General features: G+C 51.1%; 5 protein-coding genes across 17 annotated transcripts in view; 3 read left to right on the top strand and 2 right to left on the bottom strand.

Annotated features, from left to right (window-relative positions):
* PIGL (phosphatidylinositol glycan anchor biosynthesis class L) overlaps nt 1–4,711 on the top strand; it is a gene marked incomplete at its 5' end in the record, with an annotated part of 61,886 nt that extends 57,175 nt beyond the window's left edge. For both annotated transcript variants that reach the window (XM_082441096.1, XM_082441095.1), the window contains one exon: nt 1–4,711. This exon is cut by the window's left edge and continues 7,222 nt beyond it.
* Nucleotides 4,712–6,440: 1,729 nt separating this feature from the next.
* CENPV (centromere protein V) lies at nt 6,441–17,456 on the bottom strand. 2 transcript variants are annotated; one of them, XM_082441086.1, is made up of 6 exons: nt 17,014–17,456; nt 14,875–14,973; nt 13,595–13,664; nt 11,283–11,467; nt 7,723–7,837; nt 6,441–6,750 (listed from the first exon to the last, which is right to left on the bottom strand). In XM_082441086.1, exons 1-6 carry the CDS (start codon nt 17,382–17,384, stop codon nt 6,520–6,522), a joined length of 1,071 nt encoding a protein of 356 aa, XP_082297212.1. In that variant the 5' UTR covers nt 17,385–17,456; the 3' UTR covers nt 6,441–6,519. The 2 variants fall into 2 exon arrangements, with proteins under 2 accessions (XP_082297212.1, XP_082297213.1); XM_082441087.1 differs by lacking the exon at nt 11,283–11,467 and having other exon boundaries at nt 17,014–17,452.
* Nucleotides 17,457–53,038: 35,582 nt separating this feature from the next.
* Nucleotides 53,039–54,699, top strand: UBB (ubiquitin B). The gene is made up of 2 exons (XM_082441097.1): nt 53,039–53,187; nt 53,868–54,699. The coding sequence occupies exon 2, from the start codon at nt 53,874–53,876 to the stop codon at nt 54,561–54,563; it is 690 nt and encodes a 229-aa protein (XP_082297223.1). The 5' UTR covers nt 53,039–53,187; nt 53,868–53,873; the 3' UTR covers nt 54,564–54,699.
* A 12,693-nt stretch (nt 54,700–67,392) lies between these two features.
* TRPV2 (transient receptor potential cation channel subfamily V member 2) lies at nt 67,393–96,453 on the top strand. Of its 11 annotated transcripts, none has more exons than XM_082441052.1 (19): nt 77,347–77,562; nt 78,994–79,227; nt 81,203–81,336; nt 82,739–83,032; nt 83,643–83,941; nt 85,450–85,623; nt 85,973–86,128; nt 86,673–86,768; nt 87,583–87,720; nt 88,151–88,282; nt 88,415–88,481; nt 88,575–88,900; nt 89,835–89,962; nt 90,784–90,863; nt 92,346–94,312; nt 94,803–94,868; nt 95,281–95,359; nt 95,754–95,836; nt 96,070–96,453. In XM_082441052.1, exons 2-15 carry the CDS (start codon nt 79,028–79,030, stop codon nt 92,438–92,440), a joined length of 2,319 nt encoding a protein of 772 aa, XP_082297178.1. In that variant the 5' UTR covers nt 77,347–77,562; nt 78,994–79,027; the 3' UTR covers nt 92,441–94,312; nt 94,803–94,868; nt 95,281–95,359; nt 95,754–95,836; nt 96,070–96,453. The 11 variants fall into 11 exon arrangements, 8 of the variants coding, with proteins under 8 accessions (XP_082297177.1, XP_082297180.1, XP_082297176.1 ...); XM_082441053.1 differs by having other exon boundaries at nt 77,349–77,562; nt 87,583–87,653; nt 88,117–88,282; XM_082441054.1 differs by lacking the exon at nt 90,784–90,863 and having other exon boundaries at nt 77,345–77,562.
* On the bottom strand, nt 96,447–133,013 carry LRRC75A (leucine rich repeat containing 75A). Its single transcript, XM_082441088.1, has 4 exons — nt 132,654–133,013; nt 108,279–108,407; nt 100,469–100,584; nt 96,447–98,494 (listed from the first exon to the last, which is right to left on the bottom strand). The coding sequence occupies exons 1-4, from the start codon at nt 132,903–132,905 to the stop codon at nt 97,975–97,977; spliced, it is 1,017 nt and encodes a 338-aa protein (XP_082297214.1). The 5' UTR covers nt 132,906–133,013; the 3' UTR covers nt 96,447–97,974.
* Between the last annotated feature and the right edge of the window lie 8,411 nt (nt 133,014–141,424).

The raw sequence follows: 141,424 nt of genomic DNA, 5'->3' as shown, positions 1-141,424 counted from the left end.
AAAGCTGTAACACAGATGCCCTCAGATTCCTCCACGGGGCATGTATGGGACTGTCACGTGAGAGGCAGCTTCCTGGCCGCGACCAAAAGGAAAGCGACAGGTGCCAGGCTGCTACCGACAGCATCGAATGTTCCAAGGCACAGTCTTAGCCAGAGCTCCTTCTGGCCGGCATCACACTCTCGCCTTCTCTGAGCCCCAAGCATGTGGGAAAGTACCAACGTCTAAGATGACAGCTCAGGAGGCTGAAGCCGGGAGTCTCCACCCGGGGGCCCACCCGGTGACCTCACTGCCGAGGGATACTTCCAGGAGGCTGGCTTAGAAAGTCACCAGAAGCTCAACAAGTAGCCGGATAAAATGTAACATACCAAAGACAACAGCATTCCTCTCCACCAGCAATAACCAACTGCAAAGTGGAGAAGAGATCCCGTTCACAAGGACGACCAAAAACCGTAAGACATCCGGGAATAAACCTAGCACAGAATGCGCCGTCTACACAGCTGCCACATGGAGAACAGCAGGAAGCTTGACAGAGGAGCAGAGAGGAACAAAACCAACTGGTGAGATATTGCACTTTCCCAGAGGATAAAACTGAGTATTGTAAAGAAGCCTGTCCCCGCCCCCCCCAAATTAATTAATAAACTCAGCACGCTCTCAATCAATATATGGCACTCGATACACTAATTCTAAAATTCATCTGGAAGACAAAATAATCAAAGAATAATGAGGAAGATTTATTCTATCAGGTTTTTTAAAGCACATCATTAAACTTTAGGGATTTAAAATGCTTTGGTATCTGTGGGACTATAGAAAAATAAATTTAAAAAAAAAATGTAGTGTCCAGAAACAACCTCATCTAGAACGTGCATTTTAAATCAGTAAGGAATGGATGGATTACTCAGTGGAAGGGTCAGTGCAGTGGTTATCCATTTTGAGGGTGGGGAGCTGAACCCCAACCTCATACCACAGACAAAAGTAAAAAAAGAAAACCACTCAGAAAAAAAAAAACAGACAGATTAAAAACAAAACCCAAAAAAGGCACCAAAAAACTATGAGAGCAGTAGAAGAAAATCTAAGTAGTTTATAAGCTCGATAGGAAGGTATTCCCAAACAAGATATAAATCACAAAAGCCAGGAAACAGAAAAGTCAGAATGCCATAAAGGAAAAAAAAAAAAAAAAAAAAGACTGATAAATTTGAGTGCTTCAAAATCTAAAACCCTAATAAACAGAGAACAGTGAAAAACTGTAAAAGAATATTTGCAAAATTCATCACAGGATTTATATCCTGAACATATAAAGCACCAAAAATTAATTTTAAAAATAGTATCTGAAACACATTATTTACTAATATTTTTTAACACGTGGATGGAAAAGAAAATAGCCCCAAAGAAAAATGGGCAAAGGACGTGATCAAGGAACTTACAGGACAGGGAATAAAAACGGGTCCAAAAACATAAAAGATGCTCAAACTCAGGGTAATCAGGAAAATGGAAACATAAAGAAATGAAACTGTTTTGCCCAACAGATTGGTCACAATTAAAAAGACCGATAACATCAGATGTTGGTGAGGGCACTTCTATTTACAGGGTTCATGGACATTTTAGGGGCTGGTATACACTTTCTGAGGGAAACTGAGCATTTTTAATGTTTAAAATATGCATATCTTCAACCTAGCAATGCATCTTCTATAGCCTCAAATAATACACATGTACAAAGAGGCCTGTAAAAGGATGCTCACTGCCAACACTGATTGTAAAGCAGAAACTGGAAACCCTAATTTGCATTAAAAAAAAAAAAGTTAAATAGACTAGACCCATACTCTGCAAATCTATGTAATAGCCAATAATGAGGATTTGTATGTTGACGTGAGATCAAGATGTTACCAAACAAAAATGCAAGTTGCAGAACAAAACGTACAGAATGCCATTTATGTTTTAAAAGAGACACAAAGGACTTCCCTGGTGGCGCAATGGTTAAGGATCTGCCTGCCCAAGAATATACAGTGGAGAAAAGACACCCTCTTCAATAAGTGGTGCTGGGAAAACCGGACAGCTACATGTAAAAGAATGAAATTAGAACACTCCCTAACACCATACACAAAAATAAACCCAAAATGGATTAAAGACCTAAATGTAAGGCCAGACACTATCAAATCTTAGAGGAAAACATAGGCAGAACACTCTATGACATAAATCACAGCAAGATCCTTTTTGACCCACCTCCTAGAGAAATGGAAATAAAAACAAAAATAAACAAATGGGACCCAATGAAACTTAAAAGCTTTTGCCCAGCGAAGGAAACCATAAACAAGATGAAAAGACAACCCTCAGAATGGGAGAAAAGATTTGCAAATGAAGCAACTGACAAAGGATTAATCTCCAAAATGTACAAGCAGCTCATGCAGCTCAATATCAAAAAAAAACAAACAACCCAATCCAAAAATGGGCAGAAGACCTAAACAGACATTTCTCCAAAGAAGACATACAGATGGCCAAGAAGCACATGAAAAGCTGCTCAATATCACTAATCATTAGAGAAATGCAAATCAAAACTACAATGAGGTATCACCTCACACCCGTCAGAATGGGCATTATCAGAAAATCTACAAACAACAAATGCTGGAGAGGGTGTGGAGAAAAGGGAACCCTCTTGCGCTGTTGGTGGGAATGTAAATTGATACAGCCACTATGGAGAACAGTATGGAGTTTCCTTAAAAAACTAAAAATAGAATTACCATATGATCCAGCAATCCCACTACTGGGCATACACCCAGAGAAAATCGTAATTCAAAAAGACACATGCACCCCAATGTTCACTGCAGCACTATTTACAATAGCCAGGTCATGGAAGCAACCTAAATGCCCATCGACAGACGAATGGATAAAGAAGTTGTGGTACATATATACAATGGAATGTTACTCAGCCATAAAAAGGAACGAAACTGAGTCATTTGTAGAGACGTGGGTGGATCTAGAGACTCATAGTGAAGTAAGTCAGAAAGAGAAAAGCAAATATCGTATATTAACGCATGTATGTGGAACCTAGAAAATTGGTACAGATAAACCAGCTTGCAGAAGTTGAGACACAGATGTAGAGAACAAACATATGGACACTAAGGGGGGAAAACCGCGGTGGGGTGGGGATGGTGGTACGCTGAATTGGGCGATAGGGATTGACATGTATACACTGATGTGTATAAAATTGATGACTAATAAGAACCTGAAGTATAAACAAACAAACAAACAAAAAAACAACTAATACTAAACTTTCTTTGGGTTATTTGTATGGAAATACGTTAATATAAATGTTTCAGACATTACATGACATTTCTAAAAATCTTATATGTTCTGGTATAATGTTATGTCATAATTCTAGTTATTACTTTAAAATGTATATCTCAGAAATAACTAAATTTCCTTGTCAATTGCATTATTATGAACTTTCATCAAATCTTTAACCGTGGTCATTTTTAAGTCTTTTGTCATTTACAGACAGTTCTGGGTGTACTCTGATGCTTTTGCAAATATGTTCCTATAAAAGGGTTTCATCTTCAAGGAATTCATGGAAAAGACTCTGACAAGTACAGGTTTCTGGTAACTGACTATACTGCTGAACTGAATGAATAAGCATTTTCAGAACTCTAATGGAAAACTGATGAATTCATAAAAGTGCTAACAAAAGATCAAGATGAAAAAAAAATTAATTACATGGGACTGAGTGAACTGATGAGGATGATTATAATTTTTGTGACTTTCTGTTTGAATTAAAAAAAAAAAAATTCCCACAAGGACTCAGAGGCAAAAAATATACAAATCAATTTTCACTGCAAAGTAAAGGAGCTGTTACAGTGGAGGATTACTGGACTGAATGTCAATATTATGACATAGTATGAGTGTGTTTCGTGTTTGGTAATTGCAATAATTGTTGCTTTTGTTGTGGTCATCCACTTACAATGCTTGGTGTCAGTTTATTTATGTCTTGTAAAACTAAAATACAGTGTGTGTGTGTGTGTGTGTGTGTGTGTGTGTAAAAAAAAGTCATGTACCACAATGTTCATTGCAGCACTATTTATAATAGCCAGGACATGGAAGCAACCTAAGTGTCCATCAACAGATGAATGGATAAAGAAGATGTGGCACATATATACAATGGAATATTACTCAGCCATAAAAAGAAACGAAATTGAGTTATTTGTAGTGAGGTGGATGGACCTAGAGTCTGTCATACAGAGTGAAGTATGTCAGAAAGAGAAAACGAATACCATATGCTAACACATATATATGGAATCTAAAAAACAAAACAAAAAAATGGTCATGAAGAACCTAGGGGCAAGACGGGAATAAAGACACAGACCTACTAGAGAATGGACTTGAGGACACGGGGAGGGGGAAGGATAAGCTAAGACAAAGTGAGAGAGTGGCATGGACATATATACACTACCAAACGTAAAACAGATAGCTCGTGGGAAGCAGCCGCATAGCACAGGGAGATCAGCTCGGTGCTTTGTGACCACCTAGAGGGGTGGGATAGGGAGGGTGGGAGGGAGGGAGACACAAGAGGGAAGAGATATGGGGATATATGTATATGTATAACTGATTCACTTTGTTATAAAACAGAAACTAACACACCATTGTAAAGCAATTATACTCCAATAAAGATGTTAAAAAGAAAGAGAAAAGGCAGTCCACAAAAAAAAAAAAAAAAAAAAAAGAATCCACCTGCCAATGAAGGGGACACAGGTTCGAGCCCTGGTCCGGGAAGATCCCACATGCTGCGGAGCAACTAAGCCCGTGCGCCACAACTACTGAGCCCGCACTCTAGAGCCCGCAAGCCACAACTACTGAGCCCAGGTGCCACAACTACTGAAGCCTGTGCGCCTAGAGCCCGTGCTCCACAACAGGAGAGGCCACTGCAGTGAGGCCCACGCACCGCAACGAAGAGTAGCCCCTGCTCGCTGCAACTAGAGAAAGCCCGCGCGCAGCAACAAAGACCCAATGCAGCCAAAAGTAAACAAATAGATAAATTTTAAAAATAAAATAGTATTAAAGAGACACAAAACTATGTGTTTTATATATCGTTGCAAGAGGGAAGGCAGGTCAGAGGGGACATTCACTACACCAGGATATACTCCTGTTTCACCCATACAACTTTTTACCAGCTTCTTCCAACCGGCTGTCAGCTGACATGGTGACCACACGGAAGCCCAGTCAGTGCGTCTGTATTTCCTCTCCTCGCCTCTTTTTCTGGTCTATTCTATGTCCCAGATCATTTCATGATTCACTTTCCTAAAGCAAAGAACAATTATTTATTAGGCGTTTGCCTTTATGTATATACCCAGCATTTGGTAATGGAAGAATGCTTTAGGAAAGCATCTTGTAATAAAAAGCACTGATTATAACAGGAAGTGACATGAGACACAGAGAGTGGGGACAGGGAACCAGTCAAAAGGCTTCCCAACGTCTGTAAGATAAAGACCCAGGACCGTCTGCAGCCGTCGGCTTCGACGTATTTTTCTGACCCACTGCTTCTTCCCACCACAAGCCTCCAGAGTGACCTGGCTTTACCCTGTGCCCGGACCTCTGTCCACAGCTACTTCTCCCTTCTCTCTTCCCAAATCTTGCTTCCTTTCAAAACACAGGCTCAAAGGTGTTATTTATGGGTAGAGGGGCTCAGTTGTGCAAGATGAAGAGCCGTGGAAATCGGAGACACAAAAACATGAATGTACTCAGCACTGCTGAGCTGTGTGCTAAAAATGGTGAAGACGGTCAAGTTTATGTTATGTGTATTTTACCACAACTGGGACAAAAAAGAAGAAATCAGAAGCTGGTTTACCTCTCAAAAAAAAAAAAGGCTCCGGGCTTCCCTGGTGGCGCAGTGGTTGAGAATCTGCCTGCCAATGCAGGGGACACGGGTTCGAGCCCTGGTCTGGGAAGATCCCACATGCCGCGTAGCGGCTCGGCCCGTGAACCACAATTGCTGAGCCTGCGCGTCTGGAGCCTGTGCTCGGCAACGGGGGGCCGCGATGGTGAGAGGCCCGCGCACCGCGATGAAGAGTGGCCCCCGCTTGCCACAACTAGAGAAAGCCCTCGCACAGAAACGAAGACCCAACACAGCCATACATACATACATACATACATACATAAAAAAAGAATGTAAGCAGACAAGAATAGCATTAAAAAAAATAATAATTAAAAAAAAAAAAAAAAGGCTCCAATCACACTCCCCGCAGGTCTCCTAGACGCTCGTTCTCTTCCCAGCTCGGTGGCCCGCGATCATTCACCACGGCGCGTTTCTAACAGCCCCTAAGTTTGTCTCCTGACCCCTCCTCCCTCCCGACGTGGCTGCAGGCGCCAGAACAGTGCTCAGTAAACACCTGCCGCTCAGTGACTGGCCTCAGCAGCGAGGTCAACGTCCAGAGAAAATGATAAACCGCAGTAACCGCTTTAGTGTTAAAAATATTTATTTTTCTAAAAGATCACACAAAAGTCGGGAAGAGATAGAAGGGTGTCAGCTAGCCTATGTCAAAATCTGAGCCGAGGGAGGACAGGAGCTGCCTGGAGACACTGGGGCCGGAGCCGACCGCGGAGACGGGGCGGCCGGGGCCCCCGCGCGGGACGGGGCAGGGGCTCACTCCTTAGACATGCTCTTGATGGTCTTGTGCTCCTTGATGGCCTTCTCCCAGTCGCTGCCGTTGAACTCCTCGACCACCACGCTGCGCACGGTGCCCTCGTCCAGGCAGTGGGGGGCGATCCCTACAGGGAAGCCAGGGGGGCGTGAGACCCGGCAGCGGGCTGGCTCTCAGGCCAACCCAGCCCACAGGTGTCGCGGGAGGCGGGCTCTCCGAGGGGCCCTGCGCCCCCGCCCCTGGCCCACTCCCCCCATCTCTCAGATGGGGGCCAGGGACTCGCGGCTGGGCCTCCCTCAGTACCAAGTTGGGAGGACAAAGGCGGGGGAGGCCTCGAGCCCAGAGCCACCTCTGCCCGGCAGCCTGGAAGCTTCACACGCCTGGTCCAGGGCTCGGAGGGACAGCTTTCTGAGCATTAAACACCGCCCCATCCGTACAGGAAGGTCAGCAGGAAAGACTCTCCGTGTGACAGATGGGGAGCAAACAGGAGCTGCTACGGGGAGAACGGGGGGGGGGCAGGGGTGACGTCACGCGCTCCGCCCCCCCCCCCCCACCCCATGGCTCGAGGCTGTCGCAGCCGCCCCACTGCAGCTCTGGAGGCTGCGTCTCTGCGGGGCCGGGATTCCAGGAGCTTCCTCCACGGCTATGTCCCACCCGATTCGCACGGCGGCTGGTGTCATTCTCAACAACTGTCTAAGGTGGGACGGTCTGCCCCCAGATCTAAGGAGGACCCGAAGACGGGCTTGGGGTTTCCGTGCTTGTGTTTGAACAAACCCAATTTTTTAACTAGCATCATCCCTGCTCCTCACTCCCTCTCCCGCCGCCAAGCCCCCGGCCTCCCCCCGGCCTCTCTCTACCCTCCACGTCAGCCCCAGCAAAGTCCAGCTCCCTCGGCGGCAGGAAACGCGAGTCAGCATCCGGGTGGTCTCGGAAGGGCCAGGGCCAGGAGAGAGCTCTGCTGGTGAGCCCCGTTCCTCACCCACGTGTGAGGGGCCTGGCCGGGCAGGAGGCAGCCTGTGACACCAGCGCGCCCCCCCCAGGCTTCCCATCCGCGTGGCCGCAGGGCGTCGGTGCCCCGAGCTTGGCCCCCTTCACTCACCGAAGCCTCCGGGGTTGGAGCGGGGAGAATAAAAGCTCTGGACGCCGCACCTCTTACAGAAGGTGTGCTGCGCCTTGTGGGTGTTGAAGGTGTATGTGGTGATGCTCTCGGCTCCCTGAGGGACACAGACAAGGCGCTTCAGTCGTCGTTTACAAAGACAAGTCGTGCAAAAGGCTCAGTGGGGAAACCCTCTCGCCAGGCTCCCAGGGTCACGTCCAACCTGAGGTCGGGGCCCCACGTGCACGGCCCAGAGACCCGTCAGCCTGCAGTGTGACAGCTCAGGGCTTCTCCCTAGTCAGTGGCACACACACACCCCGGCCTCAAGCTTGCCCTGCATCCCCGGCCTAAACGGGGGGGTGTCAGCCGAGGGACTGGGTCCACGTGTCCCCAAACAGCACCACTCAAGGTCCTAAGAACACACTCACTGGACTCAAATGCATCTACAAAGGACCAAGTAGGAGAGAACATCTGCCAGACGTCACAGGCTAATTTCCTTAATGGAGAACACAAACGGGAAACTGGTCAGAGGACGTGAACAGACAGTTCAGAGAAATGGGGAAAACAAATCTCTCTTTAACCTGTGACATGATAACCACACTCACAAACTGCAATGAGGTATTTTTCACTGTCGGGGCAAAAATTAAAAAGTGAGCTACAATATCAAAAAAACAAACAACCCAATCCAAAAATGGGCAGGAGACCTAAACAGACATTTCTCCAAAGAAGATATACAGATGGCCAACAAACACATGAAGAGATGATCAACATCACTAATCATTAGAGAAATGCAAATCAAAACTACAATGAGGTATCACCTCACACCGGTCAGAATGGTCATCATCAAAAAATCTACAAACAATAAATGCTGGAGAGGGTGTGGAGAAAAGGGAACCCTCTCGCACTGCTGGTGGGAATGTAAATTGATACAGCCGCTATGGAGAACAGTATGGAGGTTCCTTAAAAAACTAAAAGTAGAACTACCGTACGACCCAGCAATCCCAATACTGGGCATATACCCTGAGAAAACCATAATTCAAAAAGAGTCATGTACCATAATGTTCACTGCAGCTCTATCTACAATAGCCAGGACGTGGAAGCAACCTAAGTGTCCATCGACAGATGAATGGATAAAGAAGATGTGGCACATATATACAATGGAATATTACTCAGCCATAAAAAGAAACGAAATTGAGTTATTTGTAGTGAAGTGGATGGACCTAGAGCCTGTCACACAGATTGAAGTCAGAAAGAGAAAAACAAATATCGTATGCTAACACATATATAGAGAATCAAAAAAAAAAAAAGGTTCTGATGAACCTAGGGGCAGGACAGGAATAAAGATGCAGACATAGAGAATGGACTTGAGGACACGGGGAGGGAGAAGGGTAAGCTGGGACGAAGTGAGAGAGCGGCATGGACATATATACACTACCAAGTGTAAAATAGATAGCTCGTGGGAAGCAGCCACATAGCACAGGGAGATCAGCTCCGTGCTTTGTGACCACCTAGAGGGGAGGGATAGGGAGGGTGGGAGGGAGACGCAAGAGGGAGGGGCTATGGGGATATACGTATGCATATAGCTGATTCACTTTGTTATACAGCAGAAACTAACAGAACATTGTAAAGCAATTATACTCCAATAAAGATGTTAAAAAAAAACACAACACCTTAATATAAGCCTAAGGTATACGCATATTATAGGTAATTGAAAGTTGTAGTTAATTTGAGAGCTAATACAATTTTTACGTTTAAAAAAAAAAAATGGGCTTCCCTGGTGGCGCAGTGGTTGAGAATCTGCCTGCCAATGCAGGGGACACGGGTTCAAGCCCTGGTCTGGGAAGATCCCACATGCCGCGGAGCAACTGGGCCCGTGAGCCACAACTACTGAGCCTGCGCGTCTGGAGCCTGTGCTCCGCAACAAGAGAGGCCACGATAGTGAGAGGTCCGCGCACCGTGATGAAGAGTGGCCCCCGCTCGCCACTAGAGAAAGCCCTCGCACAGAAACGAAGACCCAACACAACCATAAATAAATAAATAAATAAATAAATAAATTTAACGAAAAAAAAACAAGGAGCTAACTCGATATTGCGTGTGTAGAGAAACACTCACTCGGATACGAGTCACAGGAATGTAAATCCATACATTTGGTAACATCTAATAAAATTTTAAAATGCAGGGACGTCCCTGGTGGTCCAGTGGTAAAGAATCTGCCTTCCAATGCAGGGGACGCAGGTTCAATCCCTGGCTGGGGAACTAAGATCCCACATGCCTTGGGGCAACTAAGCCCATGCACCACAACTACAGAGCTTGTGCACCACAACTATAGCTGACACGCTGCAACTCCTGGGCCCACACATTCTGGAGCCCGCACGCCACAACTAGAGAGAAGCCCGCGTGCAGCAACGAAGACCTGACACAGCCAAAAAAATAAAATAAAATATTAAAAAAGATTTTAAAATGCACATATTAACACAGCAATTCCACTTCTAGAAATGTATCCTGCAATTAAAATTCCGTATTTTATCCAATGACATGTATGTAGATGTTAATGCAGCATTTGTAAAGGCTAAACGTTAGAAACTCTGAAACTGTCCATCAACAGAAGACTGGTTAAAGCAATCATGGACGGGCATAAAAATGGAATCTCAGCAAGTTTTGGAAAAAATAAGGCAGTTCTACTTACAAATACTACTAGGAAACAATCTCCAAGGTTACAAAGTTAAGTGCAAAGGCAAGGTTTAAAACAATTTGTGTAGCATACTAACACTCCTATTTTTAAAAAGCATACATACATCCTGGCATATGCTTTTAAAGAAAGCAGCAGTTTCTCTCCAGGGAGACACTGGGGGGCTGAAGGGTCAGAGCTTTATTACGGGTCTTCCCCGGCCACCACGGGAGACAGGCCCTCAGAGCTGCATCTAAAGACTGTTCCCAGGGGGGCCTCGTCTCACCCCACAGGGAGGCCACAAAGAACAGCCAAGGGGTCCCAAACCTTGCAGAGTTATCTGAGCGTACGCCTTCCCCCAGGAAACCCTCGGGAGGCCTGAGAAGCCGGCTCGCAGCCTCCTGGACCTCATTCAGCACGAGGGCCCACTGGTGACATGCAGACCCCGTCCCATAGTGTCCACACGTCCACCTGCCTGACCCCCACCCCGCTGGCCGCTGCAGCGCGTGGTCCATCGTCATGACGCTTGCTATACGCTCACCCTCCCTGCTCGTTTCTTCTGTCTTCCTGCCCAATGAGAAATCACCAGTGTCCACCACGTGACAAACCTAACGGTTACTTCTCCTGACCACCGCATTCTCGTCCCTCTGAACCTGGCCCCCAGTACCACTCCCTCCGTTCTGAGGACACCCCGCCCTGCAGGCTCCTCCTCCCTCCCCACCGGCCGTCCTTCCCGGGCACCCTCCGCTCCGCTCCCTGTACGTGCTGGGTCCCGGGCCCCCGCGTGTTTGGCTGCACCGTCTGCCCAGCTGCCCTCACCCCACGACTCCAGACACACGTGCGTGCGGCTGCGCGCCCCCTGGCTCCGCCTCTGTCGGCGCTCACGACGCTTCACCTCAACCTTCTCAAGAAGGATCTGAGTCCAGCACCCTCCGCGCCGGCTTCTCCCCCAGGACCTGGCGTCTCCAGGCGACCGGCCGCTCGGAGGCCCAACCTCTTTCTCCGCTCTTCACACCCCGTCCTTCCTCTCGAGCAGCGGCTCTCAGCGTGTGGTCCCAGGACCAGCCGCGTCACCGTCACCTGAGAACTTGCGAGAAACGTCCATCTTGTGCCCACCCCGCCCCCCAAGACCTGCACAGTCAGGAGGGGGCCCAGCGACTTGTCTAACGAGCCCTCCGGTGGCCGTGCACACCTTGGACTCCGAGAACCATCCGCTCCAAAACACACCTCCAATGACCACTGTCTGCCCGTCCCCACGACTGCCACCCTCTCCCGGCCGCCCCCCGCCTCCGTACTCACCTCCTCACCATCCGCTCTGCACGTGGCGGCCACCGCGTGCTTTTCCAACACTGAAGCACATCTCGTCCCCGCCCCGCTTAAAATCCTCCCCAGGCTTCTCTCTCCAGAGGACAAAACCTGCCTCCTCATCCGCTGCGGCCTCTCTCCAGCCCCAGCTCGGTCCGCTGGTTCACCTCCACCCTGCGGCCACCCTCCGGCCACGAGGGCCACCGTGCAGCTCCTCGGACACGCCAAGCGGCCCCCCGGCGCCGTGCCCGCCCCGTGCCCAGGACCCCCACGCCTCGGCCATCGAAGCGCCAGCAGGGCCTGCCTAGCCGCCAAGACTCGCCACTGGCCAGCCTCCGTCACGCTGCCCCGCTCCGACCCTCCACAGGGCACTTCCGGGCCTCGTCCTGTTCCTCCATCTCCCCCATGAGGCGTGAGATCCCAGGGACAAGGGCCTTGTCTGCCACGACAGCTGCGGGGTTTCAGTGGAACGGAGCCTGGCACACAGCAGCTGCCCCATCCATAAACACTGCTGAATCAAGGAAGGAGGTTTGTACTTAAAGAACAAACGGAAAACTGCTCTCTCCTTCACCAGGCCAGGCGGAAGAAGACAGCTGTGCTCGAGACGCCAGGGCGACGCCGGAGCAGGCCCACGGGGGTGGGATGGCGGGGCGCTGCCAACTCCGAGGCCGCGAGCCCCCGGCCGCCCGCGTGTCTTCGGGAGCCGCCTGTCTTGCGGGGCTGGGGCCACAGCCTCCAGCTGGCACCCGAGGGGAGCTCGCAGGAAAGACGAGGGCAGATCCGCTGCCCGCCGGCGCTCCCACCCCGACCAGACGCCCACCCCAGGATCGAGGGCAGACACAGACAAGGAGCCACCCTGGCCCGAAGCGTCTGGAATTAAATCTCAGCTTCTCCTCCCAGACACTCACCGAGGGGCCACTGGATGCCGAGGCCCCGGGGCCAGGAGCGCAGACTCGACCAAAGGTGGTTCCGGGAAGCCCTCCCGACCCGCCACGCACAGCGCACTACGCCCAAGGCGAGGCGTCTGTCGGGCCCCATTGGGGCAACGGGAGCGGAGGACGGGCCAGAGCCCCGCCCCACCCCGCCCCCCGGAGCAAAGCACGCCGAATCCTTTCTTAAACGTTTGTGTTCTCTGACCGGAGATTTTACTTCCAGGAGAATTGATCCAAAGAAATAATGTCTAAACTATCAAAGATTTATACACAGGGAGGTTGACGACAGCACTGCACTCAACCTAGAAGTTCAAACGTAGAAGGTCGCTCGTGGTACATTCACGCAACGAAATATGCTACAGACACAGCAAGAAGCGTATAAGTAAACTACGAAACAGTTGTAGGCGCGGGGAGAGGCCAGGGGCCTGAGGGCCAGTGGAGCGGAGGCCTTTCACCGTGTATGTATCTACTCTGTACTTTGCAAATCCGGTACCAAGCACAAAAAATTCCCCCAAATACTAAAGTTAAAAATCTTTTCAATCATTTATTTTTCATCGGGAAATGATAAAAGTCAGTTATAAAGCAGATAAAAAGGTAAAATTCTACCTTTATAAAAACATACACGATTTATTTAGATGTATTCATCCCCGTCCAAAATAACACGCAAGGATATTCAGCAGAACACAACCAGTGGTTACCTTTGATTGACAGGATTTGGGTGATCTTATTTATTTTTGATTCTCTGTGTTTGTACATGTTTCCACTGTAATATCAAACATATATCCAAAAATACTGGCTTGGCCAAAAAGTTCGTTCCAGTTTTTCCATAGCATCTCACGGAAAAACTCAAACAAACTTTTTGGCCAACCCAATATAAAGGGGGGAATGAAAGCTGGGTGACAGGGGAAAGCATACGGCCCGGGAGGCCCCCTGCGCCTGGCACCCTGTAAGCCCCACTCACAACACTCACCTTGAGGAGCTTGAAGCGAGAGGCCGGAACAATGAAGTGTCTATTCTGCTTCTTCTTGCAAATGCTGCAGCTACAGCAAGACAAGAGCAGACCCCAGACTGTGAATGACCACCTGCACCCTCTGAGTTCCCCCGGGGGCCCAACCTGCCCCGTCCCAGGAGCCAGCTGACTCCTGAGGTGAAGCCCCTTGCAGCGCCGTCCCAGGAAGGGCAGCTGGGGCAGGCGGGCCAGCGGCCTGGGGCCTCTGCTCCGCGTGTGCAGGAGGGCCCGCGGGTCCCACAGCCAGCAGTGCAGGCCACGCCCCTCTCAGGAAACCAGGACCCGGAGAGCCACACTCCTGCCGCCCACCCCTGGCTTACTACGGTGAAGGGAACTGCTGGCTTCTGGAGACAGTAGAAAACAAGCATCAGGCAGAGCTAAGACCTTCTGCCCCTGGGGTATCCTCACCAGAAACGGACAAGGAAGCTTAGGTTTCCCTCTGTCCTCATCTGCACGTCACAGAAAGCCCAGGGCCACGTCAAACAGGTCCTCAGAATCACATCCTCAGAATTAAATATAAGTGTCCCCCCCACCCCGTTTTAGTCCACCTTTTAAAAAACTCTAATTTCATGTAAAATCCTCTAACAACTTACTCCAGGGGCTGCTTCAATCTGGACCGCACTGCTTAGTAGCAGGGTCAGCTCCCCGTGGGAGGAATTCCACGGTACTTTCTTATTTATTCTTCACATATAATTCAGGCACCACAGCACCAAGGGACAAAAGGACTGGATACTGTTGCATAATCAGTTACACACCAACTGCCAGTCAGAGGTCAGAGCCTGGAGACCCTGTTCTATCACAAGGCCCGGGAGGTGCTGACAGCAGGCGCTCCACCAATCCTGGCAGCACTGCCTGCCTCACCTGGAGCAACGGGGCCAGGTGGCCTGGGGCATGGCACGCTTCCAGGGGCGCACGCCCTCACCTCACCTCACCTCACCCAACTCCCGAAGACTCCGCTCAAGGCCTTTCATTCAATGCCCAGCCGGACGGTCTCTGGGGAAGCAGTCCCACCACCAGCCCCCCGCCCCTGCACCGGTGTCTCTGGGGCACTCTGCTGGGCACAAGTCGAGGGCCCTGCTCCACATCCCCTGGGGCTGTGCTGCAGGACTGAGCTGTGTCACACACAGCAGGCTGTTCTTTTTAGCCTCCCCCCCACCCCCGTCTTTAAAACTTTTTTCATTAATGAAAACATCTAACACAACTTCTAACGTCTAAGCAACTTGGGAAGAGAAAACACTCACTTGCAGTCAAAGATGTGCAGGTCTGCAGAGGCCCAGACTTCAAAGCGAACCGCCCCACAGTGGCAGCCTCCTGTGTGTTTCACCAGGCCCTGGTATTCACTGAAGGGAACACAAATCAGGAAGATGAGGGTTTCTGAATAGTCAGGCCATGGTTGAAAGAAAGAAGCAAGATGGGACAGAAGTCTTTACGGGACAACCAGACGCATTCCTGCTTCTGAGGAGGCACTGTCAGTTCTATAAAAGGATTCAGTACCTTCTTTGTCTGTGAGCTCTCTTTTTTCCACTTCTATTTTGTTAAGTCGTAAAATAAAGCATTCCAAAGTATGGAAAAAAGAGAATTGGGTGGAGGATCCTAATCCAGCCACCCGAACGTTTTTATTTACATGGCAAATACTTATTAAGATTTTTTTACGAGCGAGGCACTGGGGAGAAGGCAGTAAACAAGATACAGCAGATGTGGTCCTGGCCTTAGGGACCTGGAGCAGCCATCAAACAAATTAACTGAATATTTACATGACTTGTGATAAAGGCGTACAGGCTGCCATGAAAAAGAAAGGAGACCTGACCGAGTCTGGAGAAAGTTAACAAAAGGCTCCTGTAATTCTGCTGTATTCTCCTCCGGTATTTTGCATGTACGTGGCTTTTTACAGAGCTATCCGTACACATTACGTACAACTTTAATCTTTTTAAAACTTATAAGTCAGGCCCTTCATTGAACATTATTAAGATTTGATAAATATCATCCAACTGTTTTCCAAAAGGGCTGAACACTCTTATCAGTAATGATTGAGAAAACATTTCACTGAATCTTCTCAAGCAATAATTACAGGAAAAATAGCTCGCTGCAGTCTTATTTTGCATTTATTTGGTTACCAAGACTGAATGCTTTTTCACATTTCTGTACAAGTTGACTCCGTTAATTTGATGTACTTTTTTCTGCAGACACAAATAATGCTTACGGTAAAAAACGCAAACATTACAACATTTGATAATGTAAAAAATGAAAGTCTCTTAAGTCCTAACACCCAGAGGGATCCACAGTTAACTGTTTGCTCTATGTTCCTGAGACTATTTTCCGTACAATAATGTTTTAACAATAACAGCGATTATTGTTTAATATATTCTTTTTAATTTACTGAGTTTTGGTTTTTTAACAAATGTATGTAACTTGCGCCAATCTGATAGGTTTTTAAAAATCTCATCTTTTCATGTCAACTTTTAAAAATCTTTTTCTTGACCATTTATCAGTTTGTTTTAAAGTATAAATTCAAACTTTCGTTCTACGTTTCTGACATCTTTATATTCCCCACACTGAGCAGTAGCTGGCACACCTTAGCTCAAAAACACTGAATGATGTATACTGAAAAATGTTCAGCCTATAGTCCAAGATGATGAACCAAAAAGTAAAGCACACGGAAAACCCAATATTCCATCTCTGAGAAGACTCGTCCTAATGAAGAGAATTTCTTACGGAACAAAGACAAAGGAACATTTTTGTTCCAGAAAAGGAGTAATCCTCAGGTTGCTATGCAATTGTTAGGTTGCTTTGTTTTCTCTGAGGTTTTCTAGCATAAGACGACTGATTCTGAGATATTTAGGGCGCTAAACTACTTCTCGGTAGCACAACTGTGCTACGGGGCAGGGGCCCCGTCTGGAGACGACGAGGCGCCCCCCAGAGCTAACAGCTCACTGCGAGCTCCACGGACCCTCCGAAGTCCTCCTCCGGCCGCCGGGGAGCCGAGGGTCCTCACCCCGCGGCGGCAAAGCCGGGGGACGCGGAGCCCCGGCCCTCGGGCGCCCGCGGCGGTTCCGAACCCGGGCGGCCCGCGCGCTCCTCCCCGCCGCCCGGCTCCGCGCAGGGCGCGCGCAGTAACAGGGGCCACCGGCCTCCCGGGCGGCTCCGAACTGTCCCAGCGCCTCTCACCCCGGCCCTGCCCCCCCACCCCAGCCGCTCTCCAAACACACGTGCGCAAACACAAAAGCGGCTCGGGGACCGGAGAGCCGGAACGACCCTCTTCGCGAGAAGGCCGCCGCCTTGGCGCGCGGCGCTGGCCGAGCGGGGAGGCCTTTGTCCGGCCGGTGCGCGGCTCGGGCGCCGCGGGGACGTTACAGGCGCCGGCCCGGCCGCGCCGCACTCACTAGGTGTCCAGCAGCAGCTTGGCGGCGCCCTCGAAGCTGAGCCTCTGCCGCTTCTGGAACGTCTCCCAGCGCTCCCGCTGCTCGCCCAGGTCCAGCTCGGACGCCGAGGGCGCCGCGGGCGGAGGCGGGGGCAGCGGCGGCTCCGGCGGCGGCTCTCCGGGGCCCGCCTCCTGCGCCCGAGGCGACGACTGCGGCCGCCGCTTGGCCGACGGCTGCCTCGCCGCCGCCCGGCTCCCGCCCCCGGCCTGGCCCGCGGGCCTCCGTGCGCGGTCGGCGCCGGGGGCCGAGGCGGCGGCCGCGGGGGCCCTGGAGACCCCGGACCGCTTCTGCCCGCGTGGCTTGGCCGCCGCGCCGCTCCTCGCCCGCCGCATGGCTCCCGCACCCTGGCGCGCAGGCCTCTCCGCCGCGCGTTCCCGTTCCGCCGCGCGCCCGCTGCGCCCCGCGCGCGCCCGCCGCCCGCGCGCCCGCTGCCCCGTCTGCGCAGGGGGCGCTGCGCCCGCCTGCCCCGCCCGGCCCCGGCCCCCTCCCCGACCCGCTCCTGGCCACAGCTCAGCGCACCCACCCCGCCCGCCCGCCGCGGGGCCCACACCTGCGTCGCTCCGGCCGGCAGGCCTTGCGGGACCGCGCCTCTGGCCTCGGCTCCCGACACGCGGAGCCTGCTTGCACCTGCCGAGGCGCCTCCGGGGCCCTTGAACCCCGAGGGCTTCTTCCTGCCTTCCTGAGGCCTGGGTCACCCTGAATTCACAGCCACATCCCAGCAGGGGCCCGGGGGCAACTTCATCTCCAAGATGAGGACAGCACCTTCCTGGCCGGAGCCATCGCGTGCCTGAATGAGCTAATCAATGTGGGTAAATGGCCAGGCACCTGCAACTGCAGGACAGGTAGCAGCTGAAATCAGAGTTCTTAAACTTGGGCTTTCCTGCCAGATTATAAAACAGCGTCTTCAGGATCTCGATGGTCAACAGATTTTTTTCAATTTAATAAATGAACTCCGCACCAAATCCCATTATCGTTTTGTTCAACACAGCACCAAAGTTTAAACACAAAATCACGAGAACCACTGATGGAACCCAAGTCTTTTACAAACCTATTTTGTTGCTCTATTTTATTCATATCTTAAAAGAAATAACATTTTCATTTACTCATTTTTCTACTCTTTGTGTTCTACTTCCTTAATATCAACTTTCCTCTTTGTTAATTCTGTTTTATCATTAGTTTGATAGTTTATTGAATTAAATACATAGTTCCTTTCAGTATTTTTGTTAATAAAATATTAATGACTATAAATTTTCCTGAGTATAGCTTTCGCTGTATGCATTAGGGTTTCATTGGTGGTGTAGTTTACATTCAGCAAAAGGCACATAGCTTTTTTTGTCTTCTACTGTTTTATTGAATACTTTTTAAAATTGAGATGGGAAATTCCCTGGCGGTCCAGTGATTAGGGCTCCCCGCTTTCACTGCGGAGGGTGCAGGTTCAATCCCCGGTCGGGGAATTAAGATGCCGAAAGCCACATGGCCTGGCAAAAACAAAATTCATTTTAAAAAGTGAGATGAAATATATATAACATAAAATTAAACATTTTAAGGTGTACAGTTCAGCGGTACTTGCTGCATTCACAATGCTATACTGTCACCACCTCTACCTAGTTTCAAACTCTTCTACTGTTTTTAATATATTTATGCCTCACTGGTAAATAGAAAATTCAATGAGTTAAACGTTGTGTAGATTTCCCTCAGCAGATAACTGACATTTTACTAAATGATTTTTTTTTTTTTTTAACAAGAGTAGCTAAAAGATACTCCATCTGTTTCACCTTTTTCTTCTGCTGCCACCTTTGGATCAGTTTATAACTCCACTCAGGGGGTAAATTTCAAATAAATCTGATTTAACTCTTTAGTAAGTTTGTTTAAAAACTTTTTTACAGTAGGTATTACATAGAAGAAAGGAAGATGGAGTAATTGACACGGCTAAAGTGCCATTTTGTGAGTTTTTTTAGTTTGTTACTTTTAGGTTTTTTTTGAAGTATAGTTGATTTACAATGTTAGTTTCTGGTGTACAGCAGAGTGATTCAGTTATACATATATATATTCTTTTTCATATTCTTTTCCATTATGGTTATCACAGGATATTGAATACAGTTCTCTGTGCTCTACAGTAGGACCTTGTTATTTATCCATCATATATATAATAGTTTGCATCTGCTAATCCCAAACTCCCAATCCAACACTGCCCGCCCCCCTCCCCCTTGGCAACCACAAGTCTGCTCTCTCTGTCTGTGCATCTGTCTCTGTTTCATAAATAAGTTCATTTGTGTCATATTTTAGATTCCACATATAAGTGATATCATATGGTATTTGTCTTTCTCTTTGTGACTTAATTCACTTAGTATGATAATCTCTAGGTCCATCCATGTTGCTGCAAATGGCATTATTTCATTCTTTTATGGCTGAGTAGTATTCCATTGTATATATATGTACCACATCTGTATTCATTCATCTGTTGACGGACATTTTAGGTTGTTTCCATGTCTTGGCTATTGTGAATAGTGCTATGAACAGAGGGGGTGCATGTGTCTTTTTGAATTAGAGTTTTGTCCGGATATATCCCCAGGAGTGGGATTGCTGGATCATATGGCATCTCTACTTTTAGTTTTTTGAGGAACCTCCATACTGTTTTCCACAGTGGCTGCACCAACTTACATTCCCACCAACAGTGCAGGAGGGTTCCCTTTTCCCACACCCTCTCCAGCATTTGTTATTTGTAGACTTTTTAATGATGGCCGTTCTTTTATTTTTTTTTTAAGATAGATTTTATTTATTTATTTATTTATTTATTTATTTATTTATTTATTTTTGGCTGCACTGGGTCTTCGTTGCTGCATGGGCTTTCTCTAGCTGTGGCGAGCGGGGGCTACTCTTTGTTGCGGTGCGTGGGCTTCTCATTGCGGTGGCTTCTCTTCGTGCGGAGCACAGGCTCTAGGCGTGCAGGCTTCAGTAGTTGTGGCACAGGGGCTCAGTAGTTGTGGCATGTGTGCTTAGTTGCTCCACGGCATGTGGGATCTTCCCGGACCAGGGCTCAAACTCGTGTCCCCTGCATTGGCAGGCGGATTCTTAACCACTGAGCCACCAGGGAAGTCCCTGTATATCTTCTTTGTAAAATGCCTGTTGACAGGCACTAAATTGGCTTCTTTGATGTATAGGAGTTCTTTAGGTCTGGATATGAGTTCTGGGCCAGACATATATTATCTAAAATATATTCTCTGAGTCGTGGCTTTCCTTTTCACTTTAATATCTTTGGATGAGTAGAAATTTTTTATTTTGGGTATTTTCTTCTGAGAAAATTCAACTTGTGAATTACTTATTTTATGGTTAGAGTTTTTCGTGTCAGATTTTTAAAAAATCTTTGTCTACCCCAAAGCTCATGATTTTCTCCTATCTTTTCTTCTAGAAGCTTTACAGTTTTAGCTTTTTTTTTTTTTAATATTTATTTATTTATTTGGCTGCACAGTTCTTAGTTGCCGCACGTGCGATCTTCATTGCCATGTACGGGATCTTTTTTTTTTTAGTTGCGGCATGTGGACTCTTAGTTGCAGCATGTGGGATCTTAGTTCCTTGGCCAGAAATCAAACCTGGGCCCCCTGCATTGGGAGCACAGAGTCTTAACCACAGGACCACCAGGGAAGTCCCCACAGTTTTAGCTTTCATATGTAAGTGTATGATCCAACTCAAATTAATTTGCATATGGTGTGAGGTAGACACCAGGTTGCTGTTGTTTTTTCCCTCCATATTGATATCCTGTGGCCTATGTCTCAATCCTCTATTCTGTTCTGTTGAGCTACTTACCTTTCCTTACACCAAGACCACTCTGCCTTAATTACTTAGTCTTGGAATCAGAGTAAGTCCTCCAGATTTGTTCTTCTTCAAAGCCAATTGTCTTAGCTTTTCTAAATCCTACTCATTTCCATATAAAGTATAAAATCAGCTGTTAATTTCTACAAAAAAAACCTGCTTGATACTCTATGCTATCAACCATATTCCTATGAAAATCCCTCAGTTCCTCCAATTTAATATTCCTAACTTCATTCCTTTAATTTTCATTCTTTCACTACTGCTCTCCTGAGAGCTAGACCAACTAATATTTTTCATATTATTCTAGTTACTCCTTGATTGAATCAAATCAACTTCATTCCTAGAGTCAGACTGTTCCAAGAACATCCCTTTTTAATCGCCTTCTTGGGTTTTGGGTGTGCAATAACTTTGTTTTCTCCACCTCAAGCCAACTTAATGGTATAATATCTTTAAAATAAAACCCTGGGGACTTCCCTGGCGGTCCAGTGGTTAAGACTCAACGCTCCCAATGCAAGGGGCACAGGTTTAATCCCTGGTCGGGGAACTAAGATCCCACATGCTGCACAGCAGAGCCAAAATAAAATAAAACCCTGGCACAACGTTGTAAATCAACTATACCTCAAAAAAAAATTTTTTTAAGCCTAGTTCATGTTTTTCATTTTTACTTGTTATATCCACTTGTTTTATTTTTTAGACTCCACATATAAGTGATAACATACAGTATTTGTCTTTCTCTCTCTGACTTATTTCACTAAGCATAATACCCTCCAGGTCCATCCATGTGGTTGCAAATGACAAAATTCATTATTTTTTATGTAAGAAAACAGATTGCTGTCCCTGAAAAGAAGGCTGAAGTGGTAATTTAACTATGGCTGATCTTCAGGGACTTCTATATAAGGGATACTGACTAGTCATTATACATCTCCACTGAAGAATGAACAAATAGGGGCTTCCCTGGTGGCGCAGTGGTTGAGAATCTGCCTGCCAATGCAGGGGACACGGGTTCGAGCCCTGGTCTGGGAAGATCCCACATGCCGCGGAGCAACTGGGCCCGTGAGCCACAATTACTGAGCCTGCGCGTCTGGAGCCTGTGCTCCACAACAAGAGAGGCCGCGATAGTGAGAGGCCCGCGCACCGCGATGAAGAGTGGCCCCCACTTGCCGCAAGTAGAGAAAGCCCTCGCACAGAAACGAAGACCCAACACAGCCATAAATAAATAAATAAGTAAAATTAAAAATAAAATAAAATAAAAATTAAAAAAATTAAAGTGAACTAAAATTAAATAAATATTAAAAAAATGAACAAATAAAAACCATTTGTAACTGCAAAAAAAATTCATTATATTTTGTGGCTGAGTAGTATTCTATTTTATTTATATATATATATATATATATATATCCCATCTTATTTACAGAGTTCTTTATAGTGTTCTGCTTATGTTTTCTTCTAGGAGTTTTATGGATTCCAATCTTACATTTAGGTCTTTAATGCATTTTGAGTTTATTGTTCTATATGCTGTGAGAAAATGTTCTCATCTCATTCTTTTACATGTAGCTGTCCAGTTTTCCCAGTATCACTTATTGAAGAGACTGTCTTTTCCCCACTGTATATTCTTGCCTCCTTTGTCATAGATTAATTGACCATAAGTACATGGATTTATTTCTGGGCTCTCATGTTTTTCATTTTTAAATTGGGCTAAACCTTGCACACACTGAAGTGTTTTCACATATATGCATACCTTTGTAACCACCACCCAGACCAAAACAGAGAACATTTCCAGCATCTCAGAAGGGTCCTTTGTCCCCGCTCCCAATCAATGCACCCAAGGATAACCACTACTCTTGCTTTATCACCATGATTCTGAACTTCATATAAATGCATTCATACAATATGTACCCTTGTGTATAACTTGTTTTACTCAATGTTATGTCTGTGAGTTTCATCCATATTGCTGTATGAATCCATGATTCGTTCATTTTCATTGTTGTGCAGTATTCCGATATATGAATTTACCACATTTTATTTATTCTTTCTACTGTTGAAGGACATTTAGAGTGTTTCCAGGTTGGGGCTATTATAATAAGGCTGCTATGATTTTTTTTAAACAACCATTTTATCTTTCTGACAATCTCATGGGACAAGAATTCAGGAAGGACTTGGCTGGACAGTCCTTGCTTGGAGTCTCTTGCACAATTCACTGGGATGTCTGCTAAGGCCACAGTCACCTGAAGGCTCACCAGGCTGGATGTCAAAGATGGCTTCACTCACATGCTGCAACTGATGCTGGCTGATGCCTGGGAGATCAGTTGAGCTGTCACCTGGAGCACTTACCCATAGCCTCAACATATGGCTTGGGCTTCCTTACAACATGGTGGCCTCAGAGAATTCAGATGTTTTTATATTTGGCAGCTCAGAGTTCCAAAAGTGAGAGACCTAGTGTTCAGGGTGGAAATTTTACCTGGATTTTTTTTTTTTTTTGGTATTTTTATACCAAAAAAAAAAAAAAAAGCCTGCTGGGATATTGGGCTGTAGTTCCATTGAATCTGTAGACAAACATGGAGAGAAATGACATCTTAAAAATATCGTCTTCCACCATACTGCAAAGCTGAAGTAATCAAAACAGCATGGTATTGGCACAAAAGCAGACATATGGATCAACAGAACAGAATAGAGAGCCCAGAAATAAACCCACACGGTCAATTAATCTTCGACAAAGGAGGCAAGAATATGGAACGGAAAAGAGTCTCTTCAACAAGCACTGTTGGGAAAGTTGGACAGCCGCATGTAAATCAATGACGTTAGAATGCACCCTCACACCACACACAAAAATAAACTCAAAATGGCTTAAAGACTTAAATATAAGACAAAACATCATAAAACTCCTAGAAGAAAGCATAGGCAAAACATTCTCTGACATAAATCATACCAATGTTTTCTCAGGTCAGTCTCCCAAGGTAATAGAAACAAAAGCAAAAATAAACAAACGGGACCTAATCAAACTTACAAGCTTCTGTACAGCAAAGGAAACCATAAACAAAACAAAAAGACAACCTATGGAATGGGAGAAAATATTTGCAAATGATGCGACTGACAAGGGCTTAATTTCCGAAATATACAAATAGCTCATACAACTCAACAACAACAACAAAAACAAACAACCTAATCAAAAAATGTGCAGAAGACCTAAACAGTCATTTCTCTAAAGAAGACACACAGATGGCTAAGAGGCACATGACAAGATGCTCAGCATCGCTAATTATTAGAGAAATGTAAATCAAAACTACAATGACGGGACTTCTCTGGTGGTGCAGTGGTTAAGAATCCACCTGCCAATGCAGGGGACATGGGTTCGACCCTTGGTCCGGGAAGATCCCACATGCTGCAGAGCAACTAAGCCCATGCACCACAACTACTGAGCCTGCGCTCTAGAGCCCATGAGCCACAACTACTGAGCCCGCATGCCACAACTACCAAAGCCCGAGCGCCTAAAGCCCATGCTCCGCAACAAGAGAAACCACTGCAGTGAGAAGCCCGCGCACCGCAACGAAGAGTAGGCCCCGCCCACCCCAACTAGAGAAAGCCCGCACGCAGCAACGAAGACCCAACGTGGCCAAAAGATAAATTAATTAATTAATTAATTAATTATTTTAAAAAACACTACAATGAGGTATCACCTCACACTGGTCAGAATGGCCATCATTAAAAACTCTACAAATAACAAATGCTGGAGAGGGTGTGGAGAAAAGGGAACCCTCCTACACTGTTGGTGGGAATGTAAGTTGGTGTAGCCACTATGGAAAACAGTATGGAGGTTCTTCAAAAAACTAAAAATAGAGATGCCATGTGATCCAGCAATCCCACTCCTGGGCATATATCCAGACAAAACTATAATTCAAAAAGATACATGCACCACTACGTTCATAGCAGCACTATTTACAATAGCCAAGACATGGAAACAACCTAAATGTCCATTGACAGATGAATGGATAAGGAAGATGTGGTACATATATATAATACTACTTGGCCATAAGAAAGAATGAAATAACGGATGGAAGTAGAGATTATCATACTAAGTGAAGTAAGTCAGACAGAGAAGACAAATATCATGTGATATTGCTTATATGTGGAATCTAAAATATGACGCAAATGAACCTATCTACAAAACAGAAACAGACTCACAGACAGAGAGAACAGACTTGTGGTCGCAAGGAGTGGGGTGGGGAGAGGGATGGATTGGGAGTTTGGGATTAGCAGATGAAAACTATTATATACAGGGTGGATAAACAACAAGGTCCTACTGTAGAGCACAGGGAACTATACTCAATATCTCGTAATAAACCAGAATGGAAAAGAATATAAAAAAGAATGTATAATATGTATAACTGAATCATTTTGTTATACACCAAAAACTAACACAACACTGTAAATCAACTATTCGTCAATTAAAAAAAAAAAAGAAATGTAGCCCTGCTGACACCTTGATTTTTTAAAAAATATTTATTTATTTGGCTGCGCTGGGTCTTAGTTGTGGCATGCAGCGTCTTTAGTTGCGGCATGCAAACTCTTAGTTGTTAGGGCATGAGAACTCTTAGTTGTGGCATACGGGATCTAGTTCCCTGACCAGGGATTGAACCCGGGCCTCCTGCATTGAGAGCACGGAGTCTTAACCACTGGACCACCAGGGAAGTCCCTGACACCTTCATTTTATCCAGTGAGATCTGTGTTGAACCTCTGATCTCCAGAACTGGAAGATAATAAATTTGTGCTCTTTTCAGCCGTTTAAAAAAAAAAAAAAATATATATATATATATATACACACAAATATATATAGTCTTCCAATCCGTAAATATATCTCTCCATTTATGAAATCTTATTTAATTTCTCTCAGCAATTATAAACTTAATATGTCTTTTGTTAAATTTATTCTTAAATATTTTGCTGCTATTATAAACGGTATTTTTAAATTTCATTTTCCAACTGTTTGCTGCTAGTATATAGAAACAATTGGTTTTTTGTATATTGACCTTGTATCCACTGACCTTGCTAAATTCACTAATTTTCCCAATAACTTTGATTTCCTCTTAGACCTGAGAGACTGTTCCTTAATTTCCAAACGAAAATTTAAAAAATCTTTTTGTGGTTGATTTCTAACTGTATTGGGCTATAGTTAAAGCTTCTGAATTATAGAATCTCTTGTTATTTTCGAATTTATTATCCTTTTCTTTGTGGCATATAATTGATTTCTATTGACATGAAGGGTATATATATTCTCTGTAGATTCAAAATTTCTCTTTGTGTTATAGCAAGCTTATAAACTGTATTATACAATTCCTCTATGATTTGCTTTGTTTTTGCCTAATTAGTTAAATTCTGAAAGTGAATATCATTTATGTATTTGGCCATGTTTAGTACATAAATATCTATGGCTCTTAGGTTGTTTTTATAGATGATGTATAATTATGAATTTTAATTATAAGTATGAAAAATGTATATTATTTTACACTATACATACATGTACAATATTGTGTGTTTTTATTAAATAACAGCCTTTTTCACTTTTTAATATATCTGGCCTTGATTTAAATTTTATCTGATGGCAGTATCCCATCCTGTTTTCTTTTTGTTTGTTTGTATTATATGACCTATATCTACCCATCCGTTTGTTTTCAACTCTTCTTTAAATTTTCTAAATCATTAATAGATGGAGTTTTAACAACTTAATCTGTTATCTTTGTTCTTTTTAAATAGGAGAATTGAGCTCTTTTGCAATTATTACAAACTGGAATCTGTGCTCTATTGTATCCACCAATGTATACTTATTTTATATCTTACCTTGTTGTTGGTTCTCTTTGCATTGGTTTGGAAAAGTTTCTCTTCATTCCCTTTTTGCCCTCCTGTTAATTTGGCATTTCTTTTTTGTGTGTTTCTATTCACTTTATTGAATTAAAACCAGCTCATCCTCTAGGAAGTAAAAAGTAACTGCCATATGAGTTCACTGGCCAGAAGTTTCATGAAAAATTTGGCATTTCTTTTTTTTTTTTTTTTGGAATTTTATTTTATTTATTTTTTAGACAGCAGGTTCTTATTAGTTATGTATTTTATACACATCAGTGTATACATGTCAATCAAAATCTCCCAGTTCATCCCCCCACACCACCCCCCTGCCGCTTTCCCCCCTTGGTGTCCATACGTTTGTTCTCTACATCTGTGCCTCTATTTCTGCCCTGCAAACTGGTTCATCTGTACCATTTTTCTAGATTCCACATATATGCGTTAATATACAATATTTGTTTTTCTCTTTCTGACTTACTTCACTCTGTATGAGTCTCTAGATCCATCCATGTCTCTACAAATGACCCGATTTCATTCCTTTTTATGGCTGAGTAATATTCCATTGTATATATGTACCACATCTTCTTTATCCATTCATCTGTCAATGGGCATTTAGGTTGCTTCCATGACCTGGCTATTGTAAAGAGTGCTGCAGTGAACATTGGGGTGCATGTGTCTTTTTGAATTATGATTTTCTCTGCGTATATGCCCAGTAGTGGGATTGCTGGGTCATATGGTAATTCTATTTTTAGTTTTTTAAGGAACCTCCATACTGTTCTCCATAGTGGCTGTATTAATTTACATTCCCATCAACAGTGCAAGAGGGTTCCCTTTTCTCCACACCCTCTCCAGCATTTGTTGTTTGTAGATTTTCTGAGGATGCCCATTCTAACTGGTGTAATATGATACCTCATTGTAGTTTTGATTTGCATTTCTCTAATAATTAGTGACGTTGAGCAGCTTTTCATGTGCTTCTTGGCCATCTGTATGTCTTCTTTTGAGAAATGTCTATTTAGGTCTTCTTCCCATTTTTTGATTGGGTGGTTTGTTTTTTAATATTGAGCTGCATGAGCTGTTTATATATTTTGGAGATTAATCCTTTGTCCGTTGATTCGTTTGCAAATATTTTCTCCCATTCTGAGGGTTGTCTTTTTGTCTTGTTTGTAGTTTCCTTTGCTTTGCAAAGTTTTTAAGTTTCATTTAGGTCCCATTTGTTTATTTTTGTTTTTATTTCCATTACTCTAGGAGGTGGATCAAAAAAGATCTTGCTGTGATTTATGTCAAAGAGTGTTCTTCCTATGTTTTCCTCTAAGAGTTTTATAGTGTCCAGTCTTACATTTAGGTCTCTAATCCACTTTGAGTTTATTTTTGTGTATGGTGTTAGGGAGTGTTCTAATTTCACTCTTTTACATATAGCTGTCCAGTTTTCCCAGCACCACTTATTGAAAAGACTGTCTTTTCTCCATTGTATATCTTTGCCTCCTTTGTCATAGATTAGTTGACCATAGGTGAGTGGGTTTATCTCTGGGCTTTCTATCCTGTTCCATTGATCTATATTTCTGGTTTTGTGCCAGTACCATATTGTCTTGATTACTGCAGCTTTGTAGTATAGTCTGAAGTCAGGGAGTCTGATTCCTCCAGCTCTGTTTTTTTCCTGCAAGACTGCTTTGGCTATTTGGGGTCTTTTGTGTCTCCATACAAATTTTAAGATTTTTTGTTCCAATTCTGTAAAAAATGCCACTGGTAATTTGATAGGGATTGCATTGAATCTGTAGATTGCTTTGGGTAGTATACTCATTTTCACAATATTGATTCTTCCAATCCAAGAACATGGTATATCTCTCCATCTGTTTGTGTCATCTTTGACTTCTTTCATCAGTGTCTTATAGTTTTCTGAGTACAGGTCTTTCACCTCCTTAGGTAGGTTTATTCCTAGGTATTTTATTCTTTTCGTTGTTGCAATGGGGAATGGGATTGTTTCCTTAATTTCTCTTTCTGATCTTTCATTGTTAGTGTATAGGAATGCAGGAGATTTCTGTGCATTAATTTTGTATCCTCCTGCAACTTTACCAAATTAATTGATTAGCTCTAGTAGTTTTCTGGTAGCATCTTTAGGATTATCTATGTATAGTATCATGTCACCTGCAAACAGTGACAGTTTTACTTCTTCTTTTCCAATTTGTATTCCTTTTATTACTTTTTCTTCTCTGATTGCAGAAAAAGAAATAAAAGGAAATAACAATAACTTCTTCCTGGATTCAAAATCATAAAGACAGAAAGTAGAAGAGAGGTGACTAGGGGCTGGGGGAGGAGAGGGAAGATGGGGACTTATTGTTTAATGGGTACAGCTTCTGTCTGGGATGATGAAAAAGTCCTGGAAATGGATAGTGGTGAAGGTTGCAGAACACTGTGAATGTAATTAATGTCACTGGATTATACACTTAAAAAAGGAAAAAAATGGTAAATTTTATGTATGTTTTACCACAATAAAAAATTCTTCCTAGATTTTAGAGCACAAGTAAAAATATAAAGTGATGGGACGAAAATCCCGTGTGCCACAACTAAGACCCAGCGCAGCCAAATAAATAAATATTTTTTAAAATATATAAAGTAATGAACTCCTCATTTTGCACAGTGTGGATATAAAATAAGACAGCAGAGTCATAATATAAAAGCCCACCTGTGAAAATCAAAAATGTACATACTTGTACCTAGAGTAGTCAAAATCATAGAGCCAGAAAGTAGAATGGTGGTTCTAGGAGATGGACAGTAATTGTTTAATAAGTACCAAGTTTCAGTTTGGGAAGATGAAAAAAGTTCTGGAGGTGGATGGTGGTGATGGTTGTAGAACAATGTGAATGTACTTAATGCCATGGAACTGTACACTTTAAAATGGCTAAAATGGTAAATCTTATGTATATTTTACCATAATTTTTTTTTTTTGGTCATGCTACACGACTTGTGGGATCTTAGTTCCCTGACCAGGGATTGAACCCAGGCCCCAGCAGTGAAAGTGCGGAGTCCTAACCACTGGACCGCCAGGGAATTCCCTTTACCATAATTTTTTTTTTTTAATTTAAGTGGGCTTTTTTGGTTCTAGTCTAGCCCCTAAAACCAACATGACAAGGTCTCTGGTGACCCCAGATGTGGAGAAACAAGTCCAGCGTGTAATGTGCTGGCAGAAAGGGGACAGGTAACACTCACCTTTAAAGGGAAAACACAAAAACCCCTGGCAAATCTGTACAGGATTTCAGGAAAAAGGAATCTGAAAATAGTACAGTGTGTTCGATTTGCTTTTTTCTAAAGCATAAGTTCCCATGATTTCGGCCAGAACTGCTAGAAATATAGAAGCATAAGAGAGTAAATAACATTGCCCTCCAGAGGCAAACGTGCTTTTCAGATGTGGTTTGCCTGTGCTTGAGAGTGAAGGCGCCTGGCTGTTTTAGCTCCAGGCAGTGTGCAGAATCCGTACTGGCCACCAGGGGGCAGGAGTCCCTGTGTCGTACAGACCAGGTAGGCACAGGCTCGGGGAGTTAGTGCCCACTGTCAAAGGCATCATTTTGTACCCGCAGGCGCGCGGGAGGCTACCTGCAAGCTTTCCAGCTACCTGCAGATGGGGAAAGCACCTGACAGAGGTTAGGGTGGCGTCCTTCTCAACCACAGGAGGGGTAACCAAATCTCTCAGCTCCTGGGACAGGCCTATTGCTTTCCTTGCTGCCATTGATATCAACACCTACATCCCTCCCTCCTACGAACATGCCAGTGGTAACTTCTGTTTTCTGAGCATATGCAGGGCCACCACTAACTTTTGTGCCGATCAGAACGAGAAGACTCTTCCTTCCGGGCACACAAGCTGGCAGGCACAGGGCTTGGCAAGCTGACTGATGCTGCTGGGTTAGAGAAAGCTCCCCTCCTTCCGGGCAGCCCCACGCGGTGGCCCTGGGACGGTCCTGAGTATAGGCACTGTGCCGAGAGGCACTTCGGCACAGGGCAGGCACGGTTAGCGTGCACATTTTTCTGCTATGGACACTCAGGGTGTAAGTGACTCAGGCTCACAGGGCCAGCAGGCGGTAGAGCTCCCGCCAGAGGGGAGGGCCATGGCCTTGGCGGCCCTAAAGTCCCTCCCACGTCCCCTGCACTCACGGAGTCCCAGCCGCTGCACAGCCTCGCCGAAGAGCTCCCTGCTTCCACATCCCCCGCCTCCCCGTCTACTCCCTCACAGCAGCAAGAGGGATTTTTTCAGCTCCTTATTTTTGTTTTGTTTTTCTTTCTTCTTTTTCGAGGAAGCAGCTGCTCCTTCCTTAACTTACTGGGTTTCACGTGGTACCGAAGCCCCCGCCCGGACACCCCTCAGGGCCCCGCTGTCCCGAGTCAGGGCGGGGCAGGTGGTGGGCAGACCTCCAGCGCCCAGGAGTGCAGTGGGCATGTCTGGCTGCCCATAAATACCTTTCCATAAATACGGCCCAGCTGTTTCCAGGTAAACAGGCTGAACTGCAGCAGTCCCCGGGCCTAGCACCAGAAGAACCTGCTCCGAGGGCAGGGGCCCCGCGCCCGCACCTGCACCCACACCTGCCCGCAGTCCCGCCCCAGGGCGCGGCTTCCTCCTGACTGTGGTCCCCGCGCCCGTGCCGCAGTAGCTCCTTATCGTCATAGTAACTACCGTACATAATGCATACGTTCAGCTCAAATAATATTACTAAAAAGAATGCCCAATATCCATTTCGCGGATGTCCCCAACGTCCTCCTCCCTGCTCCCAAAGAGGTAACCACAGTCCTGACTCTTGTGCTAATCTTTATCACACGTGTATGTACAGCTAAAGAGGACGCTATTTAGTCTCGTCTGTTCTTGAATTCTATGTAAGTGGAATAATACTGTATGCATTCTGCTGAGACTAGTCTTTTGTGATTCATCCTTGTTGACACGTGTAGTTGGAGTTGACATATGTTCAGTGTTGCTTAGTATTCATCATATGAACATCCCACAATGTCCATTTCACTGTTGATAGAGAAACATGTTTAGTTTTTGCTATTGTGAACGTTCTTGTTCATATCCCCTGGGGCAGGTATGCAAGGGATTCTCTAGGATAGAGTGTTTAAAAATCTTTTAAGACAACTTGATTATGAGTACATGCCAAAGTTTTATTATAGTCTTGCTATAAGAACAAAGGTCTCTGATGGACCAAGCCAAAGATTTCTCTCTTGGTAGAAACACTTAAAGGGGGAAAAATGACTAGGCAATTTATTTATTTAGTTTTTCGCCTTGTGGGATCTTAGTTCCCTGACCAGGGATTGAACCCAGGCCCTTGGCAGTGAAAAGTCAAAGTCCTAACCACTGGATCGCCAGGGAATTCCCTTTTTTTTTTTTCGGGGTTTTTTTTGTTTGTTTTTTTGTTTTGTTTTGGGTTTTTTTTTGTTTGTTTGTTTGTCTGTTTGTTTTGACTAGGCAATTTAAAGGAAAAAATTCCTCTACTCTCCATACTTCATTACTTCTGACACCAGATGTCTGGGGGGTCTTTTACCAAGTAATTCTCTAACACCAGCTGGGTGTCCTATAATTTAACTCACACTGATACCATCTGCCTGCAGTTACCATCGGATCCCACAGGTTAAGGGCTCAGTCCCACAAGACGGTCCCCTTCCCTCCCCACTTCAGACACCAATTCCAAGTCCAGGTTGTCACCTGTGCTTCTGACCCACTGGCTATAAAGCCGAGGTTCCCATGACCTCCTTCCTCCTGGGGTTTGATTAATTTGTTCAATGGGCTCACAGAACTCAGGAAAACTGTTTACTCACTAGATCGCTGGTTGATTAGAAAGGATGTATCTCAGGAGCAGCCAGGTGGAACAGATGCACAGGGCAAGGGCGTGTGGGAAGGGGTGCAGATCTCCATTCCTCTCTGGGGCCGCTCTTCCCACCTCCGCTGTTCACCAGCCAGAAGCTCCCCAAACGCCGCACTTTAGAGAGTTTTACGGAGGCCTCGTTAGGTAGTCATGATCAATAAAATCAGTGGTCGTTGACGATTAATTCAACCGCCAGCCCTTCTCCCCTCCCCCAAGGTGGGGGAGTAGGGCTGTAATTTCCAACCTTCTAATCACACGGTTGATTCCCGTGGCAATCAGCCCCCAAATTTAAGGCCTTTCCAAAAGTCGCCTCATTAACACAAACTCTGGGAAGTTTAAAAGGGGCTTGTCATGAATAACAAGACATCTCTATCACTCTGATCACTTAGAAAATTCCTAGGGTTTTAGGAGCTCTGTGGTAGGAATGCGGATTAAGCCCAGTTTCTTAGAAATCACATCATCACAGTAATCACTGCTCCAGCATCACAGTAATACAATCAGTTAGATTGTGTACAAAAGAAAAGTCTAATTAAAGATCTTTAGACTCTTGATTGATAGCTGACAGTCGATTTAGTATATGGGTATCTAGTGTCTCAGAAGAGATCTTAATTTGATTATGATCTGTCATAAAACTGCTTAAATATTTTATTAGCAATGCTACCTGTTTGTGAATTATGTCACCCCACAGGCCAGGTTAAGGACAAATTTTCTTCTATAATAATTGAAGAGATATTGCTGGGTCTAGGATATACATTTCCTCAATTTTGTTTTCCAAAGGGGTTGTAACAATTTAAACTCTCACCACAGCAGATATTGTCTTTTTTTTTTTTAAGATTTTTTTTGGGGGGGGATGTGGACCATTTTTAAAGTCTTTATTGAATTTGTTACAATACTGTTTCTGTTTTATGTTTTGGTGTTTTGGCCATGAGGCATGTGGGATCTTAGCTCCCTGACCAGGGATCGAACCCACACCCCTTGCATTGGAAGGCGAAGTCTTAACCACTGGACCACCAGGGAAGTCCCTATTGTCTGACTTTTTAATCTTTGCACATCTGGAAGTTATGAAGTGGTATCTCATCTTGGTTTTAATTTGTTTATTCCTGATCTGGTTGAGCAACTTTGTATGTTTATTCCATTCTATTTCCTCTTCTATGTTCTTTATATATTCCAGATCTGTGCTATCCAATATGGTAGCCACTAGTCATATGTGACTACAATTAAAATTAAATACAATTAAAACAAAACTGAATTTCTCAGTCTCACTTGCCATAATTCAAGCGTTCAATAGCTACGTGCGGTCAGTGGCTATTGGATGGTGCACATATAGAATATTCCCATCATTGCAGAATGCTATTGGACAGCCCCATGCTAGATACTGACCCTTGTGAATTATGTGTTGCAAGTCTCTTCCTCAAGTTTATGGCCAGTCTTCTTGCTGTCTTTTTTTGCTTATTTATTTATTTATTTGGCCGCCGCGGCATGTGGGATCTTAGTTCCCCAACCAGGGATCAAGCCCCACGCCCCCTACATTGGAAGCACGAGTCTTAATCACTGGACTGCCAGGGAAGTCCCTTTGCTGTCTTTATTAGGTATGTTGATGAACAAAAGTCCCAATTTTAATGTAGTTGAATTTATGAAAGATTTACCAAAGCTCTTTACCTTGGTCATAAAGATATTTGCCTAGATTTCCTTCTAAAAAATATAAAGTTTTGCCTTTCACAGTTAAGGCCTAAATTCACCCATAATTTAGTTTTGGGTGTGGTGTAGAATAGGAATCTATTTTCATTTTTTCCAATAGACCCTTCTTTACCCAATGTATGTATATTAGGCTTTTATATATGCACAGCTCTTTCTCTGAGCTCCTAGTCTGTTTCACTGATCCTGAGCCAATCACATTGTATTAATTATTATAACTTTAAAACGTAATAAAGGCTTGAGGGACTTCCCTGGTGGCACAGTGGATAAGACTCTGTGCTCCCAATGCAGGGGGCCCGGGTTCGATCCCTGGTCAGGGAAATAGATCCTACATGCTGCAACTAAGAGTTCGCATGGCGCAACCAAATTAAAAAACGAAAATGTAATAAAGCCTTGATATCTTGGTTCTTCAGGAATGTCTTGACTGCTCTTGGCCCTTTGGACATCCATATAAATTTTATTTTATTTATTTATTTATTTATTTATTTTTGGCTGTGCTGAGCAGCATGCGGGATCTTAGTTCCCCAGCCAGTGATCGAACCCGTGCCCCCTGTAGTGGACGCGTGGAGTCTTAACCACTGGACCACCTGGGAAGTCCCCATAAAAATTTTAGATTCGCTTTTCAAGTCCCCATAAAATCCTGTTATAATTTTGATTGGAGATGCAGTAAATCTACAGACTGATTTGGGGGAAAAAACCCAAACAAACCTGATATCTATGTGCTAGGTACGATTCATGGCCCTGGGGATGCAACAGTGAACAAGACAGACTGGGGGCTTCGCATCAAAATTAGGATAAAATTGGGCTTCCCTGGTGGCGCAGCGGTTGAGAGTCTGCCTGCCGATGCAGGGGACACGGGTTCGAGCCCTGGTCCGGGAAGATCCCACATGCCACGGAGCAACTAAGCCCGTGCGCCACAACTACTGAGCCTGCGCATTTGGAGCCAAGCTCCGCAACGAGAGGCCGCGACAATGAGAGGCCCGTGCACTGCGATGAAGAGTGGCCCCCGCTCGCAACAACTGGAGAAAGCCCTCGCACAGAAACGAAGAACCAACACAGCCAAGAATGAATAGATAAATAAATTAATTTAAAAAAAATTAGGATAAAATCCAAACTCTTCACCACTGCCAATAAACCAATCCGCACAACAAGCCCCAGCTCGTTGCCCACCACTCCGTCTCCCTCTGAGCTCCAGTCACACCTTCCTTCGCACCCCTGGACCTCAACAAGCATTCTCTGGCTGTGTTTTTGCTAGAAACTAACCCCCACCACCACTCTCTGCCCCTTACTTGCATGACGGGCTCCTTCACCTTAAGCAGGTGTTTGCTCAAATAACCACCTTTTCCGAGGGGCCATCGTGCTATGTAAAAGAGCAGTTGCGAGTCTCTCTAACCCTTGCTTCATCCCTCAGCCCTCATCACTACTTAACATATTAAAGACGGTTTGGTTTTGTTGTCTACCTCCCTACTAGAAACTAAGCTCCTTGACCAGGAACTCCATCTGTCTTGTTTACTGTTATGTCCTCAGGGCCATGACCTATGCCCGGAACATAGTAAGCACTCAGTAAATTTGCTGAATGAATGAAAGGAACAAGATCATACAAATGATCAGGAGACTTCTGAAAAACCCCAGGCAAGCTCTCTGAGTTGCGACTTGTAGCTACAGCTCTCCTAAGTTCTAAAAATATTTGCCTAGTGCTTATCAATTAAAAAAAAAAAAACTGGCCACAATCCCTCAAGATTTCCCAGGGAGAATAGTATTTGATCACCTAATGATTTTTAGAGTCTTATCTGCAAATATGTTATCCATCATATTTCTATATGAGGGCTTGGGCAGACTGATTTTAATTAATTCCAATTTATCAATGTTTTCTTTTATGGATTACATTTGTGATGTCATAATTAAGAAGTCTTTACCTAACTCAGGGTCACACACAAAATTCTTTTTTTCATTTGGAAGATTTCTAGTTTTTCATTATATTTAGTTCTATGTGCCATCTTGAGTTAATTTGTGTGTATGGAGTAAGATTTATTTTGCATATGGATATCCAACTGCTCCAACACCATTTATTTAAAACTATCCTTTCCCCATTGAATTTCCTTGGTGCCTTTCGAGAAAATCATTTGTTAGCAAACGGGAAGATCTGTTTCTGGACTCTCTGTTATGTTATGTTGATCCTTATACCAGCACCACACTGTCTTTATTATGTCTTTACAGTAAGTGTGAAATTGGCTAAGTACTCCAACTTTGTTTATTATTTTCCCAAAGAATAGCTTTGGCTATTCTAGGTCCCTTCTGTTTCCACGTAAATTTTAGGATCAGGTCATCAATGCCTATTTTTAAAAGCCTGCTGGGATTTCAGTAGTGACTGCATTGACTCTATAGAGCTACTTGGGGAGAACTGCCTTCTTAACGATATTGAGCACTTCAATCCATAAACATGGTATGGGGGACTTCCCTGGCGGTCCAGTGGTTAAGACTCCATGCTTCCAATGCAAGGGGTGTGTGTGGGAACTAAGATCCCACATGCCACGTGGCGTGGCCAAAAAAGAAAAATAAAAACACGGTATGTTTCTCCGTTTGGGCAAATTAATCAGTTTTTTTTCTCTTATTCCAGCTTGTTTAGCGGCTGGTTTATTGGGCCATAACTGTTTCTGTTTTCAGTAAATGTGTAATAATGAACGTTTGGTTTTGTTATTAAAAAAACAAAACACTCAAAGCAGGTGAGAGCTTTCTTTTCCTCTGGAAACACCTTGTTTCTAGTGCCTGGGGTTTCTCTGGAGCCATCCTGGGAACTGAACCCCAACTCTTCCCCTTGGTGGCCAGACCTCTTCATGTTCCTAGAGCCTTCCCTGGGATTCCTGTGGACCCTGCTTCTCTATCCCACATTAATTCAGTCAGTCTCAGGACTGTGGACAGAGTGCTTTAAACCCTTCTTTCCTCCATTACATCCCAAATATCTATCCATCTTACATGTTCACTTTTCTTTCTGTTCTGGGATGTACTCAGGAGTTGGAAGCAGGGCAGGTCCTCCCAGTGAGCCAGTTGAGGGCGTGACTGCTGAAACCAGAAGCAGACGTGTGTCCTTGGAGCAAAGGGACTGACTCTGCACCAGATGGGTCACTGGTCCCTGCTGACGTCCACTGGGGTCCGGGGGACAGCATTCGTGCACTGGAGGCCTCATCCAGGCACAGCGCAGGAGCCCCACGGCCTCCTGTGCCACAGCGCCCTCCACTGGGCCCGGACATCGACCCATTTGGTCTGGGAGGGAGCATGACAGCCCGCAGATGCCCACTGAGCGCCTGCTGGGTGCCAGGCATCGCTCTGGGCACCAAGATAAGACAGAGTCTCTGACCTCCTGGGGCTTCCGATGTAGGGGGGGGGGGTAAAAAATGAATGTGCCGAGCAAGTTCAGGCATCGGTAAGTGTGCTGAAGGCAACACAAGAACATTCCAGTGTAGTACGGCAGCGTGGTCAGAGGCGGCCTCTCTGAGGAGCGGACTCCCGAGCTGACGCCTGAACGGCGAGAAATAAAGCAAGAGCAGGCCAAGCAGGCGGACGAGCACCAGCCCCGAGACCAGCGCGGCCCGGCGAGTCCGCGAGGCGGAAGGGAGGCCGTCCCGGCGGGGCGGAAGCGACTGGGGGGCGCATGGCGGGGGCGGAGCTGCAAGGGAGGCCACGGCAAGGGCTCTGGATCTTCTTTGGGAACAACGGGAAGCAGAGGAGTGACAGGCAGCGAGTGAGCTGCTGGATTCTCCAGCAGTGGAACGTGCCCGGTCTACACTGCACTGTGCTCAGCGCGGAGCCGGGAGGCCCGAACGCAGAAGAAGCATCGGAAGAGCCATCTTCTAGCCAGCTAGGGAATCCGACAGTGGTGAGATGCGGAGGCCGCCCGATAAACGGCAAAACCTCCGAGCCTCGGCAGCCCACGTGGGTATCGTGCTGGGCAGGAGGTTTGGCGTCCTGGTGAATCCCACTCCAGGGTCTGCCCAGGGAGAACTTCCCCACCTCTGCCAGCTGGGGCTGAGCACATCCTTTACGTCACCCGCGCTTCTCATAAGCGCCTCTGTACAGTGTTTCTCACACAGCATGAGTTATTTATCGACACGTTTTCTATTCCACTGGATGATGCATACTTCAGGACAGACACGGAGCTGTGCAGCTCTGCCGTGTGCTGGGGGCGCAGATGACTGGCTGGTGAGATATGTGGGTGGGGTGCAACTGAGGACAGCCCTGAGTACCTAAGGGCATTTGGGTTTGCTCCAGGACCAATTCTTTGCTGCCAAGACTGTTCTTGAGACACAGTAGTGATGATGGACTGACCAGAGGGCATGTGGCCTCTATCTGTCCAGATATGTTTTCCCTGAAAAACATCTGAGATTTTGGACAACTGGGCTGGACCCTCGCTGAACAGCTGGGCACAAGTCTGTATCAAGGGCCAGCATACGGTGTAGCTGTAGTGAAATTCTCTTTTTCTTTCCAGTTTATATATAATTGACAAGTAACATTATGTAAGTACAAGATATATAGCGTGATGATTTAGGATGATTAAATTAAGATGATTTAGGATCTAATCTCTTAGCAACTTTCAAGTGTACAATACAGTATTAACTATAGTCACCACGCTCTACATTAGATTCCCAGAAGTTATTCATCTTATTGTACTGAAACTGTTTTTTTTTTTTTTTGGCCGCACCTCACGGCATGTGAGATCTTAGTTCCCCGACCAGGTATCAAACCCGCACCCCTTGCATTGGAAGTGCGGAGTTTTAACCACTGGACCGCCAGGGAAGTCCCTGTAGTAAAATTCTTGATTCTCTCTCCCGGAGGGATGCAATGGAAGGTTTTATCCATTCATCACAGGGCATACTCTTCGTTAGAACCTATAGAAGACATTTTTCGCAGGAAACGTGCTGTTTCTCTTGAATCAATTTGTCTGTGTCTTAGGGGCAGTGTGATAAATGCCTAATCATGTTTCCCTCTTTGCTTTGGCCACTACTAGGTAGTTTAGCAGTAAATCTGCAGACTATTTCTAATAACCCTAAAGGACCACTGGAGAAAATCAGCCTCAGGTTTAAGACTTTGGAGTCAGGCAACCTGGGTTGAAATCTCACTTCTGCCACCTCTTAGCTGTGTGACTGTGGGCCACTTATCTTTTTTCTTCCCAAGTATTTATAAAATGGGCATAATCACATTATTTACTTTGGGAAGTTATTTCGGTGTAAAGATTAAAGGATACAATGCTAAGCATAGGGCCTGGCACAACAATCAGCATAAATGTAATCATTTTCACTTTAATGTAAGCAGTTCTGTGTGGTCATATTCCTCTTACCTTTAGTATTTTCTGGTCCCTAAGAAAGACACACACACACACACACACACACACACACAGACTTCTTCTACTTCAGAATTGTATAAACTGATTACTGTTATTATTATTTTTAATCTGCTATTCATAGCCTACAGACAAGAGTCTTTGGAAAAGTTGCCATGAGAATTAAATCTGCATCTGGGAGGTTCTTCCTCTCAACATCGTGTAGCAAGGGAGCATAACTTATATGCCCAACAGGTTGGGAAAACATGGAAAAGATATGTGTCCTGCTTGAGGCATTCATTACTTAGGGTGACCCTTGGTCACTACAGGTTCATTACTATTAATGTCTTCTGATACAGCCTCTGACAATACGTCTGTTTGGATTCAAAGGGCAGCACTTAATTCCAAAGTAATTAAAGAATCTGTGCTTTAGCTTCCGTTTGAGGTCAAATAAATTCAAACAGAGGGGATCTATTAGGGTAACACTAATGTCTGGTACATTAATGTAATTTAAGAGGTCTCAAACTGGGTAAATATATCTTTATATTTTATAAAAGGAGACTGATATTTATTGTTAAAAATATATTTTTTAAAATTTTTATTGCTGAAGTCAGTTTACTTTAAATTCTTGAGATACCTCCATGCTCATCAAGGGTTTACCTGAGCTCTCAGGGACTGCTTTGCCAGATGTTTATCTAATTCAACTTTTTTGTAGCTTTATTGAAGTGTACAGGATGCACAAGAAGTGTACCTAATTGAAATATGCAAATTGTTAAGTTAGGATACATGCTTGTACCCATGAAGTCATCATCAAAATCAAGATAATAAACACTTTCCTCACCCTGCCCCCAAAGTTTCTCCGGCCTTTTATAATCCATCCCACCTCATCCCTTCTCCCTGCCCCACCTCAAAGTGACCACTGATCTGCTTTCTCGCTCTATAGATTAGTTTGTATTTTCTACAGTTTTATATGGGATGGAATCCTACAGTTTGTACCCTTGTTGGTCCGACTTCTTTCATTCAGCATAATGATTTTGAGATTCAGCCATGTTGCTATGTGTAGCATTAGTTCACTTCTTTTTATTGCTGAGTAGTGCTCCATTGTACGGATGTATTACACTTTATCACAAGGACTTACTATGCATGTAATTGATTGTGTGTCTCTCTCTCCACACTGGCTGGAGAAAAAAACTACCAAAATACTAAATCTATGGCCCACCTCTAGCAAAAGGATAGACTTCAAAGCCAGCACTTTCTAATCTCTTCCTAAGTTCATTTTCTCTTTTTTCGTCTCCTTTTGTTATAAGTTCCCCATCCATTTATCTTTCTTTCATTTTATTTTGTTACATTATAAACATTTAAGTCAGTCATCTTGGTCCTTTCTGGAAACAAGGACCAAGTATAAGTAAACAATGCTCTGTTTTTATTCGATTTTATTGGTTCTTTCCTGCCACTTTCTTTAGGGATGCTGGATTTTGTTGACTTGGTCTACTTATAGATGCTCATCATCTCCTGCTTGACCATCGGCCACCATCTCTGGAGTGCTGGTCTCTAATCTCATCCCCCTTCTATTCACCTGCTACGATGTCACCAAGTTATCGTTCTACAATAGGAATCTGATCATGTCATTCCCATGCAGAACACCTGCAGGAAGAATCTGAAGTCCTCAGCATGGCAAGGCAGGTCCTTCATTAGTCATTCATTCTTTCAACAAATATTTACTGAGTGCTGATTATGTACCAGGCTCTATGCTAGCTGGCTAAGTGTGGAGGTATGGTGATAAACCAGAGGGACATGATCTGTACCTCACTCACAGACTTTATCCTCCAGTGGAGGAAGTGAATAAAGAGATAACCACGTATGCAATATAATTATGGATTGAGGAAACATGAAATCGTTTTGAAAGAAATAACCAAGATGATGCAATTGAGTCCCGGCAGGAGGAATGGATGTCAGATAAGGCCTTTATGAAGAGGTGACGTTTACATTGCCTAAAAGGAAAGACAGAAGTGGCCATGGAAGAGTTGTGGGCAAAGGAAACACCAAGTGCAAAGGTCCAGAAGTGGGAAACAGCTGGGATAGCCAGGACAACTGGAGGTAGTGAAGTTGCTGGGGAGTTGACCTCTGCCTGCTTCTCCAGCCTGTTTCCCACCTGAAGCCCCCGAATCCCAGACATGCACAGGCACCCACCATTTCTTCATCACACCATGCCTTCTCACTTTTCACCTGCTCCCCTCTCTCTGGACAATCCTTCCTCCTCCTGTGATTGGGCTTCTAAATAATACCTCAGTCGTAACTTTCGGGTTCTTCTGCTACCCTCCTCCAGGCAGCTGGACTGCTCCTTCCTCCTCTGTGCCCCCAGAGAAGTCCGCGTACTTCTCCTTGTTTATACAGCTAACATTTACTGAGTGCCTCCTATGTGCCAGAAACTGTTCGAAGCACTCTCCCTGTAGAAACTAACCTTGCAAGGCAGGTTCCTTCAACCCGCAAAAAGTCTCTGAGCTAGGTATTATTACTATTCCCACCGTATGGATGAAGAAACTGAGGCCCAGAGAAGTTAAGTAATTCACCCCAGTCACACAATGAGCAAATGGTAGAGTCAGGATCTCAACCCAGTCCAGTCTGTACTTTAACCACTAAGCCCTTTTTGCCTTTTAAGATTGATAATGGTAGCTAGCATTTATCAAGCACCCCCTATACGCTGAGCTTTCTTCTCAGCCCTTTATATGAATTAACTCACTGAGTCGTCCAACAAACAACTCTTTAAGGTAACTGCTCTCAGCATCACAATGACCCCTTATTGGTGCTGAGACCATGACCCCGTTGGGTGGGGCGCATGTCCTACCCTAGTCAGCTACCCCAAGGCCTCCCATGCCCAGAAGTTGCTGGACCCATGTCTGCTGAATGAGTGAATAAACCAATACACCTAGTCTTTCTCTTGGCTCACATTCAAACTTCAAGAGTCCACGGTGCCCAGACACAGTTGCCTGGAGGAGATTATGATAATAGATTAGAAATCTGTTGCTGTAAATACACAGCAATGAGAACTGATGAAGGCTGACTTAATATGCATGTTTGCTGCATTTTGAATGTGAGATAAGGAAATTCCTTTATGTATCAGAGACTGTATTAAGTATCAGAAGATGTACTAGCCAACCCTATGACAGCAAAATAGGGGCAAAGGGCTGCTTTCAAGACAGATCCCATAATAAATCTCATCTATGTTTAAATGTGACACAGCCAACAAAAATAACACATCAACTTAAAAAACCATCTGTGTCTTTTGTCTAGCTATTCTGTTCTTTCACTTGACAGCAAATACTAAACACAATAAATAAAAGTTTAAAATGTCACTTAAATCCTAGAATCAGTTCTGGACCCTGAAAAACAAACTGGGAAACAGTCGATGGTAATCAGAAAAAGAAATGAAGAATAACTCCTTGAAGTCTAAGGGAATGGTGTTAAGATTAATTTATTTATCCAAGGATATAATAGCAACTATTGCCTAGTCATTTCTGGATTTCTGGATAAGTCATTTCTAAAACAATTTTCTAACAGATTGAGAAATTGATACACTAAGCCTCAGTTTCTTGGTTCATTGACTAAGTTTGAGAATTCCCTAGAAAGGTATTGGGAAAAAAAGAAAATACCAGTCTTTCCAAGGGCAGCTCTCTTTTTTCCTTGGCAAAGGAAACCAAGCAAAAAGACAAAGAGAAAGGTGTGGAAATGACATTTTCTCAGCACCAAGTGCCAAGCGATTTGCCTAGATTTAAGACTCACCACAATCTGACAAGCTAGGAAGACACCTAGTCCACAATTTTTCTTTACAGATAGGGAAGTTAAAGGTTAAAAGTGGTGAGGGCCTTCCCTGGTGGTCCAGTGGTTAAGACTGCGATCCCAATGCAGAGGGCCTGGGTTCAATCCCTGGTCAGGGAACTAGACCCCGCATGCATGCCGCAGCTAAGATCCTGAGTGCCTCAACTAAGACCCGGCGCAGCCAAATAAATAAATAAATATTTTTTTTAAAAAGTGGCGAGTAAAATACACATAGTCATAGGACTGGTGTGAAATCAAGCTGGGAATCTGACACAGTCGTGTTTGATTCCAAATCTCATGCTCTTGTTGCTGCAGCACACTACCTTAGGTTCCTAAAAGGATTTACTGACAAATCTGACATAATTACCAAATTTTTAAATTAAAAATAAATCACCAGTTATTTGTAGTGAGGTGGATGGACCTAGAGTCTGTCATACAGAGTGAAGTAAGTCAGAAAGAGAAAAACAAATGCCGTATGCTAACACATATATATGGAATCTAAAAAAAAAAGAAAATGGTTCTGAAGAACCTAGGGACAGGACAGGAATAAAGATGCAGACGTAGGGAATGTACTTGAGGACACGGGGAGGGGGAAGGGTATGCTGGGACGAAGTGAGAGAGTAGCACTGACACTACCAAATGTAAAATAGATAGCTAGTGGGAAGCAGCTGCATAGCACAGGGAGATCAGCTTGATGCTTTGTGACCACCTAGAGGGGTGGGATAGGGAGGGTGGGAGGGATGGAGATGCAAGAGGGAGGGGATATGGGGATATATGTATACGTACAGCTGATTCACTTTGTTATACAGCAGACACTAACACAACATTGTAAAGCAATTATACTCCAATAAAGATGTTAAATAAATAAATCACCAGGAGCTTCTCTGGTGGTGCAGTGGTTAAGAATCTGCCTGCCAATGCAGGGGACACAGGTTCAAGCCCTGGTCCGGGAAGATCCCACATGTCGCGGAGCAACTAAGCCCGTGTGCCACAACTACCGAGCCTACGTGCCACAACTACTGAAGCCCTCGCACCTAGAGCCAGTGCTCTGCAACAAGAGAAGCCACTGCAATGAGAAGCCCACACACCCCAACGAGGAGTAACCCCCACTCGCCACAACTAGAGAAAGCCCGCGCACAGCAACGAAGACCAAACACAGCCAAAAATTTTAAAAATAAATAAAATAAATTTTAAAAAAATAAAAAATAAATAAATCACCAAACACTGCAAAGGCAATTTGTTTGTAGGAGCTAACCCAACATTCCTTTTCATCCTCACACCCTCCATCAGCAGCTACAAGCCACCTTTCACTGCCTCATACAGGTCTTCCCAAGAGGCTCCTTAGAGCCTCACACCAACGGACCTCTCGTGGCCAAATCTACCAGATGTCAGACCTGCCTCAGGGGTGTCTCCCTCCCTGTAGTCAAAACCCATCTGAAAACAAATAGGTTCATATTTATAAAGTAAACTGAAGGGGACTTTGTAAATCTTGTTTTCTAAAAAAAGTCTTCCCATCAGGTTGGCAAAATTTTAAGAGTCTGCCAATCCTAAGTGCTGCTGAAGATCCAGAACTGTGGGAACTGTCCTACACTGCCGGAGGGAGTGTAAGTGAGTACAATCACTTGGAGAGCACTTTGGCAAAGTTTAGTAGAGTTTAAGATACATCCCACAATCCTATTCCTAGGTATATTTCCTAGAGACATTTTCACACATCCATACAAGAATATACATGAATGCTTTCATTGTTGGTGGGAATGTAAAATGATGCAGCTGCTATGGAAAACAGTATGGTAGTTTCTCAAACAATTAAAAACAGAATTACCATGTGATACAGCAATTGCACTTCTGGGTAGATACCCAAAAGATTTGAAAGCAGGGCCCCTCAAACAGATATTTGTACACCATGTTCATAGCAGCATTATTCACAACAGCCAAAAGATAGAAACAACCCAAGAGTCCATCAACAGATGAATGGATAAACAACATGTGGTACAGGGACTTCCCTGGTGGTCCAGTGGGTAAGACTCCATGCTCGCAGGGGGCCCAGGTTCGATCCCTGTCGGGGAACTAGATCCCACATGCATGCCATAACTAAGAGTTTGCACGCCACAAGTAAAATAAAAAAAAAAAAAAAGAATCCCACACACCACAATGCCTGGCACAGCCTAGATAAATAAATAAATAAATAAATAAATAAATAAATAAATAAATAAATAAATATTTTTTTAATGTGGTACATACATAGAGTGGAATATTATTCAACTTTTAAAAGGAAGGAAATTCTGACATATGCTACAGCATGATGAACCTCGAGGACATTATGCTAAGTGAAATAATCCCGACACAAAAGAACAAATACTGTATGATTCCAGTTATATGCAGTACCTAGAGTAGGCAAATTCATAGGAACAGAAGGTAGAGTGGTGGCTGCCAGGGACCAGGGCCAGGAGGGAATGGGGAGTTATCATTTACGAGGTACAGTTTCAGTTTTGCAAGATGAAAAGAGTTCTGGAGATGGATGGTGGCGATGGCTGCTCAATAATGTGAATGCACTTAATGAACTGTGTACATAAAACGGTTACGATGGAAATTTTATGTGTCTTTTACCACAATTCTTAAAAATAAAATAAATGTAAAATAAAATTTTAAAATGCTTTTAGCAGCTTTGTTTGTAACTGTGAAAACTAGGAATACCCTAATGTTAAACTGTGATATGTTCACATAGCAGAATACTATATAGCAGCTAAAGCAGTTGAACTAGATTTATCAACACAGCTAAATCACAAAAACAATATTTAAAAAGGGAAGTTGTAGAATGATATGTAGAGTATGACATCATTTACATAAAGTCTAAAAACAGGTGTTGCAATCCATTCAGGCTGCTCTAAGAGAATATCACAGACTGGGTGGCTTATATACAACAGAAATGTATCTGTCACAGTTCTGGAGGCTGCGAAGTCCAACATTAAGGTGCTGGCAGATTCAGTGTCTGGTGAAGGCCCACTTCCTGTGTCCTCACATGGGGCAAAGGGGCTCTCTGGGATCTTTTATAAGGGCACTAACCCCGTTTTTGAGGGCTCTGCTCTCATGGCCTAATCACCCCCAAAGGCCCCACTTCCAAATACCATCACATTGGGGATTAGGTTTCAACACATGAATTCTGGGGGGGTCACAGTCAATCTATACCAACATGTAATATTTACGGAAACAAAAATTTATATTATTAGTCTTAAAAGGTTCCTGGGGTTGATAAACATCGAATTCAGCATTGTGTTACATTCAGGAAGAGAAAGAAAGAATTGTTATTGGAAAGGGAATAGTTTAAAAAACAAACAAACAACTAACATAGATCCATACAAGTCCAGCCAACTGAGTTTTGACAAAGGTGCAAAAGTAATTCAATGGAGGAAAGATAGTGTTTCCATGGAGAAACTGGAGGAATTGGACATCCAAAAGTGAAAAAATGAACCTCAACTTAAACCTCAAAATGAATCATAGATTTACATGTAGAAAAAACACAGGAGAATGGGACTTCCCTGGCGGTCCAGTGGTTAGGTCTCCACGCATAGGATCCCGCATGCCATGCCTCTCGGCCCAAACAACAATAACAACAACAAACAAATCTATGCTAAACCGATAGGGAAAATAATTAAAAAAAAAAAAACAAACACAGAAGAAAATCTTTGGGATCTAGGGCTGGGTGAAGAGCTCTTAGACATGACACCAAAAGCACAATCCATTAAAGAAAGAAAAGAAACAATAAATTGGACTTCATCAAAATTTTTAAATTTTGCTCTGTGAAAGATGCTGTTAAGAGGAAAAAACAGAGAACTGGGGAACTGCAGGCCTTAGAAGGTTTACAGAGCAGGTGCAAACAAGGTAGAAAGACAGCTAGACAGGCAAGAGGTTGGGCTCTGAGAGTTGAATACTGGGGTTTAAGAAAGCACAGTTCAGTCAGTTTCCGGTGATGTCAAGGTTCATTGCTTAGGTAAAATGGAGGTGATTGTGGAAGAGATCAGGTAAGCGTGATATAAGATAGGGTGTTGAGACATCTTCAAAATAACAAACTTATATTTCAAAAGACACCATCAAGAAAGTGAAAAGACAGGACTTCCCTAGCGGTCCAGTGGTTAAGAGTCCACACTTCCAATGCAAGGGGCGCGGGTTCGATCCCTGGTTGGGGAACTAAGATTCCACATGCTGTGTGGTGTAGCCAAAAAAAAAAAAAAGTTAAAATACAGCTTATAGAATGGAGGAAAATATCTGTATTTTCTTCTAAGAATTTGTATCTAGAACACATAAAGAACTCTCAAAACTCAACAGTAAAAGGGCAAATCCAATCACAAAATGGGCAAAAGACATGAACAGACATTTCAGCAAAAACGATATCCACATGGCAAATAAGCACATGAAAATATGTTTAACATCATCAATCATTAGGGAAATGCAAATTAAATCTATGATGAAATATCACTACACAAGTATTAGGTAGCTAAAATAAAAAATAGTGACCATACCAAATGCTGTGAGGATGCAAAGAAACTGCGTCTCCCAGACACTGGGGGTGGGAGAGTAAATAATACAGCCCCTCTGGAAAACAGCTTAGCAGTTTCTTAAAAACCTAACCATACACATACCATATAACCCAGCAATTACAGTACTGAGCATTCATCCCAGGGAAATGAAAACATATGTTCACACAAAAATGTACATGAATGATCGTAGAAGCTTGTGTTGAAAAGGAGACAAGAGACTTCCCTGGCGGTCCACTGGTTAAGACTCCACACTTCCACTGCAGCGGGTGTGGGTTCAGTCGCTGGTCAGGGAAGTGAGACCCTGCATGCTGCGCAGTGTGGCCAAAAATAAAAAACAAAAAAATAAAAAATTTAAAAGGAGACAAAATGCCCCAAATGGAGTCACTCGTGTTAGGCCCCAGGGCAGCAAACCAAGACTTAATACCTAACCCAACTGCAGTTCCAAGCTTCCCCAGGAATGTGACCTTTAACCAGACAACCTGGAATGTCCTGGTAGGTAGGCACTAGGAGGTAATCCGTGGGTACACCCCTTCCCTTCACCTTAGGAGGGCGTCCTCGCCTAAAACAAGGTACTCTTTGCTAATTCTTTCCTTTTTTCTGCTTCCTCTCTGGCTTTAAAAACCTCTCCTTAGGACTTCCCTGGTGGTCCAATGGTTAAGACTCCGCACTTCCACTGCAGGGGGTACGGGTCTGATCCCTGGTCGGGGAACTAAGGTCCCGCATGCTGCGAGGAGAGTGGCCAAAAAAATAAAAACCTTTCCTTTTCTGCAGCTCTACAGAGCTCCTTTCTATTGCTAGGTGGGATGCTGCCTGATTCACAAATTGTTGAATAAAGCCATTACTCAGTTGAATTTTTGTTGCTTAAGCCTTGTAATAGCCCAAAATTGGAAGCATCCCAAAAGTCCATCTGTAGGTGAATGATTAAACCAACTTTGGGACACATATACCACAGAATGCTACTCAGCAACAAAAAGGAATGAACTATGAATATATATTCAACAATTTGGATGAATTTTAGACGAAAGTTAATGTCAAAAATTTACACACTGTATGATTCCATTTATGTAACATTCTCAAAATGACAAAATTATCCAGGTGCAGAACGGATTAATGATTGCCTGGGCTTGGGGGGAAGGGGTGGGAGAAGCTTGTGACCAACCATAAAGCGGTATCAAGAGGTTATACTCGTGGTGACGAAAACAGCTCTGTATCTTGACCGTGGTGGGGGTGACATGAATCTACTACCCATGTGATAAAACTGCACACAACTATGCACACACACAAAAGCGCACGTAAAACTGCTGAAGTCTGAATAAAGGTCTGTGCGTTGCACCGGTGTTAATTTCTTGGCTTTGATATTGTACTACAGTTGTGTAAGATGTTACCACTGGGGGAAAATGGGTGAAGGGTACATTGAGACTTCTCTGCTATTTTTGCGACTTCCTGTGAATCTGTAATTATTTTAAAGTAAAAAATAAATCATTAAGGAAATGCAAATCGAAGTCACAAGGAGATATCATCTTACACCCGTGAGGACAGCCACCATTTTTTTTTTGTTTTTTTTTGTTTTTTAAGTAACAAATGTTGTTGAGGAAGTGGAACAATCGTGGCTGTGCCTTTTTGGGGGGGCATGTGGTGCAACCGCTGTGGAAAACAGTATGGAGGCTCCTCGAAAACTTAAAAATTTTGTCACATTAAGATCCAGCAATCCCACTTCCGAGTGTCTGTCCAAAAGAACTGAAAGCAGGGTCTTAAAAAGAGATATCTGCACACACGTGTGCATCGCAGCAGTTCATTATTCATAACAGCCAAGAGGTGAAAGCAATCCAATATATCCATAGACAGATGAATGGATAGACAAAATGTGTTCTATACACGCAATGGAATACTAGTCAGCCTTAAAAAAGAAGGAAATTTTGTCACATGCACGGATGAACCTTGAAGACATTATGTTAAGTGAAATCAGCCAGTCCAAAAATGACTAATACTGGGACTTCCCTGGTGGTGCAGTGGTTAAGAATCCGCCTGCCAGTGCAGGGGACACGGGCTCGAGCCCTGGTCTGGGAAGATTCCACATGCCGCGGAGCAACTGGGCCCGTGAGCCACAACTACTGAGCCTGCGCTCTAGAGCCCACGAGCCACAACTACTGAGCCCACGTGCCACAACTACTGAAGCCCGTGCGCCTAGAGCCCGTGCTCTGCAACAAGAGAAGCCACTGCAATGAGAAGCCCGCGCACCACAACGAAGAGTAGCCCTCGCTTGGCGCAACCAGAGAAAGCAACGAAGACCCAACGTAGCCAAAAATAATAAATAAACTAAATAAATTTATATATTAAAAAAAAAAAGCTGAAGCAAAATAGCAAAATGTTAAGATTTAATAAAGTTGGGTGGTGGTTATATGGTGTTTATTATATTACCTACAACTTTCATATATGTATGTAATATTTCACAGTTAAAACATTTTTGAGTACCTATATTTAAATGGACAGATTTTTGTAATTTTGAGGCCCAGTGTAAAGACAATTTAGAATTTTGCTCTGTGTTCATTTGGGCATTCAATATCAAAGTTTCTAACTCGGTGGTAAGAAATTAGGAATTAGTCTCATAATTCTGTTGAGATAAATTGCCAAACAAGGAAATGACAAATCACAGACTAACTCCATATTTTAAATATCAGCTGATAATGTCAAGAAAACAATTGTGAATTTATAACTGGAAACATAGTTTTCTCACAGATTTTTATTAAAAGACATCTAGCTAAGTAAAACATCACTTTGAATCTCAGAATCAAATCCTCTTCGTTTTTTTCAAAGGAACTGCCTAGGCAAAAACTATTTGCCTATGGATGTTAAATAAGTACTGTCTTTCTGTTTTGTATTTTAAGTGTCTAAGGCTGTCACAGCTGTTTGTTTGGGGTTTTTTTTCCCAGTTGAACAAAAGGGAAACTGCACTTCACCGAACAAACATTTATTGAGCACAATACCAAGTACTGTGCTAGATTTCCAAATTCCTGATTTGGGGGATTTTGCCCGTCTAGTCTTTAATTTGTTTACCAATTACCTTTTACAATTTATCACCAGAAATGATGCTATTATTAAAAGTTTTATTTATAAACATACCATAAAAAATTCATCTTGCTTTTATTATTCAAGGAAGGCACAGGCCTCCTTTCTGAAACCAGTTTGCTGTGTTGAGGTTACCAAATGCCCTTCGGTAAAACATTAAACCAGAAAGGTGTGTAACTAACTTATTTCTGGCAACTGCTAGAATTCCCAGCCAAGTCATCATATCAAACCATGAGATCTCCATTCTAGATCATTCTTACAATTCACATGTATGACTCCGGAGGAACTGCGATTTGGTGAAACAAGTTCAGACTACTCACTGTCAGGTTAACGAAAATGAAAATTTATACTTTGCGCAATAAACATTTTATCAACTACCTCCCAATCCAAATGATCTTAAAGAAACTTTATTTCCATCTCCTATTATTCCTATAAGTAGATCTTACCAAGTTTTAATAAATTCAGAGCTGTCTAGGCGTTAACGCATAAACTTGTCACATTGCAGCTCCACCGACATAGTCTTAATGTTAAGCTTAGAGATGTCATTTAATGACTAACGACCTTTTCTAAGTGATAGCTAGCCAGTTGGTACTCATGTGCACATCTTTACACCACCTCTTAACTTAGGGAGGCTGCTATGACGTGACAAACAGCCGCTCGCATGTTTGTTTACGCCTCCACCTGCATGACTTAGACGCGGGGCTGCGGGGCTCCGGATCCAAACACGCCTGCCTTACGTTCCCTGGGTTATCTCCCTGCGGACGAGCGGCCATACCCCCGGTGCGCGGAAACCAGTCCGAGCTGGTTAGGCCCACCTTTACGGTCGCGTGCACAACCAACACATTGATGGGACACTAAAAATACTAGTTATTTCTCGCACATGGATTCTCTGTCTCTCCAAGTGGGTTTTCGGCTCCCTAATCCACATTCCCTCTCTTTCCCCACCAGAGTCTGGACAAACTGCAAGGAGGGAAAGGGATGTGCAGGCTTGGTCGGTGCCAGATCTAAGCACGGCCGCCGGGTCACCTGGAGGGTGATGGGGCGGGGCCCCCCCCGCGTTGGGGGAGGGGGAGAGCGGGGCCTCCGTGATGTGGAAGAGGGAGGGAGCCTTCGCAGTGTGCGCTGGGGTGGGGATCCTGGGGGGGGGCGTCCTCCGCGATGGGGGGATGGGGAGTGGGGGAGGCCTCGCCGTGGGAGAAGCTGGGGGAGGGGTGCTCCGCGATGAGAGAGCTCAGGCGGAACCTGCGCGGTATGGGGCGGGAGCGGGAAGCTCGGCGGTGGAGGAGGGGTCCTCCTCGGCTGGGGGAGAAACCGGGGCTCAGCAGAGAGTCCACCGACAGAGTCTAGATTTCGTCTCCTCAGAGCACGACCAAAGCACCCTAACTGTAAAGCGTGACTAAAGCTCCGCAACGCTGATCCAGACAAGGACAAAAATAAAAACAGGCCAGTGTGAGGGGGGCTTATGCTTCAGAGCAGACACCGGGAAAAACTACTGCGGGCCCCGCCGCCCAGCGCCTGGGCACCTCCAGACCGGGACCGGCCGGCCTTCTCAGCAAAGTCGCCGCGGAGCCCGCTGTGTCCCAACCAAAGCCCTGAAAACACAACATTTAATGGGTCGGGGCCTTGGAGGAAGGAGCGAAGGTCCCCTCCTCCACCCCCGGCCGGAAGTACGCTTTTCTCCCGAAGGCGCCCCTCTGCCGCGCACGCGCACTCAGTTACTAAGCAACGTCGGCTCCGAACCACTCCAGCCAGAGCCCAGCAACAGCCGAGCCGCCGCGTTCTCCACCAATCAGCGCCGGCCTCGCCTCACACGCCTCACCAATCAGCGCCGGCGCCGCAAGGAAGTTTCCAGAGCTTTCGAGGAAGGCCCCCTTAACTCGAATTCATCCGCCCGATAATTTTCCTACCTTTTCCTAAAGGAGGAGAAGGATCACCTGGAAGAGAGGTGAGCTGATTTGTTAGGATCCTTTGCTCGGCTCTAAGCAATTTAGGGCTCAGTCGAAGGGCCTAACTGCGTCGCGGGAGGTGGGGCCGAGCGAACTACTTTCAGCGGCGCACGGACACGTCGCCTACGTAAGAGTGATAAGTGACGCAACAGACGTTGCATAAATTTCGGCCCCGCCGAGCCGGAGCGTTCAGAGGCGAGTGGCATTGTTGGGTCCTGCTGTGTCGTGGTGGAGGTGACTCGGCGTAGTTGAATTCGCAGCATCTTCGGATTCGCTCACAGGTACTGGCCCACGGCCTACGAGCGCCGGGAGAACTGGAGAGGGGGGGCGTCCGTGAGGGCGAGCGGGCGGGGGCTCGGAGGCCGCGGGGAGGTGTGGGGGAGGGGAGGCGAGGTGAGGTGACGCGGCGCCGGCCTTTCCGGAAGAGCGGGCCTTGTTTACGCGTCGGGAGCGGGGCGGTTGGCGCGCGAGCCCGCAGAGGCCAACGGATAATTAACCGATGGAGATCCCATCGTGTCTGTGGGGGGGGAAAGGTGGAAGAGAGGTAGTCGGCTGGGGCTTCTGGAAACGTTTTAATTTGAATCCCGACGTGGAGAAGGTGTCGCACCGTATCTCCGTCTAACCGGGATTTTTATTTTAATGCCGCCATGATACTAGGCTTGGGGGAAATTGGGGCGGGGTCATCCTAACGAAATATCTGCAGCAGTTAAGGGAGAAAGAGCTGGATGTTAATCTCAGAAAGCACTTTCGATTCTCCATCCCGTTTAGGTTGCCATCTTGACTAAGGAATTTTGTGTTCAGTGACTGACTTAATGGTTAGTCTAGTAATTGGGGGAGGTTTGTGAGAGTCATGAACGCAGTTAAGGCACTTGGGAATAATAAACTGTTCGTTGTAAAGAATTGATTAGCCATGAAAACAGTAAAAAATCCTGAAGTGAAACACCAACATTTTACTTTGTAGGTCAAAATGCAGATCTTCGTGAAGACCCTGACCGGCAAGACCATCACCCTGGAGGTGGAGCCCAGTGACACCATCGAGAACGTGAAGGCCAAGATCCAGGATAAGGAAGGCATCCCCCCTGACCAGCAGAGGCTCATCTTTGCAGGCAAACAGCTGGAAGATGGCCGCACTCTTTCTGATTACAACATCCAGAAGGAGTCGACCCTGCACCTGGTCCTCCGTCTGAGGGGTGGTATGCAGATCTTCGTGAAGACCTTGACCGGCAAGACCATCACCCTGGAGGTGGAGCCCAGTGACACCATCGAGAACGTGAAGGCCAAGATCCAGGATAAGGAAGGCATCCCCCCTGACCAGCAGAGGCTCATCTTTGCAGGCAAACAGCTGGAAGATGGCCGCACTCTTTCTGATTACAACATCCAGAAGGAGTCGACCCTGCACCTGGTTCTCCGTCTGAGGGGTGGTATGCAGATCTTCGTGAAGACCTTGACCGGCAAGACCATCACCCTGGAGGTGGAGCCCAGTGACACCATCGAGAACGTGAAGGCCAAGATCCAGGATAAGGAAGGCATCCCCCCTGACCAGCAGAGGCTCATCTTTGCAGGCAAACAGCTGGAAGATGGCCGCACTCTTTCTGATTACAACATCCAGAAGGAGTCGACCCTGCACCTGGTCCTCCGTCTGAGGGGTGGCTGTTAATTATTCAGTCTTGCATTGATAATGCCCAATGATGGCATCACTCTGCATTCTAGCTATTTGCCCCAGTTTAAGATAGTTTCAGTAATAGCTAAACTTGTTCAAAATGTTAATAAAGGTTTTGTTGCATGGTAGCATATTTGGTGTCTCTTGTCCTGAAATTATGTAGTGATGGTGGGGACTCCTAACTGGTTAAAGTGGTGTTCAAAGAAGGGATTTAACTTGAGGTTGTCATGTGACCAAAATTAAGTCACTTGACTTTGATAAATATTGGGTGTGCCAAGGTGTAGGGACTTTGTCCTTTGTTCAAGATCATTTACAAGTTAGGATTCTGGTGTCATTAAAACCATTTCAAAGTGTAAGAATTTAAAACTATTGAATATGGAGGCATACTGAGAGAAAGCAAACTTGCCTGTGTGCCTCCACCTCAGATGGTGGTCCAGGCTGCTCAACTGTGCTTTCAATCTCGTGATTATTTGTTGACTCTCTCTTGTGCTTTTTTTTCTCTCTAGTGCATTACACTTAAGTGTTCAGCCTTAGATAATGATATAGAACCCTAATTCTACTTTATGTGAACTGAGCCAAGAACCCAGTGGAGCCCGAGTCAACAAAGGTGGAGAGACAACTTGCGTGAAAGAATTCCTGAGTTAAAAGGGTATACTAACCTAAGGCAGCTTGCTGACTTGGGTGTGTTAGGCAGCAAATTAAGGTGGTTCCTAACATAACTGGTTCCTAATGACAGCTTTGCCTCACTGTAAGGGTAAGATTGCTCCAGTAAAGAGATTCTCTAATTCAGGTCGTGGTAAGAATCTTGTCCAAGCCCTACACAAGCAGTTTTTGTGCTGCCACACCAATAAACAGTAGGCAGTATGTTTCCAATACTGATAGAAAACTGAGGGAGTAAGAATCTTTTTGGGCACAAGGTATTCTATTTTTTTACAATACTTTTAAGTTCTGAACCTTTTCCCCTTTCACAGTCAACTCGCTGTAATGTAACTTCAGTGGTCGTTCTCAACTTGGGACAAAACAGTGGTGAGTGGAGGGACGTGCAAGTCGGGGAGGAGTTGGAAGCCCTCCTGGTTATCTCAGTTTTGCACTATGCTAGGGAAGTAGCTCTTCGGGTACTAAAGCTGATGTAACCGCAAGAGCAATGTTAAGGGTAAGAATCAGAGGTGCGTTATAAAAATGTAGAAAGCCAAGCATGTCTAGAAATACACTTTTGGTAACTCCAGGCGTACCTGAGAAGTGCTCGGTGCATAATTCTAGGAACTCTACCTTAGCAGTAGCTTTTCTTAAACTTCTGTCCTAGAAATACTAAATTGGAATACTTGTCCTGGTTTTCTTGGTTAAGTTAGACAAGGTAGCTCTTAATTTTAGACTTAATGCTTCAACTCCTTGGAGTGGTAAAAACTTGGGCCAGAAAGGGGGGAAACTGCTTATATTAAACCATTAAAAGTGGTAATGAAACATCAAGCCTTTAAAAAGCCTTCCTTAGACTTAAGGGAACACATTAGATTCACTGTCAGATTGGAAGGTTATATCCTTCCCAGTCCCAGTGTTTTGACTTGCTCAAGGCCTGGTTTTTGTTACAGGCAAACCAAGGACTGGAATCCAAGTGTCAACTCTGACATAGCTCAGAAAATTCATGAAGTTTTATTAGGTTCCTTGCCCTCAAACTGCTGCTTGCAGGACAGGTGTTTTGCTGAATATTTAATAATTTAGGCCCTTTACTGGTAAAGCTGGGTTTTGAGGATTAAAAGTTCTTTCCTACACTTTACGCTTAATAAACCTGAAAAATCATTTCACCTGAGTAAGTGAAGACTAGTGCTGGTTTGGGCGATAGGACTCCCACAATTGTGTTGGCCTTTCTCCCAAATCACTGACTTGACAGGCTCGCAGGTTTGCAGTCTTGTGACTCCCTTGAGGAAAAAAGGTTTCAGCTGTTGCTCTAATTCTCTCAGGATCTCTTCCTATCTGTAGGGATCCCTTAAGGTATTCATGGATCTCAGCAAACTCACTCTGTACACAACCTGAAATCTGAGCAAGGAGAAGTCTCTAAATGTGTTGGTCTTCAACAACCTGTGCTATCAGTTGGTTTTGGAAGTCGGTTTTTCACTCTTGGCCTCAAACCTTGCTCTACACTGAATAAAACAGACCAATTGTGGTTTGTGGTTCCAGCTGACTCCTGTTGACTGAGGGGTCAGCAATGCAGAAGGGAAATGTGATGAGGAGTGGAACTTTGGGATGACCTAGAAAGGGATGGGAGAGTTGATAGATGATAAAGATTCGTTCATGTATTTCAAGCCAAGAGAGTTCGCAGTCCTATCACCTACTCATCTCAATGTTCCCTGTCCAGTTAGCTTCTCATCCAACTGCCAGGAATATAGTTCTCAAGTCCAGTGTTGGTCCAAATGTTAAAGAGCCCATGGGAAGGGAGATACGTGTATATTCCGTTACAGCCCACGGTGCAAATACTTCACCCGCCCTTCCTTTAAGAGAATGTCTCCCTGGACCTCTCCACCCCTTATAACCTCAGAAACAATAACACAGAGGGATGCTTATGGGACCTTTGTGACTTGTTAGGCTGGTGTCCAAAGTATATGTGGGTCAGCCTTGCAAATTATTTTAAACTTAATCTTGGACCTGTGCTATCTCTGGAAAGCAGATTCGCTGTGTTTATCAGAACTGCTTGTACTGCACATCGTTATGTGCCCTGAGATGCCAGAGTCTGCAGAACAAGCTGCCACTTAACCACCCCCACTTGTAATCTTCACTGTTTCCCTTTTACTTAGGAATTTGATAAAAGATGAGTTTCTGTTAATATATTTCTTGTTACCTTTCCTGAAAGAATGCTCACACCTGTGTGCAAAGATGTGTTAAAAGAATACTTGCTTGGTATACTGAAAGCAGTGGTCCCAGGGGCTGGTCTGTAGCCTGCTGCCACTCCAAGATAAATTTTTGCCAGTTCTCAGTGAAATGAAAAATATGAGAATGGCACAGCGGATTTTACATGAAATTAGGTCTATTCAATTTAAAAGACAATATGCCCTCAGTGTAAAAATGACTAATGTAATGATTCAGAGTGTTGCTCTGGAGGCAGGACTACTTGAGTTCATATGTGCCTGCACCACTTACTGGCTTGTAACCTTGGGCAACTCATTTATCCTGTCAGTACATCAGATTCCTTACCTTTAAAAATGAGGTAGTTATACCTATCAGTAGTTATGAGGATCACATGTGAAGTGCTTAAAACAATGGAAAAACTTGCCTAGTGCTGACAATGCTACTGTAATGACAAAATTGGGAACAAGCTAATCGCCCATCAAAGGGGAGTGGTTAAATGATAATGCAGTAGTTCAACAGAATGAAGGAGAAAGGAACTCACGGAACGCCATTCAAGACAGTGAAAAATGCTAGAGAAAAAGGTGTGCGCATGTGCACAAGCACGCAGATGGGTGGGCCCCTGTTTGTGGCTTCAGGAGAGGAAAGGGGGGATTGTGAAGGGAGATGTATTTCAGCTTCCTTATCGCCACCCCCAGGCTTCCAGGAGGACTGAAGTCACTGACAACACAGCACCAGCAGTGTTCACAACAAGTAGGCCCCTGTCCAAGGGCCAGCAAAGTCATTCCTCCCCTGAAGTCAGGCCGCACTCCCAAACTGCACAGACTAGATTTATTTTGCAAAAGTCTCTGTTTCATTTTCCATGGAAACTACATCTCACGAGACTTACCGAACCTCAACAAGATTACTGAACCTCAACAAGCTTCATTTTATTTTTTTTTAATTTTATTTATTTATTTTTATTTTTGGCTGTGTTGGGTCTTCATTGCTGTGCATGGGCTTTCTCTAGTTGTGGTGAGCGGGGGCTACTCTTCGTTGCGGTGCATGGGCTTCTCACTGAGGTGGCTTCTCTTGTTGTGGCGCATGGGCTCTAGGTGCGCAGGCTTCAGTAGTTGTGGCGCACAGGCTTAGTTACTCTGCAGCATGTGGGATCTTCCCGGACCAGGGCTCGAACCGGTGTGCCCTGCATTGGCAGGCGGATTCTTAACCACTGCGCCACCAGGGAAGCCCATCACAAGCTTCATTTTAGATACACCCTGCTCATTCCTCAAATAATCCGAAGGGGCAAGTCATGGCTCTCTTTCAATCAGGCCCAGCCAACTCCAAATGGAAGCTTTAGATAAATGTTGATTTCTGAGAAAGGCTCTTGCACTTAGTGCAACGATACTAACTGGGAAATAAGTTTTGAGGTTTTCCTTTTTTCATACTTTCTCGATCCCATCACCATCCTTATCTCCCCCTCTTTTTCGTGGTCATCAGAAGCTGAGTGGTGAGGTTCACTCTCCAGCTAGTAGGTCTGTCAATGCCTATGATTTATTCTAGCACCTACTCCTCTGACCATGGAACACCAACTGGGACTCCTCTTAAGGAACACCTTTACCTTCACAAGTTTCTGATATCAGTGTTTCCCAAATTCTGTCCTCCAAACGTTACAACCACTGTGAAAGGATGCTGTGGTCACGTGAGCTCAGGAAGTTGTCTGTTACCTCCCCCTTGGAGACCGTCTTGAAGACTCGAAGAAGTTCTGCCTTAAAGGAACCGGTTTAATGTGGTTCAACCCAGTGTGTTCCAATTTCACTTTTTTTTCTTTTTCCACTTAACTTTTCAATCAGTTAACATCCCTCACACTTTGAGAAACCTTGTTAGAGCCATGACCCCTCCCATCTCCCTACCCGGCACTGCTGATTTTGCTTGGTTTCCTGGCCTCTGCAGGGCAGAAACATTGCTGGCCTCAGGGAGTGTCACGAACTGGGTCTAGATATTCTACTACTAAAACAGAGCAACACAGGGGCTTCCCTGGTGGCGCAGTGGTTAAGAATCCACCTGCCAACGCAGGGGACACGGGTTCGAGCCCTGGTCCGGGAAGATCCCACATGCCGCGGAGCTCCTAAGCCTGTGTGCCACAACTACTGAGCCTGCACTCTGGAGCCCGTGAGCCACAACTACTGAGCCCACGCACCACAACTACTGAAGCCTGTGTGCCACAACTACTGAGCCTGCACTCTGGAGCCCGTGAGCCACAACTACTGAGCCCACGCACCACAACTACTGAAGCCTGCGCGCCTAGAGCCCATGCTCCGCAACAAGAGAAGCCACTGCAGTGAGAAGCCCTCGCACCACAACGAACAGTAGCCAGCCCCCGCTCGCCACAACTAGAGAAAGCCCGCGCGCAGCAACAAAGACCCAACGCAGCCAAAAATAAATAATAAATAAATAAATAAATAAAAATTTTTTAAAAATAGAGCAACACAAATACAAAAGAGAACAATATAAAGGAAAACATTTTTCCAACTCAGGGAAATGGATAAGACTTTTCAGGTTAAATATTTCTTCTGTAAGTTCTTCTTAGTCAGCTGGTACCTGCTATGGCTTGTCTTCATCAGCTGTTAACAGACAAAACAGTAGTAAATTTTGGACATGTGATTTTTTAAAAAATTACCTGATTTTTTTAAAATACAAAAGTGATACAAGCTCTTGATAAAATACATCCAATGATATATAGGAGTATCCAGTAAAAAGTGAAAAATCCTCTCTTACCTCTCTCACGCCCCCCCGAGCAAACCATTGAAAGAGACTATTTTTTCATCCATTTATTCATTGAACAAATATTTATTGTCTACTGTGTTTCCAGCATTGGAAATGTAGAAATGAACAAAACTGACCAAGTCTGCCCTCACGGAACTTACATTAAAGAGGAGAGGAGACAGACAAATAGGTAAATACATCATATTTTAGATAATGGAAAGTGTTATAGTAAAAAAAATAATAATAAAGCAGAATAAAGGGCATTGGGTGATCAGGGAAAGCCCCATAGATAATATGACATTTGAGCAAAGGTCTGGAGGAAAAGAGGGACTTGCCTCATGATATCTGGGGGAAGGGTGTTCCAGGCAAAGGGAACATCATGTGCAAAGGTCCTACGGCAGAAGAAAGCTTAAATTCAAGATCAATATGATGGCCTGTATAGCAGGAACTTAGCAAGGAGAAGAGTGCAATGAAATTATATCAGGGGTGATGGGAACATTACTTATTGGTTCATAAGGACACCATAAGGATACACATTGTAGGTATCCTTCTGGATTTCTATGCCACTACAGACACATTTGTTTACACATGTCCCAATGTATACATTTACTTCAATCTTGCTAATGTCTGCATAATAATTCATAGCAGGTACACCATGTTTTCCTTAAAATAATTTTATTGCTAAACAAGGACCCGGGAATTCACTGGCGGTCCAGTGGTTAGGACTCCACGGTTCCACTGCAGGGGGCAAATGTTCGATCCCTGGTCAGGGAACAAAGACCCCACATGGCGGCATGGCCAAAAAATACACAAAAAAACCAAAAAAACAACAACGACCTACTGTACTAGCACAGGGAACTATATTCTATGTCTTATAGTAACCTATAATGAAAAAGAATCTGAAAAAGAACATATATATTCTGAATCATTTTGCTGTACACCTGAAGCTAACACAACATTGTAAATTAACTATACTTCAATTTTTAAAATGGTTTAAAAAAGGGCTATTAAAAAATAGTTTTATTGCTTTCCTAATTATGAATGTAATACATACTCAATGTAATTAACTTGAGAAATACAGAAAAAGAAAGCACCCATTAAACCTACAATCCAGGGCTTCCCTGGTGGCGCAGTGGTTGAGAGTCTGCCTGCCAATACAGCGCACACGGGTTCGAACCCTGGTCTGGGAGGATCCCACGTGCCGCGGAGCGACTGGGCCCGTGAGCCACAACTACTGAGCCTGCGCGTCTGGAGCCTGTGCTCCGCAACAAGAGAGGCCACAGCAGTGAGAGGCCCACGCACCGCGATGAAGAGTGGCCCCCGCTTGCCACAACTAGAGAAAGCCCTCGCACAGAAACGAAGACCCAACACAGCCAAAAATAAATAAATAAAAAAATTAAAAAAATAAAAAACAAAAAAAACCCTACAATCCAAATATACTCAATTTAGCATACTTCCTATTTTCTCAGTATTTTTTACTTAAATAACAGTGAGTGTGATCCAGTTGTTAAGACTCAATCAATGGATACGTGTGTGTGTGTGTGTGTGTGTGTGTGTGTATAGAATAAAACTTGAAAGTCCTTTTTCAGTGTCCCTCCTCGGAATCTCTCTCCACACTTATCTTTCTCTGTGTCACTTGGTAAAGGTTTGGTGTATTTACCACCAGGTTGTTCTAATGTGTTTACATATGTATGTATTATATAAAAACATACTTTAAAAATTATACATAAAAGGAATTGTACAGAACATACTCATGTAGCTTGAAGCCAGCACATATATATCTCCCTGCTTCTTTCTGAATTGCTACAATATATTTCACAGTACAGATAGACCATATTTTACCCATCTCTTTACTGATGGATATTTGTGGGGTTTTTTCGCTATTAAAACAAACCTGCAGGGGCTTCCCTGGCAGTCCAGTGGTTAGGACTCCGGGCTTCCACTGAAGGGGGCACGGGTTCAATCTCTGGTCAGGAACTAAGATCCCAAAAGCTATGCGGTGGGTGGCCAAAAAAATAATAAATAAATAAATAAACAATGCTCCAATGAATATCTTTGAGAACGTCTCATCTTAGATGTGCAAATATTTCTTCAGGATATAGCTAGAAGTGGAATGGCATCAAAGAATATGGCACTGAAATCTGTGATTACTACAAAGTTGCCCTTCAAAAAGATGGTACCACATGCAAAGAAATATTATTCAGCCTTGAAAAGGATGGAAATTCTGACACATGCGATGTGGATGAATCTTGGTGAAATAAACCAGACAAAAAGGACAAGAATTCTATGATTCCACCTATATGAGGCCCTTAGAGTAATCAAATTCATAGAGACAGAAAGAATGGTGGCTGTCAGGGGCTGAGGAAAGGGGATGGGGAGTTAGTGTTTAATGGGTGTAGAGTTTCAGTTTGGGATGATGAAAAAGCTCTGGAGATGATAATGGTGATGGTCGCATAACAATGTGAATGTACTTAACGCCACTGAATCTTATATTTAAAAAGGGTTAAAATGGTAAATTTTGTTATGTATTTCTTAACACAATAAAAAAGAGAACTATACCAATATGAATTCCCACCAATACTGCATAAGAGTACCTAGTTCTCCAGACCCTCATATATATATATTTTGGGGACTGCACTGCCCAACTTGCAGGATCTTAGTTCCCAGACCAGGGATCAAACCTGCGCCTCCTGCAGTGGAAGCATGGAGTCCTAACCACTGGACCACCAGGGAATTATATATATATATATATATATATATATATATATATATATATATATATATATATATATATATATGTATGTATTTTTTTTAACATCTTTATTGGAGTATAATTGCTTTACAATGGTGCGTTAGCTTCTGCTGTATAATGAAGTGAATCAGCTATACGTATACATATATCCCCATATCTCCTCCCTCTTGCGTCTCCCTCCCACCCTCCCTATCCCACCCCTCAAAGCACCGAGCTGATCTCCCTGTGCTATGCGGCTGCTTCCCACTAGCTATCTATTTTACATTTGGTAGTGTATATATGTCCATGCCACTCTCTCACTTCGCCCCAGGTTACCCTTTTCCCTCCCCGTGTCCTCAAGTCCATTCTCTACATCTGCATCTTTATTCCTCTCCTGCACCTAGGTTCTTCACAACCATTTAAAAAATTTTTTTTTCGATTCCACATATATGTGTTAGCATACAGTATTTGTATTTCTTTTTCTGACTTACTTCACTCTGTATGACAGACTCTAGGTCCATCCACCTCACTACAAGTAACTCAATTTCATTTCTTTTTATGGCTGAGTAATATTCCATTGTATATTGAAGATGTGCAACATCTTCTTTAACCATTCATCTGTTGATGGACACTTAGGTTGCTTCCATGTCCTGGCTATTGTAAATAGAGCTTCAATGAACTTTGTGGTACATGACTCTTTTTGAATTATGGTTTTCTTAGGGTATATGCCCAGTAGTGGGATTGCTGGGTCGTATGGTAGTTCTATTTTTAGATTTTTAAGAAACCTCCATACTGTTTTCCATAGTGGCTGTATCAATTTACATTCCCACCAACAGTACAAGAGGGTTCCCTTTTCTCCACACCTCTGCAGCATTTATTGTTTGTAGATTTTTTTGATGATGGTCATTCTTACCTGTGTGAGGTGATACCTCATAGTAGTTTTGATTTGCATTTCTCTAATTAGTGACGTTGAGCATTCTTTCATGCGTTTTTTGGCAATCCGTATATCTTCTTTGGAGAAATGTCTGTTTAGGTCTTCTGCCCATTTATGGATTGGGTTGTTTGTTTTTTTGATATTGAGCTGCATGAGCTGCTTGTAAAGTTTGGAGATTAATCCTCTGTCAGTTGCTTCATTGGCAAATATTTTCTCCTATTCTGAGGGTTGTCTTTTTGTCTTTTTTATGTTTTGCTTTGCTGTGCAAAAGCTTTTAAGTTTCATTTGGTCCCATTTGTTTATTTTTGTTTTTATTTCCATTTCTCTAGGAGGTGGGTCAAAAAGGATCTTGCTGTGATTGATGTCATAGAGTGTTCTGCTTATGTTTTCCTCTAAGAGTTTTATAGTGTCTGGCCTTACATTTAGGTTTTTAATCCATTTTGAGTTTATTTTTGTGTATGGTGTTAGGGAATGTTCTGATTTCATTCTTTCACATGTAGCTGTCCAGTTTTCCCAGCACCACTTATTGAAGAGGCTGTCTTTTCTCCATTGTATATTCTTGCCTCCTTTATCAAAGATAAGGTGACCATATCCAATATATATATTTTTAAAATTTCTATTTATTTATTTATTTATTTATGGCTGTGTTGGGTCTTTGTTTCTGTGCGAGGGCTTTCTCTAGTTGCGGCAAGTGGGGGCCACTCTTCATCGCGGTCCAATATATATTAATAGTCACTTTAATTTTGGATAATTTGAAGGGCAAAAATGGCAGTGTTTTAATTTGCATGTCCCTGATTAAACTTGTGAGATTAAACACTTTTTGCATTTTTTTTAAAAATTTATTTATTTTATTTATTTATGGCTGTGTTGGGTCTTCGTTTCTGTGCGAGGGCTTTCTCTAGTTGTGGCAAGCGGGGGCCACTCTTCATCGTGGTGCGCGGGCCTCTCACTATCGCGGCCTCTCTTGTTGCGGAGCACAGGCTCCAGATGCGCAGGCTCAGTAGTTGTGGTGCACAGGCTTAGTTGCTCCGCGGCATGTGGGATCTTCCCAGATCAGGGCTCGAACCCATGTCCCCTGCCTGCATTGGCAGGCAGATTCTCAACCACTGCGCCACCAGGGAAGCCCCTTTTTGCATTTTTTGACATTAATTTGTACTGCAAATTACCTGTTCACATCTTTGCCCGTTCTTATTATTAATTTGTAGGACCGCCTTATACATTCTAAAAAGTAATCATTTTTCTGTTATAATTGTGATAGTGTCTTTCAGAGGGTTATTTCACTTTTTGTTTATGGTGTCTTTGTAAAGACCGAAGTTTTGGATTTGAAAAAGAATCTGCCAATCTTTTTCTTTATGATTTCTGGGCCAAAGAAGTGAGGGAGCTGTTCTGAAAATTGGGGGCCTTCCCTCCATCCCTCAAGGCCAGTGTTCAAGAGGCGTGGACCACATGTTGAAGGAGTGGAGGGGCTGGGCCAGCAGGGCCACCTGGTCCCAGAACTCAGGCTGCTCCTCAAAGCAGCAGCAAGTTCACATCCATCCCCACAGCAGGCTCTGGAGCAGGGGCAGGGCCGATGGAGGCCTGGCTCTGCTCAGCCTGCCTTTCTTCAGACTTCTCGTTTTCAGAACTGCTCTGCTCACCCTGAGTCAGAGTGGAAAATCCTGACCATCGCATCCAGCAAAGGGGATGCGTCAGCGTTTGGGAGAGAAAAGGGCCTTTGGGGCTTACCCAAAGAAGGCCTTACTTCCCAGGGAGAATGCGCTCCCCTTCCGTAACCCTCGGCCTTCCCTCCCTGCTACATGTGGGTTAGCAGGCAGCTCCAATACCTCCTGCTTTGCCCTGGCTTCTGAGAATCGGCACCCCGACCCCTCCCACTCCGGTGAAAGCTGTTTTTCTGAGCATCAGGCCTGAGCGTAATCACCTTTAGGAGCTGAAGCGGCCTGCTCTCTTTTTGCAGCCAATACTTAAATTCAGAGGCTCTGACGGCCTTTTAGATGATCCTACTCCTCCCCCGAGCTCTTCCTGGAGGCTCCTGTCCCCACACCAGCCAGGACCTCGGGAGGGACCAAGGGCCCGAGCCACCCAAGGGCGTGAGCAGGGAGCTGAGACAGACAGAGACCTCCAAGGCGAGAAGACAGAGGCTGAAGGGGTGCGGCGGGGGCCGGAAGGCTCTGCACGTCGCATCCTCTGCGCTCCTCTGGCACCCGCCCCCCCCCCCCCACGCTGAAACCTCTGCGACCTCCTCTCCTCTTTTCTGTAAAACCACAAGAAGGCAGGTGGAGGCCGCTCAGTCCCACTAAAGTGCTGGCTCTAAGAGGCTGCTCCCCTGCAGACTCACATCACCCACCTACAATAATTCACTCATCTCACTTCCAGCTTTGCCCTCCCCACTTGTATTTCAGGCCAGCGCAGCGCAGCGCGGCTCCACGCTCTGGCCACGGGGTTCAGGTGAGTGGGGCCTGACATGGGTCTCCTCACATGGAGATTTATAGTGAAATACGGGGCCCACGCCTGAAGACATACCCCAAAGTAAATACACCATCTGTGCAGGCTCTCTGGGGTGACCCAGGAACACAGAATGTAAGGGGCAGAAGGCGGAGACACAAACTTTCTGTGGCGCATGGTTTGGGCTCACCCAGAAATCAGCAAATGTCACCACTTCCATCTGGAAAGATGGGGCCGAACAGCTCTGTGTGAATCCGGGCCTAAACATCTCCTGGGGATATGAGTTCTGAGTCTTACTCCAAAGCCTCACGTGTGTAGAAATAAAATTAGTCCTTCTGGGAGGGGAGGGAGAGGGACGGACTGGGAGTTTGGGGTTAGTAGATGCAAACTATTACATGTAGAATGGATAAACAACAAGGTCCTACTGTAGAGCACAGGGAACTCTATCTAATCTCCTGGGATAAACCAGAATGGAAAAGAATATTTTAAAAAATGTCTATATGTGTATAACTGAGTCACTTTGCTGTACAGCAAAGATTAGCACAACACTGTAAATCAACTATACTTCAATTAAAAAAATTTTTTTAAAAAGGAAAAAAAAAAATTGGTCCTTCTTACCCTGTGCAAAGTGCTAAGGCCGCCCAGACAAACATGCTCAGTCATCAAGTGGAAGAGGCCTGTAACATCCCCATTTACCAGGGGTGATAAATACCAAGCTAGGTCAGGGTCAGGCGCCCTGAGGGCTCCTCCCCAGGAGAGGGGAGGGTGTGAAAGTCTCCCGCGGTGCTGGGGAGCGACGCGCTGCTCTGAACTGGGACGATGAAATGGAGGACTGGCTTCGCTCCTGCTTCTGCCCCACCGTTGCGCTGGAACACGCAGTACCTGCTGCCACCCCTCCACTGACTCTGATCTCCACTCCAGGCCTCTGGAGCCAAATCAGGGTGGCCCAGACCTCCTGCGTTTGGGAGATGCTGAGAAAAACAGGCTGGGACTGACTGATTTCGGCAACTGCCTACTCATCCCCCCTCCAAACAACCAGGCCTAACGGATGACACTGTAGGGGTGAGCCCTCCTAATGCTGCTTCCCTCTGGAGAGCACAGTGTGAAAACAGACCTGGAGAGGTTGTTCTGTGGGTCGAGGGGTGGTTGGCTGTGTTTTTCTGGAGCCTCCCTCTGGGGTTTATCTACTCCCCATGCGCTGAGCTCGTTGGGGCCTGCGGACAGAACAGAATATACGCAGAGGATATAGTATGGCAACCTCCTCTGCTCTCAGTACGGCACGTCTGATACTTCTGGTCACCAAATGTGAGGTTGTTTTTTTTTTTTTCCCAACACCAACCAATTCAGCAACACCAGCTGGGTGTCCTACAATTTAACTAAATTCTGACACTATCTACTTGGAGACAGGTCAGATCTCATAGGTTAAGGACATCACCACTTTCAAGAGAAAAGCTGCACACTGCATTATCTTCAGAATAAGAATTTTAAATTAGATTAATAAACATGTTAAAAGATATAAGGAAGCTATTGGAACTACAAAACAAGAAAACAAAAACATCAAAAAGAACCAATAAGAGAGACTAGGTTGAATACGTAATAGTTGGACTAAAAAACAATATTTAAACATTCTCTTGAATGGATGAATTAGACAGCTGAAGAATGAATTAGTCAACTGGAAGAACAGAAATTCCCCAAAAGGAAAAAAGAAAGAACAAAGGAACAGAAAATATAAAACAGAAGCTAAGAGATATGGAGGATAAAAGTGGAAGTGGTCACATTTAGAAAATAGGAGTCCCGGAAGAAGGAGATAAAAATGGAGGGGAGGAAAGGCAAAATAAATAAATGCAAAAATAAACGAATGGGACCTAATCAAACTTATATGCTTTTGCACAGCAAAGGAAACCATCAACAAAATGAAATGACAACCTATGGAAGGGGAGAAAATATCTGCAAATGATGCAACTGACAAGAGTTTAACTTCCAAAACATACAAACAGCTCATATAGCTCAACAAAAATTAAAAAATCGGCAGAAGACCTAAATAGACATTTCTCCACAGAATACATACAGGTGTCCAAGAAGCACATGAAAAGATGTGCTAACTAATAACATCACTAATTGGGACTTCCCTGGTGGTGCAGTGGTTAAGAATCCACCTGCCAGTGCAGGAAACACGGTTCAAGCCCTGGTCTGGGAAGATCCCACATGCGGCAGAGCAAATAAGCCCGTGCGCCACAACTACTGAGCCTGCACTCTAGAGCCCGTGAGCCACAACTACTGAGCCCACGTGCCACAACTACTGAGCCTGAGCTCTAGAGCCTGAGAGCCACAACTACTGAGCCCACCTGCCACAACTACTGAAGCCCATGTGCCTAGAGCCCGTGCTCCACAACAAGAGAAGCCACTGCAATGAGAAGCCCGCGCACCGCAACAAAGAGTAGCCCCTGCTCGCCGCAACTAGAGAACGCCCGTGTGCAGCAACGAAGAGCCAACACAGCCAAAAATAAATAAAATTTTTAAAAAACATCACTAATTATTAGAGAAATGCAAATCAAAACTACCATGAGGTATCACCTCACACCAGTCAGAAGGGCCATCATCAAAAAGTCTACAAATAACAAATGCTGGAGAGGGTATGGAGAACAGGATGGAGGTTCCTTAAAAAACTGAAAATAGAGTTACCATTTGATTCAGCAATCCCACTCCTGGGCATATATCCAAAAAAGACAAAAACTCTAATTAGAACTGAGATCCCGGGGCTTCCCTGGTGGCGCAGTGGTTGAGAATCTTCCTGCTAATGCAGGGGACAGAGGTTCGAGCCCTGGTCTGGGAAGATCCCACATGCCGCGGAGCAACTGGGCCCGTGAGCCGCAATTACTGAGCCTGCGCGTCTGGAGCCTGTGCTCCGCAACAAGAGAGGCCGCGACAGTGAGAGGCCCGCGCACCGCGATGAAGAGTGGCCCCCGCTTGCCGCAACTAGAGAAAGCCCTTCCACAGAAACAAAGACCCAACATAGCAATCAATCAGTCAATAAATAAATCTTTAAAAAAAAAAAAAAAAAGAACTGAGATCCCGTGAGCCACATGGCGCAGCCAAAAAAAAAAGAAAAAAGGAAAATATATATAGTTAAGAGCAAAGAAAAAGAGGAAATACTTTCATAAAGCCAACCATTGAAGTCAGAATTAAAATTACTTTTGCACACATGAGTTCAGAACTGGGTAGAGCCTTGGCACTTCTGCAGATTTGAGGTACAGAAGTGAATTCAGAGCCCCAGCCCCTGGCATGAGCCCTTTAATGGGCAGGGTCAGCTCTCTGGGTTGGAGGTTAATTAATGCCCCCTACTTCAGCCTCTGGAAAGCCCTTCTTTTTCCTTCTCTGACATTCTCCCTGAGTTTCTCAGGCTCAGGCAGATTTGTGCACCAGCTGTCATGTGGCACCTGGCTTATTTACAAGACAGGCTGGGAATCCCTTTAGCCTTGAGGTACCCAGGGCCCTGGGAGCTGCTGGGGTGGGGGAGGGAGGAGAGGGTCTGATCCCTGCATATACCCTCCCTTGGAAACACACCTCTTCCTCTTCCCTAGTCACCTAGCAAAACCTGAAGCCTGGAAGAGTCCTGCACCTGCCTTCGGGGGAGGGTATCACACGCCTCAGCTGACTGGCTTCATTCTAAATTCATGACGACAAAACTCGAAGGGGTTTGCACACTGCCCTGCAGCTCTCCTCCATTTCTCTAAGAGGTGACAGGCTCTGTTTCTCCAACCTTCCCACACCCTTACTCCCACATGGTGACCCTGACCTCACATTTCTTTGAGGAAACACCAGCCATCAGACCTTCCCACCCTTGGCCTGAAACCTGTCCACACCTGGACCACCTGACTCCTTTTCTCGCTCCGTGAACAGAGATGAAAGCCTCCACTTGGGCCATCCTCTCACCTTCCCGAGGTCTCTGTTCTTGCAGGTACCCTCCCCCCTGCACTGACCACTGGACGTGCATCAGCATACAAACAGAATCTGTCATTTCATGGACAGCTGATCTTTAAACGAACAATCCCCCCCACCTTGACCCCAAGTCTCCTTGCGGTTACTAGGCCACCCCCCTGCTTCCCCTCCAAAGGGTGGTCTGCACGTTGTCCCAACTTCAACTTCTTCACCTTCTGTGGGCAGAGGGGGTGGGGATGACTTCAGATTGTCTTGAAAAAAGAAATAAAACATCACAACCATGGTTTAAAAATGGCTTCCTCCCCAAGCCCCTCTAAAGTGATCATAGAAGATTAAAAAAAACAAACAAAAAGATGTAAATCCACAAGGACCAGGCAGAGGCACGGCCAGCAGTGTTTGCGCCATGGACGGCGGATGGCCACTCGTAACTCAGGAGAGAAGCTGAGACCTAGTGCCCTGGGAACCCAAGCACCGAGGAGACCCTGCTGACCGGGGGTAATGAAGTGGACACCTGTCTGCTGAGCTGTGGGAACTGTGACATCACCCACGGAGGACGCTCAGTGAAGCCCCATCCACACAGCTGGCTTTCTGGTGCCAGACATTCGAGGAGAGCCTCTTCCATGAAAGGCAGAGATACCCCCAAAACAAACAGAAAAAGTGGAACTGGGACCAAAGGAGACCACGCAGAGAAACAAAGGAGACTCTGATGCATAAGCTTTCCTGTTCTCGCTCCAACTCTCTGGACCCAAGTGCAGCTTTCAGGCTGTGCTGGCCTGGACACTCAGCCTTTCTGGCCAACAACCTTTCTCTTCTGAGCTGGGTTGTTAACATTGAGGCAGCCCCCTGGGGCATGCTGGGGCTCTGAGGGAGGGTCTAACATTCAACTCTAACTCACTCTCCACGACTTACATGATAAAGTCTAAATGTGAGTGGCATTTCTGAAATGTCCTAAACCCTTGTTCTGCACTCCTGTCCCCGGTTCTTGAGTCAACTTGTCCTTCCCTCTGCTGTGGTCTGAAAGTCTGTGTGCCCCCCAAAACTCACAGGTTGAAATCCTATTGCCCAGGATGACAGTATTAGGAGGTAGGGCTTTGGGAAGTGCTTAGTACAGGAGGATGGAACCCTCATGAATGACATTAGTGCCCTGATAAAGGAGACCCAGAGGGGTGTTGTCCTTGCATCCGGTGAGGAAACAGGGAGAAGGCCCTGGCTGCCATCCTGGCCCTCACCAGTAGGTGACCATGCTGGGGCCTTGACTTGAACTCCCAGCTTCCAGAACTAAGAGAAATAAATGTCTGTTGTTTATAAGCTACCTAGTCCGTGGTAGCAGCGTGAATGGACTAAGGCACCTTCAAAGCATCCTTCCTTTCCAGGCCTGCACTAGCCCCAGGCAGGGACAACAAACTTTCCTCAAAGTCTAGGGGCCTGGGAGGTGGTCAGACACTGCCAAGGGGAACTGCAGCAAAAGCAAGACATGTGGGACCCGAAAGGAAGCCAGGGGTGACACATACCGCGTGACTGCACTCACATGACATTGCGGAGACGGCAGACGTAGCGGACAGAAATCATCAGTGGCTACCAGAGCAGGGCGGTGGGGGAGGGGCGGGCAAAGGGGCACCAGAGCACACTTTGGGGTGACGGCAACGTTCTGTATCTTGACCACTGTGGTGGTCATATGCTTGTATATTTTTGTCAAAACTCTCTGACCTGTTGGCCTTAAAGGGGTGTAAATTCTTAAACATTACAAAGCACATTAAAGTTTTAAAGGGTGTAAGTTATACTACAATAAACCTGACTTTTAAAAAAAAAGAGATGGGAACGCAAAGGGAGACGGGACCGCCTGCTTCCAATCCCACCGCCATCACCTGCGAACTGAGCTGTAATCGCGAGCGAGCAGTTAACTTCACCCCCTCAGACTCCGTTTCCGCTTCTCTGAAACGGAGACGCCCACAGATCTCCCTCCCAGCGTGGAGGTGGGGCGTAAAAAAGAACGCCTGCGAGGCGCCGGCTCGAGCGCGTGCCTCCAGCTTTGCCCGCGCCCAGAGAGCCCGAGGCAGGTGCCTCCCTACCCGCTGGGTGCGCCCCGCGGACGCGCACCCGCTCCCCTGCACGGAGGCAGGGGCCCCAGCCCGGACGCCCGCACTCCCGCGCTGTGACACGGGAGGGGGCGGGGGGCGTCCGCTGGGAGGCTCTGCCGCGCTCCTACCGCGGCCTTACCTGGCAACCCCAGCAGGACCGCGGTCACCGGGCTCCCGCGGCGCGTCGGGGAAAGGGGCGGGGCCTCACCTGGGCGGGTAACTGAGGGGACGCAAAGGGAGGGGCTCCCTCGGGAAACTGGGTGACGAGCGACGCTGAGGCGCCGAGGTGGGGGAGTCCCGAGTGTGGGCGTGGCTGAGGCGCGGAGGGGAGGAGTCGCGGGTGTGGGCGTGGCTGAGGCGTGGAGGCGGGCCCTTTGCGTCACCCGCTTGGTCTCCTGATTGGCATTCACCCCTCGGTGCTCGACCGCGGGTTCTTTGGCTCGACCTCGGACGCATCCCGGCTCATCCTTTGTCTTGGTCAGGCTATCTGATGCTTCCTTGGTCCAGGCTGACGCAGCCTGCGTCTGGTCTTTCTCCTGTCGCTGTCGCCGGTTCTGGCCTGCCTATCTGGCCTCAGGCTGTGCCCCTCTTATCGGTCTTGACTCTGTCCCTTTGACCAGAGCTTCCTCTCTCTGCCCCGTCTTTATCTCGCCTCCGCCTCCCCACCCCCCCTTTCTCTATTTTTGTCTCCCAGACGACAGGATATCCTTCTCTCCCGGTCTTTTCGGTAGTAAAATCAGACATCCATTAGCCAATAGCGGGGTCTGTTGAGAACGGGCCCAGATCCAGCTCGAGGTCGGAGAAATTCCCGAGAGGCTATGCGCTTGGGGCTGGGCCCCCGGATTTGGCCATCGGCCTGGCTGTGGTTATTCTGGGTCCCGGGAGAGAGGCCCCACATCTGGGCCTGGCTGAGCAGTGGCCTCCGGGGCGCTGAGCCCGTGTGGGAAGGGGCAGCTCGCTTTCCCTGAGAGCCAGAAGCCTCCCAGGCCAGGAGGGTCCCACCCAGACCAGCAGGACTTCGGTCCCCTTCTCCTGCAGGAGGCACCCTTGGCCTCCGTGGCCCTCTGAGGGCCAGGGCCACCTCAGCTAGTATTCTCCTCTCCCAGTACGATTCTGCTCAACTCCAGTCCCTGTCTCCCTTGTTCCAGGAAGCCTGTCCAGCCTCCTAAACTGGCTTATTTCTATTTCTTCTCTGTCAGTCTCAGACACAAAGCTGCTCAGAGAGGCTGCATCTGGCCAGTAAACAGGCCCAGCCCAGGCTCTGGACCAAGTTTTGGGAGAAGCAAAGGTGCAGGCTCTGGCTTGTGCACCCCGCTTCCCCTCCAAGTCCCACCCTCCCCTCCCTCCGAGGCCAGAGCAATTCCCTCCTTCCCACTCTGGACCCCTCTCTCCCACCTCTCTTTAGAATTTACATTAATTATGCACAGGCTTTAGACATCTTGCACAGTTGAGTTGGGGTTTTTTTGTTTGCTTGTTTGTTTTAACTCTGCAAGAGATGCCATATTTGTTTTTCTAAAGGCAGTGGTAAAAAATTAAATAGTCCAAATGATGCATATCAAAAAGGAAGTTGCCTTCCCACCCTCCACCCTTAGTTCCCCTCTCCAAAGGATATGTCAGCTGCACTTTTTTCTTTTTTTCTTTTTTTTCCTTTTTTGGCTGCGCGGCATGCGGGATCTTAGTTCCAGACCAGGGATGGAACCCATGCCCCCTGCAGTGGAAGCACGGAGTCTTAACCACTGGACCACCAGGGAAGTCCCCTGCTGCACATTTTTTGAACCTCTCACTTGTTTTTGTTAAAAATCGACTCTGAAAATCAATTCAAGTGAAAAAACATGGCTTTACAAAAAGTTACTAAGTGTGAAGTGAAACACATGGAAAGATTGAGCCTAAAGACTGCTTGGGGGAGATTTTCCTTGCATGGAGACTGGATTGGTTGAAGCTTTTTGAAACATGAGTCCGGTGGCATTGGAATTGAGAAAGCTGTGTTTCTCTGCTTGATTCATTTCCGACTAAAAACACAGGCATTCTCTGCTCAGAGGACCTTTTTTTTCTTTAAGATAAAATTCACATATAGTTCTCTAATTTAAAGCATACAATTCAATGGTCTTTGGCATATTTACAACAATCATCACAATCAAATTTAGAACATTTTTCATCACCCCCAAAAGAAGCCTTTCAGCTTCCCATTGCCCCCCCAAGTCCTGTTGCCCTAGGCAACCACTAATCTACTTTATGTCTCTGTAGAGTCCCCTATTCTGAACATTTCACATCAATGAAGTCATGCAATATAAATCCTTTGTGACTGGCATCTTTCACTTACCCTAAGTTTTTCATGGTTCATCCCTGTTGTAGCACGTATCATTATTCCATTCCTTTTTACGGCTGAATAATATTCTATTGTATGGAGAGAATTTTATTTATCCATTCATCACCTGATGGACATTTGGGTTGTTTCCACTTGGCTACTATAAATAATGCTCTTGTGAACATTTGCGTACAGGTGTTCGTGTGGACTTAAGTTTCCATTTCTTTTGAGGACTTACCTAGGAGTGGAATTGCTGGGTCATATGGTAACTCTATGTTTAATTTTTTTGAGGAACAACCAGACTGTTTTCCAAAGTGGCTGCACCATATAATCTGCCAGCAGTGTATGAGGGTTCCAACTTCTCCATATCCTCACCAACACTTACTATTATCTGTCTTTTTTAAAAATTTATTTTATTCAAGTATAGTTGATTTACAATGTAGTGTATTATCTGTCTTTTTAATTATAGCTATCCTAGTGGGTGTCAAGTGTATCTCATTGTGGTTTTTGATTTGCATCTTCCTGATGACTGATAATCTGAGAACTTTTTATAAACTTGATTTGCAATTAGAGTTGTCTGCCCAACTGTCATTGTCACCTGATGTGGTGATGCCTCTGAAGGACTCAAGGGTCTCCACTTACTCTTTAATTTTTCCCCAACAGCACAGTAATGCCCTCTGCATTATGATCATAATTCAAAGCCTTCCTGAGCACCAACTGGGGGCTGGACGCTGTGCTGGGTGATGAGATACAGCAAAAAAAAAAAGCAACATCTCACCTCTTGGAGAGCTTGGTGGGTAAAGGTGTGGCTCTGGATTTGAATCCTTGCTTTGTCACCTCGCAGCCACGTGGCCTTGGACAGGGTATCTACTCTTGCCCAGCCTCAGTTTCCTCATCTGTGAAATAAGGTTGCTCTGAGAGTTGCACGTAAAGCACTTAGCACAGCGTCTGGCACATAGTGACAGTTCACAAGGCATCTGTTATTGTTAAAGATGAAGCCGGGACTTCCCTGGTGGCGCAGTGGTTAAGAACCCGCCTGCCAATGCAGGGGACATGGGTTCGAGCCCTGGTCTGGGAAGATCCCAAATGCTGTGAAGCAGCTAAGCCTGTGCACCACAACTACTGAGCCTGCGCTCTAGAGCCCACGAGCCACAGCTACTGAAGCCATTGAGCCACAACTACTGAAGCCCGCGGGCCTAGAAGCCCATGCTCCGCAACAAGAGAAGCCACCACAATGAGAAGCCCACATGCAGCAACGAAGACCCAATGCAGCCAAAAATAAATAAATAAATAAATTTATTTAAAAAAAAGATGAAGCCAGATGATTAAATAAATGTTAACAATACTGGACAATGAATTATGATCAGAGAAATGCAAAGTGTCATGGAACACATAGTGGGGACCCCCAACCCAGTCCAGGGTCTAGGAAAGGCTACCCAGAGGAAGTGATGTTTAAACAGAGAGGTAGGAATTGGCTAGAGCAAGGCAGTGTGTGTTTGTGTGTGTGTGTGTGTGTTCCTGGCAGTTGCAACAGCTTGTGCAAAGTCTTGGAGGCTTGGAGGCAACAGAAGAGAGCATGGCATCGGGAGAGACTGAAATGTGTTCAGAATGTCTAGAGCAGAACTGTGCAATAGAATTCTCTGCGATGATGGAACAGTTCTATCTCTGTGCTATCCAATGTGGCGGCCACTAACCACATGTGACTATGAGCATTTGAAATGTGGCTAATGTCACTGTAGAACTGAATGTTTGATTTATTGTAACTGACTTAAATTTAAATAGCCACTGAGGCTGGTGACCTTACATTGGACAGCACAGGTGTTTACACTAGAGTGTAGTGTGTACTTTCAATCAGAGATGAAGGTGGAATGTGGAGAAGGGCCTCCAGACTGCACCGGCTTGGTATGGACCGTGCCTTTTATTCCAAGTGTCGAAGGAAGCCACCAGTTGGGGGGAGGGGAGTTAGGTGATCTGGTTTTCATTTTTGAAAGATCACTCTCGTTGCTGTAAGGAGAATCGATTATGGGGGTGCTGGGGACAGGAGTGAAGCAGGGAGACCAGCTTGAAGACAGCTGTGGTCTCCCCGGCAGGGATGATAGTTGCTTGCATCAGGCAGAGATAGAGACAAATTGGTAGGTTTGGGGGTGTGGGGTTCCTGACGGCTTGGATTTTAGGAGTGAGGGAGAGGGAGGTGACCTAGGGCTGGATACTTACTTGGATGATGGCTGCGTCCCCAAGCCCCAGCGCTGAGTCTGGACCAGGGCTGGTCTGGAAGGGAGGTCTAATTTCGAAGCACAGGCCGGCCTCCTGTCCGCCCCTGCTGGCTGGTGCTGGAAGCGCCTTTAGCTCAGGGAAGGAAGGCAGCGGCCGTCAGGGCCCCTGGCTGGGGGCCTGGGGGGCTGGGGGAAGGCCCCGGAAGGTCGGGTGGGCGGGGTGCATTTCCAGGGGGAGGTGCTGGGCTGAGTCTCTCCTCTCCGGGGGGCGTCCACATCAGCTCTCCCTGCCCTGCGACGGGTAAACCAGTTCCCAGGCTGAGCCACATGGCCGCTGGGGGGCAAGTGGTGGGGAAGGGGAGGGGTGGATGTCCGTGTGCAGTGGGGCGAGTCCCCTCCCCGCCCCACGCGACACGCCAGCTCCCCCCGAGGCAGGGCCCCGCACCCAAGGGTTGCCTCTGACTGCCCCCCCGCATCTGGGGGCCTCAGCGGCAGGCAGTGGGGTGGGGGCGGGTGGGAGGAGGGGCGTGTCTCCCCAGAGAGGGTGTGGCCCATGGTCCGGAGGGTCAGTCTCCCGGCCAGCGGGTCCTGCCGAGGGAGAGCTGACCCCGCTGCGGCCAGGCGGGCGGGCGGGCGGGTGGGCTGAGCGTGCGGAACGCCGACGGACCCAGCCGGCTCGCGGGGCTCCCAGCCAGCCCGCGCCCCTCTGGGCCGCACTTCCTCGGCAGCCCCGCCGCCCGCCCGGACGCGCCGCGCGCAGCCTCCGCCGAGCCGGTGAGTCAGGGATGATGCGGGCTTCCCAGGGGCCCGGGCCCCGAATCCTGACGGTGAAGGGCGGCGGCCGGGAAGCCCGGGTGGGCGCCTTGCTCCCCCAGCCCTGAGCCAGGGTCTTTGAGGGGCTCCGGCTCTCTTCTCCACCTGGCCTACCAGATCCTTCCTCCCCGGCCGGGAGGATGGGGGGTCCGGGGGTCCAGCGGCTGGGCAGACAGCTGTTGCTGCGGAGACTTGGGAGCAGTGGGCTGGGAGGCAGAATGGTGAGGGGCTGGGGACATCAGCCAGGCTAAATGGCGTGTGGCCGGGAAGGACGCCCCAGGGTGGGCAGAAAGACGCAGGGTCGAAACTGCATGATGAGGCAGTCGACAGGCCCCGGCCTCTCCTGCTGCTGCGGGAAGATGCCCCCCGCCGTCCTCCCGCCCCGGGGCTGAAGCCGCGCAGAAGATGGTCCAGGCCCTGACCTTCCCACCCTGCGCTTCCCGTCCCCAAGCTCTGCTCTGCTCCCTGCGCCCTTCTCCCCCCACCCCACCCCCCGCCAGCCCCTCTGTCTCCCCCCCTCCCCAACTCTGGACTCTTTTTCCTTCTTTCTGCCCACCCACTGGGGGGCCCCCCGGGGCTTCCCCCTCCCCGCCCTGGGGCCCCGCCCTGGCGAGCGCTGGCGGCTGTGGTTTCTGCTCTCCCGGGAGGTCGAGGTGGTGCCCTGAGCTGAGCTCCCCCGCCTGGCCTCGGGCCTGCCGGGGAGCTGCTGGGTGAGGGGAGCTTGGGCACCAGCGAGGCGTCTCCCTCCTGCTGTGAAGCCCCTAGAGACCCTAAGGCACAGAGAGGTGGCACTCCTCAGAGACTGAAAGTACAGACGGGCCCCGAAAGGTTTTGAGACCTGAAGAGGAACGTCCCGGTAGGCCGAGGTGGTTTCAGACCAGGCTGTGCCAGCAGCCTGGGACCTTGGGCAAGTCACTTCCCCTTTCTGAGCCCTAGTCCTCCTGGCAGCAAAATGAGGGGTTTGATAGGCCAGGGGTTTTCCAGCGGTTTCACCAGGGCACCCCACACCCCCTGTGTGGGAGGTTGAGTGACCTGCCCCACCCAAAACTGCATTTTTTTTTAATGTAAATATTGGCCACTGGGCAAGATGTTGTGTAGAGAAAGGGGTGTGCTGTTAACACAGATGTTTTCGGACCAGGGGCTGTGGCCTCTCAGAGATCAGGAAGTCCCAGAGGGACAGTCAGGGAAAGTTGTGGGCCCTGTGTTCCTCCAACAGATCCTGTCCTCCCTCCTCTTGCTCCCCTCCCCGCTCCTGTTGGGCTGGGCTCGCGCACTGGCGGCTGGTCTGCTTGTACCCAGCTTCTAACCCTCTCTGGGCCGGGCTTCAGCCAGCCCTCCTACCCCCACGCCTACTGGGAGGAGCAGATGCCTGTGACACCTCCGTCCCCACAGAGGTTCCAGCAAGAAGGAGCAGCCGCGCCTTAGGATGGCCTCGCCCTCCCGCCCTCCCGCTTTCAGGCTCGAGACGTCAGATGGAGGCCAAGAAAGTGGTGCCCAGGTGGACAGAGGAAAACTGGGCGGTGGTGCCGGGCCGCCCCCCATGGAGTCACCATTCCAGGGCGAGGACCGGAACTTCTCGCCTCAGATCAAAGTGAACCTCAGCTTCCGAAAGGGGGCAGGTGCCAGGTGAGGCAGCAAGCGGGGCCGGGGGAGCCCGGGGGGCTCACCGCCAGCAGAGTCAGACTGGGTGGCCTAGCCCCGCCCCAGTGCCCCTGTGCCACAGCCTTGGGGGTCCTGGGTCTGGCTCTGATGGCTCCTGGGCCCGACAGGCTGAACCCTGCTCTGCTCTCTGGGGTTGCTCCTTCCAGAACCTTCCCCGTTCTTGGCCTTCTGTCTCCTGAGGTTGTGTTCTCCTTGTAGGGACATACTCTTTCACCTCCTGGCATGCCCCCTGTTGGTGCCGTCCCCTTCCCAGCCACAGGCCCTGCGGGGGTTGCTAGCAAGATCCACGCTCCAGGCCAAGAGAATCAAGGACACGTGGAAATGTCCCGGGTGTTCCCGGGCTCTGCTCCAAGGCTGGGCCTGTTGCCCTGGGGTCGTGGACTCTGGGGCTTGAGGACGGTGGCCTCCTGCTCGGAGCCACCTTCACTGTGACCTTCCCGTGATGTCTTCTAATTCAGACTGTGGGAGCCACTCTCGGGGGAGCGCCACCTCCAGTCCTGTGGGTGTGGGGGAAGGGTGCACCTGGATCCCCGCAGTGTGAGGTCTGACATACGAGGCTGGAGAACCTGCCTGGGCCAGGCAGCACTCTGCCAGGGAAGCCCCTCCCTCCCTGCTCATGCCTTGGACTCTGCCCCCAGCCTCGGCCTCCCAGCCCAGAGCCGCCTGTGCTGTTTGTGCTGCGGGACCGAGGTCAGGTTCAGACAGGGCAGGAGAGGGTGCTTGCAAGGCTCCTGGGAGCGGGGTCACCTGCCCGAGACAGAACCGGCCCCTCGATGCCCTTTGGTGCTTCGATCTATGCTCCCGCGGGGCCTCCCTATCCCAGGACCGTGATGCCGCCCTGTGACAGGAAGTGCTTTGTCCAAATAGCCACTTCGCCCGGCCGGACTGCCCACGGGACTCCCCAGTCAGCCGCAGTGACCTCTTGGTCACGTCGTGGCCGCGTGGTCTGCTGGACGGATGATGCTGCGTCTGGCCAGGCAGCTGCCTGCCCTGTCAGTCACGTGATCATGGCTTAAACCAAGACTGATCCAGTAATCCCCCCACTCATCAGAGCCCCCACCCCTTTCTTGGTTGATCCATTCCATGGCAGGCCTGAGGGTCCCCAAAGCATCAAACAGTCCCCCCTTTCTTGTCCCTTCATATCTGCTGGTCGTGGTACCGGGAGCCCCAGTGACAGCCCAGGCGGGGATGCCCACACACGCTGGATTCAGAAGGGCTACCGGCCCCTCCTGGGGCCTTTCGCAGAGGTGTGGCTTCTCAGGAAAATTCTGTGAGCGTCTGGTGTCCGCTCTGGACCCCCCGCCTCTGAGAAACCTCCGTCTGTCCAGCCTGGCGTCTCTCTGGGGTGGGGAGTCGGGGTCCAGAGGTGGTTGAACAGCAAGCACCCCACAGCCCGTGAGCTCTGCACCATGCGGCTTTGGGAAAGTTACTCTACCTCCTTGTTTGTCTGATGGAAAAAATAGAGATTACTCACGCAGGGCAGAAGTGAGGGCCAAAGGGGCAGGTACTCCGTCGTTCGGCCATAGATGGTTTCGGAGAGGACGTGGGGCTTTTCTTGATTTTCTTGGTGGAGGCCAGCGGCACGTATGGCCCCCAACAGTCCGTGGGCACCTCCGGTGGCCCCGCCCCGCCCCAGAGCCCAGCTCAAGAGCCACGAGGAGCTCCTGTGCTGAAATGGACAGTGAACCTGTTGCGAGCCGCGGGGCACCTGGCGAATGACAGGGGGTGCCTGCAGCCAGCACGCGTGGCCGGTGCCCCAGCCGGGCCCCTCCTCCGGGGGTCTGAGCGCTTGCGGTCTCCTTGGCCTGCCTGGGTGCGTAGAGGCTCTCAAAAGGCTCCCGTGGGGCTCCTGGGCCCCAGAAAAGGCTCCCTGGGAAGCGGGACACTCTGGGGACCCAGGGCTCTCCTGCAGCGTCAGTCACAAACCACATCCCCACAGCCAGCCAGACCCAAACCGCTTCGACCGTGACCGGCTCTTCAGTGCGGTGGCCCGGGGGGTCCCCGAGGACCTGGTGGGGCTACCAGAGTACCTGCGCCGGACCAGCAAGTACCTCACGGACTCGGAGTACACAGGTAGGCCTGCTGCTTGGGCCAGAGCCGCCGTGTGCTGTGCCGAGACCAGGCTGCCGGCTCGTGGTGACCAGTCAGCAGCTGAGGGGCGAGGAGGGGCGGTGTTCTAGCAGCCCTCCTGCCAGAACGACTGCAGGGGCCCTGCTGACGGAGCGGAGGACAGCCCGCTCCCCCTTCCACTCACTGCACCGGCTCCCAGCCTGCCTCTGCCGCCCTCAGCCCTTTCACTGGCCTCAGTGCAGCCCCTCCCTGTCTCTCTCTCTTTTTCAGTCACAGCATCGCTGAGATCTAATACACGTACCTTACACTTTATCCATCTCAGAGCATTCTTTGCCCCAGATCTAAATATCTGTATTGTTTGGGGATATCTGATTAGGAAAAGAACATGTGTGCCTTCTAGAAGGTTCAAATAGTAATGAAATGTATAAAGCTGAGGGTAAAAACAGTCTGTCATCCTGGACCCCTGATAATGATTTGGGGTACATCTTTTCAAACTGTTTAAATACATTAGGCATACATTTACATAAATGGGGTCATGCCATTGATGTAAATACGTAATGATGTGCTTGTAATGGGCTCTCCCCCAACTTAGTCCATTTCAGTACACAGGCCTCTAACTCAGTCACTGTAACAACCTGCAGAGTTTCCCATCCTGTACATTTACCACAATTTACTTGACTAACCCCTTATTGGTGGCCATTTAGGTTGTGTGTAGTTTTTGGCCTCAACACGCTGTGTGCCAGGCCTCTGTGGGCTGAGAATTTTGTATATAATTCCATGTGATCCTTACAATAAGCCTGGAACAGTCCCATTTTACAGTGAGGAAAACTGAGGTTAAGAGAGGCCAAGGGGCTTTCCTGGTGGTGCAGTGGTTAAGAATCTGCCTGCCAATGCATGGGACACGGGTTCAATCCCTGGTTCAGTGGGCCACAACTACTGAGCCTGTGCTCTAGAGCCCATGAGCCACAACTACTGAGCCCGCATGCCACAACTACTGAAACCCGCGCGCCTAGAGCCCATGCTCCGCAACAAGAGAAGCCACCGCAATAAGAAGCCCACACACCACAACGAAGAGTAGCCCCCGCTCACCACAACTAGAGAAAACCCGCGCGCAGCAACGAAGACCCAACGCAGCCATAAATAAATACATTAAAAAAAAAGAAATACTACTCCAAATGTTCTCGTGTAGACAGTGTTGCACACATGACGAACTATGTCTTAGAAACTTAATTTCTAGGGCAGAAACTGTAGTCATACCTATTGGTATTCTAACACCTGTTGGCTGGAGGCTTAACTCCCTGCAGCACGGCTGGGCTCCAGCCGGCCGGGGTGCTTTGGGGCATGGGCTCACTGTACAGGCGGGTGGGTGGCCTGAGCACCGCGGTGACCCCCCCTCCTCCCACAGAGGGCTCCACGGGGAAGACATGCCTGATGAAGGCCGTGCTGAACCTTCGGGACGGGACCAACGCCTGCATTGAGCTGCTGCTGCAGATTGATCGGGACTCCGGCAACCCTCGGCCTCTGGTCAACGCCCAGTGCACAGATGAGTACTACCAAGGCCACAGCGCCCTGCACGTCGCCATCGAGAAGAGGAGCCTGCCGTGTGTGAAGCTCCTGGTGGAGAACGGGGCCGACGTGCATGCCCGGGCCTGTGGCCAGTTCTTCCAGAAGAAGAGACAAGAGACCTGCTTCTACTTCGGTGAGGAGCCTTCTTGGATAAACTGAGCTGCAGAGGGGGTAAGGCCTTGCCCAAGGTCACAGGGTTAATGTGACCCTTAAACCCAGATCAGTCTGACCCTGAGGCTCATGCTTCTAATAGCTAGGCCGCCTGCAAAAGCAGTTTGTCTTAAGAGGTGTTTTATCCTTGTCTGGCCAAGGAAGCTCGCCACACATGAGCTCAGACCAGGGCGGGGGAACGGGGGCGTAGAACTGGTGTGTGATGAGACTCGACCAGACAGGGCCTGGAGAAAGGGGTGTCTGGGCCCCGGCAAAGAAAAGAGAAAGAGGCAGGGGGGCAGGAACCCTGGTTGGCAGGCTCCCGTTCTGCTCCCTTAGATGGTAAAGAGCTTTGGGCCCCTCTCCCTTGGGTCAGAGCTGGACAGAGCCACCTTGACTGGGGCTTCTAGGAGGATGCGGGGCCCGGAGCCTTCTCCACTCACTGCACTGGCCTGGGTGGGCCCGGGACCCCAAGGCAGTGCGTATTCTCTCCTGTGGGCGCCTGACCCGCCTCAAGGAGGTCCAGGGAGCGTGAGAAGCAGGCGGGTGGACGCTGGGAGGCCCGAGGCCCAAGCTGTCCCCTCGGCCCCCAGGCGAGATGCCCCTCTCTCTGGCTGCGTGCACCAAGCAGTGGGACGTGGTGACCTATCTCCTGGAGAACCCGCACCAGCCCGCCAGCCTGCAGGCCGCCGACTCGCTGGGCAACACGGCCCTGCACGCCTTGGTGATGATCGCAGACAACTCGGCCGAGAACACGGAGCTGGTGACCCACATGTACGATAGGCTGCTCCAGGCGGGGGCCCGCCTCTGCCCCACGGTGCAGCTCGAGGACATCCCCAACCTGCAGGGCCTCACGCCCCTGAAGCTGGCCGCCAAGGAGGGCAAAATTGAGGTGAGTGGCCAGCCCCCCTTTCCAGGAAGCAGCAGGACTCAACCCGGGATTTCTGCAGAAAGAGCCTGGGGTGGTGTCTAGCTCAGAACAGTTTCAGCATGCACCTCTCCTGTGTGTGTGTTTATTGATAAATTACATGTGAGTTACAGAATGAATATATTACATTTTAAAACAGGGATTTTATTTTATTTATTTATTTATCTTTGGCTGCGCAGCTTACAGGATCTTAGCTCCCTGATCAGGGATTCAACCCAGGCCACGGCAGTGAAAGCGCCAAGTCCTAAACACTGGACCACCAGGGAACTCCCAGGGATTGTTTTTTTAAGTCACTTGGGTTTCTTGATTAGGAGACAGTCTTCTCATGTTCTTTGCTCTCAGGTTTTCTTCGTATTGATGGCTAAGTGTTCTTGATAACGAACGTATCATCATTTTGTTTACTATAACAGTTGCAAATTTTTCTCCCAGTTCAACGTTAAAAAAATTTTTATGGCATTTTTTGCTACACAGAATTTTTACATTTGTATGTATCCAAGTGTTATTATCTTTTCCTTGGTTTTGCTATTGCTTAATTCCTTCTACAAGGTTTTAAAACTGTGTGTGTGTGTGTGCGCATGTGTATATGTGCACGTGAATGTGTATATTCCATATCCATATTTGCTTCCAGACTTTTCTTTTGCAGCTTGATTTTTAATGCCTAAAACTTTATCTGAAAGTTATAGGTTACTCTCATAAAGAGTAAGCACGAGGGACTTCCCTAGTGGTCCAATGGTTAGGACTCTTTGCTTTCATTGCCGAGGGCCCGGGTTCAATCCCTGGTTGGGGAACTAAGAGCCGCTTGGCAAAAACAAAAAAAAAGCATGATCCAGCTTTACTTTTTTCCCAAACGACTTTCCTGTTGTCTGATCCTTATTATTAGGGGAGCTTACAACCCACACAGCTGACACAGGGCCCAATGCTTAGAACACAGGTTTTAAAGGTTAAGATAAAAATAAACGTAAGCGGAAGTTTTATGTTTTTTTCCTACCCTCCAAGGTCCCGGGGGTGTGGGTACCTCTCTTTGCCGTCTAGAGGCACGACTGTGTGGCCTGTGGAAGCCGCTCCCCGATCTGGGAAGCCTCCCCAGCATTCCGCATTTGTAAAACCAAATTGCTTCTGGACCTGTCCGGGTTAGGGGTGGCTTCTAGTCTGTTGAAAGCTCGAGACTCTGGCAACAAACGTGCACACACGTGTGTAGCTGGTAGCCTCTGATCTCATGGGGCCTTAAGGACCCTTGGATTGGGGGTCCCTCGGCCATATGAGCGTCCAGGAGAGAGGCATTGGGGCAGGAGTGCGGAAGGAAGAGGCAGGCTGGCATGGGCGGGTGGGTGGGAGTGTCTGCATGGTTGGCTGAGTGTGCGTGGACCTGTGTAAGAGTTAATACGCGCAAGGACCCGCGGGTGCAGGGCGTGTTCGCGTGTCTGGGCGGTGGGCAGCTCTGTGCAGGCCAAGCTCACGTGCCTGCCCTGCAGATTTTCAGACACATCCTGCAGCGGGAGTTCCTGGGGCCGAGCCAGTCCCTCTCCCGCAAGTTCACGGAGTGGTCCTACGGGCCCGTGCGGGTGTCGCTGTATGACCTGGCCTCTGTGGACAGCTGCGAGGAGAACTCCGTGCTGGAGATCATCGCCTTCCATTGCCAAAGCCCGGTGAGCCTGCTTCACCCCGGGGCGGCGGTGTGCGCAGGCGGCCTGCCAGAGCTCCCTGCAAGGTCCACCGCTCGGGGCTGCCTGCAGGACCGCCCCTGCCCTTTAACCGAGCAGTCGGGGTGTGGCTGCACGTGCGAACCGGGCCGCCGGTCCCACCCGACACGGGGGTCACACCGGGGGCCTCTCTGTTGACCAGCACCTGCTCTGGACTGGTCTCTCCACAGCCATGAGGGTGGGGTGGCGGCCGGCGGGGAGGGGTTGTTCGGGGCTCCGCACCCTCTCCGCTCTCCCCTGGTGCCTCCACATGTACTCGCTGAATGCGCCTCTGGCTCTCGCCTTCCCGTCCCAGCACCGGCACCGAATGGTGGTTTTGGAGCCGCTGAACAAACTGCTGCAGGCGAAGTGGAATCTGCTCATCCCCAGGTTCCTGTTCAACTTCCTGTGTTACTTGACCTACGTGTCCATCTTCACCGCTGTCACCTACCACCAGCCTCCCCTGGACAAGGCAAGGCAGGGAGGGGCACATCCTGGGGAGGCCTCTTGGAAACAACCCTGGCAGAAGATGGGGCAGGGTTTACAACCCCGTCCTGCAAATGCTGACCGGAGGCCTGACCGCTTGGTGGTCCGCCCACGGCGCTTACACAGCTGGTCATGATATGGAAGTAACAACATAGTAGTAACAACAACAGTAATAGTACTTACTGAGTGTGCAGCACACGTGAGAAAGTATTCAAGTGATTGACGACGTGTGTTAATGTATTTAATTAATTTCACAACGACCCTCTGAGATGATGAACTCTTATCATCGCCAGTTTACAGTTGAGGGAAGGAAGGCACAGAGAGTTTAAGGGACTTACCCAGGGTCACACGGGCTGTGAGTGGTGGAGTTGGGATCTGAACCCAGGCAGTCTGGCTCCAGAGCCCGTGTTCGCTCTGCTGCTCTGGGGGCCTCCCCACAGCTCTCCCGAGGAATGGGCCCCCAGCCTCGCTCTCAGCGGGCAGCTGCTGGGAGGGGACCCCAGGCCCGACCCGAGTGTGTCTTCGTGCAGGACTTCCTCCCGCTGGAGGTGACCGCTGGGAACTCCGTGCTGCTGCTGGGCCACATCCTGATTCTGGTCGTGGGGGCCAACATCCTCATGGGCCAGGTGAGGGCTCCTCCCATCCCCCACCCCAAACCTGGAATTCTGCTACAAGAAGCCTGGGAGTGAGTTCACGACAGTCCCTCCATTTACGGGAAACTGAATCCCACACCTGGTCCCATCCTGGCCAGCCTCAGGGCGGCTGAGGGCCGAGGGTTCCGGCCTTGCCTTTGGGGCTGGGTACCCTCCCTGCTGTGCTTTCTGGGGTGCCCGCGGGGCAGCAGGTATCTCCTATGATTCCTTGGCAGTGCCGGCTCTGCTCCCCTGGGAATGGAGCTGGACGCCCCTGACCCCAGGTCCCTGGCTCATTCCTCACCTGGGGAGCACAGAAGGGTGGCGGCAGGGGGAACTCAGCCCAGTGCCTCCAGCACGGCCTCTTCAGGGGAAGATGCTGCCAGCTTGCAGGAGACAGGCTGGCCGTGGCACTGAGACTCGTTGAGTGAGTCTTTGAGAGTGGGCAGGACTTAGGCACCAAGGCCAGGTTGGCTGGAGCACCCGGTGGTCCCCGTGAGGCCAGGGAGGGGAAGGGAAAGGAGCCTCTTTCACCATATGGAGTGCGAGTTCTCCACCTGGATCCACAGGGAGACAGGAGGCCCCTGCCATGGTCTGGGTGTCTGCACTTTTTGGAAACAGGGTCCAAACTTTCTCAGCTATCAGCAGGACTCACGAGCACACCCAAAGTTCAAAGCTGCCGCCCGAGCCCCTGAGGTGGTCCTGGCGAGACTTTTACAAGCAGGGCGGCCGGCGGCCCTGAGGGCAACGGGGCTGCTTGTGGCCTGGAGAGCAGGTGTCACGGCCTGTCCTCCTCCTTCCCCCGCAGCTGTGGTACTTCTGGAGGCGCCGTCTGTTCATCTGGATCTCGTTCATGGACAGCTACTTTGAAATCCTCTTGTACGTGTGGCCTCACTCCTCCTCCCCTGTCTCCTGCCTGGGAGGGGGCACCAGGCTGGCTTTGGGGGTGAGGACGCTGGGCCAGGGAGCTCCAGGAGGCTGGGAGCAGCTCGCAGGCCAGACTCCGGAGTCGGGCTGCTGTCCGGTCCGGGTCCTGAGCATGATAGTCACATCGACCGAGCGCTCGCTCTGCACCAGTGGAGCCTGAAGTCTTCACATGCGTGTCTCCCTGAATCCCCGCCGACACTCTCCGAGCCGGGCGTTATTACTGTTACCCCGTTGTACGGGGAAGGGAACTGAGGCCCACGGGGGTTGAAGGCCTTGCCCGAGGTGGAGGTCAGGATGCTTGGATCCAGTCCCAGAGGCGGAACTTCTTATCTCTGAGGGCGTGAGGGGCGAGGCAGCAGGGGCCAGCGCTGGCCACAGGAGGCCTGCGAGCTGAGCCCGCCCTGCCTCCACGCAGCCTGGTCCAGGCGCTGCTCGCCGTGCTGTCCCAGGTGCTGTGCTTCCTGGCCATCGAGTGGTACCTGCCCCTGCACGTGTGCTCGCTGGCGCTGGGCTGGGTGAACTTGCTGTACTACATGCGCGGCTTGCAGCACACGGGCATCTACAGTGTCATGATCCAGAAGGTGAGAGGCAGGGGTGGCCCCGTGCAGCCAGACCGGGCAGGGCTGGACACTGCACCCTGGGGGGGCTCCCTGTGGGCCCAGCAGGCAGGTGCCTCCCCCAAGCTGAACCACCCACCGGCTCGTGCCTTCTAGGTCATCCTGCGGGACCTGCTCCGCTTCCTCCTGGTCTACTTAGTCTTCCTTTTCGGCTTCGCTGTAGGTAAAGGCCCCCCGTCCCCCACCCACTCCTTGCCCCGCCTCGAGGCTGCCCGCTGGTCTCCCCAGGCTGAGGACCCCCTGCCTCTCTCCTCAGCACTGGTGAGCCTGAGCCGGGAGGCCCAGGACCCCGGGGCCCCCGCGGGCTCCAACAGCACGGAGGCGGCGGGCGAGGGGGACAAGGAGGGCAGCACGGCCCCGTACGAGGGCGTCCTGGACGCCGCCCTGGAGCTGTTCAAGTTCACCGTCGGCATGGGCGAGCTGGCCTTCCAGGACCGGCTGCGCTTCCGCGGGGCGGTGCTGCTGCTGCTTCTGGCCTACGTGCTGCTCACCTACGTCCTGCTGCTCAACATGCTCATCGCGCTCATGAACGAGACCGTCAGCAGCGTCGCCAGCGACAGCTGGAGCATCTGGAAGCTGCAGGTGCCCGGCCAGGCGCCCCGTCCCCTCCAGTGTTCTGGGCCCGGCGGGAGTGCGCACAGCCCACCGAGCTGGGCCCCCGCGTGGGTGCGGCCCTCACGGGGGCCTCCCTCGTCCTCTCCTTCCTGCGCGGGGCTGCCGAGAGGCTGCAGGAAGGCCTGAGGGCGGTGCCTGGCACACAGTAGGTGCTCAGTGTGTTAGTCACCATCGTCATTAGTATTAAGTGTTTCCTGAGAGCCTCGTGCAGGGCTAGGCACACTTCTAGGCTCTAAAGACCCGGCAGAGAGCAAGACGGAGACCCCGCCCTCATACAGCCCCCTTCTGCGTTCGTCGCTTGTTCCGTGGGGTTGGCTTGGTGGACAAGGCAGGCAGGATGCGCGATCCTGGAGCTGGCCCAGCCTGGAGGAGCTGGGGGAGCAGGGGCTCAGGTAGCTGGGAGCTGATGTGACACCTGCCTGCAGTGGAAGCAAGAGCTGCTGCTTGACTGGGGAGGGTCGGGGGTGGGCCTAGGCAGTTGGTGCAGGGTGAACCTCGCCCGGGGGGCTGGACTGTGTGACCAATTCACCGTTGACCTTGGGCAAGCCCCTTACCTTCTCTGAGCCTCACCTGCAAGGTTCTGTGCCCGTCCCCCGCCCCCAGCTCGTTTGTGTGATAGCAGCAGGCACAGGTGATGTTCCGTACCTGGGGGAATTCTAGAACCTGTAACGATGCAATCGCAAGGAACTGTAGGGCGCTCGTCACATGCTGACTTCCCAGCAACCACCCAAGGCATATTGGCCTCAGTCTGTAAGCAGGGAAAGAGACTCAGAGGGATGCAGGGCCTGACACCACATAGGTAATCAATCCTCGGGGCTGGATTCAAATCCATGCACTTAGCAGGTGCTGAGTTCTACTGTAAAGTGCTGGCCGCTCTGTCTGATGTATCCTTTGTCCCCAGAAAGCCATCTCTGTCCTGGAGATGGAGAACGGCTACTGGTGGTGCAGGAGGAAGAAGCAGCGGGCAGGTGTGAGACTGACAGTTGGCACCAGGCCGGACGGTCGCCCCGACGAGCGCTGGTGCTTCAGGTGAGTGGAGAGGCTGGGGGTGCGGCCTGGGGACCTTGCTGAAAACCAGGCGACAGCGGCTAGGAGTCAGGTCTGGTGGGAAAGGCAGGGCCTCGGAGCACCAGGGGACTGCGCCCTGGACAGGCGAGGTCAGCGATGCTGGATCTCATAGGCCTGGCCTCCACTGCCTGCTCTTCCGGTCTGGTCACCTTCCTGGCCCCCTGACTGAAACTGGAGGTCCCTCCCCAGTGGTCCCTGACCGACTCCTTCTGCCCTGAAATGGGGCACAGTTAGGAGGCCAAGAAGCCAGAGGCATCCTCGGGTTAGAGCATGCTAAGCTTCCCCTGGCTGGTCTGCCCTGCCCTCCCAATGCCCCCGTCCTGACCACGGAGGCTACAACCCTTCCACGGAGAGCAGATGCTCCCATGGGGGCGGGAACCTGGTGACAAGTGCACGGCCAGCAACACACTTTCCTGAGGTAGCAGCCAAGCAAGGGCGGCGGGTCTTAGTCACGTGGAGTAGCCGTGAAAGGGCCCCAGAACCTGGGAACACACAGATCCAGCTGATCTAGACTCCTCTCTGGATGCTGGGGGCAGCCCAGGTCGCCGTGAGCAGCCAGAGGGGACAGACGCCTGTTCCCCCCTGTGGGCGCCTGGCCGGGGCGGCAGTCTGAGAGCCGGGAGGACGGGGCTCGCGGGGGCTGCTGGGTGGCCCAGCGTCCTGCGGAGAGAAGCCCCGTCCGCCTCCCGGTCCTGGCGTGCACCCCTGGGGGCCCTCTCCTGGGGCAGAGCGCGCTGCCTCCTCGGCCTCCGGGAGCCTCACAGCTGCGCTGTGGCCCGCAGGGTAGAGGAGGTGAACTGGGCTGAGTGGGAGCAGACGCTGCCCACGGTGCGCGAGGAGCCCGCGGGGCCAGGCGGCCCTGGTGAGTAGCTGTGGAGTGAGTGCGTGCGTGCGCGCGCGTGTGTGTGTGTGTGTGTGTGTAAAGGGTTTGCCCCTTGAAGCGGCGCTTCCCCCTCCTCCCGCCCCCCCTCACCGTTGCCTGGGAAACCGGCTCTTGGGCACCCTCCCCTCCCTCCTCCTCCCGGCCTGGGCGGAGCGGCCAGCAGGGGGACAAGTCAGGGAGGCCCCCCAGCCCCGTGGCTCCGCCCCGACAGGCCGGCCTCCCTGCCGCCACACCGCTGAGAGGCCACTTCCTCCGCCTTTGCCCCCGTCAGGCCCGCGCCCCCTCCATTCTAGGGTGGTGCTGGCCCCCTCCACCCCGACTCCTTCGTCCCCCTCCACGGCCGGCAGGCGCCCACCTCAAGTCTTCGTCCCCCCTCCTCTCCACTCTCGTGCCCTTTCCCACCCCTCCACTTGCCGTGGCCACCCGAGACCCTGTCCGTGGAGTCTCCTCCGGCCGCCCAGGCTCCTGGGTCCCTGACCGCGGCCCTCACTAAGCGACAGCTTTCCTGCGCACCCGTCTTTGTGTCGCCCTTCCTCCGAGTCCTGCCGTCCCATCCCTGCAAGACTCGGGAAGTGCCCTTGTCCCTCATCTTGCCCCAAGCCACCCCGACTCCCTACCCCACCCGCCTGCCGCCGCCTCCAGCTGGACAGCCCCAACAGGAACAGCCCTGGGCTGCCCTGCTGGGGCCTTGTAGTCGGCCCGCCCCTCCCGGCCCAGGCGGGAGGCCTTGCGGGTCTCTCCCCCTCCCCCTGGTGCTGAAGGTCCTCGGGACCTCCGGGTGGCTGAGGTCCAGCCGCCGGGCCCTCTGCCCTGCCCCCCACCTCTCCCACGTCTGCACCAGGGGGGCTGCTCAGCCGGCACCCAGACCCCAGACCAGGCTTTAGGTCCGGGCTCGTCCTACTCCAATCCCTCTTACGTAGACGAAAGCTACACAGCCTCAACACACACCACCTCCCACTCCCTGGCAGGCCGCACCCGTGCCCCCGGGGTCAAGGCCCAAAGCCGCTGTCCAGCCCCCTCCCCGCACCTCCCTCCATGTGCCGGCCGGTCCCTCCACAGTGCTCCTCGTCCCTTCCTTTCCTGGGCTCCTGTCTCTGCAAGTGCCCTGCCATCCTCTGGGCGTCCCTGCCCCACCTTCCCCACCGCTGGCGGTGGGGTCTCCTCTCTCCTCTGAGCACCTGACGCTCCCCTCCCTCTGGCTCCTCAGCACATCACCTCGGGTGTGCTGGCTTCTAACACAAAGGCCTGTCACCTGCAGGGACTTTCAGCTCCTGGGAGGAGGTCCCTGACTGGCACCTGGCAGGGGTTCAGGAGGTGCTTGGGGAAGCAGGGAGGCAGGAGAGGGATTGCTGGGGACCCCGAGGCTGCTGTCCCCTGGCATGATGTGGTTTCATGGCTGTGGCTTCCTCCTGTTTCCCTGGTGCCTGCGTCCTGGGAACACTCCCTTCATCCCATTCACAGGCGCCCTGAAGAGCCCAGCCCTGGCCTCCCAATCCAGCCAGGACAGTGCCGTGGAGGAAGACCATGTGCCCCTCCGGCTCCTTGAGTCCCACTGACGCAGCAGGGGGCCGGGAGGACAGAGCACGGAATGTTTCCAGCCCCACCTACTGGCTCTGGGACCTCAAGGGACTTTGGTGGCAAAAATAAGTAATTTCTTGTGGCTAACTCTCCTGGAAACATTAGTTGAGTAAAGGTACTTGGCCCCAGGACTTCCCTGGTGGCACAGTGGTTAAGAATCTGCCTGCCAATGCAGGGGACACGGGTTTGAGCCCTGGTCCGGGAAGACCCCCACATGCCGCGGAGCAACTGAGACCGTGCGCCACAACGGTCTCTGGAGCCCACGTGCCGCAACTACTGAAGCCCGCGTGCTCTAGGGCCCATGCTCTGCAACGAGAAGCCACCGCAATGAGAAGCTCTCGCACCACAACGAAGAGTAGCCCCCGCTCATTGCAACTAGAGAAAAGCCCGCGCACTGCAACAAAGACCCAACACAGCCAAAAATAAAATAAAAAAGAATTAAAAAACAAAAGGTACTGAGCCGCTGGGCTGGTCGGCGTCTGCATGTCTCTGTGAGCTCACTTGTGTGTCTGGGGCCGGGCTGCTCCCGCCCTCTCCTGGGCACAGGGACCCTCACCTGCCGCCCCCCAGCTGCCCTCTTCGGGGTGCAGGCAGCTGGCCGAGGTGCTGTGCCTGCTGCCACCGCAGACGCGAGGTGGTGGACAGCAGCAAGCACAGCCGCCTGTCCTTCCTCTCCCACAGCCTCCAGACACCCCTTAAAGCCACCCCGGGACGTCTCTCAAAGCCTTTGCGCTCCTGGGCTTACTTAGTTCAGGCTGTGGATTATTGCCTCGTCTCCCCGCTGGCTTCCTGCGCAGTTCCCACCCTTCCAAGCCAGAGGGACCTTCCTGAGACACAAGGGCAACAAGTTACCCGCGTCTCTGAAGGCTTGAGAGGCTCCCGGCGCCCACGGGGGCCCTAGCTGGCATCCCCAGCCCTCCGCGGTTTTGCAGACGCCTCCCTGCTCTCCTTGGCACTTGCAGTATCCTTCGCGCAGGATGGTGGACCTCGTGTGTGTGTGACTCCTAGGCTTGGCTCTCCCTAGAAGCCTCCCCTCCCTCCATTAAGATGCTACGCTTATTTCTAAAACCAGCTCAGAAACCTCTGTCTCACTATCGCCTTTCCAGTTTTCACCGTTAGGGTAATGTGTGTTCGTTAAGACGTGCGTGCACGGGTTGAATGTTTTTTAAGTGGCAAGAGCCGAGCCTGTTCCCACACTGGGACGGAGGGAGGTTTCGCCGCTGGTGAGACGGGGCACAGCTGGAGGAGTCCCGAGGGAGAGGGGACGGAGGAAGGAGACTGAGGAGGGGGGTCCGAGCGCAGGGGGCTGGAGAGGCTCGTGCAGGGAGAGCAGACGGCACCGCCCCCCAGGGCCAGGAGCAGCTACGGTGTGTGCACGCTTGCTGCGCGCCCAGGCTCTACAGGGTTTCAAGGGCGGGATCGCACGTGATGCGCAGAACCGCCGTCTGTGGCCTCGGTCGCTCCACCTTCCAGAGGAGCAACCGGAAGCTCACAACGGCGAACTCTTCGCTCGGGACCACCCGGCGGCGGGGCGGCAGGGCGGCAGGGCGGCAGGGCTGCAGGGCGGTGAGAAAGCCTTCAAATGGCGGGCGCGCACTGGACCCGCGCACGCGCGCTGGGGCTCGCTGCGCCCCTGTGACCCAGAATTCCACGGCCTCGGAAGAGACCATAGGCTCTGCAGGAGGGGGGAGTCCGGGGGCGGCGCCTGCACCATTAAACGGGCCGGAAGTTCCGTTGAGTCTTTTGCCATGATCCGCCTCCCTTCTGTGAGGGGTGGAATGTTCCGACTCCTTAAGAGGCTGGGACGGCGGAGGCTTGCCCTTTTTACTGTAGACGTTGGGCGGTTGGCGGTGAGTTCCTCTAGGCCGGTCCGCGGGCCGCGAGGGCCAGGGAGCCAGAGCTTTTCTAATTTCTCGAACAATGTCCTCGGGGAGCCTAACTGGAGGGCGGCGGGAGGCTGCGTCCACGCGGGCCTCGGGGCGGGCGCCGTGGCCTTGTGTCCGAGTTTGGGGGCCGAGGCCCGAGCACCGCGTGCGCCTTCGTGCGGCCGGGCAGCCGCCGTCTCGGGACCCCTGACCCCGGGCTCGCCGCTGGGAGTGAGCACCCCCCGAGAGAACTAGGTAAGCGGGGCTGCCTGCACCCTAGGGCGCCGAACGAGGTTCGTAGTGGGGCCGCGAGGGAGGCTTGCTCGGCCATCCTGATGATTCCGCAGGAAGTGCCGTCAGATGCGAGGACTGACGACTTCTACGCCTGTCCGACCGCAGTCGCTGACACCTGATGCTTTACGTTACTGTAGCTGCCAGAGTCTGCCCTAAATGCACGTCCTAATCCTTGTTTCAGAGGGCAGACACACTCGCTTTTGGAGACGGGAGCAGCATCGCTACCCGAGGTTAAGAGCCAGTTTGGGTAAGCATTAATACGGATTGTAACTTAGCCGTGTCAGTCTTGCAACCTTAAATGCACTGATAACTGCCTGATGTCTTGTCATTGTTGTTGCTTTCATGCGTTTGACATAATTACGCACTGCCTCGTTGCGGAACTGCAACGGTTAGGAGGTTGCGGCTCCTAGTTATGTCTAAACCGCATCTGTATTCAGAAGCAGATGCCTTAAGGCGGTTTTAGCCGAAGCCCAGGTCCCTGGGGCGGTACCGTGGTGAGGTGCTTGGCTGCTCTGATGAAACCACTAATAGGAAGTGCCGTCAGAAGCGATAACTGACGATAACCATTCCTGGCTGACTGCAGTCACGCGTCCTCACCGGTAGCTGGTGCCCAGGAGTAAGCTGGGCTGAACTGTGACCCGTGATCTCTCTTCACCCAGGTTGCAAGTTAGTGAAGGGTGGCCAGCGCGTGATCACCGACAGCTGAGGATGGGAGCCCAAGCGCTGGCCTGCTCCGAGGTAAGCTAGCTTTGGGCTCTGGAGAGGTTCGTGGTTGAGGAGGCCTAGCTGTTGAGTTGATTCATGTGAAGTTGCTCCTGGACCAGATATGGGCAGCGTCGTCTGGCTGACCTTGTGTCGGTGCAGCCCTTGAGCATTATTGAGAGAATATCTGAGAATGGTTTTGGTTCGTGATGTCTGGACCAGACTGCAGAGCCCGCCCAGGAGTTCCTTTTGATGTCATGGCTGTATAGTCCTGAGCAAAGTGCTTATCTGCTCTGAGATGCTCTGAAAATTGACAGCCTTAGGTTTGTTTGCAATAACATGACTGAACGGAGGTTAAAGCAATGGGAACTGCCTCCAGTTGTTTTTGGCATCTGCTCTGTGTCCATGGGTGCCTCATTCATCCCGCCAGGTTTTGAGCACTGAAGAGTGGGGTCGGCGCAGCAGAGTTCTAAAGCGGGCGGCAGTGGCAGCAGCACCGCAGCCCAAGAAGAGGTAAGATTTGGTCTGCACAATGACCACCCCCATGGTAGAATGGATAAGCAGCTAGTTTTGTTTAAATGGATTTGCAGAAAAGGATATCAAATGATGAAATCACCTAAAAAAGCTGGAATTACCGGCAGATTGTGTGGTGGTGAACCTACGGTTTTCTGAAGATATCTTTTAGGCTGTAAATGACTGTTCTTGGAGTATAAAGTAAGATTAACTGATACTTAGTTTCCTTGCAGGCTATGCTGCAGCAGGGGCAGAATTTGAAATCCAAAGGACCAGGGGCGGCCATCAACTTGGACCCTGAAAACCTAGGCTCCCACATTTGGTGTAGAAACACTCACCTTGTACTGAGTATCAGAGGAACATTCTCACCAATAAGAGAGCCAAGAAATGGATTTGGCAACCTTTTTCTGGGACCGCGCGGCCTGGCACTTCTGGTGTCATTAAATTCGTGAGTTTTCTTGTATCGTCCCTTAACCAAAAGGAGCTTTTGTACTTTTAAATATTGTATAAATGTGTTCTTGGGTGAGAGCCTGAGGTTTTTGAACTGGAAACTTCCTGAAATTTGTATCTCCATGCAGTTAACCATAAACAGTGTAATAAAAGTGTGGTCTTTGGTATTGGTTCTTACAAATGTGTATTTGAAGAAAAAGTCCAGTTTGATCACTGCTGACATATTAGCGGTCCAGGTGTTAGTACTTGTCACCTTCCCTTAAAGTAGGTCTAAGCTGTTCTCCCCTCTTGAGACTGGGGCAAAAACCCCAAAGCATTTTAAGGCGTCTGTAACACGTGAGGCCAGCCCCTGTCCCTCTGTTGCTCTGTCTGCCCTCCTGCATAGCCTCCCTCTAGCTCCTGAAGCTCTACCCCACACCTGCCCAGACAGCAGCAGGCAAGGTCCCACTGTCTGGCTCTTCACCCACCCCCACCTTGCCGCCTTCCGGTGTGAAGGTCTTGGCTACCCTACCTGGCATGAGGCTGAGGCGTGTCAGGCTGTGCTTCCCTAGCCCTCTGCTGTTTGCCTGAGGGGTTCTGGTTCACCAACACTGGGCACCCAGCATGATTTTCTCTAGCTTAAGAATGATTGGTTCCCAGTCTCCCTGGACTTGCTAATTGTGCCTGAAAGGGATGACTTCCTAACCCGTAGACCTTGGGTAAGGGGAAGGTAGGGTGAAAACCTTCTGCCCTTGGGAACCTCCAGTTTATTTTCCCCTTCTCCCAGTTGTCTTGCTTGGAGGCACCTCATCTTTGTGGTCCTGGGTTTTCAGGAATGTGCTCAAAGTAGCAAGGATTACTTTGGGGACTCCATGGGGAGGGATATTATGGGAAAAGGGTCCTTTTAAAAGGAAGCAAGGCTCACTCTGGCCTGTACCCTAGGAACACTGACGCGTGTGGAGTTCCACTAGTCTGTGGAGGTGCTGTGCGGTTTCTGCGTGGCATGCACTGTCTGCCCCAGGCTTCTAGGATGCCCTAAATAGTGAAGGGTATGGGGGGTGGCTGGTCCCGTGGCTAGGCCTCTGGGGTCACAGGCTGAAGGGTGAGCCTTGTAAATGGAGGCTGAGACCGGGAAGTTGGTCCCAAGGAGCCTGGGCGCCACAAGGAGGAGGCAGACACCCCTCAGTCCAGATGGGGATGAGGCTTCTGGGGGTCTCCGGTAGCCAGTCCCCTGCCCCAGCCTTCAGCCCGGAGCTAGAGATTCTGACCTGCCTTGATCAGGGGCACATCCAGCATCTGGACATTTGTAATTCAGGACTGGAAAATCCCGGGTTAGATGCAGAGCCGCCACCCACTACACTTCCTTTTCTGGGGGGGGAAGCTCTGACCGTTCACATTAACTCAAGCCTCCAGCATCCCCAGCCCCTACACGGCACCCACAAGTTGGGAAGCTGAGGGTTGGTTCCTCTTGAGCCAAGGATGACTGCTCAGGAGCCGAAAGGCAGATGTGGATTGACAAGGGGGTGATGGAGAGGACCAGAGAGGAATTACAGTCCTCCTTTCCTAGATGCTACCATCTGGCTTCCTGGGTCGGGGGAGGTGTTGCCAGGCCCATTCTGGATGGTGGCCTGCGACCCCGCTGGGAACGCCTGCCCTGCCCCAGCCATCCTACCCCAGCAGGACTCCCTGGAGAGGCCCCCACCTCCCTGTCACGTCTCAGATGCACCTATAGTCTCCCTGCCCTCCTGGTCCCCTCCAGGGTCCTCCTGGCCCACAGTCTCGTCCCGGGCCTCGTCCCCACTGCCCGGGCCCTCGCCCAGCTCCAGGATGGTGGGCAGGTGGCCCTGCTTGGGGGAGCGCTTGCGCAGGCTGAGCAGGAAGGGCTGGGGCAGTGAGAAGATGTCCACGTTGTTGCCCAGGTCGATCCACGTGACGCTGGGGAACTTACTGGGGTCCTTCAGGGCGTCAGTGAGGTCGCGCAGCAGGGCCCGCGTCAGCCGGTTGCCGTTGAGCGCCAGCGTGGTCAGCCGGGGCAGCGTGCTGAGTGCCGGCAGCAGCTGCAGGACCATGTCGTCCGTGAGGCCCGTGAAGCCCAGCTCCACGCTATCCACCTGCTCCCCGCAGCGCTGCAGGTAGCCGGTCACCCGCTCCAGGTCACGGGGGGTCAGCGGGATGCCAGACAGGTCCACTGTGTTGTCCGGAGGGCTCCCGGCCAGGACTGCCTTGAGGCTGAAGGGGAGACGAGACGGCAGGGTTCAAGCGGGTGGGGCAGGTGTTTCTCCGGAGGCAGCCTCCACTCAGCCCTCTGCCCGCGGGGCAGAAACCAGGGGCCCCGGTCCCCTTGCACTGCCCTCATCTCAGCCTGGCTGCCCAGTGGGCAGAGCCTGAGGATCATAGGGCAAGGCCCAAGTGTTTCTGCAGTGACTAGGGGGACATTCTGGGGCCAATGCCGGGGTCTGCACTGGACTCCTTCCTTCCTACTTTTTTTTTTTAAAAATTATTTATTTTTTATTTTGGCCGCACCGGGTCTTAGTTGCGGCACGCAGGATCTTTCGTTGCGGCAGGCGGGCTTCGTCCCTCATGCGACCCTTAGTTAGTTCCTTAACCTCTGCGCCTCTGTTATTTGCCTGAGAAATGAAGCCAACTGGGTACCACAGGGTTGTCGTGTGAAATAACAAACGCAGTCAGAACGGCGCCCTGTGCAGGAGGGTGGCGGACGGCCGAGCTCCCTGCTCCCCCACGGGTGCCACAGATCTCGGAGGCCCCTCCTTCAAGACCATCTTCCCCGCCAGACAGACGGTCCTTGGGGGGGCCCTCGGGACAGCAGGCGGGGGAGGGCGCAGGGGCCCCGAGCCTGGGTGGGCTGCTGTCCCCCCCCTTCCACTCCCTGCCGCCCGCCACCCTTCACTCTTCTTTCTCACCACCCGCTCCCTTGCTCGGGGGCCCAGATCTCCCAGCTTCCAGATACCCCAGGCGAACCCTGAGGCTCCAACCCTGGGAAGGACAGGGAGTTGGACGGGGCTCAGCACCTGTTACCGGCAGCAGCCCTGGGATCACAGCTTGGGCTTCCCGTCGGCCTCACAGGAGAAAAACCAGGCCAAGGGAAGAGCTTGGTAAGAGTCCCAGCGGAGGGAACACAAGTGCAAAGGCCCTGAGGCTGGCAGCGCTCAGCGTGTCTGTGAACCAGCAGGAAGGCCAGTGTGTGGGTGGGGGCGGGGACGGGGACCATCACTTGGGCCTGAGTGGGTTTCAGTCAGCGGGACGGGGAGGCGTCCGAGCAGTGAGGCTTCTGAACGAAGGATGGACTGAGCGCCCTGTGTGCCGGGGAGACAGGAGGGCCCTGGGCCCCAGCAGAGCTTACCCTCCCGCTTTTCCCGCCTCCAGAACTAGCGCACAAGCAGACAGGACTGCTCTGTCCCCGCATTTGGTCCCTGCCCTCAGCCCACTGGGAGCCCCCTTTGGCGACTTCCTCCCCCAGGGAGGGCCCCTGAGGATCCACCTCCTCTCCTGCCTTGGGGGGCGGGGGGGGGTGTCCAGCAGAAGGGAGGGGGGCCCAGAGCTCTTCTGCTCGGCGCGGGGGCTGGGCTTCCCCTCCCGTCTGTGGGACCTGGAGGAGGAGGCTGCGTGCCAGCAGGGCCCTGCCAGAGCCTTCAGGACACCGGCCACTCCGCTCCGTGATTCGCAAGCAGTTCCCCTCTGCTTCTTTCTGCCGTGCTGTTCTGGCCCCCAGGTCCTGCGTCCCAGTGTCCCCTCTGCCCCCAGGGTGCAGGGGGCCGCACGAGCCCTGAGGGTCCTCACTGCTGTACGCCAGGGACATGGCTGGGGTCTGGGTCCCCCTGGGAGACATCAGGAGGGCTGGGGAGAGGGGGTGGGGCGAGTGCCCGCATTCAGCGCACCAGGATCAGAAACCCCTCTTGTCCCCCTCCCCAGCATCAGAACGGGCGCGCACCCCCAGATCCCACCACACAGCGGGGCCCAGCCGCCAGCATCTCCCAGGGCTCCTGCCCACCTGACCTGCCACTTTCCCCCGGCCCCCAGCCCTTCACTTCACCTTCTCCAAGCAGCTCTTGCCTTCTCCCCACGTCCCCGGGACGGGGTGCTGTCCCCTCAACGCCCGGCCCAGCACAGCTGGCTTTGAGCTGCCCTTGTAGGAGGCGGCTGGGCGGCGGCAGGGGAGACCCGCCTCAGGTGGCCGCGACTCACCAGGCCTGTGGCTTCCTCTTCACCAGCCCGCGATGGCGCCTCCACTGGGAATGGGGGCTGAGGTGGTAGGTCAGCTGCCGGCACAGCTTCTCCATGGCGCCCAGCGCGTCGCCCTCCTGCAGAGGAAGCCACAGGTCCCTGAGTTGATGGAGCAGGCAGAGAGCCCAGGCCCCCACCTCCAGCTTCCTGCCTCTGCGGGACCAGCATGGACCCCAGGCCGAGCTGGGGAGGCCTGCTGTGCGGGCCCAAGGTGGCCGCCCTGAGCAGGGAGCAGGGGTTGCAAACTCATCTGCACGATGGTTTTAGTTTCTGTGAATTCGTTGCTATCATTGAAAAACCTGAGATTTCTATACCAGTCTGGATTCCAGGTGATCTGACAGTTGACCCCTTAGCCTGACAAATACCTGCTGGGTACCTCCTAGGTGCCGGGCACTTGCTCTAGAAGCTGGGGATTCAACCACAAGCAAACGTCCTTGCTCGCGTATTCCACACAGCAAAGGGGACAATACTTTACCACGTCTCTTCTGCCCACGTCAACGGTAGGAAAATAAAAGAATGAGGTGCTAAGTGGTTCCCGGCCCAGTTCATTCATCTTCGTTACCTGTCTGGCCCACCAGCATTTGACCTTGAGACCCTGGGTGTTATGGCCTGAATTGTGTCCCCCCAAATTCTTTTTTTTTTTTTTTTAAATAAGGTTTAATTCATTTATTTATGGCTGTGTTGGGTCTTCGTTTCTGTGCGAGGGCTTTCTCTAGTTGTGGCAAGCGGGGACCACTCTTCATCACGGTGCATGGGCCTCTCACTATTGCGGCCTCTCTTGTTGCAGAGCACAGGCTCCAGACGCGCAGGCTCAGCAATTGTGGCTCACGGGCCCAGCTGCTCCGCGGCACGTGGGATCCTCCCAGACCAGGGCTCGAACCCATGTCCCCTGCATTGGCAGGCAGACTCCCAACCACTGCGCCACCAGGGAAGCCCTCCCCCCAAATTCTTAAATTGAAGTCCTCATCCCCAATACCTCAGAATGTGGCTCTATTTGGAAACTGGGCCTCTAAAGAGTAATTAAGGTAAAATGAGATCACTGCGGTGGGCCCTAATCCTATACAACTGGTGTCCTCATGAGACGAGATCAGGACACAGACATGTACAGAGGGGAGACCATATGAGCACACAGGGGGAAGACGGCCGTCTACACGCCAAGGAGAGACGCCTCGGAAGAAACCAACCCTGCCGACGCCTTGATCTCGGACTTCCAGACTCCAGAACTGTGAGGAAATACATTTCTGTTGTTTAAGTGGTATTTTTGTCACGGCAGCCCCAGCAAACAAATACGTTGGGTTAAAGGACGCAGCAGAGAGATTTTAGAGGCTCCAACTCTGTCCCAAGGGGAGTCAATTCAACAAAGAGGAGTCCCCGAGGCCTGGGAGACTGAGTGGCCCAGAGCGTGTGCTCCCACCACATGGTCCAGTGCCAAGGGCCAAGGCCAGGAAGTGCCAGGCACGGATGCAAACCCACTTGCAGACAGCAACGCGATGTGGTGAGGTCAACCATTATTAGCCAGGGGCCAGTGCCCAGCAGGGCGCCTGGCACAGAGCTGCTGCTCAGCAAAGGCCGGCTTGATTATTACCACTATCATCAACACTCTGCTAGTGCTGTCCCCCCTCATCTGCTGTTTGGCTTTCCCAGGTTTCAGGTTACCTGTGGTCAACCTCGGTCCGAAAATATCAAGTGGAAACTTCCAGAAATAAACTCAGAAGTTTAAAATTGTGCGCCATTCTGAGTAGCGTGATGAAGTCGCGTGCTGTCCCACTCCCTCCCGCCTGGGACATAAATCGTCCCTTTGTACAGTCAGTGCATTATCGCTGTATACGTTACCTGCCCTTTAGTATAGGAGAAACAGTGTTTTTAGGGTTTGGTACTATCTGCGGTTTCAGGCATCCCATGAAGGTCTTGGAACGTATCCCAAGGGTCACTGTGCTGGCCGGGGTGAAGGCCAACTTTGAAGGCCAAAGGGAGAAGGGGAAGGGCTGGCACATCTCGAGCTGAGGGTCTGCACCCAGGACCCCTGCATGCTGGAATCACCCAGAGCTTTAGACAACACTGCTGCCTGGGCCACCCCGCAGCGATGGGTGGGCAGCTCGGGCACGGGGACTTTTAAAAGCTCCCCCGGTGATTCCCCTGTGCTGCCAGGTGGACACACTTTAAAGACAAGAAGGACCAGCGGGTGGGATGTGGTGGTCTGCCCGGCATCACCCCTGCGACCACACGGGACAGAACGTGGCCAGTCTCCCACAGCACCCGTTCCAAAGCCGAGGAGTGAGCTCCTGGCCCTAAACCTAACCTCCCGCAGGGGTTCCAAGATCAGGGGCCACGGACTCTCCCTCCGCCCTCCGGGCCCGGAAGGAAGAAACAGGAAAAGAGGTGGCAAAGCAGCCGCCGCAGTGCGCCGACACTGCCACCAGGGGGCAGCCGCGCGCAGGGCGAGGCCCCCAACCTGAGCCTGTTTCCTCATTTACTAAACAGGGAAGGAAGATGTGGTCACTCAACAGCGGACCTGAGACCAAACGTGAGCTAATGTCCTCAGAAGAGAGAGCCCCTCTGCTTGTCTGGACTACAGAAACACAGCTAACCTTTACCGAGTTATATTACCTACTATGCGCTGGGCACTAACTCATAGCCATCCCATGAAACAGGGGCCCCTATGATCCCGCTTGACAAATGCGGGAACGGAGGCACCGAGAAGTGGAGGGGATGGCAGGCCACGTGACGTGGAGGATGGCCTCAGGATCCAAAGCCCGCAGTCGCTCTGAGGCTGGGCTCTGCTCTGCCCTTGAGGGATGAATCTTTTGCGAAGGTTGGTTCAAGTAGCTTCTATCGTTTGCAACCAGAAAAGCCTCAAGCAAGCCCACCCACGTTTTCCCAACTCCATCACTTTTGGAAGCCCCCTCCAGGCCTCCTCCTGCAGGAAGAGCACTAAGCAGGAGTCGCCCAGCGTGGAGGACGAGGAAGGAAGGGGAGGAAGGAGGCGAAGGAGGAGGATGCTGGCCCCTCTCCTCTTACTCGGAAAGCCGTGGGACCCAGCAGCGCTTTTGTGGGACCACACCTCACTCCCAAGCCACAGCTGACTGGTCCAGAGGCGGACCCTGTGGGATTCCCGACTTGGGACAAGACTCCTTGGGGGCTGAACACAGACAAGTCAACTCAGGAGCCCCGGGCAGCCATGAGGTGTGGGTAGGGGGTGGGTGGGGAGTGAGGCCGGGTGGAGCAGAGGGAGGGCGGCAGGTGTCTGTGCTGTTTGGGGTTCTAGTGCCTCTTTCAAGCTTGGCTGCCACCAGGAAGGATTAAGTCCTCTTCCTGGCTTGAGGCAGGCCGCGGGGGCTTCTGTTGCTTGCAACAGAGGAGGCTGCAAGGCAGGCCGCGGAATCCGCAGCTTTCCCTCCCACCCGTGGAGAAGGAAGGAGGGGGAGGGGCTGTGGCCCAAGTCGGGTACACTGGGCACCGGCCCAGCGCCGCTGACCGCGGACCTTGGAGAAGACCCTGCCTGAGGGACTCACTGACCCGTCAGGAGAGAGGCCCACGGCAGACCTGCAGGCCCCTCCGGGTCGGGTCACGGTGTCCCTCCGACGCCCCCTGCCGTCTTCAACCCCCCACCCCAAAAACTGCAGCAAGCACAGCCCCGACCGCTCTGCACCCAAGGCTTCCTCACTCGGTCATCAGACACGACTGCCCTGTCTACTGTACCCTGGACGCTGCTCTAGATCCGGAGACTGTGCTGGGTTTTTTGTTCACTCCCCACCCCGTTCTCTGTGCTGGGAAGGCTGAGCTCTTACAGACGGCACCACCCGGCCCTCTTGCTCCTGGCTGTCAGTGGGACTCAGCTAACGGGAGGGAGGTCAGAGGGCAGGAGAGAAAGGCCCAGGACTAACTCTTCTCACTCTCACCCTGCTTTAGCCAGCCTCCAAGTCGGCCCCCACGGACGCTGGCCTCCTGGCAGGGTACAGCCTCCTTCCACACTGCGTTAGGGCTGATTGGGTGATCAATGCGCTACGTCAGCAGGGACAGTATGTGACGTCTGAGGCTGGCTCATAGAAGACACTGTGCTTCTCCCTTGCTCTCGGGGACCACCCCCTCTGGGATAAGCCAGCTGCCCTGAAGCGAGGAAGCTCAAGCAGTCCTGTGGACCGGCCACGGGGCTCGGAGCTGAGTCTTCCCACCAGCAGCCATGGGGTATGCTACCCTGCGAGTCCCCGTCGAGCCACCAGGACTCGCAGCCTGGGCCAATGTCCTGAGCCCCAAACTAGAACCCCCCGCCTGTGCTGCTCCTGAATTCCCGACCTGCAGAGATGGTTCAACGATGAATGTCTGTTGTTTTAAGCCACCATACTTAGGGGTGACTTGCTATGCAGCAATAGAAAATACAATAAAATATAAAAGAAGAAAAAAAACACAAGGTGGCTCTGGGAGAGCTCCTCAGCAAATCACTAAGCACACACCCTCATTTTAGTGTCTGCTGGTGGGAAGCCTGATGGTGGACATGATGGGACAGACGTGCTGGGTGGGAAGGAAAGTCCCTAAAACTTCCCGCTACGTGATCCGCGCTGATAGGGGGATTTGTTCTGGGTGATTTAGGGACACGCAGGTGGAAATGTCCAGGAGCGGGGAGACTTTTGAGTCTAAAGCCAGGCTGCAGATACAGACTTGGGATTCATCAATACCCAATCAGGGGCGGGATGGGGTTTTGCCTCTTCCCCCTTCTGCGGGCAGGCACAGACCCAGCCCTTCCTAGGGTCTCGGCCCACACCCTGCTGCGGTACAGGAGGGGGTTTCTGGTAGGTTGAGAAAATAGGACTCATTCAAGGTGGTCATCTTAGCAGTGAGAAGGATTATTTGTCTTGTGGATGCTTCACCAGGAGTTGGACCAGAAAGGGCTACTTTCTTCGTCCCATCTCACAGCTAAGGGAGATCCCGCCCCCCCCCCTTTTCTCTACAACCTCTCGGCACACACTTGGGGTGATCTGAAATTCTCAGATGAAAGAGGTCCGAGCAGCAAGGCCTGGCTAGCCCTGAGCCAGCTCACATGGGGGTGGGTGTGTGTGTGTGCAGGGGCCGCCCCCATCATCAGCTTGGGGACCCCAGGGCCAGGATCTCCCACCCATGCCTCAACCTCAGCTGGGAGAGTCCTTCCAGGGGCCTCTCCTGCCATGTGGCCTTGGGTACGGGTAGGGGACTGGCCAGGCCCTGGGCCTCCAGCAGGGTGGACCCCGCTCTGGCTGCCTCTGGAAATCTGGGCTGGAGACCAGCCTGTTGATTCCCAAGACTCTGAGTCCACAGGGGCTGGGCCTGAGGCCGTGACTTTCTTGCTTCTGTGTCCCACAACTGACCTGCTAAGTCTGAGCACCCTGCCTGGCATGTGGTCAGTGCCCACAGACTGGTTACACCTCGGCTTCTGGGCATGAGGCTCTCGGCCGTGCCAGGCACACGCCCATGCTTCCTGTAAGTCATCTCACTGAGCTCTCGAAACAGCTTTATAGGGGAGGGTATGGCTATGTCCACAGTCGAGTTGAGGAAAACAAAGTTCAGCTAATGAAGTGACCTGAGAAGGTTACACCTGTGCGATGGACGGAATGTTTGTCCCCCCTCTGCCCCCAGTTCATATGTTGAACCCCAATCCCAACGTGATGGTGTCTGGAGGGAGGGCCTTTGGGAGGTGATTAGGATCGGATGAGGCCATGAGGGTTATCGGAAGAGACCAGAGAGCTAGCTCCCCTCCTTTCTGCCACGTGAGGCCACAAGGAGAAGGTGGCCGTCTGCAGACCACAAAGAGCGTCCTCACCGGAACCTGACCGGGCCGGCACCCTGATCTCAGCCCTCCAGCCCCACAACTGTGAGAGGTAAGTGTCTGTTGTTTATTAGCCACCCAGTCAATGGTAATTTGAGGTAGGAGCCTGAGCAAAACCACCTGTGAATGGCCCTCTAGCCCTCCCCAGTGGAGGGGACACATGGCAGTGCAGGACCCCTTGGCCTCAGCCCACAGCCCCTTAGCCCTGTCCTGTTTCCTGGGGTCGACGTGGGCAGTTGGCCACCTGCAGACCCGCCTGCGTGGAGGGAGGGGGGCACTGGAGCTGCCCCCAAACAGGCCCCTCCTCCCCAGCCCAGCCCCGGTCTTGCGAGCCCCACGGAGCACTGATGGCCCAGAGATCCAGCACCTGAGCGCTGGCCTGCCCTGCCCAGCACTGGGGTCCAAACGCTGGGGTTCTCACCTGGGCCGCAACCTTTCTCAGATCGCTTCATCACCTGTATTTCATCTTCCTCAACTCTAAGATGGGCATAAAAAACAGTCCTCTCCTATTGAGCTGCTCTGAGTGCCCTGTCATCTGTCACTCCTCTCACCTGTGGACAACTACATCCATGCTCTGGAAAGGGCAGGGGTCTGGCACCCACAAGGCCTCCTACGGCCTGGTCTCAGCTCCGCAGGCAAGCCAGGTATACCCTGAATGAGAAGCGGGCGGTTCCAGCCGCAGCCGGTCCCCCGTGGCTCCTGCACCAGCTCCTCGTCCCCAGGCCTGGGGGCTCCCAGTCCGCCGACGCTCATTGCTGTCACACGTCTGAGCCCAGCACCCCTGCCTCTTGCGGTATCCCTCCACCAACCCACCCCACACCTGCCCCGATGGGCTCCCAGCCATCCATGGCCAGCCCCCCACCTTGAAGTCTTGACACCAGGCAGTCCAGAGAGAAGCCAGAGAGAAGGCCCTAGACAAAGCCCCAGATGGAGGTGCCACCCCAGAGCAAGGTTCCAGCCCCTGGGCGCCTGGGCCAGGTGTGGGGTGGGCTTGGGAACCGCCTCTCGCCCCGATCCTAGGTCCTGCTCTGAAGTGGAGGCCGCCCCAGGCACTCCTCCATCCTGCTCTGGCTTCCTGCCCCTTCCTTCCTGCTGCAAGGAAGTGCATCTCTTGGAAGCTGCTGGGAATTGAGGGATGGGAGAGAAGAAACCAAAACAGAGAGAAAAGCCCAAGTGTGGAGCTGCCCTGCCCTGGCTCTCCTGTCCCTGCCTGGGTCCCAGCCTGGACTGTGGAGCCAGCGGGAAGAGGGGCAGATCGCCCAGACCCAGAGGGGCTGGGCAGCGCCCGCGGAGCCTGGAGAGCCTCGGAGCCAGGCAGGAAGTGGACAGGAGTGAAGTGGGTGGGTGTCAGATGACACTCGGCCTCAGAGAGGAGGATAAGTGGGCGTAGTGGGGACTGCGGCAAACAGAGCGGCATGTAGGGCCACGGCTACATTTGCTCACACAGCGCCTTTGTGCAAAGAAGACAAAGCCCATCTCTAGGTGGACACAGTCTTGCACCGTGCCCCCGGCTGGTGGGCAGAGAGAGGGCTGGACCAAGCTGTCTCCTGCCTCCCCGACCCCTGCCACCTCTGTGTACACATCTTTGTGCAGGGTACAGCCTACACAACCGTACCTGGCGGCTCTGGCCCCATGTGACAGGGGTGGCTACTCAGCTCCAGGCCTGTAGAAATGAGGAGCTTCCCATTTTTCAAGGGCAGCTAATATGGGGATTGTGTGAAATACTCTGAGGTTTACATGTTGGCAACGAATCCAGATTTACTGCAGCCCGTGGGTCAGACAAGGCCAGTGCCGATGGTGCTGTAGGCAGCCTCCACCGTGGATGCTGGGCCTCAGGGCAGGGTGGGCACCTCAGGTGCTGCACGAGGGGCCCAGGCAGCGCTGACCAGCCCCCCTCGGGCACCGGGCTGCTGCGCCCAGGAAGCTCCCCCCTTACACCCCGGAGCTCGCTGGCTCAGACCACGGCCACCCTACCGGCTTGGGACAGTGGATGTAGCGTGCCAGGCTGATGATGAGGTCGTGTGTGATGGGGTCCACCAGGTTCCTGAAGCTGGCGTAGCGGTACAGGACGTCATCCAGCGAGGTCGACTCCATGCCTAGGTCCTGCAAGAGGGAAGGAGGCCCAGAGGTCAGCGAGGCCCCACCCTACCCTGGAGCCCCGCCCAACATGCCCAGAGTACCCCCTGGCCAGAGAGGAGACCCCTCCAAAGAGGCTTCCCATCCCACACGGAAGCATTTACAGAAATTCCCCCGGGGGCCAGACAAGCCCCTGCAGAGACGGCCCTCCCCAGATAGCCCCCCAGCCTTTGCCTCTCCAGTTCCCCCGAGGATGAAGCCAAGGGTGGTGGACCACAGCGCTGGTTGCTGCTTCTCCACCTGGGACGAAACTTGGAAACGGTGTGATAGTAAAACTCCCGTGCTTTGTGACAGGACCACGTATTGATATTTATTTGCTTTCTTTTTGCTTCTGAGGTCATTTTTACTGCTCCTTCTGTGAAGGACCCCACCTTGGTGTTCCTTTGCCTTGGGGGGGGTGGGTCTCTGGGTTGTGGGGTTGAAAGGAGAAGCTGGCAGGCACCCAGAAGAAAACCCCACCAGCCCTCCCCCTAAGAAAGGGTGTCAAGTGAGGTCCTCGTAACAGAAGGGGCGGGAGCACAGAGGCAAGGGGCACGGAGTGGGCAGGGGCCATGGCAGAATCCTCTGGGACAGAGGCTCCCCAAGCCTGGGGAGAGACAAGGGCTGGGAGCATCTGCAGAGACCCTTGTCTGCCATCAAGAGACCCCACGGGCTTGGCCAAGAGCAGCGACCAGTCTGGGTCCTAATCCCCAGGGCCTCGCTCCAAATGTTCTGGACTGTACAAGACCCGAAGATTCTTGTCCAACCCCAGGAAAGGGGCAGGCCCCCCAGACACGACTAAGCTTGAATTTCCCACCAGTCAAGCTGGCGGGGGCTTGAAACAGGGTTAATTGCTTTAGAGAAGTAAAGGAAGACGGTTTTCTACCCCAGGGTGCTGCACTAAACTTTGTGCCCTCTGTCTGGGGAAGAGCTTGGGTATGGCTTCTGACTCTTCTCAAACCGCCTCCCCAGTTTCTGTTGTCCTCGGCGGGAGCTGTGGGTCCCTCCTAGCTTGGGGCCTTGCACAGAGCAGAGAGGAACAAGGACATTCCGATCTGAGGACTGCCCCACCCTAGGTCCCCTGGGCCCCCAAGCCGTACGTGGAGCTGCCCCATCACCGCCCAGAGAAGGAAGGCTCCCAGCCCGGGTTGCCATGGTCCAGCGACCTGCAGACAGGAATGTGTGGTGATACGTGAGTCCCAGCTGGGGTTTGCTCCCTTGTCATTTCGGTGAGTTATCCTGAACTTTTCTAAATACCTTCCCCATGTGATTCTTAGAAATCCCTGAAAGCGAGTAGGCTGGGTATCGTTATTCCCAATTTACAGATGAAGAAGCTAAGGTTCAGAGCAGCTGACTTTTTTTTTAACCGTCAGAATTTCAGGAATGGAATGTACGACTGGTGACTACAGTTAGCACAGCTGTGTGGTATATTTGAGAGTTGTGAGGAGAGTAGATTCTAAAAATTCTCATCACAAGGAAGAAAACATGTTTTCAAACTATATGAGGTGATGAATGTTAACTTATTGTGGTAATTATTTTGCAATATTTGTAAGTCAAGTAATTATGCTATACACCTTAAACTTAGTGCCAAGTCAATTATATCTCAGTAACGCAGAAAGAAAAATAAATTGCATGCAATAAAGATGTTAACAAAAAAAAAGAATTTGAGGAATGGTAGGGGTGGGCTTCCACGTGGGCCTGGGGCCTGTCTTGGGAGGATCTGCCTTGTCTGCCCCTGGGGTGAGCTGGGCAGCAAGCAGGCTGGAGGGCGGGGACGCTGCCCTGTGGTTTGGCCGCTGACATTTCTAAGAGCAAAGAAAGAAAGGGCTTTGCTGGGGTACCTGGCGGGGCCGTGCTCTCTGCCCCATGGGGACCCTCGCGAGCCCAGGTCCTAGCAGGGTCCCCCCCACCCCCCGCAATGGTTCCGGGAGCTCTGCCCCCACCTCCCTGTTGGAAGAAATGGGTCTCGAGTGCCATCGAGGACACAACAGGCCAGCCTTGGGCTGTTTCTGTTCAGCAGGAATGAGCCTCAGAGGCAGTGGCCGTGCCCGGCGCCAGGTTCTCTGGCTGCGGAGATAATTGACACGGTCTGGCGTGGACGCGGTGAGGGAGGCGCCGGATCAGGGTGCGGACAGGCCCCATCCTGCCGTGGACCCGTCCCCACCCTGCTTGTCTAGCCCCTCAGCCTCCCGGGAGGCGTCGGGGCAAGCTACCTGTGTCACTGCGTCTCAGCCTCCTCGTATGTAAAATGGGGACGGTGACCCCGCGTCACAGGTGCGCGAGGGACATAAACCTAGTAACACAAGGTAACGCCTCCGCAGGGAAGAGAATCACCAGCTGAGCTCCCCTCCCCCTTCGGTGCCCCCCCCAACCCCCGCCACGTGCAGAGGTTCTTAGCCTCTTTTTGGATACCAGGCCCATTTGAGAACGTGACAAAAGCCATGCCCTCTCTGTCTAGAAAAGCCCGGGAGCCGGGGCAGGACAGGGAGCCTGGCGCAGTCCACGCCAGCCTCACGGTCAGCAGGGCGTGCCGGGGCCGTGGGGATGCTAATTGTCACCAAGCAAAGTGCAAACTCCGGCGCCGCCCTCTGTGTGGCAGGAGAGGCTGGGAATACAGGAAGCGGAATTCAGGCTGTCAATTCGTGGACGAGAGACCTCTTCCCCCTTGGGGTCTGTTTCCCCATCTGTGAAATGGGCAAACGGACCACACTCGTAGTTACTGAGCCGTGTCCCAAGACCCTGGGGCTGATGACGACAGGAGAGAGGCCAGAAGAGTCAGCAAGGCTTTGGGCCCAGCTCTTCGCAGAACAGCTCTCTGGCTGCCCTTCGGGGTTTTTGTTTGTTTGTTTTTGTTTTTTAAAGTAGTTCTGTTGCCAGAGAAGTTTGAAACCCCCAGACTGGATGGCTGCTTGGGTTTCTTGGGTTCCTACCAGCCCTGCCCCATCTTCCCACTCCCCTCCTTTCCAGGCCAGTAGAGGCCATCCCATCCTGGAGGGACCAAGAAAACCCTAGCTGCTAACCCAGGACGCTGGGGCAGGTGTGGGGATGTAAACTGCCCTTCCCCAGCCCCCCGCCCCCCTGCCACGGCCCGCCCTGCATGTCCCACCCTCCCTGTCACTCTGGGCGCACAGCCTGCTGACAGTGGGTCCCTCTCTCCATGCTGCTGCTGTTGTCTGGGGTCATGGAATTGTGGCTGGGGAGGGGGCAGAGGGTGGGAGGAAGGGAGGGGGTAGGGAGGCGGTCTCCCCAGGAAGGCAGATGTGGCTCTGCTCCCGTGCTCTGGGTAAGTTACGTGTGAGTCATGGCCACCGCCCACCCTGTGAATTCCAGCTGGGGTGGGGCTCCCGGAGGTCCCAGGGCTCCGGGTTACAAGAAGCTGCAACAGGGAGACCCAGATGGGGGCCTGACAGACGCTGCTGCACTTTTATCGCTTTATTCCTTTACTTCGACCCCACCTAGGCCCCCGGAATGCTTGTGCGGCTTTCAGACACCTCACATGTCCTGAGGGCCTCGGGCCACGTCTGGCGTCCTTGGTGTCCTCTCCGTGTCACCCACACTGGGGACAAATGTGTCATGACTGCACTGACAGTGCTACCGGCCCTGCCCACCAGGGACCTCAATGCTCCGCTCTGCCCTGGCTGCCTGTCGGGGTGCGGGAATGAGGGGGGCGGAAGAACCAAATCCACGTGCGGCCCCTCCAGGCTGCCCCGGGCGACTGCTTTGGCCTTGGAGGGCCTGGCCTGCCTTGCAAATACCAGGCACTGAGGAGACTCCTAGCTTCCTCATTACGAATCTAAATGGTACCATCTCTAGGACCTGTGCGTGTGGATGGTTCCCGATCAGAAAACCTGCGAACATCAGCGCTTGAGTCGCTGCTTTGGGCAGCTTGGCACGGACAGTGTCACTGGCCTGCGACCAAGGGGGTGAACAGCAAGCACATGTCCCCTCGAAGAAGTGGGGCTCCCACATTACTGAAGCTGGAAGAACCAGGTTTGGGGACTCACTCCAGTGGGAAGAGTGAGGGGTACGGCTTTCCAAAAAGCGAGCAGAGATTCACAGTATTTCTCAAAGTGTGAAGAGGGTCCTCAAGACCCTTTCAGGGCCTCTGTGAGGGCCTCTTTTCCAATGACACCGCAGCATGATGCTACATTTTCTTTGTAGACTTCAACCAGAACAACCTACTGCAAGACAGCGAATGCAGAAGCAGTGGGTGTGAGAATCCAGCTGTCTTCTGCTAAGCCAGCCACACACGAAAGGGAGTCACAAAACTATGAAACAATGCCGCTCTTCTCACTATACTTTTTCTTTTGGAAAATACAGTTATTTTCACAAAAATTTCTTTCACATTGCAAGCTTGTTAACTTTAAATGGATGAATAAATAAATCTTTAAAATATTTTTGTTTTGATTTCTTATACAGCAGATAGCATTTATAAGATATGACCCACATAGCGAAAACCTCTTTGAGGTCCTCAATAATTTAGAGTATAAAGGTTCCTCAAAAAATGAAAAACAGAACTACCATACAATCCAGCAATCCCACTTCTGGGTATATATCCAAAGGAAATGAAAACGTACTATCAAAGAGATATCTCCACTCCCATGTTCACTGCAGCGTTATTAACAACAGCCAAGACACGGCAACAACCTAAGTGCCCATCAACCTATGACTGGATATAGCGGTTGTGGTCTATATACACAATGGAATACTCTTCAGCCGCAAGAAAGAAGGAAATCCTGCCATTTGCAACAACGTGGATAGACCTTGAGGACATTATGCTCAGTGAGATAAGTCAGAGAAAGACAAATACTGTACTGTGTTTCACTTACATGTGGAACCTAAGAAGAACGGAACTCTGAAAAACAGAGTGGATTGGGGCTGGGGGGCAGGGGAATGGGAGATGGTGTTTAAAGGTACATACTTGCAACTAGAAGAAAAATAAGTCCTGGAGACTAATACACAGTACAACTATGAAAGACAACAAAACTTTTGTTACCAACACTAGAAGAAATGATATTTATGTGACAAGACAGAGGTGTTGGCTAACGCTACAATGGCAACCGTATTGCAATATAAATGTATCAAGTCAATACATTGTGGGCCTTAAACAATGTTATAGGTCAATTATACCTCAATTTAAAAGAGTTAAAAAAGTATAAAGAGGGCTCTTGGACTTCCCCGGTGGTCCAGTGGTTAAGACTCCGCGCTTCCACTCAAGGGGGCGCGGGTTTGATCCCTGGTTGGGGAAGTTCCGCACGCCGCGCAGCATGGCCAAAAACAAAAACAAAACCAAAAACAATTAAATTAGAAAAAATAAAGAGGGCTCTTGATGCCGAAAACAGCTGGAGAACCGCAGGGCTAGAAGCATGGGGTACCGTGGGAGAAAGGGGCTAAGCCGAGCCCGGCTAGGAGCCAGGGAGCCCCTGGGGAGGGGCTCCCATCACTCCGACCCTCAGCGAGGCTCCCTGTTGATGCGGGTGTAGTTTTGGTGGTGGAGCGGGGCGGGGGGCCTGGGAGAGGAAGCTCGGCCCGTGCCCACAGCTCGTGGCTGGTGTTTGGGAGCAGGAACAATATCAATGCCAGGGGCTGGCCTGAGCCAGTGAGCTGGCACCGTGGGGACCCGCCCAGGGGCTGGCCCCGAGCCAGTGAGCTGGCACCGTGGGGACCCAGGGCAGCTGCAGAGGGGGCAACCCAGGACCTCGGCAGCGCTTGGGGTGGAGGGTCAGCGGGGAATTTTGACACTTGCCTGACTGCCAGCCTCTCCCCTTCTTGGCCTTTGTGGGTATAAACAGAGATTTTAGATCCAGGTCACTGCTCTTACTGTTTTAGTTTGTGGGTTTTTTTTTTTTTTTTAATTGTTAAAGGTACTCTATCGATGATAAAATTTGGCCGTTTGCATTCAGTTTGAACACAGATTTGCAAGTCTTTGGGACTGAGCTAGCGTTCAGGGCCACTGCTCAGCCCTTCCCTGGAGCTGCTCCCATACCTGCACCTCATGCCTTCGCTGCCGGAGAACGTCATCCAGAATGAATACACGGGTGGTTATTTTCTGAGCTCTAGCCTACCTGAAAAATCCTTTATGTTAACGTCGCACCTGAAGGCAACCTGGCTAGAGAGAAACTAACCTACAAAACGCGGTAGCCCCCTGGTACTCAGCATGGCAGGCGACTCTGAGGCAGCCTGATTTTTGCGTCTTTAGCTGCTTTTTCTGCCCTGATGTCCATGGGATTGTCTTTGCCAATAGCCTCTAGCTGCCTCTCCTGGATGGTCCCAGCACACGGTCCCCTTCCCAGGAACATCAGTTCAACATACAGTGTAGCCCAAAAAGCAGCTGATGTCTTTACAACAATCTCACAAGGTCACCAGAAGGGCACCCTCGTGACACCCCACCAAAACTCCTAACATCCCTTCCTTGTATCTCCCCCAAGACCCCACCTATCCCTCAATCGCTCATCTCCACTCTGCAAACCCTCTCAGCACCCAGCCCTTCCCTTCCTAATACAAATCAAATCAACTTCTCTGGCTCATCCAGTTCTTAGATCAAACCACCGCCAGCCCCGCTCCAACCAGAAGATGCCAGTGTTGATGAGGATGGACACACGACTGGAGCTCCCGTGCACTGCTGGCAGGAATGTGAAGGGGTGCAGCCACCGTGGAGAACACTACGGCGATCCCTCAAAAAATTAAAAACAGAGTCACCACATGACCCAGCGACTCCACTTCCGGGTACATACGCCAGAGAACTGAAAGCAGGGACTCAGACAGATCCTTCTACGCCTATGTTCATAGCAGCATTATTCACAGTGGTCAAAAGGTGGAAACAACCCAAGTGTCCATCAACTTCTACAGACGCATGGATAAACAAAGTGTGGTGTATGTCTACAATGGAGTAAGAAGGAATGAGATCTGACATGTGCTACACTGTGGATGATCCTTGAGGACATTACGCTGAGAGAAATCAGTCACAAAAGGATGATTCCACGCATATGAGGTACCCAGAGAAGTCAACTTCATAGACACAGAGTAGAACGGCGGGTGCCAGGGGCTTTGGGGGAGAGAGGCTGGGGAGTTGTTGTTTCATGGGGACAGAGTTTCAGTTTTGCAAGATGAAAAGAGTTCTGAGGATGATGGTGGTGACGGTTGCAAAACAATGTGAATGTGCTTAACGATACTGAAGTGTAGAAATAGTTAATTTAAGATGGTAAATTTTATGTGATGTGCATTTTGCAACAATTTAAATTTAAAAAAAGGTCCTGCGACCCAGGCAGGCAAAAACAGACACCTTCCTGAGATACGAGGGATCACATGTTTCTGGCCATTGTTTTTCTGCCTGCCACACCTGGTTATTACAGTTTTTTACCACTGTGTGTCTAGTTGTGGGTGTTTTCTTTGAATTTACCTTCAGTGCTGGGGTCATTCCCTCTACAAACACGGACCTTTTTATAGCCTGTCTCCTCATCGGGAGAGCTGATGCTGGCTCCGAGCGCCTTCGGAGCTGACCTCTTCTCGTGTTCACCCCGTAACACACGCCCGTGACGGGCCGGGTTTGCTTTCTGCCACTGACCTCGTGTCCGGCACCGTCAGCCCCACCCCCACTGCTTCCAGCCAGGACTGTGTGTTGGCCAGTGTTTCGAATCCTTGCAATTCTTATTTTGCTCATTAATCTCCCTTTTCATCTCACCCTCTGTTTTTTTCCATCTCTTTTTTGCCTCTTTTCGGGGCATTTTGTTCTTGCCCCACAAAGTTCATTTCCCCCGGATCCTGCCGTAGATCATTCCAGACTCGGGGTCCAGCCTCCACAGTATTCATCTGACGCACAGGGTTATTTTCCCCACTTGCTCACCCCTGAAGGAGGGGCGATCTAGTGAGATCCCCATCCACCATCTGTCTAGTTTGATGTTGTGATTTATAATAAGAAATAGATAGTTGGTCTTTGTCCTCTTTCTGGCACAGAGCTCCTAAAACCTGCGGAATCTCCTAACTGATGAGAGAGACAAAGGTGTCTTTCGTTATGAGATGACTTTTTTAATGACTTTATTTTTGTTAATGAGGTGACTTTTGGAAGGCCCCTTGGTCACCTGAGGATGGGGCCAGGGGAACCAACCATGTCATTAGAGGTTGGAACTTTCAGTCCCGTCTCTGACCTCAGGGAGGGGACAGGGGATGAAGAGAATCAGTCACCAATGGCCAACGAGGTAATCAGTCGAGCCTATGTGATGAAATCTCCAGAAACTCTCCAAAGTGCGGGGTTTGGAGAGCTTCTGGGTCGGTGAGCACGGGGAGGTGTGGAGAGTGGACACCTGGAGGGCATGGAAGCTCCGTGTCCTTCCCCACACTTGGCCCTGTGTCTCTCTCCCATCTGGCTGTTCCTGAGTTACATCTTTTTTTTTTTTTTAATTTATTATTTATTTTTGGCTGTGTTGGGTCTTGGTTGCTGCACACGGGCTTTCTCTAGTTGCGGCGAGCAGGGGCTACTCTTCGTTGTGGTGCACGGGCTTCTCATTGCGGTGGCTTCTCTTATTGCAGAGCACAGGCTCTAGGCTCACGCGGGCTTCAGTAGTTGCAGCACGCAGGCTTCAGTAGTTGCGGCACGCGGGCTCAGTAGTTGTGGCGCACGGGCTTAGTTGCTCTGCAGCATGTGGGATCTTCCTGGACCAGGGCCCGAACCCATGTCCCCTGCATTGGCAGGTGGATTCTTAACCACTGTGCCACCAGGGAAGTCCCGAGTTACATCCTTTTATAATAAACTAGTGAGTAAAATGTTTTCCTGAGTTCTGTGAGCCACTCTAGCAAATTAATCCAACCCAAGGAGAGGGTCGTGAGAACCTCCAACCTATAGCTGATTGGTCAGAAGCATGGGTAACAACCTGGACTTGTGATTAGAGTCTGAAGTGGGGGGCTGCCTTGTGGGATCCCCTTAACCTGTGGGATCGGACACCATCTCTGGGTAGAGAGCATGAGAATCGAGTTGAATTGTAGGACACCCAGCTCGTGTCGAGTAACTGCTTGTTGGTGTGAAAACCACACCCGTACGTTGGAATTTTAACCAGAATCTTGACCTTGTCCCACGGCTGCCTCCCTGGATAAGAGCTGGGTCCACCTCTCAGGTTCTGGTTTGTAAGCAGCCCAGCCTGGGGACCACACCCTGGACACGGAGCTAATGTGACTCTGACCTTGGGAAGGGACATCTCTGCCCACCTCCACAGCCTGGGCCGCCAAAACTCCAAAGACGGAGTCTGTGGAAACCCACAGTGGTGTCCATATCCCAGGACTTCCCACCCCTGGCTGAGCCCACGGGCCACGCTGGACTGCCAGCGGCCACAGCTCACGGGTTTCCCTCTCTCCCGCCTGCCCCGTGGAGGTGGCGTCTGAGGGTGGCTTTCTCCAAATACACGCAGAGATGCCTGGGGAGGGTGCAGCGAGGGGAGCGCTCAACAGTACTGTTTCTGCCCCCAAATCACTGCCCGCGTGGGAAAGGGGCAGCTGCCTGACCTCCTCCGACTGGGGAGAAGGGGGCTTCCCCTTCCTCTGGGAGGCCTCAGCTTCCGGGGAGAGCCGGGGCAGCTCCGTCTGTCTCAGAGCTGGAAGGGGTTCCTCCCAGGCCGCCCACCTTTCTTGGCTTTCAGGAGTTTTCCTCTGTTTTTGGTGTGTCTCCGCAAGTATTTTAGGCGGAAGCCGCTCAGGAGGCTGCCACGCACTCGCTATTTTAAACCACAAGCACCCTCCTGCCTTTTAAGTTCCAGGTTTTAGGCCTGTTCCCAGGAGGAAGGCCCTGCAGGAAACGAGCTTGTGTCTGTCTCTCTCCTCCAGGCATGAAGCTACGGCTCCTGCGACCGAGCCCGGGGAAGGCGCAGGCAGCAGGCTCCGCGTATTAACCAGACAAGGGAGACAGCTGCCAGCTGCACTGAAGCCACCGGAGCCCGCGAGTGCGGGGCGATAACGAGGCAGTGATCGGACGCGGTCCTCCTCCGGAACATCAGAGGCCGCTCTTCCGGGGGAGGGACACAGTCTGGAGTACCGGCCTGCCTGGGCGACCGATCTCCGTGTCCCCTCCCCCCTGACATTCTGGCTGCCTCGGGGATTCCCAGGGGCGGACGGGAACTGCCAGGTGCTGTCGGGGAAATGCAGCCCCAGGAAGCCGCCAGGGGGAGAAGCCAGAGGAGCTCGGCGTGAATGAAGACGACGGCCTCTAAGGAAGGTGGGCAGAGTCTTAAAAATGCCACCGGGGACTCCCCTGGTGGCGCAGTGGTTAAGAATCCATCTGCCAATGCAGGGGACACGGGTTTGAGCCCTGGTTCAGGAAGATCCCACACGCCACGTTGCAACTAAGCCCGCGAGCCACAACTACTGAGCCCACGTGCCACAACTACTGAAGCCCGTGTGCCTAGAGGCCGTGCTCCACAATGAGAAGCCACCGCAATGAAAAGCCCGTGCACGGCAACGAAGAGTAGCCCCCGCTCGCCGCAACCAGAGAAAGCCCGCGCGCAGCGACCAAGACCCAACACAACCAAAAATAAATAAATTAAAAAAAAAAAAAAAAGTGCCACCGGGGATGGAGGGGACACCTGGGGCAAGGCATACACCACGTGTGAGAAACAGAAACGGAGGCACCGGGCTAAATGGCAGCGCCCAAAAGACAACTCCACATCCCTAGTCCCCAGAACGTGTGAATTTATCTCATTTGGAAAAAGCGTCTTTGCAGATTAAGTCAAGGATCTCAAGATGAGATCATCTTGGGTTACCCAGTTGGGCCCTAAACCCAACGACAGGTGTCCTCACAAGAGACAGACACAGAGAAGAAGGGGATGGGAAGATGGATGCAGCCAGAGCCACCAGCAGCTGAAGCGGCAAAGAGTGAAATCTCCCGACAGCCTCTCAAGGGAGTGTGGCCTGCCAACACGTTGATTTGAGGCTTCTGGTCTCCAGAGCAGTGAGAGAAGAAGTTTCTGTTGTTCTAAGCCACCAAAACAGTGGTCGTCTGTGACAGCAGCCCTAGGAAACTAATACACCGGATGGAAACAGCGTTAGCATTTTCCCCAGGGGATGCACCAAGGCGAAAAGGTTAGGGCAAGTGGGCGGGGACCCCTTTCCCCCTCTGGCCTGTGCTGACCTCAACCAGGAGCACAGCTGTGGGCAACTGGGACCGTTACTGGCAGAAACCTCCTTGCTGCTTCCACCAGCCTGGGGTCCTCTCTGCATGCGTGTACCCCCGACACACTCTCCTTTGCTGTCTGCTCCCAGAGGTGGGACTGGGCTAGTCAGAGATGCCCCCTGTAGGGAATTCCCTGGCGCTCCAGCGGTTAGGACTCCGTGCTTTCACTCCCGAGGGCCCGGGCTTCGATCCCTGGACAGGGTTAACTGAGACCCCGCAAGCCGGGTGGCACAGCCGAAAAAAAAAAAGAAATGCTCCCTATAGGACCACGTCCCCTAAGATGGTTTCCAGCCCAACGTGAGAAAGAACATTTAAAAACAAGTGGTAAAGGGAATCCTGACACGCACTCCAACAGGATGAAGCGGGAGGACATGATGCCGAATGAAATAAGCCAGTCGCAGAAGGACGCATACTGTATGATTCCACTCGTATGAGGTCCCTAGAGGAGTCCGATGCATGGAGACAGAAGGTGGGATGGAGGCTGCCAGGGGCCGGGGAGAAGGGGATGGGGAGTCAGTGTTTACTGGGGACAGGGTTTCAGTGTGGGAAAATGAAGAGTTCTGGAGATGGATGGTTGCACAACAGTGTAGATGTGCTTAATGCCACTGAACTGCACACGTAAAAGTGGTTAAAATGATAAGTTTTATGTTATCTACACTTTACCACAATTAAAAAAAATCAAGTAGTGAGTTCACAAGACACTGGAACTATGTAAGCAGTGGGGAGAGATCCCTTAGTGCTGCTGTAGCAGGAGTTCTGTACCAGGAGGGAAGGTCACTGCTAAGGACTCTTCCTTCTGGCCCCCTGGGATGCGTCATTAGCGTGGCCTTGGAGGCGCGATCCCAGAGCCAAGGGCGGGGCGTGTGTAAACAGCTGAAGAGGTGGGGCCCTGAGGGCAGGAAGAACTGGGAAGGACGGATGCAAGGAACGGCAACAGACAGAATCTAACCCAGCGATGAAGCCGCCTGGATAGGGGAGTTGGAGGAGGAGGAGTTGTCTGGGGTACTGAGGACACAAGGTCGCTCTTGGGCTCACCCGCTCCCTCTTAACCCAGAAGGGGTTGAATCACACCGGCAGGTACTGGAGTAACACAGCTCAGATACACCCAGAAATTCATACATCTGGCATTTCACACACTTGTAACATTTTAGAGAATCACGTGAGTCAGAGTACCTAACAGATGAGGCCTGCAATTCCGATTTGGAAGGGGTAAGTGAGTAACTGACTTTAGGCTTATGATTTTAAGCAGGACGCTGAAGGAGGATTGGGCCGAGTTTGTGACAGTTCTGAAATGCTTAACAGAATTTAATATTCACCTTATTTATAAGCTTATTACATTTTAAGAACTGCTCAGGAGCTTGGGAAAGTCCTGCTTTTTAGGATGGCTATTTATAAACGTAAGAAAACTGGACATATTAAATTTGTAAAATCACTAAGATATTTAAAGAAACTTAACGAAGTTATAAGCCCTCTACCCTTAAATGTGATCATTTAAATCGACTAGATTCATAAGCAGAATAATGGCATTTGTAGGTTAGACTTAAAATCTTAGGGAAACAGTAGGCTTTAAAATTTTTAGTTCAGTATGTTGAATCGTAATTGAGAAAATCTAGCACCCATAAGTACTGTGTGTATCTGTATATATGTGTGTGTATGTGTGTGTGCGGTGTGTGCGCACAAACACATCCCAAGGACACCATAAACCTCCCAGGGACACGACGATGAGGCCGAGGTCCGGGCGGGCAGCTGTCCCCTTGTGTGTGTGTCCAGTGTAGCCCGTCCCCGGGGAGGGAGGCCAGAGGCGCACATGCACACACACACACACACTCACACACACACACACACTCTCAGACTTCAGAAACACCAAACAGCAAAGCAAACTTGAAAAAGTCATAAAAGCAACCGCCGCATTGGCCTCTCCCTGAAAGAAACCCGCTGGCATTGGCCTGCTTGCTGGCAAGGCTGCTCCCGCCGGCTCCAGGGTGGGCACTGTCCCCTCGGGCCCCCGGCCGCCGCTGCCCTGCCCGCTTGCCTGTCCGGCTGAGGGGCAAGGACGGTTCACTGGTCCCATCGCAGGGCTGCCGTCCCCCAGGGGTGGCTGGGGACTCCTGCTCTTCCACAACCACCGGCCCTGCAGGGTTTGAAGGCGGGCACCCTGGCAGGTGACCCTCCTTAACTGTGACAAGTGCCTGGTGGGTCTGCTCTCCCCGCCAGGACGCAGCATGCTGGCTTCACGGCTGCACGTTATTTGTGTTTTAACTTTGATGTCTTTAAAAATGACACTCTCTGCACAAAGCAGGCCTCTGGAAACAGATGTCTGACCATTGCCAAGTGTAATGCAATTAAAATCCAAGAAACAGCAGTAGCAACAAATAAATAAAAGGACGCTTTCTCTTCAGAAAAACATAAAATCAGCCGGGAGGCACAGCAGGCCTGAAGAGGGTTTGCTCTGCCCCCTGTGGTCACAGGTCCACCCAGGCTCTGCTCAGGGCCGGGCAGGAGCCTCCCAGGCTCCAGGCCTGAGTTAGCCCCTAGGTCACTGTGTGGCCCCGGGCACGTGCCCCTCACCCCTGCGCCTTCCTCCCATCCGATGTTTCACCTACTGCTTTAAGACTCTGAAAGGCTGGGAGCATTCGCGCTGCTTCCCGAACTTATCTTCCCGGCTCCCGCTCCCCAGAGCATCTTGTGGGCTTATGATTCTGCAGAAAGCCTGGGGCCAGCAGGTCCCTGAGGTCCACCGGCTCCTACATTCCACAGATTCTCAGCACTCTGTCATCCATCCCGCGCCCTCCTGATCTGTGCTTGGGAAATACTCCAGCGTTGATGGCTTCCGGTGAATGCATTTAAGTCCATTTGTCTTTCCATGCGGTTACTGTTGTACATTTTAAATAAAAGGTTTGGTCCACTGTGGAAGGAAATGCAGAAGAAGGGCTGGAGGAGTGACTTCAAGGCTCCTTCTGGCTCCCCGACGACCTGCTTTCCAAGCAGGACAGGCTTCACGGGACAGCCCATTTCTCAGAGTGGGAAGTCGAGGACCGGAGGCTGGTGATCAGTGGCAGTGCAGGGGGGCCCCGGGGGCCCCCGGAAGTGTCTTACCCGCCTCCCCCAGACATCAGCCCTCGGAGGACAAGTGGAACAAGTCAGGGCTCTCCAGAGGAACAGAACTGACACGAGGGGTGTGTGTGTGAGAGAGAGGGGTGTGTGAGAGAGAGGGGTGTGTGAGAGAGAGGGGTGTGAGAGAGAGAGGGGTGTGTGTGAGAGAGGGGTGTGTGAGAGAGAGGGGTGTGAGAGAGAGGGGTGTGTGAGAGAGGGGTGTGTGTGAGAGAGGGGTGTGTGAGAGAGAGGGGTGTGAGAGAGAGGGGTGTGTGAGAGAGAGGGGTGTGAGAGAGAGGGGTGTGTGTGAGAGAGGGGTGTGTGAGAGAGGGGTGTGTGAGAGAGAGGGGTGTGTGAGAGAGAGGGGTGTGTGAGAGAGAGGGGTGTGTGAGAGAGAGGGGTGTGAGAGAGAGGGGTGTGTGAGAGAGAGGGGTGTGTGTGAGAGGGGTGTGTGTGAGAGAGGGGTGTGTGAGGAACAGTGACTGTGGGATCCGGCAGGTCTGAAGGCAGGCAGCCTGGGCAGCATTCCTCCGCCTTTTCTCTCAGGGGACTTCAACTGATCGCATGAGGCCGACCCACACTACAGAAGGTCACCCGCTTTACACAAGCTTGGCTGATTTAACGTTCATCTCATCTAAAAAATATCTTTGCGGCAGTATCTAGACTCACATTTGACCAAACACTGGGTACCATGGCCTCGCCGAGATGGCACATAAGATCAGCCCCCCACCACAAACTAGGGGTCTTTACCACTTTAAATCTCTAGGTCAGAGGCAAGGCCCGGGCACAGCCTCCGAGAATCCGGGTGAGCAGAGATGAGTCACACAGGACTGGGAGTCCAGCTCCAACGCAGCTCACACCCAAGTGCAGGGTAAGAGGTCCCCCAGGTCCACAGCGCGGGCGAGGCCCTGCCTGCGCTCCAGCTCAGCTGATTTCCCCAAGGCCTTTTCTCTGGGCAGCGGGGAGGGCGGGAGTGGACCCAGGGAAGGAGCCCCGGCCAGGTGGACTCTTCCCCATCTTCAGGCCCTGCTCCTCCTCGGGGCCTCACTGCCCCACAAGTGGAAGAACCGGGGGCCACAACCAGCAGCAACAAGAAAGAATCAGTGAGCCTCAAAGGCTGCAAAGGGCAGTGTCCTTGGGGAGGGAGGGCTTTTGCCTGGTCTCTGGGAGGTCACCGAGTTTGTCCACAGCTTCCGGGGACCCTGGGAGGGCTGGGGTGGAGGTGGGAGTGGGTGAAGTGAAAGGGCCAAAGTGACAGGCCCGTGGAGGCCCAGAGCCTCCTGCCTGGGTCCCAGGTCTCTCTCCCGGTCCCAGGGTCCCTGGGTTCTGCCCACAGGATTTCCTTGGTGGCGTCTCCCCCACAAAGCACGGCCCAGGTGCAACACACCGGCTCTCCCGTCCCCCGCCAGCTGCCCCTGCTCCTTTGGGCTTCCTGGCCAGCTCCTGCCGGCTTTCCAAAACTGTTTCTCCAGTTCCATCCTGCTGCCCCCTCTCCTATTCCAGGCCTGCTCCCCCAACTTCCTGAGCCTCTGTCCCCCTCACAGTGCCCTCTTCTGGGCCCTCACGCGTGGGCCAGCCTCCCACTGAGATGTGTCACACCGAAAACATCTCTATTATTCTCCCCCTGCTTGACTGGGCTGATTCTCAACCAGCAGGTGATTTCTGGAGAGATGGGAACTCTCAGAACAGGTAACTTGGAAACTTGTGTCTGAGTTTCCATCTCTGAGAACCTCCCTCCTCCCGATGGTCCCTGGGCTGGCAGCTGGTTGGAAACCCCATGGGAGTTTTTACCCAGAAACTCCACAACTGCAGAAGAAAATGGAAAACATAGATCGGCCAATGAGAATGACAAGAAGTTCAGAAGACTGGCTCATACTGGGAAAAACTAAACTGAAGGGAGTTATTCCATCTGGAGACGTGGAGCTTATTTACAGGGGGTGGAAGCACCCAGACCTAATTTCCCCCAGAATCAGTGGAGGCGGGGATGAAAACAGTCTGGGAAGCTGGAGAGGAATTCCTGGTCCCCAGGACATGGGGGAGGGGCTGGAGTCCATGGGAGCCCAGCAAGGAAGGACTCTCTGATCTACCTGTGTCCCCCCTGGTGCTCCCCCTCTGAGCCTGACTCCAGACTCACTGAAGATGTCTTTGCATCTGTCCAATGCCCTTGGAGAGGCAGGAGTGTTGAGCTGGAACCTTCTAGAAGAAGATGCCCGATCGTTTCAGCTCCCTGATTCAGGAGGGAGAGGGCAAGCGTTCAGCTCAGAGGCAGCAATCATGCTCTGGCTGACACTGCACTGTTCCCTGCCGTAGGTGATGTGGGAAGGCTGTGCCCGAGGGAGCAAACGGGAGAAGGGGTGAGCCTCCTCACTGGCTTCAGCTGATAAAGACTGAACTTCTGCGCACCTTCACCAAGGATGCTAAGTACAGCTGTGCAGGATGCACACTGCACAAGGGTGTCTGGGTGGGGCTGAACTCACCAAGCCTTGACTTTGTCTCTGCCAGCCAGAAAGGTGTCTTCTTCTACTTCTCACAAAGGCACTGTACGGGCCAGGAGCTGCCTTACATCTCACTGAAGGACTGAGGTGATGAGGCACCACTGGGCCACCTGGACTCACTCACTGAATGGCCTTCACACCCCCCGAGTCCTTGGTTGCCAGGAGCAGAGCTGTGGCCACGCTCCACTGTGCGGGCAGCGAGCTCATGAAACACACTCCTTACTGGGACCACGCTCTCTTCGGGCTGTGCTCCGCTCTCCACCTCCTCCAATTTCATCTTGGCCTCCACTGCCTCAGCATCCCACTTTAACAAACAAACCACTGAAAAAGTACCACTTGGAGAACGTGCTGGGGGACAGGGGGCCAAGGGCATGGGAAGGGGGTGTGGACAGGAGAGGCACAGGCCTGAGCACCAGGGCCGCTGGGAGGGGCCGGGCCGGGCAGGAGAGACAAAGCCCCAACTAGGAAGCGGGGGGCTGGCGCCCTGCAGCTCCCAGCCCAGCTCCTGGTCCACTTGGGAGCCCCGAGGGAGGAAGGGTTTGTGCCGGTGTGCAGAGGTCAGCCCCAGGGGTCTGCTTCCCTCCAGAAGCCCAAGCTCTTGCACAAGCTGGGGACAAGGGAGTGACATCAGCACACGACTGTGAATCCGGCTCGTGTGGGAATGAACGGGTCCATCCCTGAATCCACGGGAGCCTGGTGGAACCTGCGTGGTGGCAGGGAACCTCAGTGGTCATCTCAGCCACACAGCCCTTCAGTTTGTTGGTGGGGAAACTGAGGCCAGAGAAGGGAAGGGCCTGGCAAGTTAGAGCCTGAGCTGGGACCAGAGCCGAGGTGCCCCCAGTTCCCAGTGAAGGCGGCCACCAGAGCGGAGACCTTTCTCTGAGCCCCGCTAAGCACCTGCACTAGCACGGGCCTCCTGATCCCTCACAATCCCTCCACGAGGTGGGGGGACAATTACTACTGGTTCTTCTGCCTCCCGGGGCCTAGACCAGTGCCTGGAAGAGCGGGCACTAGGCTGTGGGACACGTGAATCACTCTCAGGTCTTAGTTTTGCTCATCTGTATTTTCTTGTTTTCGTACAATGATGATGCACTGCGCTTTTATAATATTAAAAAAGAAAACCCACCATTTTTTGCTTTAAGCAATATCCTGCTGACCTCACAAGACTATTTAAGGAGCAAAATAAACAGGAGAAAATGCGTTATGGGCTGGGAAGCAGCATGCAGGCGGGAGGGGTGTCTCCAGCGCCTGACCTCCCGCCCGAGGCACCGGGCACCGACCAGACCAGACAACGAAACCCCCACCCCCCCCACCCCCCCCACCCCCCCCACCCCCGCCACCTCCTTCCAGTTCTCACGGCCCCCATGGCCGCCTTCCTGCCATGGAGGCTGGGGCGTGGCGGCTGCAGGGGGAAGCTGAACAAGATTGGGCCAAGTAACAGAGACGAAAAGTCTGCTTCTCGCCCAGGGAGAGGGAGAGACGCAGAGAAGGCCCAGGAGGCGGGCAGGAGGGAGGCAGACAGAGGCCGGGAGGTGGACGCCAGAGCAGGCAGGGGCAGCCCTGGAGGTGGGCACAGACCTCAGGTCCAACGGGAGGTCACCCTGCAGGCCAACACCGACACCCTCCACTCTCGCCCGACTCTGCGTCTACCCTAAGATGAAGTTAGAAGCATCAAAATGCCACATCCCTTGAGCAGCAGCCGTCGGCACCACTCCATATGGCTGCAGCAGCCAGGAGTTTGAGCTAATAAAAGTTAAAAAAAAAAAAAAAAAGGCTGGGAAATGTTCCCAGAGAGCCACGTGGGCTCTGCTCAGGCCAGGGGGTGGGGTGGGGAGGAAAGCAGGCGCTCTAAGGCCCGGCCCCGCCCCGCTCGGCCTGTCAAGGTCACTGCTCTCATTAAAAGAGCGGGCTCTCCCAGCGACAGTGACGGAGCCCGCCGGTTTACACCACTGCTCCCACCCCCCCGTTTCTCCTAAGGAGAGTGGATGTGACACAGCTGGTGGGCCAGGGGCTGCAGCATAGGGGTGTGTGTGTCGTCCTTCTCACAGGTCGCCCACATGCTGCTCCTGGTGGGAAAGTGACGGGGGGCAGATGGCTGGCTGAGACCTCCCCTTGGGGTGGGGATCTCCCCGGACGTTGACCCCACCCCTTGGGCACCCCGATGGGGAAGCCAGAGAAACCCTAATCACCTGGATAACCCTTTTGCAGGTGGCTCCCGCCTGCAGGCGTGTGTGGGCTGTGTGGGCGGACCGGCGGAGCCGCTGGAACCCTGAGGATGGGGGAGGCTGACAGTACCAATGCCTCCGGTTACTGGCAGGATGACTCGAGAGGTCTGAGCCAGACCCTGCTGGCTCCTGAGCGAGGACACTGGGGGGGGCGGGGGGGGGGAAGCATCCCTGGAGAAGCTTAAAATCCTCTCGACAAGGATTTCCTGTGCCCGGTATACGATCTGTGGCCTCTGCCAGCAAAGTGCACTTGGAAATGAGATGACTCTAGGGAAGGGGAGGGTGCACCGATGCACCAAGGCGGCGTTAGGCAGGGCGGGGGGTCTGCGGTGGAGCCCAGGCTGCTTGTGGGCATCTCTGAGGGGGCGGGCATTAGCTCTAGAAGAGGGCCCCCTCCGCACCACACCTGAAGCCAGGATAGCTGGCCCAGCCCCGGCCCTGCCGTCTCCCCCCGGCCATACTGAGGTGGCCGTGTCCCTGGCCTTGGAAACCAGTAGAGCAGGAGGCCCTGGCATGGGGTTCCTCCTGCTTCTGCAGCCCTGGAAATGCCCAGCCTGGTCAGAGAGCAGCAGCGCTTAAAAAGGAAGGTTCCTCTTTGCGGATGGAACGAACATGATTCAGCACAAGCAGCGAGTGAGGAATGCGGAGGCCAGCCTCGCGTCAGGCTCCACTCTCTCCTGCCACCTCAGCAGAGGCCCTAGACTGCACCTGCCGTGCGGGATCCCCACAGAGCCCTCGGAGGCCGGGCGCCGTGCCACTCCCCTCTCCAAGAACACCACCGCCTGGCGGGCTGCCAGGCACAGCCGATCCCTGCCGACACGGCTCCCAGGAATCAAACCAAATGAGAGCAAACTCGCCAGATCTCACGACCATACCAGCAGGCCGGGCAAATAAGCCCCTGGATGCACAGCCCAGATCCAAGGGCTTGCTGAGGACATGCCGTGACAGTGCGTCCCCAGCACACGCCTCACTAAAGATCGCAGCAGCTGGTGTTCAACACAAAGGCAGTGGTGGGGTCTCCACCCTCAGGAAGCATGTGACGTAGTCTGACAAACAAAATGGACAGCGGGGAAAACTACATCTGTACGCACGATTAAATCCACACAGCCTAACCGGCAACCGGATCTCAGAGTCGTGGGCTGACGTGGCTCAGGAGGGTGGCCTTGGAAAGGTAAGGAGCATTCCACGGAAATGAGGAAGTGCATCCCAGGTGAAGAAGAACAAGATCAAGGCTGAGGGCGGGGAACTCCCTGCTCTTTGTCTGGTGGCCTTCCAACCTGCTCACCTAAGCCATCTTCTCGGGGGGTTGTCGGAGGAAAAAGGCAACTCTTGCTCGTCTTTCCGCCTCCAGGAAGGAAAGAGCACCCAGCCTCCGGGTCCCCAAGGGCCCTCCACGTGCTCGTCCCTCAGCCAGCCTCCGGGGGCAGCCAGTCGGTCACCCTCGGCTCCTGAGGGCTCTTTTCCGCACTGCTGGTGAGGCTCCCGTTCCCAGGCGTAGCACGAGGCCAGCCCAGCCACCCTGGCCGCGTGGACGGAGCCACACCGGCGGGCTGAGCCTGGAACAGCTCTGCTCAGTGGGGCTGCGCCATACTGAGCGGCAATAAACCAACCCGATCAGACCCTCTTTATGGGAAAGCAGGGAGGAGGTGGCCACCTCAGCCTGGTGTATCCCGGGGAAACTGAGCCCTTACTCTGGCGCTCCGTGAAGCTGGCTGATGACCCAGTCTGGGATTTGGGGACTCAGAGAAACCACTGCTCTGAAGAGATGACACCCCACCTTTCATGTAGCCTGGCACTCGCCCTCTCTCCATGACTAAAGGTTACTTCTTCCCCAGGGCTCCTTGAAGATGGCAAGTGTGAGCCTTAGACTTAGGAAGCAACATCTGGGGAAGGGTGAGGCCTGCAGGAACGGGGCCGGGGGAGGGGAGAGGAGCGGCCTCTTCTATCCACAGCTGACTTCCTTCATCCCCACGAGCACCGCCCCACACTGCTTCTGAACTTGCAGTGAGCTTCTGACCCGGACTGAGCCCTGGTCAGGTAGACAGAATCTAAAACATCCTGGGCCCGGCCTGAGAAAGGGTACGAGACCCTGCCCGCAGCCCGCCCAGACCCCAAGCAGATTCTCCTGTTTCTTATCGTCGTTGCCGTGAGAACAAGTCTTGATTTGCAGAGCCAAGGCAATTTCACACACTTTGTAGCATTTGCTCTGCTCAGTACCTCAGATACCCTCTGGGAAACAAGGAAACACCACACAGAGGTTATCAGCTGGGTCCAAGGTCAAAGCAGACTGAGGACCGGAAGGCAAGCTGCCCGAGCTGACCCTTGGCCCCAGGCTCTTATTGAGATGACACGGCTCCTAAAGGGAAGGGGGCGGCTCTCTGCTCCTTCGAGGCAGCTGGCAGCTTCCTGGCATCCTGCCTGCACCCCTAGCACAGCTCGGCATCCTTAACATTAAGGAGGCCTCCTGATTCCTCTCTGGCAAGGGACAAGCACAGACAGACTGGAGAGGCTCCCATCAGGGAAACCAGCCCCCAAATCTTAGGTTGGAAAGAATCCTAGATTCAGAAGCAGCAGCAGCGGCAGCCACTCTCCTTCAGCCCACCGTGAACTGCCACACGTGGTCCCGGGGTCTCTAGTTCCACATCCTGAGCCTGTAGCAAGTCACATGATCGGGGGAGGGGAGGTCCCAGATGGGGGCATATCCTGAACTTGGGGTCTGCGAACCCTCCGAAATACTTGCAAGACTGTGAATGTTGCTGCACTGGTCTGGGAAGAGTGTCTAGAACTCTTTCAGGGCCACAAAAAGCTCAGGGACTCAAGGGGGTGAAGAACCACAGGGACTGAGGACCTCCAGCCTCCTCCCCGCCTCGGGCTCTGGGCAGCCACACACGTTGTCAAACACAGGAGCAAGTGAGGACGGCCGTGACTGTGGGGCTGCCGTCATCTCCGCCTGTTCCTCTTCATCAACGCCACCCTGCACCTGGTGGGGCTGGGACAGCATCCCAGCAGGACCAGCCCCTGAGCTCTGCACACCCCGCCTCTGCCCACTGTTACTGACGAGGCCTCGCTGGCCCGACCCCGCCGCGGCCCCGGTGTTTGCCCCTCTCTCAGTGACTGCTCATTCCCTTTCTGAACATCACCACCTCCAGCCTAGAGGAGGAAACTGGAAAGGAAAATACGATTCAGAAGAAAGAGCCACTTCAGTGCACAGCACAGATGCAGCTCTCCATTCCTCCAATCAGCCTCAGGGTCCTAAAAAACCACCTCTTGGTTTCTCACAGACATTTGGACACCCGGGGCTCCCCTCCCACACTGCCCAGGGCCCACAGCCACTTCCTGGAGGGACCCGGATCTGCAAGTTCCAGGCAACACAGCTCTCCAGGCGCCTTGGGCAGGCCCGTCACTGGCTCCAGAGAGGCCCACAGACCTCACCCGGAGGTCAGGAAAGCCCAGTACACGGCTGGAACTGGAGGGCGAGTTCTGCTTTCACAGAAAAGGGTGTGCCTGGTTACCCTCTGCCCTCCATCAGCCCTCGCAGTCCTGCCACTGAGAAGGGTGTCAGGACACCAACAAGACACCATCTCTCCGGAAACGCTCTCTGTCTCAGGGACCCTGTGGGGGTCACAGGGCTGCATCTACTCTCCGAAACCAGCTTCCCCAGGATGTGGAATCACACTCAGCCTCAAGGCTCTGCCTCACCCCGCAGGCCCCAGCGGACGGACTGGTGGCGCTGCGCTCTTTTACCCTCCCAGAAGGGCTTGTCTGGACCTCCACCGTCAGCCCCTCCACGGTCCTGAATCCTCCGAAGCACCCACCCCAGTGCGAGGGAACAGCACATGATCAGAAAAACCTTCTCACTGTCTGGTGTGCAAATGGATATGACGGTCTGGAAAATCCATTATGCTGTTTGAAAGCAAAACAGTTTCCACAGAGGCCATACGCTGGTTTCCAGTTTTTGAAAGACAAAGAAACACACGCCAGGAAAGTTATGTGGCGCGGAATGTCATCTTTCTTTGATGACTGGGCTCAGAGGAGGCACCTGGGGACCCAGTGGCATCTCAGGCAGCCTACGGACGCTGTTTGGGAAAGTGGAGGCCAGAGCGGAAGCCTCTGCTTCCCTCTCCCTGTGCAGCACACACCCTGGGAACACACACTCCAGGGCAACCCACACCACATATAAAGGGGGTTGGGGGTCTGCTGCAGACTCCAGGAGCGATGTGGGTCTGATTCGATTTCGGAAGCTCCTCCCGGGAAGGCTCTCCTACAGCCTCTCTCATCGGTGATGGGAGAACTTCAGAAAGACCACCCGAGAGACTCCCGCCCCCATCCCCTCCTGACTCCACCACTAACGGGGTCAACCTAGCAAGAACACGGGGCTTGGACTCAGCTGCCCTCACAAAGCCCCGCCAAGACAACCTCTGGGGATGCAGGAGGTGCACCCTCCTGCCTCTCTGCCACTCCACAAAATCCACGGAGCAGGCCGCCCCCTCCCTCAAAAGAAAGTGAGGAAGGAAAAAAGCCAAAGAGAGGCGGGGGACAGCGTCAGCCCCAGGGCAGCCCCAAAGCAGAGGGGACCAGCCAGACGTGCAAAGACGGTCCCTAACCAGCGGGGCAGGGACGGGAACAGGCTGAGGGCAGAGTGCAGGCAGCCTCCTGAAGTCCCTGCAGACAGACAGTCACGTAGGAACCCTGTCCGGCCCCCCCCCCGCCCCCCTCCACTGCTCCGCGGGGGCTCCCGGCAGAGCGCCTGCCAAAGTTAGTCACGAGAGAGAAAACCTTGTCGCCCACCCGAACCGCCATCCGGGACGCCTCTCATCCAGGAGGCCTCCCGGGTGGGCAAAGCCCCTGGGGACTGGCATCTCACCAGCCCCAGGGCTGCGCCCTTGGACGCCCCCTGGGGAAGCTGACGACTGCGCATTCCTTGAGGACCCTTGACGGGGCTGACTGCCGGCGGGTAGAGGGGAAGAAAAGCGCCTCGACCCAGGCAGGCATCCCCTCCCGCGAACCGTCCCCGGGACCAGCCTCCTCCTCTGCCTGCAGAGGACTGAAGCGGGAACATTATTCCAACAGGTCCCCCGCAGCCGGGCCTCACCGGGCCAGCCTTTTCCTCCGCCCTGCCCTGAGGCCTCGAATTCAGGGGCAGCGCCGAGGCACCTGCGGCCAGACCGAGCTCCATCCCCGCGAGCAAGGGCCCGGGCGGTGCCCCTCGGCGCTCCGGGGCCTCCGCGGGAAGGGGCGGGGCGCCCCCGCGCCCCCTCCCGGCGCTCACCTGGCGCAGGTGCTGCAGCAGCGTCCCCGCCTCCTCCCGCCGGCCCTGGCGCACCATCCGCAGCAGCTCCTGGACCATGCCGACGCGCCGGTGGTAGGGGGGCAGCCCCGCGCCGGCGCCCGCGCGCCCCGCCTTGTCCCCGGCGCGCAGCAGCAGCGACGCCCAGAAGTCGGGCCGCTCGCGGCGGGGGCCGGGCGCCGCGCCGGGGCTGGCTCTCTCCGCCAGGCTGCCCTTGGTCTGCCGGGTGCCCATGCCGCCGCCGCCGCCCGCGCTCTCCGCGCCGGGCCGCGACGCCGCGTCCCCGCCGCCGCCCGCCCCTCTGCCGCCCGGCGCGCGCGCCTCCCGGGCGGCAACTTTGGGGGAACTGTTGCGCGCGGGCGGGCGGGGGCGGCGGCGGCGGCCGCGCTCCTCCTCCGCGCTCCCCGGGCGCGCTCCCCCGGCGCTCGCCGCCCGCCCGCCGGCCCCGCCCCGGCCTGGCCGCCCCGCCCCCGGCTCCGCCGTCGCGCGCCTCCCGGGCCTCGCGTGCCCCCCTCCTCCCCTCCCCACCCCTCCCCTCCGCTCCGGCTGGGCCGCCCGGCGCCCCCTCCCTGTGGTCCCCGCGCCGCGCCCCCTGCCGGCTGCCGCGCTGCGCCTCACGGGCGGTGGCGCGGGGCGAAGGGGGCAGCCGGGGACTTCACTCCCGGCCGGCACCACTCTCCCCAGATGCTTCCACGACCGCGCGCGGATGAGGCCCATGGGAGAGGAGGGGAGGGGAGGGGGCCCGTGCGCTCGGCGACGTGGGGAAGGTTTGGAGCATGGAAGCTGTGGGGTGGGGGGGGCGGGACTCAGCCCCAGAGTCGGGTTTCTCAAAGTGGGCGCCGCTGAGCATCAGAGCCCAAGTCGTCCGAGGGCTGGTTGAGAACGCAGACTCCCGGGCCTCGCCCCAGACCCGCCCGATGAGAGTTTCCGCGGCGGGGCCTGGCGAGCTGCATTTTTAGCCAGCCTCTCGGCTGAATCTGACGGACACTCCTTTGAGACTCGGCCGGTGGCGGCGGGCGGTGGTGCACAAACCAGAAACCAGGTGCAAGGCTGCGTGTTGTGTGCGTGTTCTTTTAGGGAGAGCCCATTGCTTGCATCAGTCAGTGTCAAAGGGTTTGGACCATCCAGGTGCAAAGAACAGCTGTCTTCTCTTGCTCTTGCTCTCACACGTCTGGAGAAGGGGCCTGGGGGTAACCCCCGTGCGGAAAAAGCAGAAGCATGCCTGCATGCAGCCCCACGGCACATTCCTACCGTCCCCTCCCTTCCTGGCTCCACACCAGACCAGCCCTCACCCCCTTGGTGCGGCAGATCCCGCGGGGTCAGACGGTGCCAGGAAAGCTGACCACAGCCCTGCCAGAGAGAAGGCTCAGGCGCCTGGGGACCTCCTCTGCCGCGACCACGGACCACCCTGGTTCCAGGGTCACGGCTGCGGGAGGAGCAGCAGTGTGTCGCTTGCCTCTGACCCAGGCCCTGGGTGCTGCTCTGGGGGAAAGGACAGCGTGGGCTGTAGGGCAGGAGGGTCGGATCCCGAATCAGAGAGAGCCGAAGTCCACTGTGTCCTGAGCCCAGAGCATCAGGCAAGTCCTCAGCACCCTCCTGTGCCGTGTGGGAGGAGAACACTGTGTGCCCCGAGCTGGGAGGGTAAGATAAGGGGGTACAGAAACTCCAAGCAGGGTGCACGGGCCCCACGGAGGACTCGCCTCCTCCCACTCTGTGAGTGAACGCTGGGTCAGCCCCCAGTACCTGGAGGGCGGCCTGTGTGTCCCCCAGTTGGCTTCCTCTTCCCACTGGACGCCCCACTCGCAAATGCCCACCTCTGCCGGCAGAGAACACTCAGTCTTCCTGAAGGCTGGTTTCACAGGGCTGGGCAACACCTTCCAAATTCACCTGCACCCTTTCTGTGTAGCACACATCTCCAGAGAACCCCGGCCAGGAAACACTTCGGTGCCTCTCATCTCTAACCTGCAGGAGCACGAGGCAAAGTGGCCTCCAGGAAACGTGCTGACCAGGCCCCTCCCTAGGGACGGTGGGCTCCACTCCCCTGGCAGGTTGGCCGGCGGGAGGGCGTGTGGCTGAAGCAACGCCGTCTCAGTGGAAGAGGGCCCAGGCCATGCCCCGCTGAGATCTGAGTGCCATCCCTTTCCTCTTCTCCAGAGACCTGGTTCCGTCCTTCTCCTTGCTCTTAATTTCACCCCCAATTTTCCCTCTTTTCCGGCTTGTTCTCCTCAGTATGTAATCTGCTCAAATCTCTTCCATCTATTTAGAAAGGAAACTTGTATTTGCTCCCATCCCTCTGGTTACCAAGGCCCCATCTCTCTCCTTCCTTCTCAGCCAAGTTCCTTGGAAATACCTTCTATGTACATCCATTCATTCCTCACCCACTCCAGTTTGGCTTCTGGCTGCACCACGTCACTGAAATATCTCTTGCCAGTGACCTAGCTGCTAAACTCAGTGACTACTTTCAGTCTTCATCTTCCTTGACTTTTAAGCATCATCTGATCCTGTTGCCTACTCTGTTTTGATGGAAACTGCACTCCCTTGGCCTGTAAGGAACTGCTCTCCTCCAGGCTTCTTTCTTGACGTCCTCTGGGAGCTCCCTTTCTTAGCCAAATCCTTTACTCATTGCTGCTACCCTGGGTGCGGCCCCAGACCTCTTCCTAGGCAATGTTTTCTCTTTTTAATTAATTAATTAATTAATTAATTTTGGGTTGTGTTGGGTCTTCGTTGCTACACGCAGGCTTTTCTCTAGTTGCGGCAAGCGGGGGCTACTCTTCATTGCAGTGCACAGGCTTCTCATTGCAGTGGCTTCTCTTGTTGCGGAGCACGGGCTCTAGGCGCGCGGGCTTCAGTAGTTGTGGCACACAGGCTTCAGTAGCTGTGGCTCGAGGGCTCTAGAGCGCAGGCTCAGTAGTTGTGGCGCATGGGCTTCGTTGCTCTGCTGCATGTGGCATCTTCCCGGACCAGGGCGCACACGTGTGTCCCCTGCATCAGCAGGCGGATTCTTAACCACTGCGCCACCAGGGAAGCCCTAGGCAATGTTATTTATACTCATGGCTTCACCTGACATGCACACACTGATGACTCTGAGTCTCTCTTTCCAACTCACAAGCTGGTAAGTTAACCTGTCACTGAATCTTGGATGCTGGCAGAAGACATGGCACTGGGTCAGAGACGTAGGACTTTCTATCCAGTCACCCACAGCACCTAGCGTGAGCATCAGCGTACTTGCATCAGTTCCCCTGGCCTCGGGGTCCTGCAGGAGCAGCGTGCTGGGCCCAGAGGGACGCTGCGCACGCAGCGGGTTTGCATCACCAAGGGTGGAGGACACCCAGCTCGGGAATCTACTCCTTATACAGGAAGCCGGTAAGCAAGCCTGGAGGAAACAAACACAGCGCTGAGGAGTGGTCCAGGTGCAAAGTGGCCAGGTCCTGCCTTCTTCGCACACATGGCGAGATGTGAAGGAGCGAGAGAGGCCCGTGGAGGATTCTCTCTTCCGCCAGTGGGTACTTCAGACTCCACAAGCGAGCACATCTCCTTCCCAACCTGCCCACTCTGGGCTCTGTCTGCTGTGAGCAGCGGCGGCCAGAAGCCCTGGAGCCACTGTGCACCGTGCAGGTCTCTGAGCATCTGTGTCTGGTGCCCGAGGCCAGGTGATGCTGCCCAGGGCGGCGGCCCTCATGTGTGTGTGTTCCCTGCGTGCTCCGTCTTGGGCTCTGTGCTCGCCAGTACAGTGCTCTTTCATCCTTTCAGCAGCTGTGAGGTCGGTCTTACTATTGTCCTGACTTCACAGCTGAGGAAGTGGACTCTTCGAGAGGTTAGTAATGGGCGGGGTGGGGATTCACACTCAGGTCTGTCTACCCTGAAAGCCTAGCTGTGAATATGACTTGATATCACGGATCCTACTGGATACACATTACACGGTACAGCCCTGGCCTTGTGGACGACTGTTGTTTTCACCCCAGTCATCGCGTCACAACAGCCTTCTTTCTAGCTTGTCTCCCCACCGCCAGTCTTGCCCCTTCTAGCGCATCTTCCGTGGAGCAGCAGGAGCCACCACTCTAAAAGGGGAGACACGGTCACAGCCACACAGGCACGCAGACACACAACCTCCCCCCTTCAGTGACTTCCATCCCTTTCGGCCCGAACTACTCAACATGCGTTGCTGTTCTCCAGGTGCTACACTGTCATCGTCCGGTGTTACTTACACCTGTCCCAAGATGCCATATTCCTTTTTTTTTTTTTGGCCATGCCACACGGCTTGCGGGATCTCAGTTCCCCGACCAGGGATTGAACCCAGGCCACGGCAGTGAAAGCTCAGAATCCTAACCACTAGGCCACCAGGGAACTCCCAAGATGCCATCTCCTGTGCCTTTGCACACACTGCATATGTGCCTGGGATGTCGTCCTTCACCTCCTTAACAGATGCCTAGTCCTTCCTCAGGTCTCGGTTTAGGTATCACCTCCCTCACGAAGCCTTCCCTGAATGCCTCCCATGCCTGCCTCCATGTGACTACAACACCCCGTGAATACGACTGCGTATCTCGTTTCTACTGTTCGTTGGCACATGCTGCTGTTCTTCTGCCTGAAGCATCCTTCTTCATCCCTTCATTGGCCAATCCCTCTTCTTCCCTTGCCTCCCACCAGCCGGTTAGGTGTCCATCTCGTGTTTCTCCAAGTCTGACCGCCTGTGCCAATGCCGCTGTCGGGGCCGGTGATCTCATCAGGGAGGAGCTCAGCAAACACTTGCTGAATGAAAATCCCGTGGGCCCCCTGTGCACAGCAGGCGCTCAGGAACCAGAGCACTGATATACCGGTGGGGTGTGTTGACATAGATGACCTTCAGGAAATCCATTTGCAGGCAATTGAGAAGCAAACGGGAAGCAGGCAAGAAAGTTGAGAGCGCTAATGTAGCTTATTCTTTCAAGAAACTTGCTTGTGAATGGGCTGGTGACCAGAGGGACACGGGGCAGAGAGGCTGCTGCTGTTCCTTGTTGGTGGTTTGTTACAAGGGAGATGGATCATTTATTTAGAGGGAATTTATCCTTTCGGTCATTCTCTTTTAAGCAGGTAATTTTTGTAACATGAGAAGCACTGGCCTTTTCTCACCATCAAACCTGGAATTACGGAATTCTCATCATGATTTTTCTTTGAACACTCACTTCAGTTTCTTCTCCTGTTGTAAGAATTTGAAGTATAAGATGCCTAGTGAAAATTGAAGCTCTTTCAGATTATATAAATGCTTAAGTAAAAACATCTAATGTATGGATCAAACACTAAATATTTTTATCCACGATTCAAGCTCTTATTGCTGCAATACATTTTATTTTATTTTTTTAATTTTATTTTTTAACATCTTTATTGGAGTATAATTGCTTTACAATGGTGTGTTAGTTTCTGTTGTATAACAAAGTGAATCAGCTATACATATACATATATCCCCATATCTCCTCCCTCTTGCGTCTCCCTCCCACCCTCCCTATCCCACCCCTCTAGAGGGTCACAAAGCACTGAGCTCATCTCCCTGTGCTATGCGGCTTCTTCCCACTAGCTATCTATTTTACATTTGGTAGTGTATATATGTCCATGCCACTCTCTCACTTCATCCCAGCATACCCTTCCCCCTCGCCATGTCCTCAAGTCCATTCTCTACGTCTGCATCTTTATTCCTATCCTGCCCCTAGGTTCTTCAGAACCATTTTCTTTTTTTTTTAGATCCCATATATATGTGTTAGCATATGGTATTTGTTTTCTCTTTCTGACATATTTCACTCTGTATGACAGACTCTAGGTCCATCCACCTCACTACAAATAACTCAATTTCGTTTCTTTTTATGGCTGAGTAATATTCCATTGTATATATATATGTGCCACATCTTCTTTATCCATTCATCTGTTGATGGACACTTAGGTTGCTTCCATATCCTGGATATTGTAAACAGAGCTGCAATGAACATTGTGGTACATGACTCTTTTTGAATTATGGTCTTCTCAGGGTATATGCCCAGTAGTGGGATTGCTGGGTCGTACGGTAGTTCTATTTTTAGTTTTTTAAGGAACCTCCATACTGTTCTCCATAGTGGCTGTATCAATTTACATTCCCACCGACAGTGCAAGAGGGTTCCCTTTTCTCCACACCCTCTCCAGCATTTATTGTTTGTAGATTTTTTGATGATGGCCATTCTGACCGGTATGAGGCGATACCTCATTGTAGTTTTGATTTGCTGCAATACATTTTACACTGATAATATTGAACCCTTTTCTTAATAATCATGCAAAAATGTTTTGATAGCCCTTTTTACAGCAGAAGAAACCAATGTTTAGAAAAAAGTAAAGAGTTTGGCCAATGCTTCCTTGAGAGCTGGAATTCAAAACCAGGTCTGCACTGCTTCAGAGAATATAAATGCTCAACATAATTAAAAATTTTTTGATTGAAAATGTTATGTTTGGGCTTCCCTGGTGGCGCAGTGGTTGAGAATCTGCCTGCCAATGCAGGGGACACGGGTTCGAGCCCTGGTCTGGGAAGATCCCACATGCCGCGGAGCAACTGGGCCCGTGAGCCACAACTACTGAGCCTGCGCGTCTGGAGCCCGTGCTCCGCAACAAGAGAGGCCGTGATAGTGAGAGGCCCGCGCACCGCGATGAAGAGTGACCCCCACTTGCCGCAACTAGAGAAAGCCCTCACACAGAAACGAAGACCCAACACAGCCAAAAATGAATAAATAAATTAATTAATTAATTAAAAAAAAAGAAAATGTTCTGTTGGTGCTGCTCATCTTTGCATGCGGGGAGAGGACTTGGCCGGGAGCAGCTCAGGAGAGGAAGGCCCCCGCCCAGGTGCTGGGAGGTGGTCCAGAACGAACATCGCTGGAGGGATGAGCTTCAGACAAGCCTCAGGGAGACGCCAGCACAGATGTGGGAAAGGAGGAGGAAAGACACAAATAAGTTTGCAGATGGAAGAGAAACTAGGGGAGTAACTACCTGCTAAAATGCCAGGAAGGCAGGGCAGGGGCTTGTGAAGAGAGGTGCAATGGGACCTCCACTGAGGGGAGAGGGAGCTGCCAGGCAGCTGGAGGGGAGGTCAGGCAGGACGGGCACGTCCAGAACCTTCTGCAGGCGGGAGACAGGAGACAGGGTTAGGGTTAGGGGACCACACTTAGAGAAGAGCCGCAAGAGCTGGGTGTGGGGAAGAAGTGAGCAAGAGTTTTTGCTCATTAAGGTTGCCAAGGGGCCAGGCCAGTCCTGGGCTCGGAGGAATTCAAGACATCCCTGAAGAACTGGCCCCGAGCAAACACTAAAGACACACGCGCATACATGCACAGGCACACGCGATGCAGGGGTCCTGTCTCTTAGTCCATTTTCTTCTCAAAGGAAGACCCCCTCCCCCTTGCAGGGTGCTTCCCCCTCCCCCCCCGCCTACTTCTCTCCCAGCAGCTACTTCCACACGTGGTCCCTTCTTCAGGGCCCCTGAATGCTGCCCTGTGCCGGGGATGAATGTGAACCCCTGAGTTTGTCCCGAAGTGCAAGCAGATCACCTGTGACGTCCCAAACATGGGATCAGCTCTCATCAGGAAGCTCGAAGCCCCAGGACAGCTGGCCCAGGTCTTTGCTGGAGAGGATTTAGAGAAGTGGCCTGGGTGGGGAGAAGGGCTGGCAAGGGCAGGAGAACGAGCGAGCAGCCAGGACTCCACGAGTTCCAAGGCTCCCCTTGCAGATGGAGCTCCAGAAGGACCGTCCTGGGATCCATCGGCCCAGTGCCACTGAGAAGTACACACAAGGCTGACTGCAAGATTTCCCTCCACTTCCCAAATTGTTTCTTCGTTGCTCCATGCGTGACTTGCTTTAATTTGGTTATTTAGTTAGTTATGTAACAAGTGCCCATGAACTCACCGTCCAAAACAAAACAAGCCAAGCCAGACCTATGACAACAGCTGACATTTCATCGTAGGGTTCCCTGTATCCCATCACCCTGACCCCCTGCCTTTCTCTTTATATTATTTTAACATTTCTCTATATAATGGAAACATCAAACACACCCAAAGCTGGAGAGACTAGTGAATCCACATGTCCTTGTCCAGATTTTAACTTTTCAAATCATGCCCAACTCTTGTTTTACCCATTTTCTCTGTTTCCACGTTCTTTAGGTAGTTGTATTGCATTTATGTGATCCTAAAGGGTATCTATTTTTAGTTTGGTATCAAATAAATAAATATATATATAATTTATCTATCTATCTATCTATCTATATAATGATATATCAAAGAATATCTTGCTCTGTGTAATTTTTTCAGAGCTACTGTTTTCACTTAGTACTGTGTTGGTAAGAATCATGCCAGTTGCCACCTGTCACTGTAGTCTGTCCCTTTGGTTGGTGTGTCATGGTACACTGTATGAATGTACCTTGGTTTATTTCTCCACCCTCCCGCTGATGGCCATTCAAGTTGTTTCCAGCCTTTTGCCACTGGGAAGAGTGCTGTTATGATTATTCTTTGACGTTCTTGTCGTACCCCTGGTAGAGCTCTAGAAGTGGAAAGGTTTGGCTTTAGGATTAACAGGGGGTTGTTTTCCACCAAAGTACTGCCCCACCCTCAAGACTGTATGAGAGACCCCCTCCCCCATCCACATCCTCTTCTCCCTAATGCTGGTTATTGACAGGCTTATTAATTTTTTCCGATTACTCTGCCAATTAAAGTATTGGGCTGGCCAAAAAGTTCGTTCGGGGTTTTCTGTCACATCTTATGGAAAAACACTGACGA

Source organism: Balaenoptera physalus, assembly GCF_965194825.1.
Source record: "Balaenoptera physalus genome assembly, chromosome: 20".
Lineage (NCBI taxonomy): Eukaryota > Metazoa > Chordata > Mammalia > Artiodactyla > Balaenopteridae > Balaenoptera > Balaenoptera physalus.
This window is presented reverse-complemented; position numbering and strand designations above follow the sequence as displayed.

Coding starts and splice junctions, on each gene's coding strand:
- UBB (XM_082441097.1), top strand. CDS start 53,874: ATGCAGATCTTCGTGAAGACCCTGACCGGCAAGACCATCACCCTGGAG.
- LRRC75A (XM_082441088.1), bottom strand. CDS start 132,905: ATGGGCACCCGGCAGACCAAGGGCAGCCTGGCGGAGAGAGCCAGCCCC. Junction 108,408..132,653: donor TGCTGCAGCACCTGCGCCAG/GTGAGCGCCGGG, acceptor TCCCTCTTGCAG/GACCTAGGCATGGAGTCGAC. Junction 98,495..100,468: donor AAGAGGAAGCCACAGGCCTG/GTGAGTCGCGGC, acceptor TCTCCCCTTCAG/CCTCAAGGCAGTCCTGGCCG.
- TRPV2 (XM_082441050.1), top strand. CDS start 79,028: ATGGCCTCGCCCTCCCGCCCTCCCGCTTTCAGGCTCGAGACGTCAGAT. Junction 79,228..81,202: donor CGAAAGGGGGCAGGTGCCAG/GTGAGGCAGCAA, acceptor ACATCCCCACAG/CCAGCCAGACCCAAACCGCT. Junction 85,624..85,972: donor CCTTCCATTGCCAAAGCCCG/GTGAGCCTGCTT, acceptor TTCCCGTCCCAG/CACCGGCACCGAATGGTGGT.
- CENPV (XM_082441086.1), bottom strand. CDS start 17,384: ATGCGGCGGGCGAGGAGCGGCGCGGCGGCCAAGCCACGCGGGCAGAAG. Junction 14,974..17,013: donor AAGCTGCTGCTGGACACCTA/GTGAGTGCGGCG, acceptor TGTTCCCTTCAG/TGAATACCAGGGCCTGGTGA. Junction 7,838..11,282: donor TCCTTCTTGAGAAGGTTGAG/GTGAAGCGTCGT, acceptor TGTGTCCCTCAG/GGAGCCGAGAGCATCACCAC.